A 140527-nucleotide genomic window follows, 5' to 3' on the forward strand; every position below is an offset into this window, starting at 1 on the left:
TAGCATTTTAATTTAGAAAAGTGTTTTGCAGACATATCAAACTCCTGTGTTTTCAGTAAGACAGCTAAGTTCACCACTGTCAGCAGAAGCAAGATGAATCACCACTACATTAATGTAATGTAATATACTACTGAAAACTTAGGACCCACTGAATAGAGATCTAAGCCAAAATACATGTTCTGGGCAGGACTGCATGATTCCTAAATCTCAGAAATACACATTCATACAAACAATACAAGGGAATACTAACAAAACTGTTGCAAAGAATTGCAGTGGGCAAAAACTAACAAGGAAAGTGAATGAATTCCTTAGTGTAAATGGTACTGATAGTACACTACATCAGAAATAAGGTAGGTTACATCAAGTCTTTTTCCTTTTTGGGCATGTGCTGGGGCTGTCTAAAAGAGAGGAGGCCTACACTAGGATTTGTGTTAGTCCCAGATAAAAAAGCATTTGGAAAACCAGCCGTGATTAACGTGATTGTCTGATACTGACTGGATATGATAAACTGCTGTTGGGCAGTCAGAGCAGCTCCATGAAATGATGACTAATTAAGAGGACATGACATCCAAAGGTGCCTTTTACTTGCATTTAAATGACACATTACAGCTCCATCAAAATATAATGACATTGTTAGTGTTAATATTCTCCTGGTTCGGAAATCATTATAAGCCCCATTGCTTTGATAAAGTGTAAACAAGCTTTTAAAAATCCATTTGTATACTTAACTCAATATTTGAAAAATACATACAGCTCAAGGGCTTTTGTAACATCTGTTCATTCCAAACACACCCTAAATGAAGCGAATTGGATTTCTAACAAAAGAACTGAATACAAAAATATTTAAGCTATGTAAACTGTCATGTCATAAAGTGTACAGTATTCTTAACGTAGACTGTGTAAATAAGCTTTCTGAAAGTCACTCATCCTTTTAATGTATAATGAAATGAAACAGACTAAGGTCATGACTAAACTCCAAACTCTCCAAAATATTTCCTCTGTCAAACCTTCACAGGTCCTTACTTTGCAACATCACCCTCAACATCTATAATGAAACCATAACTGTAAACAGATTTTGTGATTGTTATGAAAATATTAATTCATATGAATAAGCTCTGCTTCACAGGAACAGTTAAACCTATGTCTTCAAATTACAATTATTGTAAACGTAGAAGGTACAAAAGATAGCTTGTGCTCACTCATATCTATATATCATATAGTTCAATGTAAGTTATACATTCTTCACAATAATTTTAAATAACATGAAAAAACTACAAACTGTATGTCTATCTTACCAAAATACATTCTTGAAGCAAAATGATAAATGCTATGTAAAGCTTTATACCATCACCATCTTTTGACAACCACTTAGAACTCATGATGAAGAAGCAGGAACAGGGGCCCAGATTCACTCAGGCACTGGTTTGGACTTGCTCTTCTTTTTTTCTTTGGATTTGCTGGAGTCTGCAGGGTCTTCAGGATCTGGGGCACCAGGCGGATCTGATGGAGGGGAGGGTGCACTCTCCACGTCTGGCTCAGGTTCCAAGGGTAAGGATGGAGGCTTGGGCTGGGCAGAACCTAGACAGAATTGCATTAAAGACCAATGATCAGCGTGGTAGTCTTGACAGATGTAATGCATTCTGTTACAATGGATAATGAGTGACAAGTGACACGTTTTCTAACAGAACTTTAAGAAGGCAACAGAGATGTTCCTTGCTCAGATGACATCATCCATGAAAAAGCAAATTTTTACACATGTGAAGTAAACACACAACATAAAAATCAGATTGGAAGAATGGTAGTCAGTGTTAATGACTGATCACACTTATGCTCTTTGTTACCTGCAGCAAGCTGAATACTCTTGCTGTAACCAGCTGCTGAAGACATAGCTTGTCCAAGGGCCTGGTTGGTACCCAGGGGTTGCTGAGAAGTGGCCTGTTTGCTGGCAGTTGAGCGTTGGCTGGACTTTGAGTCTTTGCCAGGTTTGGTCCACATCAGCGCATCTCCAGCCTGAAGAGCAGCCCCCATTTTCTGGGCCATCTCGATCATCTGTGTCAGAGAACAAGCTCGACTTAGAACTGTACCACCCTCATCTGGTACATAGGTGTCACCGTGAACGTCTGAATAGTCATGAGTATATAGTGATTTCCAAGAGGACGTTTCACCAAAAATGTCCCAACCTTGACAGCTGTTTACAGCTGAGGGCAAATGGGACAATTTGTAAAGTTAAACTAGTAAATAAATAAATGTAAGTATAACATGAAATTATTGCATGACCTGTTTTACTGATTTTTTTGAATAAAGCTGAAACAAAGTGGTATCTGAGCAAAATGTTTTGGATCACACTGAACAGAGAGTCAAATGGCCACTCAAAGAATTGTGCTTATTTGTCTCAGAGCAGTAGAAATTAGCAGCACAAATGGTCTCTTTTCACCTCTAGATAACTTCACAGAAAAGGATATATCATACAATAAGGATGTAAGACATTTATGTCATATGTGGTCAAACCCACTCTTTATGGAGCTTTCATACAGTGGTTTAGAAAGCCAATACTGTAATTACCTCTGGATCAAATTCAGTGTTACTGCTGCTCTCCAAAAGCGCATTGACCTTTCGCTCCATCTCTTGGTACTGCTGCAGGGCTGCTTTTTTGTCCCCTTGGTTGTACAGCATGATAGCAAAGTTCAGATTAACCAGAGGGTTTGACCTGCATGAGATGGAAGTGTAATGCAAAAATGAGCATGTTCTTATACATAAAATTACACTGAGGGGAAAAAAAAAGAAATCAAGTATTATGTACGCTGATGTTACACTGATTGCTTTAAGAAACATACTCATCTAACATAACTGCTTGCTCATATGATCTCCGTGCATTCTCCACATCATCCAGATTGGTCAAGGCAACTGTGGGAACAGCAACAAGATCAAATCAAATCAATTCACAGAACATGATCGTTACAACTATGTCAATGTTTACATGTAGGTCCATCAACAAGTTATGCAAGAGGGCACACGGTACACAGACAAATCATTTACACAGTATACAAGGTTTTGGTTCAAACCAATCTGACGTGCAAGGTCTGACGTGCTGATGCAAGAGAGGCCAGCATGTACTGCAGCTGTACAGAAGGGAGCAGGCCTACGCTAGAACAAATGACAAATGGTAATAGGAGTGAGGCAGTCTTTACGAGCTAACAGCATGTAGAGTTCGCCCATCTTGGGATGCAGGTTGATGGCGGCGCTGAGGAAGTGGAACGCTGAGGCGTACTGCTGCATGGTCAGATGCACCAAGCCCAGATTATACAGGATCTTCCAGTCAAACGGAGACAGGTAGTTGGCCCTTTTTAGGCAGCTGATGGCCTGGTACACAGATGGAACAGATTACGAGATCAGGCCATTACACACATACAACATTTACAGACCTGTTCAATTATGTGGTTAAGAAGATGCACAATACCATGGTCCTAAGAATCCAATGTTTCAATGACATAGCAAAAGAGATATAACAATCCCTGACATACACAGGACAGCTCAGGTTCTCAACTATACTGATATGCACATCATTGAAAGCAGAAATGATGCAGAGGCCTTGGATTACTGACGGTGGTAACTTACTGCTACATATTTCTTCTTCCCAAAGAAACACATGCCAATGTTGTTCCACAGGGGAGGACTCTCTGGAACAGCATACGCAGCCACGCGATATTTATTCATGGCCACGTCAAAATCTCCGTGGGTTTGCATCATGCTGCCTGCAGCCAGAATTGCCTACGACAGGAGACAAATATGCACATTATCTACACAATAACACCAAAACACACTTATTTCAACACTCCCCATCCAGCACAAACCTGCAAATGTGAGGTTATTAACAAATCACTAAATGTGGAATGAACTGTTGCAGCACAGATTTCAGTGGAGGAGCAGTTAACAGTTATGGATCTTCTACCTTGAAGTTGTTGGGGTCGTATGTCAGAGCATTGCCAAGATGTTCAAACGCCTTCTGGTACTTTCCAAGCTGTGAGAGAAAAGACAACATAATTCCATACTCGAGCGTGACATTTCTCCAGCAATGCTTTAAGTCTTTGCATAATTTTTTGAACTCACTTGCATGTACAGCAGGCCAAGAGTAGTGAGTAAATCCGTATTCTCCGGCGAGAAGCTTAAAGAAAGATCAAGATAGAAAATAAACTCCGAAAATATATGACTCCTCACGCCAGTGAATAATATAGCAACATCACTCACTGATTACAGTATAAACATTTTCAGATTCTCCTGGTTTCTCATCCACTCCTACAGATGGACGAGTTTCATCTTAGCTGCGTGCCGTTGTTAATTCATGCGGGCTGCGGGGCGCAAAGGGAGGAAGACAGCTCCAGCCCTCTGAAATCAGCGGAAATGGGAAAAGTACAGAGGTACACGCGGCACGTCCCCGGGTGTGCCTCTCATTAAAACACATCCCACTGTTCTGTGTTACTAATTCATTCTCTTCGTGGGTGGTCGTGAGTAATAAGTGGCTCACACAGAGTTGGCAGAGAGCTACGCCGCTCTCAGATATTTACTCAGAGGCCCCCCCTAGACGTACGAGAGGGAGGAGGGGGTGGCAGAAGCACACGCCGAAGACAAACAGCAAAGTGAAATCTTTATCAGCATCTAATCTCACCGCACTCACACTCAACAGGGCCAGCACTGATAATCCCCAGTTCTCAAATACTGGTGCTCATCTATTCAAATCAGTTCTCAGCATTTCTAAGTAAAAATTCACGCACATATTTTCCAGAGGCGACTGGAAAAGAAGCATCAGCTTGGTTATTCTGCTTTATTTGTTTGAAAAAAAAAAAAAAACCTCTGTTGGGGCAGGGGGGTGGGGGGTGGTCGGGCGTAAGTGAATCCCGGGAGCTAGCGCGCTGACAATGCTACAAAGGCTTTGGAGAACTCTTCACAGCGAGACTGTAAATGTGATTAATTACAGCGAAGATCACGTTTTCATCGCAGCAGGGCTCTCTCAGCCTCTGGCTTCTTATCTGAGCTCTGACAGAAACAACAGCTGCTCGCTGGGAACTACTCTAAGCGTCAAAGTTTTTCTCCAGCCTTCCAAAGTTTTCGCTTTGCAATTTTGCATCCTGTTGTCACTTGTCCAAAATGAAGTCTCCAGAGCTCAGCTCAGAGATGAGCTCCTGAAAACTGAGGAGTGCATGACATTCTGTAACCCAAAACCAGTTCAACTGTCTCAACCAATGTCCTTCCATGTGCTTTTTTCTTTTTTGTATGTAAAATCAGCAAAGCTATATGATTTACTATATTAGCTCAGATTGCTCGTGGGAAGGACATTTAGTTGTGACTAATTCCAGGTCAACATGGCATAATTCAGAGATAGCTTCACAGGGTGACTGATATTACTTAATTATATTAGTAATATAAAAACATTATGAGGTGCATACAAAATCTTGCAAATTAGCCCTAAAACATTTCTAACTAGGCTTAATACACAGAAAGCAAACGTTTAACTTCCTAATCATAGGGTTTGAAGTTTATACACTTACTCTACGGCATTTCTGTATACTTCAATGGCCTTTTCAGTGTCCCCTTGCAGCAGATGGGTCTTTCCAAGCATCATGTAAGTCAAATCATGCTTGTTCAGCTGCAGGGCAATGTTCAACTGTTCCTCTGCCTGAAGGCAAACACAAGTTCACATTTATTCACCGTTGCATCATTAATCCATTTTAATGCAGAAGATTCAAAAACAGTCTGCAACTTACACTTTTGAAGTCCTTCGTGTAGATGTAGCACACACCAAGATTATGGCTGATTTCCTGAGGGTGTACAGCATTAATTAACATACTTTACCAGTCTGTTTTATGTAGAATTGTTGAAACAGGCTTCTCAGCGACAGAGAGACTGAGTAGTATTTTATTGTCCTTGCTGATGATGTCTTAGACCCATATGTAAAACCCTGCAAAGCGTGACAGTGCAGCAGTGAGAGTCTACTTACCCAGTCTCTCTGGTTCAGTCTGGCTGCCTCATTGTAAACCTCTATAGCGGCTTTGTGTTTTCCCAGCAGAAAACTACAAAAAAAAAAAATGAACACATAAATAATAGATCATATCGTATTTACATAAATATCCCATCATATTTACATAAATATCACGCTATAAAACATTCATGCAATATTTTGTCGCACTTAAAATGAAGAAAATTTTATGATCCCATGAAGCAGTACTGATTTTTCTTTTTGTCCTTTCCTGTTGAAACAAATGTTCTGTATTATAAACGCAGAAACATAAACAAAACTCTACATGCCCTACATATTCCCATTGTAAAATAATGACAGTAGAAAATCTTCTTTTGATTAAAATGCATGCTCACTCACACAAATAAGCAATACGAAGCAATGCAGTTCTTTAAGGCTATACACTGTGTGATTTCCTGCTGCTCAGTGAACAATTCAACAACTGCAGCCCACTGATTCTTGAAGAATATGAACAATTAATGCCATAATAGTTTAATTCAAACAGTTCGTTCATTAATAACCCAGAATCACAGTTATAATAGATTCTGTGTCCTTCTAGCCTTTGTTCTGACTAGGAAGGTGGATGTAATAGAAGGTAAATGTGTAGGTTAATGTGTATAGTGTGTACTCACAGGGATCGGGCAACTTGTTTCAGGTTGTCAGAGCTGGTTGGGTTGAGAATGGCACAGCTCTGGAACAGCTCTAGAGACTGCTGGATCTTCCCCTCCAGACGCAGAATTAACGCTAATCAAACAAAACAACAGGCCATGTTACAGTCAAAAAGGCCTTAAAAACAGAAGAATCAAGGATAATTGGAGATGTAAACCACAAAAACAACATTCAAACAGCAAGTTTGCAAGTATCAATATGACAACTAAAACAGTGGTTGTTACAATAGCTGTTGTCCATCTTATAACATTATAAAAGACACTTTGTGGTTTTAGATGACAGTGATTGAACACAAACCTTGAACATATACAGCATATTCACACATGCCTTGGGTCTCCTGTAACTGCTCTCTGATGATAGCCTGAGAAGATGAAAACCAGACAGAAACTGCTTATGCAAGACACACAGTTCTATCTCATTGTAAGATCAATTCACCTGGGAAACTACACTGTAAACTGCAAAGCAAGTACCCAAGGTTGGAGAGACATCTCATGATTATTTTCACACATGCTGTTTGTTATTTTAGATCTTGTTTTATGGAAGGGACTGGTCCTGTTACTATTGTGGGAATTTTGTGAGAAAAGCAAATTTACATCATGGCACATCCCATTGTGTGCGATGGCCATTGTAATGTAGTCTAATTCCTTCTTTTGAGCATTTGACTGATGTGAAGCAATACTGCCGAAAAACTGATACCCGTTGAGCTTTTGTACTGAATTATAACTGACCGATATTAAGGAATTAATTGGATAGATAGGTGGGCATATTGGAAATTGACAGACACCATTAAGCTGCTTAAAATCCATTGAAAAATCAATGCTTTACTTTCCCCCCTCAGGCTAGTACACTACATCAAAATCACCCATGCAATCATAGTTGGAAATGGTGCGTGTAGCCCCTATGACAGAAATTAGCAGAGGTTAATATTCACACCACCATCACTGGGGTGGCCCCCTTGTCCAATCTGACAGTTGAACCGATAAGAGCCAAAAGAAGCAGAGGCACTTCAGAGAGTGAAGAGCAGGCTAAAGGACTGCAAGCACAATGACTCAAACACTCCAGAAAGCCTTTCATTAAGGCTGCATGATGTCTACTGGGCTGAGCACCATAACGTCTGGATCTACAACACTGTGTTCCAGTCACAGGGGATGGGACAGTCCCTGTTTGAATAGCCCCTTATCCAAACAATATAACACCCAGACCAGCGTGTACGTACTGAGGCCTGGAAATGAAAACTACACCTTCCTGCTGATCACACTAAGAGCGCATCAAAGAGTCTGCCATTCTCTTACCTTGCATGTCTCATAGTCTTTACGAATGTAGTGTAAGTGGATAAGCCAATTCCTCCTCTCCAGTATTGGAAGCTCTGGAGCTAAAACGGGAAAAGACAAAGAAGGATCCTGATACTGAGAAACAGTGCCAACAGTATTGTAGCAGGTTCTTGAAAACACAGTTGACTGATGGTAGCTAGGATAGTGATGGGTCTCACAGAAAAAGACGGTCTGAAATGTCTGACAGGAGAAAAAAACACGTCTAAGATCCCTCAGTAAAATTAAGATTCATTGCCTGAACAATCATAAACCTAAATGAACCAAATAAAATAGTCACTATAAGCAGCTCTTAAACTGATGTTTTTTTGGTTTCAAAGAATCTTGTAAATGAGAAAAACCTAAAAGTGCATGTCTGTTTCGAAACTGATAAGGTCAGCAAACAGTAGGAATCAGAAGCACTGTGGACATGACAGGAGCCCCAAACAGCTATGTTAAAAACCACACACAACCATTTTCAGAGGGCATCAGAAACAACACTTTTCTCTTGTTGACATGTAGACTGCCAAGGAACATGATTAGCTACTGCTGCTAATTCTTGCTGCAAGGGATGAGTAGGAACTCCCCTAACTCCACCCAGCATGTAACCACAGATAGGATGCATCCCTTGGAAGAGGCCTGCAGGCCTAAACACATGCCTGTCAGCAAAATCTGATTTCAAGCTATTCTATTTCTGGACAGACTTTCCCCACCAAGTGGTAATCCTTTTCACTGGAAGAACAGGGCCATGGAAAAGTTGTCCAACAGCACCACACACAGGACAAATAAAAACACAGTTGCCCTACATCTGTAAATGAGAAGAATTGATGCAGATCCCTCAGTAAGTACTCTAATTAGAGTGGCATCATTCAGGTACCTTTTTTGGGACGTGGTTTCTTGAGTTCAATAGTCAGTGGAAGCTGGGTATCCTGCAAAGAACAACATATGTCATAGCATGAATAGCCGAATACACACTGTGTCGATTTGCTCTAACTGACAATTTAGACATCAGTTCAGTGAAGTATCACTGTACGTATTGGCTTTTACGATATCGCTCTACAGAGTATGCACAAAAGTACTGGTTTTAGCCAGTACTGATGCTCGCAGTAATTACGATTTCAACAAGAGCAACAATAACGTACGGGCTTAATTAAAAGAAACAGATGGGCATGGAATAACAACATGTACATTTCTGCATCAAAAACTGATCAATCGATTATATGAATTCGCATCGCATGAGGTGCGAGAAACGTTTATTTCAAATACTGGGGGGGGCAAGGAAACTGCAGGAAATGTTTTGGCAAAACGTGTACATAAATTAAGTTATTGGAATATAAGCTAATAGCAACCACAGTGACAGATAGATTGTCTGCAGAATGTGCAACGCGATGAATAATCCCCTGATAGAATTCAACAATAAAAATAGGTACCTAAATACGTGCGAGATTAGAACAGAAGAGACGATGATAGGATTAATGACACACTTAGTCAATTAGCCCAGGTGGCCACAAGAAGCCACTTTTATTTCAGTATTTACCACTGAAATTATCCGAGACTTTGAAACTCACTGTAACTGTTAAAATTATAGCACCAGCGTAGGTTCTTGTGTACTCGCCTCCTTTTCATTTGCAGGTATGCGAAAGTATGCCTCAAGAAAATGTTACAGGCTAGCCAACTTAGCTAACGTTACATTATTGTCATCTGCGGCCGTCGTCCATCTTTGATTTTGCCAATACTGATTACAGAGAGCAAGAAAAAAGTGTGTTGTTATCAGCATTCGGTGACAGCTGTAAGTAAATTGTGCTGTTACTGACTACTTTTGCCCAGTCGGTCCGCTTGTTGGTTAACCTGCGATAGCCATTGGGGGAGCAGTTCCTAAAAGCAGTAGCTTGCTAACGGTTAAGAGCAGCGTGTTACTTAGCGTGATGCTGACAGCAAGTTAATCTAAATGTTGCGGACAAAAACATGATATAATATATAAGTTACACATTTATGTACGTAGCAAACATATGTGATTTCTCACCGTTTTTGTGTTGTCGTCAGCCATCGTTTTCTTCAGCACCAGCTAAGCACTGACACTTCCGGTTTGTACGACAGCATCCCAACAAGATCCGTAACTATGGCAATCAAAGAAAATAGTTTATACTCATTATTATTGGCACATCAACAACAACAACAAAAATAATAATAATAACAATAAAAACAACAACAACAACAACAATAATAATAATAATAATAATAATGTTATTGTTGTCGTTATGATACAAGGAACTGTAAAAATAGATAAGTTAGATAGTGTACAAAGCTGTAAGCCTGGAATAGTAAATACCACCAGCAGCCTAGAAAGATGTTGTGGATGCAGATGATATGCAAGTTACAATCAGTAAGAGAGTCATGAAACACATTGTGCATATGCAAAGTCTACAAATAATTCATCTGATGTCTCCACAGGATCAGCTGACTTTCTGAAAAGATTTCACCAAAAAGCTTGTATTCATGATTTACACAAATAAGGTATTGAAACCTCTGTTGGAACTGGCTGCCATGGTCAGATGAGGGCACTTGTAGCCACACATACCAGAGCTTTGGACAGAAAAATATGCAAAAAATGCAGAACAACCACTATAGAAATTAAGCAGTTGTTTTGCATGTTTTGCTCTGTAGAGGTGACACTTGGCGTAAAAGAATATTCCCTTTCAGCAAGGCAATGATCATGAGCATACCCAAATCAAGTTTTAATAGTGAATAGTCAACTGTCTGTAATTACTATTTTACAGTGGTTTTCACCAGACTCTTCTGGTCACTAAAACTCACATTAAGCTCACTGGTACCATAAAACACTTCAGAACATGAATTACTAGTGTTGTCACTGGCTGCACAAGTTGCTGAAAGAGAGTTGCATGAACGTCTGTGATTTTCTTGTCTTTTTTTTTTATTCATTTATTTTCCTGCTTCTTTCTTCAAGTGTTAACTTCATTTCAGATAAATCTACTGGATTGTTATTAAAGTAGAGTGTTTTCTGTATTTTAAAACATAGCTAATAGTGAACTGAGCAGAGGTGTTCAGGGCTATCTGGGGTTAAAATGCTGCACTGAGATTCTCTGAAGGTTTAGAATTGTCCCTAGAGTTGGTAAATGTCTGATAGAAAGGTGGCATACGGGATCCTGTCTTCTGTCTCTCATCCCTGCCTCCCATCTATCTTTTTCCTGAGCTATATATTTGCCTGTTAATCTCAGCACAAATTAAGTTATTTATTTTTAATACAGTCTTATGTTATAAATCATAGCTAAATCACAGCTAAACCATTGACACATGTCTTAGGAGATCACATCCACTAACCTTGTTGGAACATTTGGAGACATTTGATTTTATCTGTATAATTTGCTTAAAAAGGAAAGCTAGTCATGTCATAGCAATATTTAACAATAAGACGTTGTTCAAAGAAAATGTAGTGTGTTTGTATTTGAATGAGCATAACTGTTCACAAGCCACACCTTTTACATGAATCACCTGCCACTGAGGTGTAGGATTTTCTGCAGTACAGCGAATAGTAGAATGGTAGTGCAGTAAATGGTAGTACAGTCAATCACATAGCTGGCAGGCCATGGCCTAGAGGTTAAGGAATCAGACTTGTGACCAAAGGTTCGCTGGTTTGATTCCCAGGACCTGCAGGAAACATCCATGGCTGAGGTGCCCTTGAGCAAGGCACCTAACCCCCTACTGCTCCACGGGTACAGGTTTGCTGCCCACTGCTCCTGCCCTTAGTGTGTGTGTGTTTGCTACCGTTCTGAAGGATGGGATAAATTCACTGTTCACAGTGTATGTGCAATCATGGGATTCTATTCTAGATAATATTGGGAACCTTCTGATACCACCAAACATCAGCAATAATGAAACCAATGTCGGACATTATTTTTGGCCAAAGCAATCGGAGAAATATTACCCAGAATTTCACTGGGAGCCATTTTTTTAAATGATTACCAAATATTTATAGTGATTGATTGATATTAGACCATAACTTATGCAATATATTCATCTTATAATGCATATAGTAGCTTACATTATTTGTGGTAGACCATACAATATGATCATATATGCCAAATATGCAAACATTTGCAGTATTTTCAAACAAGAATCACAATACACTGCAAAACTGTACTGAAATTTCTAATCTTATTAGTATTTTGTTTATATGATACCAATATTTATACATTCACAAAATTATTCCTATACTTGATTGCTGCCCTACTTATTGCAGATACTGACATCAAACTGCAAGGGCTGAGCTACTGAAAAGATCAACGGTCAACAACCCACGAATATGGTATCCCTGGACATGTGTCCATGATATAGCTGTGATATAAGCTATGATATAAGCTTTCTATAAACTTTTTTTTAGTGTGTCAAAGGTAATAATTTGTTTTATAATGAAATAAACATTCTAAGCACAGACCTTCAAGAGCATTACTACAGACCTTCAAGAGTATTACTACACCGAACAACTACAATTGCTGACAAATATTCAACACTGTCATCTCAATAGCAACACCTGGCGAAAAACTGCCTCTTCCTTATTAACGACTGGAGTAGATAACAGACCTATATTTTGAATTGCCTACTGTTTATCTTTAATAGAAAATCCTGCTTGCTTTATTAAATAACAAGAAAAGAAGTTTACGAAAGGAAGTATTTCTGAAAGCTTTAGCGATCGTGTATTTGCTATTGTGACGAAATCCATCTCGTCAGCATTAAACAGTACTTCAAGATCGACTTTTTCATGGAAAGTTTTAAGGACAATAAACAAATAAGAACGTTTAGATCTTATCTGTCACCAATCACAGACAAGTGTGCTGTCTAGGAACATATTTACGTATTCGAAATATGACATAACTATTTGTGACACTTAAGTAACCGATCAACATAACTTCATGGTACAACGTAATGACGCTGCACTCCTTTTCACTCCTAACTTTTGCAACGTGGTTGTCTAGAAAATAACGAATAGATTGTCTATCTGTGCTATTTAAACCAGGTAAACAAAAGAAATACGATTTTTAAGTTTTAGACGGCACTTTCGTTCGCGCCCCTCTACTTCAACCTCACTAGTCTCCCCTCCACAGTTACGAAACTTCGATGTGCAGGTTTTGTAACTGCGACTCCTGGCCAATTGAAACGCGGCAATGGCATTCACGTGATAGTATTTTTATATAACGTACGAGCAAATGCCAAGGAAACTGTGAATCGCCATGCCGAACCATAAACAGCCGTTTTAAAGATGGTTTGAACATTTAGTTAAAAAAAACAGAAAGTGGCGATCGCCGAATGCCACCTAAAGCATGTCGTTACAAAAGGGTAACTCAGAATATGCGTTGGAAGAAAGGGGATTTTTCATAGCTTCTGAGACAGAACGCGACTGGGACGAAGAAGATAATGTAGACCACAAGAGACTTATTTTACTTAAAGCTGATGCTTTAGCATCGGAAAACCGTCTTAAAGATGCCGTAGATGTGTTTTCAATGGCTTTGCGCCATGATTATGTCCGACCGGACCAATTAAGCACCTTAGTGGATTGCATTTTACGGAACTTCAAGAGAAAATCGGAGGATACAGCAAGGGTGGTAGTCAGTCATCAAAACCGGGCCAAGGACAGCGAATTTAACTGTCCAGGGTGTCATAGATTTCTTGGCGAACCTGTGACTATTGCCTGTGGACATTCTTACTGTAAAGGATGTTTACGACAGTCGCTATTCTCCAAATGTAAATTGTGCAGCGAAGACATCGGGACAAGGCCTGAGGTCCTGCGACCTAATGTAATTCTTTGCGGACTTCTAGAAAAATTGTTCCCTAATGACTTCAAAAGAATAAAAACGCTAGGGGAGGTTGAAGGTCTTTTACAAAGTGAACAGTTTGACGAGGCAGTGTCACTAGCAAGTAACCTTTTGGAATCTGGTAAGTTTCTGCTTTCTTTCTTTTTGAGAGAAATTACATTTCATCTGCTGAACATCAAACAGTTTGTAGTAATGCGAGCATTTTTAGGACTTTGTTGAGGACGGGTCTGAAATTAGTTATTCTAATATTGTATAATTATACACGTCAATGGTGCGCTGAGTTCTACTGACCAACATTATTCTGTTTAGCACCGCTTAGCATTTGTTATGGAATTAATCCCACCCTTAGATCACGTAACCCTAGTGCGACAGCATTACGAAACGCGCAAGTAGGGCATGCGCACAAGTTAGAGTTGTGTAAGGGAGGTCGTGACACAGTGGAAAGCGTTTTGTAATCTCGAGGGATGGGAGAATTCCTGTACATTATTAACATACAATGAGATCTGTCAGGATGTTAAAATAAACTGCTTTATATCGTCGTTACTGATGTAGTGAAACTCCTGTTTTCTACACATCCGTGACAAGACGAATGCTTGTGTGAGCTTGGTAACCCAGGCGAGGTAGCACCGGTGTTCTGAATAACCATGACCACTCATAGTGTCATAACATGCAGAGCCATTGTGAAAGACACAACACTGCTGTACCCTTCGCCGAAATTTGTGTAAGCCAGTCTGTGTAGCCTGTTCTAGACGAAATCTTAATTATGTATGTGAATATTGTCTATGGAAGAGGACAGCAATGTTTTCAGCTCGGTGCAAATCACTTTGTCAATGTAAGGAATGAAATTGCATGCTGGTGGTAGTAGTAACGTTACTTCCTATGTACAGAGACCCCGGCATGGGAAGTCGAGGAATCTAGGTCAGGGTCATAGCTGCAGATCTGGTGTTGTAAACCCTAATGACCTCTGCTCTTTCACAGTGATGTAAGAAGAAGATTATAGATTTTATAAGTTGAACGCTGACCTGGAAAGAACTATCTACAACGTTAGGTTTATTTATCAGATATTTCATCAGTTTCATCTAAAACCCAGTGAAAAACGCAACTGTTCACTATAGGCTCGCGTTTGACATTGTAGTGGGAACGACTTGATATAGTTGCTTAGTTACGAAATGTGAGTGCCATTGAATAAGCTTGCTGCCGTAAGTGATGTAATGATGACATTGACTTATTGTGTGCCGTTATACAAGTTGATATATCTCACAGCAGTAGGCATGATTACAAAATGGTCTAGGGTGTGTACTGAGACATCACCAGACCTCTTTTAAAAAGCAAAAACAAAAAACAAACTAACAAATAAAAAAAAGAAATAATGTTGCTTTTTGTTTTAATGTCACAGTTTTGAAATATTACACATTGATCTCAGGTCAGGGTTAAAGTTGAAATATTAAAGTTAAACATCAAGATGAATACCTTCATACCATTACTCCAATTAGACAGATGGGCTTACATGTAATCATAAGGAGTAGTTCCAGGATAGGCTATATAAAGTACGGGGTCTAATCTACACGGCCATGTTAACAAAGAAGTAAATTCCCCAAGCTAACTAAATTTCTTCCCAAAGCGAGCCTGCTCCAGGGAGCCCTTGTGTAGGCTTATTGTTCAGGATCAGCGTGATGCACTCAGCCTCTTGTTAGAACCATTCATCGCATTCCAAATTTTTCTACATTTCTGTTCATTTATTTATATGCACATATGACTTATCAGCGTGTGCCAGATTTTCATCTCTTGACCTGGGTCTCTAGAATTGAACACTCAGTATCCAATCTAAGTTGCACTTCTAAGGCAAAAATGCGTTATCTTAATATTGCCCAGTATTATCTCCTCTCTGAGCTGTGTTTAGTTTTGAATAAACACAAGGAAATGATGTCAGATATGAGACTTGTGGTATTCATTTAAATTTCTCTTCTTTTTTTTTCAGACCCTGATGATGTCTGGGCCAGAGTGTACCGAGCTGAAGCCCACCTAGGCCTGAAGCAGCATGACCAGGCCCTGGAGGACTTGGACGTGTGGCTGAGTGGAGTCCCCACTGCTGAGGTAGGTCACTGGAACATTGGCACACTAAGTGGGAAGCTCTCACAGTAATAACAGTTGCGTCTACACAGGGAGTCAAGACTCTTCATGCGGTCTACAGATGCCCAGCAGTGAGATATGTGTTTTTATGAAAGACATAGCCTAATGGCCCAGTTCATTCACTGCCACATATCTTTTGGTTTCCTGTTTTATTAGGTGGTAGCACCTCTCTCAGTTAATTGAAAATATATTTCAGAATATTTACAGATACAAATAAACATTCAGTATGTATATGCAAACACTGAGAGGTAGTTTTGTGTTCGTCACTGCTTGCATTACATTATGTTTCAATCCATATTTGTTGTGTTTGTTTTATGACGTCTTTGTTATTATAGCTTTTGCTCAAGCCTGTACTGCAAAGTCTTGTGTTGCTGAGCACAGAATTGAAACGTGTTCTGTGCCAATCTAAATTTTTTTTTCTTACCAGTTTACTTTTTTTTGAGTTGAATATTTTAATCACTTAATTGTAAGCTAAACGATAACATGTGGTCCATGAAGTGGCAACAGAACCCAACCAGTGAAACACATCTGATTAAGCCATACACAGTGTTAGCTCTTAATGGCAAACCCCAATGGTGGTCTTATCTTTCTTCAAGGGCTATTTCCGAAAAGCCAAAATCCTCCAAGAGGTGGGACGAGTTGACGAATCTCTGCAAGTCTTCCTACAGTGCCTGGCCTTGGATGAGAGCCTCAGCAAGGCCAAACGAGAGGTGGAGAGGGTGAATCTCTGTTTCTTTTTCTCTCTCGCTAAGGCCTTGTGACTCTGCCTGCGTGCATTAACTCAATTCCCGCAATCAAAGAGCTCACTGAGTGTTGCATAATGTCTCTTTGACCATAGGGCTCAGAACATTTTATCATATCTCTGACAGTTAGCTTTTTTTTTCACCAATTAGATGCCTTATTATTGTGCTTACAAGCACTGGTCTGTAGCCTGTTGTAATATGTAATGCATATTAACGTAGGCTTCGTGTTTTTAGCAAATATCAAAATTGTTAGAAAACGTAAACTCAGCAACATTGTGGATGAAATATGTTAAATGAGCTTTGAGTTTTCCTTGGTGTGATGAGTTTTCTCCCTGGTAGTTTGGAAACGTCAAAAAAAATGCTGTGAAAATGTAAGTATTTAATTTTTTCAGATAGAATAGGCAGGCTTTACTTTGAAGAGCTATGAGCCCGCCGCATTGCTACTCCTTTCCAGTACTAGCATCTTTGGTGTGATTTAATTAGTAGATCAGTGATCAGTTAATGCCTTGAATCAGGCATGCAAAAACATTAAGTACAGACAGAACTGTTTGAGAAAGACAAAATCCCACGGTTGCTTCAGCAAGAGCGATGTTCTCTCTCTGCTTTCAATTCATTGACTTTTTCGGTTTGCGCTCTCCGCAGATTCTGTATGATCTGCTGTCCCCCGTCGGTGAAAACGTGACGGTTGGTTTACGCGAGACGGCCCAGAACGCTTCCCCTCACCTGCGCAGTAAGATCCTAGCGGGAGAGGCCCAGGTGAAAGCTCAGAACCAGCAGCGTGAAGAGCAGTCCCACTGTCAGTCTGAAACGCACACTGCCTCAGCCCAGTCCGAGCTACAGCAGGTTGGTCTTCATCTCCATCCCACGTCTGCATCTGTAGCTTTTCCCCGAAAAAGTCTTCCAGTGCTCATTACTCATGGGAATTGTTCAATCCCCATCAGTCACTGATTCAGCTTCTCATCGTTCTCTCTAATGAACATCCTGAGTGTATGTTAATGGGGTAGCTCACTGACACCTGTGTGTCCCCTCTGTGTGTTGGTAAGAAGGTTAACCGGGCCGAGAGTCTGGAGCGGACAGGCCTGAACAGAGCTCACTCGCTGCGGGCCCGTGGGCTGGAGGGAGCGGGAGAAGAAGGGCTGAAGAGGGTGTGCTCAGCTCCGCAGCTTGGTGACCAGGAAAAGAGTGCTTTACTCAAGAGGAAACTGTCCATCTCAGAGGCAGCGCAATGTGTGGTATACAGTAACAGGAGTAAACATAAAAAACAAGGAGGTGAGTGGTTTACTTTACATCCATCCATAAACCAAATCCATAAATAGAGCTTACATTTTTGTGTGCGTAAATGTTCCGATCATAATCATATCTGTTGAGTCCTGAATTTCATCACGTTATGTAATGCTCATGTTAGTGCTGGTGATGTGGAAGGACTTTCCATAACTCACATTTGGCAGCACAAATTAAAGAGCTTAATGGCTAAGCACTTGCATTGTTTCGGAATGAAAACATTTGATATCTACTAAGTGTGATATCCTGAAAGTAATAGCAGTTGGCAGAACCAGCATGACAACCTAATGTTTCGACTCTGCAGAGGAGTGACTGTGTGTTTTATTTTTATTTTCTTTTGGTTTCCTCTTCATCCCGTTCCTTGCTCTCATTGTGTGCTGGAACCGTAGGTGCTGACCACGAGCGTGCTGTGGTAACTAACCCTCGCCGGACAGTGACCAAGGAACAGTTGGACTCCAATGACCTTGAATGCTCCCTATGCATGAGGTAAACTTGACACATTGGGTTGAATGCAGCAGTGCATATCCGACTAATATGTTTTATGAATATGAGTTAAGAGAAATTTTAGTTAGGACTTTATGTTGGAATATAATTCTACTAGCAACTGTAACCTTGTGTCAGCATTTAAAGGGTCTCCCATTTGGCCTTTTCTCTTCTCCAGATTGTTCTTTGAGCCAGTGACCACACCCTGTGGCCACACATTCTGTAAAAGCTGTCTGGAACGTTGTCTTGACCATACTCCCCAATGTCCACTCTGTAAAGAGAGCCTCAAAGAGGTAAACCTTTTCTTTTACATCTCTGCTTGAGGAGAATGGGATTATTATGATACACCAATAATACTTAGTTCTCTCTGAAAAACTGCATATAAAGGAGTCGCATTTTGGGGTTTTTTTAAGCCTAAGTTGCCCTTTTTTTTTTTTTTTATACATTTTCTCTCTCTCTCTCTCTCCTCTGCACTAGTATCTAGCCACTAGAAAGTACTCCATCACAGCCATTTTGGATGACATCATTAAACGGTACTTGTCTGAAGAGCATTCTGAAAGGCAGAAGGTCCATATTGAAGAAACTAAAGAGCTCTCAGAGTGAGTAATTCAAGTATATGGAACAACAGTCGGGCCAACAAAAGAGGAAGGGGGGAAAATAAATAATGATTGTATTTTACAATTCAGTTTTGGATTTATTATTTTGAATAAACTGAATTTGGAATTGAATTTCTAGAGTAATGTTGAAATTGTATTTCCAGATTAAAGTCGGCTTGTAGACATTTTAAGTGAAATCCAGAAAGACAATGCCTATTTTTTTTCTCTGGAGTGTGAAATCTTGAAATACATTGTTTTTGTTTTTTTTCCTCTGGGGTGGATCTAATACTATTTCTTTGAAGTAACTGCTCTCATTACGTGCCTAAGGCGTGTAATGAGAGCCGTTACTTCTAAGAACTCTCTACACCATAGTGCTTTTTATTATTATTATCTTCATTGATTTTAACGTCAGTTTTTGTCCCTCCTCCAGCCTGACGAAGAATGTCCCTATTTTTGTGTGTACCATGGCCTACCCTACTGTGCCTTGCCCCCTCCATGTCTTTGAGCCGCGTTATCGCCTTATGATTCGCCGCTGTATGGAGACTGGCACCCGCCAATTTGGGATGTGTATCAATGATCCACAGAAAGGGTATGGCTATATTTAACAAAAACCTTAAAAATACTGAATGATTGAAAGAGATGCTACTGTATATGATGTGCCGTGTGGTGCATTGCTAGGTTGTAGGTTTTGTATTGATGCCAGGGCCTTTCTCTACAGGTTTGTGGACTACGGTTGCATGTTACAGATCCGGAGCGTGCACTTCCTGCCTGACGGCCGTTCTGTTGTGGACACGATTGGAGGAAAGCGCTTCCGTGTCCTGTCTCGTGGCATGAGAGATGGATATTGCATCGCTGACATTGAATATTTGGAAGACACTAAAGTAAGAGTTCATGCTGGACATCTGCATGTTAATAGATGAGATTGAGAATTTTATCACTTAACCTTAGCAAAGCTTGGACATACCCTCAGAGTACAAATATGCTAATTAGTGCTTGTACCTATGCTATTTTGTTTGTTTTTGCCTGAGAGGACAGACTGTTTGGTTGGAGTAAAGATGCCAGTTTCATGCATAAACACATATTTTGTGGGATTTCAGTACAGTATTTTTTTCAAGTGGATCTATATGTGAGGAAAATGTTGTGTTTACATTGACGTGTCTGTGTTCCTTGCAGGTAAATGGTGAGGAGGAGCTAGTCAAACTGCAGGAGCTTCATGACCAGGTGTATGAGCAGGCCCGTACCTGGTTTCAGAACCTCAAGAACCGTTTCCGGAACCAAATTCTACAGCATTTTGGCCCCATGCCTGAGAGAGAAGCAGATATTCAGGTAAGCACACGTGGTAGTTAATTACGTAATGCGTTACCATGATGACTCCGCCATAATGTAATAAGCCAGGCATTTGTTGGTCTCTCCGATCACGTGTATTTGCATAGTTTGTCCTTGATTGGGCCATGATTGAAAGGGCAAAGTTTAGGAAGTACAGAGTACTGTGTGTACGGTGACACTTGCATAACTCTTTGAGTGTAATTCCTTTTTTTTCAGAACTCTGACATAAGAATTATTCATCATCTCTAGCACAGGACATGCAGTCTCATGGACACTTTGGCAAGATCATGATCTAGATTTTAGTTAAAACTCCCTGCAGCCATGAACAAAAAAGGATAATATGACCTAATGAGTAATGCACCAATGGTGCATGTGATAGAATTGTCTAAGCCTGAGTCTTTGAGAACTTGAATCAGTAGTATTTTCTCTTATCTTTGACGTTACTCCCGCCCCCAGGCCACACCCAACGGCCCAGCATGCTGCTGGTGGCTTCTCGCTGTGCTTCCAGTGGACCCTCGTTACCAGCTGTCTGTCCTCTCAATGACCACGCTGAAAGAACGCTTGGTCAAGATCCAGCACATTCTCACCTACCTGCAGAATATCCCCAATGAGTAGAGCTTCTAGAACCATCTTTCCACCTCCACCACGGTGCTTTAGAGCCCCTCGACTGAAAGAGCGCGGAGACACCAGCCGAGTAACGGAGAGAAGTCAGTCAGATGATAACATCCTGCAAAAAAGCTTTTGGCCTGGATCAGATGTGTTATGTTCAGATTGTTTGAAATGATGTTGGTTTTGACGATTGTTACTACATAATCTACAGTATATTAACTCTTTGCATGCAGTTTCACAAACACATATAAATATATAAATTGTCATTCAGATACTTTGGACATGTTTTTTGATCCAGGTCTCCTTGATTTTCTTTATGGCCCTGTGTCTCTGCATTCATAATTGTCAGTATACCGCAGTAGTTCTGACACTATCTTTCAGAGACTCCAATCAGTGTGCTTGTTTTCTGCCACACAAGGGTCTGTCAACACTATCAACTATCAATAGTCTTGCTGTAAACTTTTCTTTCTCAAAGGCAGGTGTCTCAGAGAAATGTGTGTATGTATGTGTGTGTATGTATGTATATGCGTGTGTATGTATGTATGTGTGTTTATGTGAGAGTGAAAGAGAAACCAGCAGAGAGTAGGTTTGCAGTGGACTGCTTGGGGAGCTTCATAAGAAAATCTCAAATGCTGAATTTAAACAACCTGTTGTGGGAGGGAGAGGGACACACTGATATCATATGACAAGTGGGGTCAAGGGGGAAAGTTAGACCTTTTTTTCATATGATTATAGTGCAACGACAAGAAAAAAACTTGTAACAACTCTTAGGGAAAGAAAGCAGAAATTTCTTCCAAGTATCAAGCCTCTTTCTTTCACTTTACAAGTCAAGCACGCACAAGAGGCGGTTGTTCTGCAACGGCTTCAAAAACACACTGAAAGAGAGCAGTTTTGATAGCATACTAATATTAATGTTGTGTTACTTCCATTTCTGTCAGATTAAAAAAAATGCCAGACACAACTCTATCCATCGTCACTTACTGATATGTGGGACATATTGTACCCATGGCAATAGAGTATATGCATTTTAGCTGCTGAGAAAACAGAACTAATTTGGACAATTCCAAATTCATTCTTCCAAGAGTGTCCTTGTTTTGGACCCGTAGATCCAGGACTTCAATCCTGGTAGTTTAGTTAGAAATGTCATTGATTTGCTGTGGGTGTGCTCTGATCTGGGTCATCATTTAACAAAAATAAAAAACAAAAAAAAAAAAACAACAACAACAAAATCAAAACCTTATCTTCCTTGTGTTACCAGTGTCTGAAAGCCAAAAGTTCCAATTCCTGTTGAGTCCAGTATAACTGAAGCAGTAATTTTTCTTTTTGAAGAAAACAGAACAGAAAAAAAGAGAGATCTATATATTTTGACTGTGTGTTTGTACAAATAAATAAAAAAAGGGGGAACTTGCAATATTTTGACTGATTCACATAAATAAAATGAAACATGAAACGTTACTGTCTGCGTTTGGCACTAATGCTCCAGAAAGACGGCATGCTCAGATAGGCAGTAACACCGATGTGCTGGCTTTCTCTGGCACTTCTTTCTCTGTGGTGCTCGAGTGTGCAGACTAAACTTATGCCTTATACCATTTTGCATTTTGCTGACAGGGCATAATGCTTTGGGCCTGGGTTGGTTGCATTCCTGTTGCCAGAGTAATAATTCTGTGGTCTAATTTTCTTCAGTTGCCTCTTGGCCAAATTATTTTCAGTGTGTAAGATATGTCCAGTAATGGCTCTATTGTATGTAAATCATTTGTTTGAAGGTTTTTTTTTTTTTTTTTTTTACAGATTTTTTTGCTTTTTGCTCAAATATTTAAGTTATCAATTTTCAATTAAAAATGCTTTCTTTTTTCATCCCGATTCCAGTTGTTTTTGTGTAGATCTGTAGAATACACTCCAGTGAAATTCTCTGTCGACTACTCTGTGAATGTAACTAACACACTGACAGTGGATTGGATTCTTTTTGAGGCTTCATTAAATATATGGAACTTAAATATGGTTCAGAATCTGGAATTACCAAAAACAGAAGATAACACACCTGTAATTCATGAGTTTGGTAAACAGTGAAAAATCCGACATGGTCTGGGAAATTTGTTCACACACAGGTAGATTTGTGTAAAATGAGAATCAGATTTATGGATTGTGGACATACTTTATTGCATTAGCAGTGCCTTGGTAGAACATTAAAGAAAATATCTTAAATTTACAAGGATTCCAACATCAGAAGTATTTTTTTGCTTGCCAAAGTACAATCAGTAAAAAAAATAAAGATAAAATCCTACTTTACTCTTATTAATGAGTGTAAAAGCAAAGTCTCTTGAGAGACAAGTTCAAGTAGAAGTCCTTAAGCAAACAACATCAACAAGACCGATATTCAAACACCCAAATTCAAACTCAATTCTTCCTTTATTACTGTAACCTCCTTCATCACTCACAGCTACCCATGGCATTTCAACTGGTGCGTGCGTGACATTTTGTTTCACCTCAATATAATATTTAAACTGAACACTTGTATTTTCTCAAGTGTGGAGAGAATCCAAAAGATTGAAAACAAGTACTTCAAAGATAAATGCATTACAATTTCTCATTCTCACAATGAGAAGTATGCACACCTGTTTGCTACATTCCTACACTGAAATAGAGAGGATGTTAGGGGCAGAGACAGTAAGTCTTCAGGAGGAAATCCAAAATGTGTAAAGCTATCGAGCTGATAGCATCATGACAAATTCTGAAAAAGACAATGGAAATGACATTACTGACAATTCATATACTAAGCTATGAGCTGATGAATGTTAAAATAGCTTAGTTTAAAAATTACTTTTACACCAGAAACCACAATTCTCACTTTGTTAGCCACAGTGGTTTGTTTACAAGAGCATCAAACAATTTGAGAATATGCACTATGCTAAACATACAAGTATGTTATTTTCCTAGAAGACAGCAGTGATGTCACATGACCTATGACTGCTGACTTGTGCTCTGATGAGATTAAATGGTACATGGTTTCTCTCACCATCAAAGTCCACGTTGCCATCTCCGTTGAGGTCGATGTCACTTAGGATCTCCTCCAGCTCCCCTTTCTTCAGCTTCTCCCCCAGGAGCGTTTTCATGGCCTCCTTCAGTTCCTCCAAGGTGATCCGTCCATCCCCATCAAAATCAAACTGAGAGCAAAACGGAGACATAGGAAAGAGAGAGACAGAAGCAAATAGAGTCACGGGGAAACGGAAACAAGAACGGAGAAAAGGGTAGGTGTGGAGAAGTGAGAAAGAGATGGGAAGGAGAGAGCTGCACAGTTCTCCATCCTCAAGACCTCAAAGCACAATCCAGCACATCCCTGTATGTGACCCTGTTTTATCTCTGATCTCACCTCCACCCTCTCCGCCCTGTATCCTTTTACACCACCGCAACAACATCCTTCTCCAACGCTCTCGCGCACACTGACACATTTTATCAAGACCTGAATGTATACTTCTCATTTCTGCCACAAAATATTGTCGCTCTCCATTCTGCCCACATACAAATATATTGTTAGTGATTGTGTGTGCTGCTAAAACAGTCATCTTTTTATACATTCTGAATGATGTGAACAGTCATTATTCGCTGATCATTGTGCTGAACAAATCTCACTGATCAGTCAGAATCAAATGTTCAACAATAAACACACAACACAAGAAACTCAGAGCTATTGCTGCAACATTATCGTTGAATTCTACTCATTCTTATTTGTGAAATGACAAAGTTTTTTTCCCATCCCTATTGTCACTGGAATTTATTTTGTGCCCTTTGTCCCCATTCCCATAAATAACCGTGGGCTGCCAATTACTGCCATCTCCATCATCATTCTCTAATGGTAAAAGGAGAGCGACAGAACACAGAGTGTGACTCAAAGTGGTCGCCAGTTACGGACTGGGCCTTTGCGTTTTTGTGTAGAGAAACCTTTTTCATAAACTCATCATTAACTTGTCAGTGGCACAATTTTCACACGTGATACAGTTTGAAAAATGAACGTGTACCTTGTGTGAGTACAGAAGAACAGACTATATAGGTGACTGGGCCTGTATGGTGACAGATCTCCTCCAATTCCCACTCACCTGTTTGAAAGCACACTGTAGCTCCCTCATGCCAACCATGTGAGCAGTCTCTGCCAACATCCTGGGCCCCATTAGCTCACAGAAATCCTCAAAATCCACATGACCTCCCCCTAGACAGATGGAACTTTACAGATGTAAACAAACCATCTATTTACAGATTACAACAGGCCATAACAGCGAAAAAATACATAGAGTTCTCTCTCTCTCTCTCTCTCTCTCTCTCTCTCTCTCTCTCGCTTGTTTGCTCGCCCTCTCTCTCTCTCTCTCTCTCTCACCCATGACCTCACACACATTAACTCACATTTCATTTTGATCTGTTGAACAATCTCTATTAGCTCCATCTCAGTGGGCATGTATCCCATAGTCCTCATACAGTCTGCAACATCCTTATAGTGTAAATATCCATCCTGGTCATAGTCAAATTCCTTAAATGCTAACAGCAACTCTGGAGAAATGAAAAAGCAGAAAGACAGAGACTTTTGTTAGTTATGGTACTGCGAACATTTCAACATGACAGCAACATCGCGGCAGTTGTTTTGTGCATATCAAACCAGTAGGTGGCACTCTAGTCAAATAGTCTAGTCTCACATCATTGTATTAAGCCCTTAAGGACTGTCTATTTCAGAGCGCTGGTATGAACTGACAGAGGCTTTAAGAGTCATTAATGTTGGTGAGAATGTACATTTTGTCCATCACTTTTCTTTCTACATCACTTTCAATTTTCTGGATAGTGGACAAACTCATTGCTTTAAGCCTTGTATTTGGCAAACAGGCCAGGGCCTACACAAGAACCTCTCAGCTTTGGTTAGCGACCATCCATGAGATGATATAAATTTCACAAGTCCACTCTCTTCAGTTATGGCTGATGGTTCATTAATCTAAAGTTGTCAGTGTGCTCTGACGAGCAATTTGTGTATGATTACAGACATGTAGCTTTAGGGGTAGGCCATAAGGACGTTATGTGCTAAAACTCCAGTCGATGTGGACATCTCAAATGGTCTACTGCTCAGGCTGTCAGTCTAATTCAGTAATACATATGAAGAATCCCATAGGCACATAGACCGTGTATGTATATTTTTTAAAGCAACTATTCTCTGTTCTTCTAGATTATAATATCCAGTACCATGATCTCTATAATCCACTCAGAACAGAATTTTTAGGCTTGCCTGTGTCAAACGAATTACAGGTGACATCTGTTCTTCTGTGCTTTTATGAAGTTTAGATATCAGGATTTCAGTTAGGGGTTCATGTCCATTATTACCAAATGCACATGCAGAATTATGCATCATAAAGCTCAATTTTCACTGAAGTAAACTTGGACTGATTATACAAAAGTACTCTGTATGTTTAGTGAGGCCAATGTAGCCTTAAACCACTGATTGAGAGGTTAGTTTAGGTTATATACAGTAGTAGTTATGTAAGCCATGTGAGTGAGTAATTTCTTCGGCTGTAAGTGTATGCCACCAGCATTAGCAGATTTGATGAGTCATTGGTATAATAGACTTATTCTCAAGCATATATATTGCCCTGTTCTGCATTAGTCACAAATTCCACATTTTCTCCTTACTTGACACTATTTAGTAGACAGTATTTAAAATAATTTGCATGATAAATAATATTCATTATTTCTGGCACAAAACATACAGGTCATTTTAACATGTAGAAGACTCACCATCCAGTTCCTCAGGCAATAATTCTCTGTCCTGAAGAGAAGAGAGAAAATGAGAGATGTTCATGGGAGGAGGGGAAAAAGCATCTAAATAAGGAAATCATCTCCTAGTTATTGCCAGCACCTCTCTTGAGACATACTCCATATTTAATCTCTTTTTACAGCAGTTCATAATGAAATGCTTATCAAATCTGCTAAGCTGCACATTGATGGATGTGGAAAGAGAGAGATGATTCTAATAGGATTACACCTCAACATGCTTCTCAAATGCTCACGTAAACTCTCTCTCTCTCTGTCTCACATGCATACACACACACACACACACACTCACAGAGGGGGAGAGAGAGAGAGAGAGAGAGAGAGAGAGAGAGAGGCAGGAAAACGGAAACACTGCATGCGCATACAAAACTGTAATCTAATCACACAGTTGAGAACACAAAGCATCTCATGACAGTAGCGCACACGATGTTTTCTGCTCACTGATCCAGTGACTTTTTGATATTCGAAACTTTTTACTCTCAAGTGAACTTTAATTTATTCCACACGCATTATTATCATTAGCGTTTCTCATTTAGTGAGAGATTTTCTTCCGCACAACATTTTGACCTGTTAAGTGTTGCTACGGTGAGTGCTCTGTAAACGGTCCAGACTGTGAACACAAACCGACGGTTTTGGGTGAAGCCTTGACCCGGCATTAACATAATGATCATGTTTGGTCTTGGTGATGTGTGAAATGAACAAGAAAGTCTTACCCAGCATGCTGATCCGACCCTAGACCTTTCGCTTATTTATTTATTTTCCTTTCATGGGAACACACCATCTGAACACACAGGCTAGTCACGGTGACCGTCATCAGTGTAATTGAGAGTATGTTAAAATATAATTACTGAAGTCTTTCTTTTTTTAATGTGTTGACAAGATACTTAAAAGTTCTGTCACCTCGCTGAGACTGACTATGGACTGCAAGGCAATGAGTCCAACACCACCCACTCTCTATGTTTCGATGTGTATCGGCCCTCAAGAGTAATAATCAACACAACATAATGAAGTCAATCTTTCGAAAAAATGAGTACATTCCATATTTGCTTCTTTGTTGATTCATCACTCTGCTCTCAGATGGTCACAACCCGTGTAACAAGGTGTTGCCATCTGTTGGTGTGTTTGTTTACATGATGAGAGTTGGGGGGTTTTTTTCAGCCCAAAGGGGTTGTTTTGGTGATAAAGTTAACTCAGTTTGAACTTGACTTTGGCAGTTTATGAGACCGATTCAAGAGTTGGGGGTTTCTCGGGAAGTTAAGTGTTGATATGCACTGTGATCACACTGTTAAATCTGTACCGTCTGCTTCAGAATAGACCGGTCATGTGACTAACTTCTGTTGACTACAGTGACACTTCCCGACAGACACCAGACAAGCATAGCGCATTTAAACTCTACAGACTCACTTTGGCTTAAAACACTTTTTTTTTTTTTAGTTTAGGACTGCAGGCATATAGAAGATGAGGACTGACCTGACCAAACAGTGCATTGAGGTAGGCAGTGTATGCTGATGCTATAGAGTTCTGTCCAAGGCTCCTTCTCCTCCCGTGAGACCGTGAGCCTGAGGATTCTGTGGAAGAGCCTCTGTGATGACCGTCTTTGGAGGAGTGACGTAGAGCAGATCGTAATGGAGTCTTTTCTGATGAGGATCCAGGGCGAGAGGATGCACTGTGAAGCAAAGAGGTTGTCACTTCCCCATCATCATCATCATCATTATTTAACTTATATTTTATAAATAGCTTATGACTGTGAGTAGCATGAGGCAGTAGTCACTGACCTGGTGTCCTGTCCTCCTTTTTGTCCTTTCTGAGACATGCTGATGAGCGCAAGGGAGAGAGAGAGAGATAGAGAGAGAGAGAGAGGGAGGGAGGTTACACTGCTTGCATGTATTTTTTCTCTCTCACGAGAGAGACATACTCAGAAATTTATATTCCATGGACCTTATAACATGTGGGCCAGCCGTTAGGTCATCGGTTCATTACAAACTGTGATGATAATCTCCACATTTTAAAGACCAAACACTTCCTTCTGCTATCTGCATCCCATTGAGAATGTGATGATAAGAGAAACCTTGTTTCCTTGCTATATCAACATTTGTTGTAATAGCCAATAAAGGTCCAGGATTCATGAAAAAAGAAAATGCTATGGCCTTTTAAATTAGCAAAGTTACTGATGTTTTCAATCATATGAAAATGCAATGCAAATACAACAGACAATTAACAATCCTTATTTTCAGATAATAAGCAACATTAAAATTCTTTGCAGAGCGTGAGAATTTCACTAATGTAACGTTGTAGGTATCACGCTCTTTCTATTCATAATCTGGAGACAGTCTCGAATTTATTTTGACTCTATTTTGACTGGTGGGTAATTGCTTTATGTATTGAGCAAGTCATGTTTTATTTGCATAGAATATTTCAATTTAGTCTTCGACACATAGGCCTGTATCTGGACTGGGGAAGACACACAGACAAAATATTACGTGATTGCAATACGATCACATCAATGCTACTTTATTCAACCAACTCTCTACCACGCAGCTGTCCTAATTTTTCCTCTGGGCTCATAACGCAACGTGTTCACCTCATCCAAGGGAGAGGCCAGTTGGACCGTTAGACAATTCCCGCTGTAATCGCAGACAAGGTCAGACTATCATGCGGCTCACCACATTCCAAACTGCTATTGAGGTCACGCATGTTTTGTATTGTCTTTCCGATGCCACGTTTCCAGCAATGGTTAACTATGCATTTGTTGCTTTACGATGTGTGACTGAAAGCCCGATCTGCAAGACGTAGCCTACTGACTGCTTGAGGTCGTATAGAATTTTGATCATTTTTGGTAGACTGCTTAGCGGTAAAGACCTACCCACAGCAGCAGAATTTTGTCGACTGAAAGGATCGCATTGTGAAAACCAGTCTGGTCTTGCTGTTCACTTAACTTTTCTTTACTTTGGTTCACTTACGTCTGGAAGTAATTTTGTGTTTATAAAGGAAAGCTTGTATACTTAAATCTTTCTTAAAAATTACACTTTATGTGACAGGAGAGAGAGTGCATTTGCCCCGATGCCCTCCGCATTCAGTGCCTTCTTCGTCCGCTCCCACCAGCGATATATCGCTGCCGGGTAGATCAATCAGAGATTGCCAAAACTTTCCCGTGTCTGATCTGAAAACAAGCCACGGGACAATAGGCGCTGCTGGTTCAGACCGGCTCTATCGATCTAACATGACCGATTTTGTGTCACGATCGCTGAAATGAGACTGTCCCCTTAGTTACCGTCGCGGCCGCAAGATGATGGAATTTTTCTTGTCGGGTCTAAGGCCTTGGCTTGCTGTGCGAACCGTTAAATGCGAGAAGGCGCCGTTCTCACATATTTCAAGTCACGCTACTTTGATTTTGTGTCTTGTTATGCTTTATTTGCCGACATCTCTGATTTGCATTGCAATCTCATTCTGCATCTGTTAGTCATGAAACCATTGCTCTTCTACAAATATTATGAATCTAAACTTAAAGGGCTAAATTAGCATTACAGTTAATGAAAGTAATTAATTTTGTCTTTGCCGATGATGCTAAATTGTTGGACTTAAGGTCAACCTAGGAGAAAACAATTAATGACTCCTGTCCTTACCTTTACTTCGATTTGGAAAACCTTGAGAGAGACCTGAACACTCCTTCTCCCTCCTTGAGAATGGATTGTTTACTCTGTATGGTGGGAGTGACCCTGGCCTCTCTCCTATGGATAATTCCATAAGCTGTTATTATCTGTCTAAATATGTCTGGATCATGGTGTGATCATGGAGATTGTGTATCTGTGGAGACAGAGAGAGAGAGAGAGAAAAAAAAGAGAAAGAGAGAGAGAGAGTAAGTAGTGTCTCTTCATAAAAGTTTACATGAAAGATCATCATAATTCAGTCATACAACCTATAAATCATAGAACCTCATAATTTATGATATGACCTTTCCAAGATTTTCTGTCACCCCCTAAACTAACAAACATCCCTGATCAAGAGGTGAAAGGATACATTTCAGCAACCGAGCCTATTTTGGCACCTTCAGTGTTCATCTGATGTGTCAAAGCCTTGTAGACCTGGTCATAAGTGAAACGGTTTTATTTCAATAGAAACAGAGCAAAACTTGACAAATTAACAAATAGACCTATATCAGATTCAAGATCAATTATTTCCTTTCCAGTACTTAAGTTTACTAAAGATTGCGTTAAATTAATAACCAAGGGAAATTCTTTAAAATATTATACCTATTAAAAACACTGTTTTAGGGTGCATAGTCAAATACCTCTAATATGTATCAGACTGAAGTATTCTAACAAACATTTCATTTGTCATATTCTTTCACAATGACTTGTCATTGACAATATTGATCAGCAAATCTTTATATCCTATAAATGTATGTGGTTGGTTACAAAGGACCAATCAATTTTCCTAGTAAGGAATTGTGAAGTTAATGTGTAATGTTTTGTGTAAATTTTTCCAGTGCAGACACAATGATAACTGCTGTCCGCATGACCTAAACAAAAGAAATATTTATCTGTGTTTGTTTGCGACCTGTCCTTGTCTTCACTGTCCTTCACACCACTTTAACAAAAGGAATCAAAGGAATCAGCATCAGTTCATTTGGTCCTTTCTCTCTCTCTCTCAGTCACTGTTGTGCCAAGGGGACAACACAGGTGAATACGTCGCAAAGGCAATAGGAGGAGAATCTGCCATTCCTGCCTTCTTCTTTCCTCTCAATTATGCTTACCGCACTGATCCCAAAATGCTAATTTAGCATTTCAGCTTTTCAAACCTGACTTTTTTTTTTTTTTACTTTTTCAAAGAGTTTTACAGAAGCAAGAGAGGCAATAGTGTCGCCCTGATGGCAAGATAGATGCCAGAGTCAGCTCCCCGAAGATATGTAGTGTTTTCAAAGGAATGCTGAAACATGAGTTCAGTTTTATATTGTTCGGCCAATGCTGCGTGTTCACGTGAGAACCATGAGCTGAGTTCTGCAGTGGGAATGCTGAATTAAAAAAAAAAGAAAACCAATTCCTTTGTCTGGTAATTTTGTTTTTTGACACTTTGACTCTTTGCTGTTATGTTCTTTTTAGGACATGCATGTCCAGCTATTCAGCTAACCTTGCAGATTTGGCAGGAGAACATTGGTTGTGACATATCATGAATTGATTATGGTAGAGTCTGGTCCTTCTGCTGTTGTCTTGAATACATGATGGTTAATCATTATTAGGATAGAGTTTTATCAGAGCTGAGTTTTTTGGATGAGTGAGCGAGTGCAGGCAGAGTTCCCCACTGTCACATAATAAATCTGGTGAAGAATAGACAATGAGATGTGATCACCTTCCCTGCATCATAACATTGTTTGAATTTTTCATGTAGCTTAGTGACCTTAGTCAGTTATTGCGATTTATTTTTCCCCCCACCTTTAAACACTAATAGGATCAACTTTCAACGTTGTTTTTGTCGTTTCTTAAAACGATGTCACAGTGAAAGCTTGGATTTGCTTTGTGTAATTTTTTTTCTCACTAGTCATCTATGTCTGATCGCTGTTCCATGGATGATTGTACATGACTGATTGATGGGAGTTACTTTCAAATTACAGGTCTAATCATCTCCTTGCTGTAGAGTCCTTTCGCAGTTGTCACTTGCGATCAGTGTCAAATGTGTTCAACAAAATGAATGAGAGAAGGAAAACATGTTTTAGGCCAGCAGTGGCACCTTTCTTATTCCAGGTTTATTAGACCCCTAATTCAGTGCTTAAAGACATAATTGTCCCCACATACTGATCCAAGACCAGTTTTCATTAGCCCAGGAATAAGCAACCCACTTATTGTGTAGCAACAATATGGACAGACTTTTCCTCAAACCCTACTCAAAACCAATCTGATTCAGCCAATTGAGAGGAGAAGAGAAGAGAAGAGAAGAGAAGAGAAGAGAAGAGAAGAGAAGAGAAGAGAAGAGAAGAGAAGAGACTGATCTTGGAGCTTTTGCTTTAACCCCATGCAGTGATACACCACAGGATACAGCTAAATCATGAGAGTATTTAGCAAACAACAAGTGAAAATTAGATTAATTCTCAGGCATGAAAATGCAGTGGAATTACTCACTATTTTGCAGGAACATTTAAACTTTAAGTGAATGGCACACGTGCTGAGCTGTGCTCAGTAGGGCACTGCTTTGTTAATTAGAGGTGTGGTCAGATCATGTAATGCTATAGACTAGAGTTTGGTGGTGAAATGATGCATAGTATTATGGGAGACTAATGATACAATATTGAGAGATAATGACTGCATTACGCCCCATTAGTTTCGGTGTTCACGGTGACATGCACACTGGGCAAAGCGAAAAGACGTCACACTCCCCTAATCTGCCTCTCCTCTTCATCCCTCCATAATCCCTGCAGTCCTACAGAGATCCTCCTTTCTCTTTTTCTTCTTTCCCACTTTAGGCGCCGCTCTGATAAAAAAAGTGGCTTTTTCCTTTTCACTAAAATCCACAGAGAAGCCGACTCCCTATCTTTGGATTTCTTGCCTCTTTTGTCCTCTTGTTCCCTGTATCATTTTTCCCCTACCTTTTCCTCTCATCTCTCCCTGTCTTTGGTTCTCTCTCTCTCTCTTTCTCTTTTTCTCTCCCTCTCTCTCCCTGTCTTTGGTTCTCTCTCTCTCTTTTTCTCTCCCTCTCTCTCTCTCTGTCTTTGGTTCTCTCTCTCTTTCTCTCTTTCTCCATACGGTCACCTTCACTTGTGGAGTGTCCCCAGTGCATGTCCACTGTCCAGCCTCAGGGCTTTTCTCTCCCTCTCTCCATTTCCGTCCTTATTTATTGTAATATGCTGATGGGACTAACCCAGGTGTACATATATATGTATTCCCTCAGAGGCGAGAGAGAGAGAGAGAGAGAGAGAGAGAGAGAGAGAGAGAGAGGTGGAGATGGAAAGGCCATGCCATTCATCACTGACTTGTCAATTTGTCCCTGGAAAATGAAGCTACAATTTATCATGAACCATGAATAAGAAGGAAAAAAAAAGGAAAGGGCAGAGGGAGAGAAAAAAAAAATGGAGGCAAAGGGAAGAGAGGAGTTCAGGAATGGTTGAAATTAGGTCAGTTAGAAAGAAAGTTGCTGAGTTAGCGCTGAGTTTAGTGCTGAGGTTGGTTAGTACCAAACTCAGGCCTATCCCCAGAGAGAGAGACTAATCTGACTTCATGAAATATGACTTTTCATGCATTCAATGTATTTCCAACACACTTAAAAGTGAACTGGCTCTCTACTGCATGTGATTATGTATTTGTATGCAAGAACACACTCACATTATCCTGATTCACCCAAATTTCACTTACATTAAATATCTTTTTGCAGTGCTGTGAAAATGTTGTGGTTTATCTGTCACGTCAAACAAATTGCCATATTTATTTGAGTTGTAAAAAAATAACTAACATATGTGATAGCCAATGTCATGTCAGCATGATACAAGATATTGATTTCATGTTAATGGGAAAGCACTGGAATAAATGGAATGGAATGGAATGAAGGTGTTAAACTGAGTCTCACAGCTCTGTCTTCAGAGTATCAAAGTATAAAGACTCTCTTCTCGTGTTCATATCAAAGAACCTTCCGCATTTCTATTTTTAACACATACATGTTTTTTTATTCCTTTTTACTCCTATGATTTGACCTTCATAGAGAAAAGCATTTGAAGCTTACACACTGAAACATCATCTCCTTTTATTTTTCATGCTCTCTCTCTCTCCCTCTCTCCCTCTCTCTCTCTCTCCACCTGTGTCTCTCCCTCTCTCTCACTTATATCACTTTCTCTGCCACTGTCTCACACATGTCTCTCTCTCTGCTCCATCGCCCCCTGCTCTGTTAAATTTCAACACTGCAGAAAGTGTGAGTGACAGTTCTGTTGGTTTGCTGCTCCACATACCCTGAGACTTTAGCAAAAAACGTCACTACTGAGGCAGAGGGAGGAACAGAGGGGAGGAGACAGATGGGCGAGAGAGTAAGAGAGAGAGAGTGAGAGAGGGTATATTGACTCAAAGCAGCCGTGGTTTCTCCTCAGTGTGTGAGAGACAGAGGACGTGAAGGAAGACGAGATGGAGCATTGGAACAGATGAAGACTGTCATTGAGTAAGTGTGTGCGCGTATACATGTGCCTGTGTTTGTGTGAGGGAAAGAGAGTGTGGGTCTGTCTGTGAGCATGCAGACACATGTGTGAGCATGTATGGCTTCATACAGGCAGATGTTTGTGTCTGTGTCTGTGTGAGTGTGTGTGTGTTTGTGTGTGTCTCACTGAATGTGACTGACTGTATCTTTGTAAATATGAGTGAGTGTGAGTCTGAGTGCTTGTGTGTACATAAATGTGAGTCAGGGTGACTGTGTCTAGCCATATAAATCTGAATGTTCAGGGCAGTGTGTGTGTTTTGCTGAATGTCCAGGTCAGTGTGTGTGTTTTGCTGAGGCTGATGATGGAAGCCGTCTTGATGGCGTTACCCCTCCAACGAAGCATCAGGCAAGGTCTGAAATATGTGAGTGAGAGTGTCTGTTTGTGTGCGTGTGTGTATGTGTGTGTGTGCATGTGTGTGTGTGTGCGTGTACGAGCGTGTGTGTATACATGTATGTGAGTGTGTGTGTGTTTATGAGTATTTATGAGAGGAGAGAAAGAGTGAGAGAGACAGAGACAGAGAAACACAAACCCATACAGACAGGGAAGAGAGAGAGAGAGAGAGACAGAGCTCTTTTTATCAGTTACAATGATATTTGGAAGGGTCAGAGGGTAACGGTAATATGTTCTAATTAAAAGAATCATGCACACATGTATTTTGTCATGTTAGATGACAGTCATGGCAGATATGCATATCTTAATACTTATGAACTGCCAATAGAATGAATTATAGGACAACCCAATGACAATTACATAAACACGCTCTAACCTATTCATTACTCTTCATCATCACTAAACCAGCTATTGCTTCTATTTATTATTAAATCATTATTTGGCTTCATTCTAACAATCGTAATCCAGCTTTCACAAAACATGTAATGTGGTCTTTGAATCACAGAGAAACTCTTTCAATCATTATGAAATAAATCTCTCCCATCTCTCCCATCTACATCTTTCATATTCAAACCCTATCAGTCACAGGGCTTACTTTTACTGTGAGTAAAAGCAGACAAATAATAACAGTCCAGTTATAACTGTGGAGTGACACACGGGACGTCTGTTTTTGGCAGTTATTGTGTACCCCCCTTGTATCACACTCCATCATTATTTACTGCTTTATTTGTTATGTCGGAGCACAATTCCTGATGGTTTACCATTACGTTTTATAACTGACCGATATTTATTAACATACTCTTGCTTCACTTGATCAGCACAAGCTGGTTAACAGTTTTCATTTTTTTTATTTATTTTTTTTTTTTACAATTTCTGTGTCTACACTCTGTAACTCGTGCTTAGCAAATGTGGCCTTTACTTTAAAAGAATGTGAGAAACGCACTCCATTTTTAGCTTCTTTCACAGATCATTATGTCTTTATGGAGTGCAGTGTTCTGTTTAACATCCCACAGTAGTGGGAACTGTTCTAAAAATATGTGATTTGGTTTACCTGACTGCAATAATATTGGTGTAGATTCTTAGCACTTAGATTGATCTGTTTTGCCAGCACGATATTTTTATCTCAGAGCAAAACACTAATTGGATCAAACATGGCTTAAAGAAAGGACATAGGGAAAGACATTGTACCGTCTGTCATTTACAGTGTCACCATTTAATCAATCGACACCAGTGAGTAAACTAAGCCATCGGATGTTCTATGCTGATTTACTGAAAAAAATCAGTTTGAAAGACAAAAAAATTATCTGAGGTATCAGAGAGGGAGCATCACTGTGACAAAGTTAGGAAAGATAATCATTTTTAATCCAATCCCTTTCATCTCTCTCTCTCTCTCTCTCTCTCTCTCTCTCTCTCTGTCTGTCTGTCTGTCTCTCTCTCTCCTGCACCCTCTAGTCCTGTTAAGTTGCCCAGATGAGTGTGTCCAAACCTCCTCAACCCCACTCCCATTTTGCCCCTGGCTCCTCCTCCCATCTTGCCCTTCCTGCCTCCTCCTCAAACTCATCTCTCAGCCCTCCATCTGCCGCCGCTCCCCCGTCCATGCCTGCTCCTCCTTCGCCGGTCAAGATCTCGATGCAGGAGCACTTTGCCATCAATGTATGCCCTGGTCCCATACTCCCCATTCCCCAGATCTCAGACTTCTTCCCCCGTTTCCATGACTTCCCCTGTTCTCCGCCAGCCCCACGGGAGAAACAACCCCTGAGGGACAAGGAGAAGGACGGAGTTAAGGATGGAGGAGAGGTGGACAAAGAGAGAGAGCGAGACAAGGATGAGAATGGAGGAGATGAGAGAGATCTAATGGACTCTGATGATGAAAGTGAGTTTTCAGGACCTCATGTTCTTGGTTTGTGTCTGTTTGTTGTGTTGTGTGCTACTGCAGGTGGCAGTTAATGACTGTCTTTAAGTCATTGCTGGAAACTGCATGTGGTGTGTAATTCTGTGAGAAGCAGTATGTGTCATCGCTGCTTTGTCAAGTGTAACACAGGAAATCTGTCTAGAGATCTGGAGTTGGTTTTTTGCAGTGCTCCTGTTGCATAACTACTCTTGTGATCAACTATTTACCATTCTTCTGAGCTCTGTCATTCATGATTCATCAACTACCTCAAAGAATGGTGTCAGAGTATGCCATACTCTACGAGCATAACGAGATTTTGTATCATTAATGTAAAATATGCTGTCAGAGTAATTCATACGTTAGAGGTGTAAGAGGATTTTACATCATTAATGTAAAACGCGGTGTGAGAATATATCACACTGTATGGGCATAAGAGGATTTTGCATCATTAATGTAAAGTATGCTGTGAGAGTCAGTCAAACTTTATGAGTTAGCCTGAGGGACTGATAGGCATGAGAGAATTGTACATTCCTGTCCACTTCAGGAAAAGAAATTCAGGAATGTGCAGGCTTGTGATTTTTATACTGTATGAAATTTGCTGATTTTTTTTTGTTGGTGGTTAATGTATCTGGACAGGTTGCTGTTACAGGCTGACTCCATCACTCGTGTTGTGTTTGCTGTGCAGTGTGTTTTAGTGGACAGGCTAATCCATGAATTGATGAAATGAAGCAGGACAGGTTGCTACGTAAATGCTAATAACCCCTCGCTGGTGAATCAGTCATTCTGAATTGTACTGCACCCGTTGTTTTGAAACACAGGTGCAAATCCCTGATAAGTGATTGTGGCTATTGACTATTGTTTCAGCTTACCTGGGAACTCTGGAGTTCAGCCTCCTGTTTGATCAGGAGAACAACTGCCTCCACTGTACTATCCTGAGGGCTAAGGTATGCTACATTTTCACGCTCTGCTACACCGTACTAACCTTAACACTCAAAGTCAAACAGTAAGCTACTGTTTCTCCTATTCAGTCAGAAAAATAAATAAATAAAAAAATAAACCCTTGGCTGACCAATTTATGACCAAAGTCAGCAATAAGCTGTTTGCCTTTTTGACTCTTATTTTGCTGTGTGATTATAAGAGTGTTATTGCTGAGTTTGCTATTGCTTTGCCATTGGTAAAATGCCAAATATTTCATTTCATTATCCCATTGTCACAGATTGTGGTTTCACAGCTTGGAGGTTAATTGAATTAGAGCCAGTCCTCGGAAAAGCACCAAACATCAAACAGTTTTTACAGAGAGCCAAACAGTTAGTTGCTAGAAGTTGGACAATACCTTAGGTTGCCAGAAGCTATTTGAATAGACCATATAATAAACAAAGGCTAGGGATTAACTCTGGTTTAGCTCTCCAGGCTCCACAGATCTAACACGATCTCTGCAGCTGACATCAGAGCAATGTTTTCCCATCTCCTCTCAACCATGCTAAACACTGGAAGTGTCACGTGACTAGACGTAGGCAATCTCCTTGAAACTGTGTGCACTTTTAATGTTCTAATATGACATTGACTTTGACCTCCATCTGTGTGGAGAAGCCTGTGCATTATGATGATGCTTGTGTGTATATAGCATGTGACACGAAGCTGGTATATGTCTGTGTGTATCTGTGCCCACAGGGACTGAAGGCAATGGACTCCAATGGACTGGCAGATCCATACGTCAAGCTCCACCTCCTGCCCGGAGCCAGCAAGGTCATTACAACCTTCCTCTCTCTTCTCATGTCCCCCTTTTCCAGTCTTACCCTCCCCTGTATCCTTTCCAACACATTAATGTGTGCTGGACCTGGTGCGTTGCCAGAGATAGCCTCTGTGGTGGGTAACACAGCACTGATAATGCCCCCACAGTGTGGGTACTATAACTGGACAGCAAAGAACATGTTGTGACTCTCTAGCACTTTCAGATCAGCAGTAGCTGATAGAAAATAAATAAATAAATAAATAAATATAAAGCTCGGTCAGATTTTGGTCATTTCTGGGGCTCTGATTTGGAAATGAAGTTTCTCTTACTCCACAGAGGTAATGGAACCGGACATGTCAAGTCATTTGTGTTGTCTCTGGACAAAGCCCACCGGGATTTCTCCCCTCCTCCCTCCAACCCTCCCTCTGCCTTATAGTGTTTGTGTTACCTCTTCTGTCCCCCAGTCTTTATCTGTTCCTCCCTCCCCAACCTCCATTCCTATCTTGTCACTATCTCTCTATCTCTGAGTGACCCACTTTGACCTTGAAACACTAACACAGTGTTGAGTTGTGGATGAAGGGTAGGGGTGAGGGGGTGGAAAAGGGGAGAGGGTGGGATGGACAGAGGAAAAAAGAGAGAATGAGAGAGACAGATGAGGGGGACATGAGGAGGATGAGAGACAGCAGCAGGTGGTTGTCATGGAAACAGGGAGGATTGTTACACGACTCACGTCAACAGTAGAGTGTGGACGAGGGGAAAGAGAGGGGAGAAACGTCAGATAGTACGTAAGTGTGCACGCGTAGACTTGGTACATATCGACCACACGGGCTGAAAAACACAAGAGGTGTTGAAATGCGAGAAACAGAGGTCAGCAGACACCCATGTGCTCATGCCCACGTGGACACACAGACAAAGACACACACGCGCGCACACACACACACACACACACACACTCACACACACACACACACACACACACACACACATACATGCGCTCGCAGTTATTTTCACACGTATATGTATAAAAACCTCAGTGATTAAATTTCCATATGAATGCACATTAGGAACATCAAATCATGTAGACGTTTTGCTATTTAAATAATGGCTGTGTTTTTAAAAGGGGGTTGATTTTCTATTGGATGAGGGGAGAGGGCAGCTGTTTGTATGATACTCATATTTAGAGGTCTGTTGCAGTGAAGGGCTGTTGAGGATCTGTAACTGTTTTATTACTGACATGCCTAAGTTTTACACTGTTGCTCAGGTTCTGTGCCCTTCTTCTAATCTGGAACTAGAACAAGATAAAATGTCACAATAAACAACTAACTAGTGTACTGGCAATGATCAGTAATAGCGCATTGACCAAAAGGATCTTTGGCTGTGAACATAAAATAGGATAGCAACATTTTATAAACAAAGAACAAATTCATTAGCTTACTGAGGCAAACTGTAAACCTCTACAGTTGTCTACAAATACACTTTGATTTACTTTTAGACTTATCTTTCCTTGTGGATGTCTTTTTATTTGAAAAAGACAATTGTCAAACTTCAAATTGGCATGAACATAAGCCTGTACAATGTCCAATTAAAATTCATCTCTTCACCTTTCAACTAAACGTCGCCGTCAATCATACGAGACCACTGCTATCCAGTCGCAAATGAATATTTCAAGAACATAATAAGGATATTTCTCTTATATATTACATTAATATTCTACATGTACATTCACCGATTAATTCAAATGACATAAAATTAATGTTTCAAGTATGTTAACTTAATTTTGGTCATTTTTGTGCATTTTTTAGTTTTCAGTAAGCTTCTACATGTTGGACAAACACATAAAATCCCTAGAGGTGCCAGATAAGTCATGCGAGTCAGAGGTTCCTGATCCCTTGTTTAAATGTTTGGTTGATTTTGTTTTGTTAAGTGTCCTTTTAAGGGGCAGTATGCTTTTATGTACAGTTGTATTACTAATTTTTATATAAGTAAATATCTTAATCTAGAATTTAGGATTGTTACTGGGTAGCTAACATGGCAAATGGAAACTGTTTGCTAACCCTATCCAGTCAGCTAATTTAATTTCAAGTTCAGCAGAGAGTCGATCAAGTGTGGATTTTCCTCCTCTTTCCGCAAATTTCCATTCATTCTGTAAATTTTGGTAAATTGATAGGAAATAGTATTAGGTACATGCATATCTGATGATTTGCACATGGATCTGAACTGCCTCTTTGAAGGGTTTCAATATTAATAGCCCCTCACTTCATTAGAAATGATGCTGACACAAATACAAGTACAATGTGGGTGCCTATTTTTGTAGGTGTGAAATGTCTTGGTCTGTGATATCTTGGGCACAGTCTTGCTCCCAAACTAAAGTTATGAATAATTTAATTTTCTGCATGTCTATTTCAGAAATTCAGGGTACATGCATACATACATTCGTATATGAATAAAGTGATGAATTCATGCATGAACTCATACACTAACACCTCCTCTTTATTCCCAAACTACACCTACCATCACACATAACCACAGGAACATGGAGCTACACCAACACCCTTAGATGTAAAGCTCGTCCGTGTCAGGGCTCATGTCTTCACACGGCATGGAGAATGAGACCTCTGACTCACGTTCTTACTCAGGTTCAAACTCAGGGATCCAGAGAGAGCGCATAAAAGAAAACAAGCCCATATGGAGGCATTTGGAAGGGAGAAAAAGGAAAGAGCTGGAGGAAAGAGAGGGGGGGGGGATTGGATGAAATATTCAGAGACAAATGCAGCCTCACTGACTGGAAACAAGTGGAATGAGGAGGTCAGAATAAATCACACACAGACCTCATATATGTAATTGGACAGGCATAGCCAACTGTATTAAGGTGAGAAACAGCAGCTCACTCTGTTTCTTTGCATAACGCAATTTAAACATAGAAATACTAAGAGGTGCCGGAACTTTCATGAATAGGCGTGATTTGCAATCAGGTGAAAATGTATGTATCAGTGTATTCGTGTCTTGTATGAGTCTATATACAGTTTAGGAGTAATTAGCTTCTGAGTGCTGTCATGTTGATAGACGCTTAAGTATACAAGTGCCTTGAGAGGCAAAGAATTTCGCTCCGCAGTCACTGGGGGGTTTGGGCGGCCAGGCTTCACTGGTTTAATTTTCAAATGCAGTGATATGGTTGTGTAGCTGGGAACAAGTAAACACACAAAGCAGCCATGCGACACATCCTCCTGGCATCTGGCAGCAGTGGTTTCCTGATTGTTTTCTCAAGCGCTTTTCTCTTTTTGTTTGCATTGATCTTTAGGCTGATTGTGTTAATAGTAGGTAATTGTTTGATCTGGTCTGTAAAAGCATGTGTGTGATAGTTGTTTTGAAGGAGCAGCAGGTTGGACGTGAGGGGAAACAGAAGGGGAGGTGAGGTGGGGGAAGCCTCCTGTCCTCTCACTCTCCTCTATAAAGTAGGTGAGCAGATGTCTGGCTTCTCCTGAGGGAGAGAGATAAATGAAGTTTCCACTCTTGCTCTCTCTTCAAACACCCCTCCTTACACCCCCCTCCCTCTCTCTCGCTCTCTCTCTCTCTCTCTCTCTCTCTCCCTCTCCCTGTCTCTCTTTATTTTGCCTATCTGTCCCTCAGGCGAATAAACTGCGCACAAAAACGTTGAAGAACACACTCAATCCAGTGTGGAACGAGACCCTTGTCTATCATGGCATCACAGCTGCTGACATGACCACCAAAACGCTCAGGTTTGTGTGACAAAAACAATCACACCATAATAACTTGCCTGTTTGTTTCGGTCATCCGTCCAAAACTGACAGCTCTACTCACCTGCATTTTACAAACAGGTAATCACACTCCGGTCATTAAGTATGAGTAATTATGAAAATCTTCATTCACGTTCCGTTGCATTTTATGGACATATTTTACGATTATAGACCCCACCAGGATGAATGTCATGGTTTTGCTGGATCAGAGGCAGTGATGCTTGAGGAACAGGTCTGCTGTTCCACAGACCTGCGTACTTCACTGATGCATAATGATTGCAGTTTGGTGGACAGCTAAATTAACTGTAGCTTATTACTGAAAACATTACTTGTGCTTGTGTGATAGAGTGGATGAACTTCTGCTTGTGTGCTGGGGTGGATAGAGCTGATGACTTTAAGTTGTTTAATAGTGAGCTCAACTTGCATTTAACAGTCTCCCTGCATGGGTTAGCCTGCAAAGTATACACTGGACACTCTAAACGTTTTCCCCGGCATACCTTGGTGTTTTGCTTTGCCTCATACCCAGCCTGTTGTTATTATAAAGATCAATGTACTGAAAGACTATCTTGCCAAATGTGTTTGTACAACAAATTGTATGGATAACGTTTAAAATGCCTTGCTGGAAAAGCTGTGTGGTGTCATGATCCTGCGGTTCATTTGACACCAGTGGTGAAGTGATTACAAAGGGCAAGTGCAGTTCACTCACCGGGCACCTGGTCACGTATTGGATTTGACTTTGCCTCAGCGTGAGGTCCATAGTGTTTTGATAAAACACAGATCTCTTTCAAAGAGAAGCTCCCACATTAGAGTGCATCCTTTCCAACTGTGGGAACAGAGCATTAAATAGTCTTTGTGTTTCCCTCTTGTGTCCTCAGTGGAGAACCACTTAAGGTAGCAAATAGTCTGTTGGATTTTGGGGTGCAGAGAATAGGAAAACGTAGAAAACTATTCAAACCAGATCCCGAACTCAGAAATGGATCGTGACAGGCAGTATTCAAGCTCCGGAAGTTGACTGACAATGCTTGGCAATGTTTGACACCCCTGGTAAGCAATCTTCCCCTCGTGCGGCTGCAGGGCATGCTAGTTTTTGCTTCCACCCTGTGTGAACACATCTGCTTCAGTTAATTAACATTCTCAAGAGCTTCTGAATATTACCTTCAGTTAATTTAGAGGAAAAAATGACCTAACTCAGATTTACAGAGATCCAGAATTGAAAGTTGTTTGTGTATTCCTAAGACTTTATGCCCTAATTGCGAGTCGCTTTGATATGAATGATACTGGATCAGAAAATGAAAAATGAACTAATGAACATCTTGTCCCTTACTGCACATACTGAGCAGCAGCTGGGAGGAATTCACGCAGATGATGCATTGCTTGGCAAAAATTCCCATTCCAATCACCTTCCCCTTATCCCCATTTGGAATCTAAAGCAATTTCATACAAACATCACATTTACATTTACATTTTTTCATTTAGCAGATGCTTTTATCCAAAGCGACTTCCAAGACAGACAGAAAAACAAACCAAGCATTTAGCCATTAAGGATCTGACTGATGCGTAAGTGCCACCGCTAAGTTCAGCGTTACAAAAAAATCCATATCATCGTTCATTTTATCAAATTTGTTCAATTGAACAAATATATTCAAAAGTTAAAGAACATCTTGTATGTCATTTTAGTCACGCCATCTAAAGTAGAGTCTACGCCCCAGTTTTGTGACGATGACTCCACACACAGACATCAAGCTGAAGGGGAAAAAGGAAATTAGCAGCTTCCATTCTTCTCCTCAAATTTCACAGTTCCCTCTCTCTCTCTTTCTCTCTCTCTCTTCACATCACCATCTGCCAGCGAGCCCTCTGGTGTCGACACCTGGCAGGTATGACTAATTCCACTCTGAGCAAGAGAGCGTGAGGGCAGGACTGATGGTGCTGTGTCACCCGCCTACCTGCAATCATTCTACAACAGCTTTCCGAAGCTCTCAGGGTCTGTCTGGCTCAACCGCCCTGAGTATTCCACCCCCCCCCACACACACACACTTTCCGACACCCCCCTCCCCCCCTTCACCGCTGTCACTACCCCATGTTCATTCTTCATGTTCCCCTAATGGAGCTCAAGTGGCAGAGGATCAAAAATACACCAGCCCTGAGGGAGATTGAATCAAACAAGCAGTTGTCAGTGACCAAATAAAAATTTCATCACCCGAAACCACACCCATGTTTATTGTATAAAATAAATGCATGTCATAATAATGTTTTTCTTCTTGTTGTTGTTGTTGTTGCAGATCCATTTTGTTATTCATTAAACAAACGGCAGTTTCTAGATTATTATTTGACTTATTCTGAGAAAGCTGTTGTTCATTGTTTGGCCAGCTCTCTGTGGTATCACATTAAAGATGAGTGCTCTCTGCAGTGGGTTTTTTCTATCTCTTGCCCCTGAATGTCTCAGACGCTTTATCTCTCTCTCTCTCTCTCTCTCTCTCTGCCTCTCTCAGGCTGTGTGTTTGTGACATGGACCGACTGGGACGTAATGAGTTTATAGGTGAAGTGAGGGTGGCACTGAAAAAGCTGAAGGAGGGTGAGAGCAAGAAATACAACATGGGTTTGGAGAGAATTGCACAGGTGCGTCTATGTGTATCCCCTCAAGAGAAAATACAGTTTTTTGACCCTGTATACTGACCTCCCCCCTTTTCTTCTTCTTTTTTTTCTACCTCTCCCTGCCTCTCACCCTCCACACAGAATAAAGAAGGCAATAATCAGACGATGGAGCAGGGGGCTCCTGTGGTAGAGGAGGAGGTATGTATTTGTTATATTCACTGAGGTTTGGTTTAAATCATCATTCTGATTCATTTGTTTAAGGAAGTATTAGTATTTGATAAAACATTTGACTCAAATAAGTGTTTTGTATAGCTTTTACGGTACAGCTGTGAAATGGTGCTTTTTCAGTCCATTTTTGTGTGGTAATGTTATAGCAGAGCCGTTTTTGCTGTGACAGCTGTAATACACTGCTGCTGTGTATTTACATGGAGAAATGTTAGGAATGTCTAATACTATCTAGTTCTTGTGAAAGTGTGCTGATTACAATGGTTGACAATACATGGTGTTTCTTGGAGCCAACGAATTTTCTGTATCTTCATTTTATTCGCTATCAAAAACTGAGAGAGAAATAGTGTGGAAGTAATTACATACCGCAGTGTTATCGCCATCTGAATCGGAAATAGAATCGTGTCCTGGTTCAAGGCCATTTTCCATATCTCTGTAACAGTGATGATTGCTTAGGCCTTGCTTCATTTGCCTTGAGTTCATCTTGGCATGATTTTTGCTTTGTCTTGGTAATTAATTTTTTTTTTCCTCCCATGTTTACTCGTCTACCCTTTCTCTCCCCTCCTCTGCCGGACTCTCTCTCTCTCTTTCCCTCTTTTTCTCTCTCTCTCTCTCTCTCTCTCTCTCTCTCAGAGGGGCCGAATTCTGGTTTCACTGTGCTACATCACAGAGAAGAGCAGCCTGGCTGTGGGCATTATTCGTTGCGCTCACCTCGCCGCCATGGACTCCAACGGCTACTCAGACCCCTTCGTCAAGATGTGAGTCATGGGTGTGCAGAGAGCAGACAGAGGCAAGCTGAGGGGAAAAGATAGTCCAAAATAGTTCAGCCGTCCTTAAGGGTGTTTTCACATATAGTCCTGTTGAACTGAACCAAACGCAGTCTTCTTTAAGTGGACCAAAGACTGAATGAAATGATAAAGAACCCAGCTGTTTTTTTGTTCACACTGACTGTGTACTTGAAAGAGGACCAAGTTGTTTTTCTGGTCCCTTGCTGTTCTTATTATAGTCTCAATTCTCTTTACATGCACACACTTTTGGAACGTGGACCTTAATTATTTTGAATTGTGAATAGTCACCAATACTGCAATGGCCTGGCTACCGGTTCCCTGCCTTTCGCCCAGTGAGCGCTGGGATAGGCTCCAGCACCCCCGTGACACGAATTGGGAGAAGCGAACTAAGAAAATGAATGAATGAATAGTCACCAGCATGTGCTTTATGACGAAAACAGAAAGTGATTACAACTCACGTATTTTAATTGGTCTGGTTGCACCAGATTTATCAGTTTTTGAAGCGGCGGGAGCTGCAGTATTTTCAAGGATGCCCTCTGGAGCGTAAAACCAATCCTTGATGTGACTTGACAGCCCACTAGATTTTAAACATGTTGCGCGTTTACAAAACTAATTTGACATAGCTATTTTCCTCACTGAGTAGACCGCTCTTGTTGACATTTCGAGCTTTTGTCGAAATATCGAAAACAACTTTACTGTTTGTGGAGGTTGTTTTTTCCATTCCTCAACAAACGCAACAGTATTGCCCCCTGATCACACAAGTTTTGAAAGGGACCAAACCAAAAAATCCACTCCGTAGCATGCGAGTAACAGACAATTTTAAAGATACGGTCTTTTGATCCGTAGGGTAACCAGCATTCTGCTATTATACCCCATTTAATTTCCTCGCGAAAATATTTTCCGCTCGCAAAAAGTCTACGACAACGTCCATAAGGTGTTTAATAATACACTCCGGTTCGCTTGAAATTTTGTGTTAAACTCTAATTAACCAATGGAGAATTGCAACAAAATAATAAATCGTCTTCTTATTCGGTCCAAAGTAATGGATTATAGGTCTGAAAAAGGCCTTAAAACTATACAAACGAAACGAATTACTAACAGTCCACGAGATGGTCTCATTTCGACTAATTAGGGCAGACTGAGTTAGTTTGTAGGGTTCTCATATGCCCCAATATTTGCCAAACCACCCAGAGTTCACTTAAATTGACTAAAAGGGACCCAGTGTGAAAACTTCCATAAAGTCTGTTGGGAAGCAGAGTGGCATGGAAGATCAGATGTTTGAATGTGAACAATGAAACTGGTTTCTTGCAGTTGTGGTTCATATTTATTGTATTCGGGATTGTATTCAGGCTGCGTGAATGCACTGCAGGTAGATGAAGAGTTTGTAGTTAATGGGAAACTGGATAAGTTCTCCTTTGAACCACATGCATAAGACCAAGACTTACTCTAAACCTGAATACCCGAGACCAGGACACACTGTGCTCAAATGAATTGTATGAAAGAGTGTTGCAATTTCTAATTTGAGGGCGATTGTTTTTTATTGGTAGCCTGTCGTACATTTTGTCCACCTTTTGTTGAAATATGCCTGCATACTTCGAGACTCTTCATTGGTATTCTAGTATATGTAACCTAGACAATCATTTAATGCTTTCTGGCATTTTCTGTACTTGTTATTCAGTTACTTCCTAAAGAATTATCATGAGGTGAAAACATCATAGTACTTCAGTTCTGAATGGGTGACACTGATTATAGATTGTGGTGTTCTATTATTGTGCTTATACATTGTGACTGGATCTATGAAGTTGCTTGGATTGTTCCATCATGACATTAGTAAAATATTGTGCTTGTGTTTGTTTTCCACTCCACAGAGGCATAATCAATCAGAGTGTGTTAGAATGGATCATTTGTTTGATATATGACCATTGCTTGTGCTATATTCATTTAGTCGGACAGGTGGAGACTGGGATCTCTGGGCAAGTCTCTGACAACTTTCTCTCTTGTATTGATTGTTTCCTGTTCAGTCACTGGTCTTTATTGAAGCATGCATACGCAGACACACACGGGCATGCACACACACACACACACACGCACGTGCACGCACGCACACACACACACACACACACACACACACACACACACTTGCACATCTATATTTTATTGTAAAGCATTGCCTATTTTCTCGCATTGTCCCCCTGAGGTTTGATTAGCTTGGAGGAGACAACATCCTGTTTGGGAACAAAAAGGTTTTAAAAAGCTGTAGATAAGGCCAGAATTGTTTTCTCTCTCCTCTCTCTCTCTCACTCTCTCTCTCAGCTTAATGTTGTTTGTGGGCTTCTTGTCAATGTATTATTACTGGATGTTGTTGTTGTTTTGGCAGATGGGTTGTGTGTGCATGACCATTAATTATGTATTCTCATGAATCTGAGTGAGAAATTCACCCTGAGTAAGGAGCTGTTTTGGCTGGAGAACTGAACTCCAAGCACTTTTCAGAGATTTGTTTTGTTGATTGGCATATAGCTTTTTTTTTTTTACAAAACTGTGAGATTTAAAACTTTTCACAATTATAACAATGTTGTTGATTTCAGCGATAATGCGTAATACATAAGATTAAATTGTCTTATACTTGCCATAATTATACTTATAATAATAATTGTAATTGTAGTTGTTGTAATGTATTAGAGCAAATGGGTTTTTCCTTGGTATCATGTGTGGGGTTATACACCTTAAACTGACTGTGCCCTTAAAACGGTAAAATGTTGGTATGGTCTACAAGAAGAAACTGGGTTTGAAAAATTTTGAAGTGTTTTTTTTTTTTTATGTAACTGAAGAATGTTGAGGCCCTGCTTGTTTTTAACAGCTCTCTGCCACACATTTTCACACTGTGTGGAACTAATGTGATTTCTGGAGCCCTTTCCTTTCCATTACCTCACACGCCTCACCATACTGAGCCTGTGTGATCATGGACTGCTTCTCAGATCCCTGACCGCTCCTCATCAGAGCGGGCTACTCCTGCCATGCCTCTGAACCGTAACTGCACTGCAGGAGGGAGCTGTTGAACCAAAGTGATAAGTGTGATACAGCGAACGGGCAGACAACTGGTATTAACGCAAGCAGATTACTCATAGGGAGCAGATTACCCTTTGTACTTTGTACTTTGTACTTTGTGTGTGTGTACGTTTGTGTGTGTGTGTGTGTGTGAGAGTGTGTGTGCGCGCGCGTGTGTGTGTGTGTGAGTGTGCGTTTGTGTGTGTATGTGTGTGTGTGTGTGTGCATGTGTATGTAGGTACATTTGAGAGTATGTGTGTGTGTGTGCATATGTGTGCGGGTGTGCATGCAGTATGCATGCGCGTGTGTGCATGTGTTTGTCTGTGTAAGCACCATAACCAGGGCATGAATTCAAGAAGATTAGGAGATTGCACTCATGTTACTGTGGGAAATAGAAATTTGGGGAAGGTCTGGCAACCTCCACTGCTCTGTTAATACTGCCTTTAAACAAGCCCCAACTGTTCTCTCTATGCTTTTAATTGATGATTGTCTAGGTCATAGGCACTGTACAGAGGCAGAATGCTATTATCTCATTAAACCACCCATTTTCATCTAATCCTAGCCTCTAGAACAGATACTGGTATACATTTTAAACTAATAATATCACTGGAGCATTGTGAAAAGTAATTTATCTGCTGCCTTTTATCTCCAGCTGATTGCTTTAGTTATCATCAGTCTCATCCCTTCTATCCCATCTCTCTCTCTCTCTCTCTCTCTCTCTCCCTCTCCCTCTCTCTCTCTCTCTCTCTCTCTCTCTCTCTCTACCTCCCCCCCCCCCTCTCTCTTTCTCTCTCTCTCTTCACTCTCCCTGTCTCTTACTCACAGTGTTCTTCAGCCTGACATGGGGAAGAAGTCAAAGTACAAAACTTCAGTGAAGAAGAAAACTCTTAACCCAGAGTTTAATGAGGTAGATCCTTTTCCTCCACAGATGTGCCTCAGTAATTCAATAAGGCTTAATTTTGTTTTGTGAGCACGAGTTTAGCCTGAAGGAGTCAGAGCATGAATCATTACTGCTACGTGTATTATCTCACTGCATTGTAATACACTGTCGTATGGAAACATTGTGTCCTTACATTTTTATAATTGGCTTGTAATTTATTAGAAAAATTCATTTGTGTTTCACTTTATCATGAAATCAAAGCAAGAGCATTTGTCAGACCTTTGTCATTAATATGAAAATCTCAATAAATATTGATCCGTAAAGTAATTTGAATTAAGATTATGAAGCGTAGAGTTAATATAGTAAATTCACACATTTTAATGATTCCAATCTGGTTTAAAAATGAGGGAACAATTGTCAAAGGCGCAGTGCTGTCATTTTTACTGTCTAAAATTAGAGCGTTGTCGTTGAGACAATTGCAGGTTATGACTGAGCACACACACACACGCACACACACACACGCACACACACACACTCGCGCATGCACACACATACACACACACACACACACACTCGCGTGCGCATACACACACACACACACACACACACACACACACACACACACACACACAGAGACTAAAAATTCCATTCCCTTATCTTTCTGGCCCTTTCATTGATTCCTCTTTGTCAGGAGTTTCTGTATGAAGTTCCTCACGACCAGCTGGCCAAGAAGACCCTAGAGATTTCAGTGTGGGACTACGACTTGGGGATGAGCAATGACTTCATAGGTGAGTAAAGAAGCTGTTATGTTATTGTGCTGAACATGGCTTTCAGAGACTTTTACTGTATTTTTGGCCTTGCTGCTGCTAATTGCACACTGAAGGTGTGGTGAGAGAATATGAGGAAATTCAGACTCTGCCTGTACACACAGACAGATTCCACTAGTGACAGGGACATCATGAACTTAACAAAGTGACCAAACGTTCATGTACGGCCGCCGTAAATAAATACGTGTACGAACCAGTCAACGGTAAAGCACAGATATTTACGAAACTTGATCAAAGAATATTCAGTTAAAACTTAAATTGCTTTAATACATTCATTGGCAAAGCCCCGTGTTGCCTGTCTGGTGTCTGCGCACCACTGATCCAAAAACACCTTCGCTGTGGCGTCCTGATTATCCCGTCTGGCCTCCCCTCCGAGCGGTGACCAAATCCAGTCTGGCTTAGTTTCACTGCATTTCCAGCAGAGTGGTGCAGTCAATATGATTGCTGTGCTTCTGGAGCCTTGCCACAAACTCAGCAGTAAAGAATTTATTCAAAGTTATTTAGGATTTAGTTATCAGTCCAAATATTACTTTTATTTTTTTCTTCACAAATGACTATGTAATTTTTTTTTTTTTTTAATGAAACAATAGAGGGCTGAAAAAAGGACTTCATCAGGCTGAGGCGAGGATAAGTAGTATCTTCCGCTTTCACACGCACAGAAATTTTTTCCCACATATTTAAAACAGGACCTGAAATAGAGAGGCAGGTTTTTCATAAAAAAAAGAGGTGGGGATGTAATGCTGTGTGACAGGGATGCTCTCCACAGCATCCTCAAGCAGAGTACACAATGCATTTAATAACACCAAGCCAAGCAGCACCTGACAACACTCATATCCATTCCCAGAAACCAAACCATAGTCTGACACGTCTACCTTGTAGTGACAATGCGAATGCTTCAGAACACTCTTATGTTATTATAGATGTGCCCAAGTGTATAAAGCAATAAGAATGCTGACTATTTAACTTTTATTTACATTGGCGGTTTTATAACATGCAAGGTGAAAGGTGTATAAACAATTCGTTATGCTGTAAGGTTTCTCTTTCTCTCTTTCTCTCCCACTCTCCCAATCCCAAAAACCCAGTTATGTATTAACCAATCATCGTAATGCTTCAAACACTAGGTTAAAAAACATTTCAGATGACAAAAGGAATCAATGAGGTAGAGCATCCTGACGTTTCACTTCATGTGGGATTGGATAACACAGGGGAGAGGGATTATTCTTGGGTATTTCACAGCTCTGAGATCAAAAGTGTTTTGTTACTGCCTTGTGTTCTCTCTCTCTCTCTCTCTCTCTCTCTCTCTCTCTCTCTCACACACACACACACACACACACACACATATATACACACACAGACACACACACACAAGCAAAACAGTGTGAGATTGAAATATATTCAAATAACTGGAAATGGTCTCATGCTTGCGTTTAGCTAAATAAACTCTCAGTTTTACTATTTACTTTGATTTGGGGGGGGGGGGGGGCAGTTTTTCTGTGGAACAGTGTTGATATAAATGAATATAAATGAGTATAATTGTATATGTAGATGTGTAGCTGTCAAAGTCCTGGCAAACTTTTCTGTGAAACAAGACTCAAATCCTAACTGGGCTGCTGTGGAGCACCCGCTGTGAGCGGTGACTAATATGTACTCGAAAACAAGCTGAGAGCTGATCATTTTTTAGGAGGTGCCAAAAACACCTTAGCGGTAGAAAGGATGCACTGTTCAGTTATGCACTGCCAATATCACATTAGTATAAAGTGACATTTTCATTTCATTTATGTTTTTTATAATACTGTGAAAAATTGTGGTTTTCAAACAACTCTTTTATGTTAATTCATTTGTCATCACAGTTGAATCAGATGTTCCCTGACAAAGTCCCATTGCGGATCCATGATACAATCTGCTCTTGAATATTTAGACACATGAAACTGAGTAGACATTTGTTTACTTGTTATATGTTCAATAACTGAAAAATGTAATATTTCAAAAAATGTGCTGCTTCCCAGTACAAACAAGTTTCTCTGTTTTGAAATTAGCTGTTGACAAAAAAGACTAGGCTGTGCTGTCATACTGTGAACAGGTTATTGATCTAGAGTAGGAGTGATGGCAAGCAGAGAGAGAGAGAGACAGGGAAAGAGAGAGAGAGAGACAGAGTGACAGTTAGGGTACAGGAGAAATGTTCAATAGGCCAGGTCGAAACTGTAGCTCCTGTCCTCTTAGCTGAATTATTCAAACTGACATTTTCTAGACTAATGCCAACTTTTTAGGGATACATCATGAATCTTGTTCATTTTCAAGAGTTTTGGTAGTTTATTTGTCCCTATTGCTACAGCTTTTTGTGAAAGGAAAGGATGAAAAAATGAACTGATGAATCCTATGCAACATCTTCACTTTCATTATTTACTCGGTGACCTCTTTCTCTCCATTCTCACCTGCTTTTTTTCTCCCACTGTCCTCTCTCTCTCTCTCTCTCTCTCTCTCTCCATCTTTCTGTCTCTCAGGTGGTGTCGAGTTGGGCATCAATGCTAAAGGCCAGCAGTTGAGACACTGGTTTGAATGTTTGAAATATAAAGGGAAGAAAGTAGAATATTGGCACACCCTCACACAACAAGGGGCCCCCAGCAGCGACTGACACACCACATGCATGCTCGCAAACACACATACACACACACACACACATATATGCATACATTAGTTTTCCTTTTTTTTATCTAAGAGTCAATAACATGGTAATACAGTAATAATAAATGGGGAAAAATGCAATAATATTAATAATGTCGATGTTGAAATTGATATTAATATTTATGGGTTGTTCATCAGATAATTCTGAGTGCTGTCAACTCAATCTTTAATTGTGAATATAATGAAAAGGGGGGATTTTTCATGGAGCGGTTAGCCGATGTGACGTGCTTACAAATCATACATCACTCCTTGACTGTGTGCATTCACGTTAATTTGCACTGCTCTCTCTCTCTCTCTTTTGTTTTTCTTTTACACATGACTAATGTGACTCTGCGCTGCCCACGCCAGTGGGTCTTAATGTTGAGTAATGTCCATTGCACAGAAGTTTCCAGAGTATAACCATCTATCACGTAGGCTGCCGCTGCTCTCCATTGTTTGTCGGTATTGAAATAAGAATTTGCACAGTGTCATTTGAAGCACAACACATTCATCTGTCTCTGTATATTTGCCAAAGTGACCGTTAAATAAGTGTGGGTGTGTTTTTGTTTTGTTTTGTTTCGTTTTAGGGTTTCTTTTGTTTGTTTTGTATTACGCTGTATGAAATTGAGAGAGAGTACTTGGAGCAGTCCTACAGTCTTATAACAAAGAAAGAGTGAGATAAGAGACTCCTTCCTGAAATAGGAGATCTTGAAGCTGGTCGGATGTAGTTGGGGAGTGTAAATGTGTGTGCATGTGCATGTGAATGGGTGTGTGTGTGTGTGTGTGTGTGTGTGCGTGTGTGTGCGTGCGTGTGCATGTGCATGTGAGTGTGTGTGTGTGTGTGTGTGTATGTGTTTCCTGAATACTTGCTCTCTCTGATTGACACACTGGCCTAAAACATGCCATGACCCCTTGCGCTCTGCCACCATCCTCACTGAGGCATGGCCATGCATGTGTCCCTGAGCGGAAGGGGAGGAGAACCACAGAGGCAAGAGCAAGTCTGCCCATTGACACGATCCATCACCAGTCCAGTGTCTGTGTGTGGGGTGGCACAGGAGAGACAGCTGTTCAGACAGATGAATGGATATAAGGGCTGTCGGACTGGTTTGACTGAGCGGATCTCCCCAGTGCTTTAATTAGGATTACTCCTCTCACATCAACTGCACTCAGAGTCATCTACAACCGCTGAACCCCGAACGGATAACTTGACATCCAGCACAGCCGTAGCGGAGCATTCTTAGTCTGCTGGTATGAGAGAGAGAGTGTGTGTGTGTGTGTGTAAATGTCAGTCATAGCTTTTTTTTTTGAGACGGGGATGCACTCCAGTGTTAAGCTTTGGCTCTGGGGAGCAGAGGGTTTTTGTAAGAGTATGTATGACTTTGTGCAGCCTCTCTGTCAGAAACGTCACATCCGAATGGAAAATAAGATATACTAGGACAGGGTTTCCCAAAGGCTTTCACAAGTATTTCAGGACTCTTAAAGCTAAAGCACATTTGCTTCCTGTGGTCGACTGATCATCAAGTCTGTGATTAGTGGAATCAGGAAAACCGGACCCACTAGAATCAGGATATAGTTCATGAACAGCGTGCTTGGGTGATTAACAGGAGATGTTTGGGAAGCCCGCCTAAATCAGAGTCCTAATATTCAAATATAATTGTGAGTATGTATTTGTATGTGTTGTGTGTCTACAGTGGGTTCGTTTCTCGTTCAAAGCGTGTAGAAATGTCACAAATGTTGGAAACACACCCATACACAACTCTTTAGAGACCTGGGTGTTACTTATCAAGGTCCAACTGAAAAGCACAGGAAATTCTTCAATGCAAGGACAGCGAATAAGAAAGCTTGGACTCAGTCATCTAATACAGTCTAATACATTTGCAGGGACAGTTCTGATCACAAGGCTAAATCAGAACACAACAGGTCTGAATGAAATTCACATAGTGGACTGTTTATTTGAACTAGGGGACCAAGCTCCAGAGGTGCATAAGCACTTTCTTTGTTTGTATTGTCCTGTTTGCTGTTCTAAGGTTTATCTGTCTGTTGCAATGTGCTGCCCATGTAGCTTATCTGTGCTTATTTTTGCAGCTTTTCAGGATGGCAGAGGAGAATCATATTTAATTAACCACTTGGAATCACTTTATATTTTATTTATTTATTTATTTTTGCAAACACACTGATATACTGATATTGTACTGATTGTACTGATATTTTGCCCAGTAATATGTCTTCTCACAAATGAACCTGACTCAAGAACCTTCATCCACATGTCAATATTGGATTTTTCCCAATTTTGGATATTTTGGATGCAGAAATTCTGGCCTGAAACATGGTAGGTGGCATTTCCACGTAACTTGTCAGCTTGCATAGGGTCTACGCTTGACTTAACCCAAAAGGGGCTACCATGCTAAAGCAGTGACCCTAAAATCTGATGAAACTGAATGCACACAAAATCGTTCAAAATTACAAAATAAGTCTTTGGAAAGCAATCATTCACGGCGTTAAACGCTGATACAGTCATTGCTATTGGCCTGTGTATTGGACATCTTGTCCTGTATCGCCTTCCTCAACAGTTGTTCCCTTGAGCCAGATTCTCACAGACGTCTCAGACCTGTAAAAGGTCTCACCTTATATGTGTGTAAGGCAAGCTCAGATGATTGATATCTCACTGTTAACTAATCTGAGCAGCCACAGAGGTTAACAAGATATAAGTGTGTGTGTGTGTATGTGTGTGTGTGTGTGTGTGTCTCAAGAACACCGACTTTTATAAGTGTTGTTTTATTAAGAATTTATCTGTCTTTGGGATCTCTGCCATCTTGAAAGTCTGCTATTTCAATTTTTTGAAGAGAGAGAAAAAAAGAAAGCTTAAATTTGATCTCCTTGTGAACCTTATAACTGATCTCTATGGAACATAGCAGAGAAGAGTCTGTATGTGAATTATAGACTTCAGAAATTACACTGAGGAAACTTACAGCTTAAGCAACATTGTACTGTGCTTTAAGTTAGTCTTTGAACCTGCTTTACTCCTCAACTTACTTAATGTGTGCAAACCTGACTATACACAGAATATGCAAAAAAAATTAATGCCGGCTTCCTGAAAACTGCTTCCAAAACAATGTGTTTTATTTTGAAAGATAAGATTTTTGCATTTCATTTGTAGCACAAAGAGCTTAGTTACAGTACCTCCACTTATTTGGCAAAAAAATATTGTAATGACTTGCTATGAAGCTATGAGTTAATTTATTGATTTGTCAGAAAACTTTGTAAAATTATTACAGATTTCACTGGTTTTACTCTCATGTAACTGACACAGACCATGTTATGTAATACTTGATGAGAATTAGATCTGTATAAGAAAGTTCTAGATGCCACACAGTGGATACTATTATCGTGGGAAAACAAAGCAGCGATGCTGGCCTACATAACCGCTGTCTGCAGACACACGTTAGACAGCATTTCAAAAACAAATGAGTCAAGGAATCATGGAGGTTAACTGCAAACATGAGCGTGTGTCTAGAAAACTCAGTTTTGTGAAAATTGTTAAGACTCAGCATCCTATTAAAGAACCTTTACCTCAGTGTTTCTAACACACCTGTACATTGGTGACCTTGGGGTTAGATCCAGTCTCTGTTCTGTCTTGCAATGTGTGTTATGTTTCAGTGGTGAAATATGTCCAAACTGCATCTCTGTGGGCTTCAGCACTCTAAGGCCTCACGTACACCTTGTGTGAACATGCTGGTTTGATATGTCCCAGTCTGTAGTAATCGACTTGGAAGGGGTAAAGAAAATTTAACCATGTTCAAAATTAATCTGAACACGTTTTTGTGTCTGAAGTCATGATTACAATCAAAAATGAGACCTGATCAAACTGTAAGGTCAGCGTTGAAACAGTAAGTTTATGCGACCGGTGGCCTATGTAACAACAGTGGCCTCTGAACATGGAAGTCTCAGATATTTTTCTTTGTTTTCATTATTAGGAACTTTTTTTTCTCTGTGACGATTTTCTTTCTTGTCATGTCTGTATGTTTATGTTGCAAAATTTCAGTTACAGGTGCCAAATGTTTTGGCATTACGATGATACACACTGGATATGTACAGACTGTCATATAAGCCATCAGAAGCACTGTTAATTACACAGCAAATTTAACAGAGTTAAATTCAGTGCTAATAAAAATCAACACTGATCAGAGTAAATGCAATAACAAAAGTACTTGGAAAACACAAATTGCAAGGCAGGTGATAATAGAGGTAAAGTCACTCGGAAATGAACTCAGTGCAGCTCTGGGAAATTTAACACTGGTAAACGACAAATTTACTGTGTATTATTATCAGTGCTGCTGTCTGTTTTTTGTATCCACTGGGACAATTCAGGGTATATTTATTACAATATTTTTATTTCAAAAATCCTATTACTGATGGACATTGCCTTTCCTTGTTGGCTGGGCACAAAAGGGGATGTAAACCTGATGGACTAGGAAGTTCAATAGTGAATGATTTGTCTAGATGCTTCCATGTGTCCTCATCGAGTGTATATGTGGAAAATGTACTGTGACTGCCATCGTGTGGTCAGTCTTTGTAATTATGTCTTAAATAAACCGAATGTTGTGACCATATCACCATTGTAGTGCGTGCAGTGTTGTAGCCCCTCATTCAGTCCTTTTCCTTCCTATTTTCTTTCTTTCTTTCTCTTTCTTTCTTTCTTTCTTTCTTTCGTGAGGTATCGACACCTAATTTGAATTTGTCTCTTTGTTTATTAACATAATATTGAGTTGACAATTTCTTGTATTGGGACGAACGGTTTTATTTAATGTGAAATGTCATTGTTTATTACATTCTCAGCCTCTGCACTTTTATCAGCCTTTGAGTCAGATTTGGCTCTCAGCCCTGCTCTCTTTAACGGGGGTCGGTCACTCTCCCCATGAAGAGAGGACAGTCTGCTCTGTCGCTCCACAGCAGCAGGACAAAAGGCTGCATGGCCGAGAAGGAGGAATAGGAGCGAGAGAAGGAGATGGAGGTGGCTGCTGCAGCCTCCACCCCCGTCTCTGACAGCGTGAGCGAGGCACGATGTTGAGCGTCGGAGAGAATGAGGGGTGCAGCTGAGTCGTCCGGGAACAGGGCGCATAGGTTAGGGGAATAAAAGAGTTCAGATAAACCTTTAAAAGGGACAGAGAGCAAGAGAGAGAGACAAAGACAGAAAGAGAGAGAGAGAGAGAGTACATTAGGCTATGTGTTAGAAACGTCACATAACTGAAAATTGAAATGTGGCCTCACTCTGTGCCTCACACTAATAATCTTTAAAAACAATAGTTATAGAAATTCAGTCGTATCACCACACGTCACTATTTGTTGATTCAGAAAGCCAGCGAAGTAAAGGGAGAGACAGTCAGTTTAGCAGTACCCATTTTTTCCAGCAGATCTGCGATGTCTGTTCTCTGGTCTAGTTTGATTTTAGGCAGTGTGACCTCAGCCGATTGGGGTGAGATTTCATGCATTGACTTCACCATGGATTTTACACTGTCAAAATTCATATTCTGCTCCATTGCAACCAGCTCCTTCTCTGAGTTGATGCTGGGAACAAGGATGAACAGGCTGTTTTTGTCAGTAAGGGGAAGCATCGCCACCTAAAATCAAAGAGAAAAATTATTGTACATGCGGTGCTGGTTCACTGCTCAGTCAAATTGCCACCCTGGTTATTACCTATCCTGGTGTCTGTGCTAATGCACTAGATACTGTGAATCTTTTCTTGTCAATACATACTTTTTGTTTATTCAAAGAAAGTCTTTCTTGCAGGGCTTACCTGGGCCTTCAGCTTAGGATCATAGCCAATGGATACTTTGTACTTCGAGCTGTAGAGTACAGGCACAACGATCATGTCACCTGATAGTGTGTGAAATTGGCCCTGTTTGACTTTTGAGTCAAACTTCATCTTCCACTTTCCTGTCAAACAAACAGTCACACCGAGTCTAGATGTATGACACTCAGATTAGAAATACGATTCAGCATGACGTAAACAAGTGTAAACACTAACTTATTTATTTGTCATGTGTAACAGGACATGCTCGGAGCATTTTCACTCTACATAAACTAAACTGCACAAACTGCACATGTTGTGCAAACACACACACACACACACACACACACACACACACACACAGGTACACTGATGTATGAGTACTGACCATTGAAATAAACTGCATTTAGCAAGAGCAGCTGGGTATCAGGGGCGACAGAGTCCACAAGGTGAGTGATCTTAGAATTTGTCTTCTCAGCCACCCAATCATTAATCATTTTCACATTCTTCTCACTATCATTGGTCAGTTTCTCTGGCGCTGCACTGTAGAACTCCTGTGACTGGTTTATGAAAGCTTCCCCCAGTCTGTGCTCTGAGAAAGAATGAAATAGCTGTGAGAAATTACACAACCTAACAAAGTCTTCTTTTCCACTCAGTCTGCTTGTTGTAAGATATAGCCTACTCAGCACTACTACATTCATCTATAGCAGTGAATAACACAGCAATGTGTGTGTGGATGTGGTTTGTCTGAGAGCAGGAATCTCCATACCGCTGCTATAATAGATGTGAGAGGCCGTGGTCAGTGATTTCCTAATTTCCTCTCTCAGTGTCTTCATCTGGCTGTGTACACAGGAAGAGGGTGCAGGGAGAGAGAGAGCATCCTCTAGATCTGCTCTGGTCTTACCACGGGCACCTTATGTGTGTGTGTGTGTGTGTGTGTGTGTGTGTGTGTGAGAAAGAGACAGAGATGGAGAGAGAGAGAGACAGAGAGAGAGAGAGACAGAGAGAGAGAGAGAGAGAGAGAGAGAGAGATGGACATTTGCTTAGCTAGCCAAAAAACATATATGAGAACAGAGGGTAATATAGCCGTTTCACTTATATTTGATTAAGCACACAGGATCTGATGTCCAAAAACAAGTACAGACCAAAAACTGACATTCATAGGACTGTTTTAAACACTCACTGTATCAGTATAAGGCTTTAGTTAGTGTACTGTTTTAAACACTCACTGTATCAGTATAAGGCTTTAGTTAGTGTACTGTTTTAAACACTCACTGTATCAGTATAAGGCTTTAGTTAGTGCACCGTTTTAAACACTCACTGTATCAGTATAAGGCTTTAGTTAGTGGAGCACAAACAGTGTTGTCAGCACTTTTTTTATTTCATTTTTTATTTCAAAAATACTTCTTTCCTGACAGAAGCAAAGTGTGATAAATAAAAAAGAGCTATCCAGCCACGGTTTTATTTCGAGTCTTACCCAACAGCAGGTGTGAGAGTGCCCCAGCAATGCTGATTGGTGAGAAGAGCAGATTTCCAGTTTGTTTTCTGGATCTCAGATGAGAGTAGACACGGAGGGAGAATTCTGTAAGAGATTCTTGTAGAATAGCTTTGCTTGACCGGCTTTCCGTAGTACATGGTTCCCAAGGTGACTTGTGATTCAGACACCGTGGAGGTGGAGCAGCTAGGAACAGAGACAGTGGAAAAAGTGACACTTAACCTCACTTATTTTCAGCCAAACATTATGCAATGATAAGTCATATCAGGACAATGTGCATTGAACCTGTGAAAATGTGAAAAGCGGTGATGTATTATGTTGGTTCCTCACCCTGACTGTTATGTCAGTTAAAAACATCTGCAAATATACTTTACTTATAATGATGCCTTTCTGATGTGTGGATAAAATAAAATATTAGCATAGCGCAACAGAGAGACTGAGATGTTTGACAGGGGAGCTTTTTTTTTTTCTTTTTTTAATTTGCTCTCTCTAATCTGTCATAATTCAAACACCTGCTCCCTCATATGTCATAACACTCCTTTTTCCTTTCGTTGCCCTTTCATAGCCTCTAGTAGCAGGTGATGTGTTTCTCTGCAGTGCCACTCACTGTTAAGAAACTGTTCAGAAATTCAAACGTAGTATGAATAGATGTCTGTGAGAGTGAATGGAAGACAACAGTCTTAGAAGCTTTTACACTGAGTATCTCACACAGAGAGTGTGGTAATCACTGAGGCCAGAATCACTGTCACATTCTTAAATAATAACTCATTCATGCATCACATCTCTTCACAAAGACACAAAATAGAGCGCTAGTGCTGAGAAAAAAAAAAAAAAAAAAAACAGGGAATCTTGTAACGGACGATTTCATTGCTCCTGCAAAAAGTGTTCCTCAGCGATCACACTGCTGAGATGAAAGAAAAATATACATATAAAAATAATAACACTAACACAGAGACATTTTACAGCCAGTTTAAAACCACGCATGAACTTACGGATCACTTTGAGTTCCAGAAGAAAAGTAGACTTGTACGAATCCCACCGAATCTCACATTCGTACATGCCCGAGTCATCTTCTGTGACATTTGCTATCATGATACTCCAGTCTCGATCCCTGGGTTCAGAAAATGCCCAAGTCACATGAGACCCTTCTACTGTAAACTCCTTAGGCTGTAACTTTTGCATGTGTTCAAACATCCCCCTGTTCCAAAAAGCAGCAGCTGGCGGGCGGTATGACGGACTGGACATGCATGGAAGCATCACATTGGCCGCTTCTTGCGCCTCAATGCGGATCCATGATATGAAAATGGGGTCTGGAAGGTGATTTAACAACTTATGATTATTAGCACAAGAGATGCAATTGAGCTTTCCAGCATTTGGGTTACACAAAGATGAAAAGATAAGAATTAGTATTCTATTATTTGTTTGTACTCACTCTAAGTTTAATGATTGGGAACAAATGTGCACATATGAAATATATAGATGAGCTTACACATTAAAATCGATATTATTTGAAAATAAAAACAGGAAAAAGACAAAAAACACTGTTATGCTTTGTACTGCTGACCCAGGGACCTAAGTGTTTAAAGATTGACTGTGTCGCACCTTCTAGTTCGAGTTTATACGTTGTCCTCATCTTGACATAATCCTCTCCATGTTCTCCTTTGGTCACACACATATACACTCCCTCATGCTCCGAACCCACCTTAGTGAGAGTCAGAGTTGAACCTGTCTCGTTCTGGGTGAGATCCGTGTGCGGGGAGTCTGAACTAAGTTTAGGTTTGAAGCTCCAGTAATACTCAGCATTAGACACTACAGGGCCATCTTCACTGACACAGGACAGGGTGAAGGACGAGCCCCGTGGAACAGTGAGCCCAGAGACAGAGGAGGAGAGCTGGAGAAATGGAGAGATCGAGTGAGTGTGTCAGGATTACAATGCCTATGTTGGCTCTTATTGTCCTAGAGATACATTAGGAAGTGTTCACTGATGATGGACTGTTCTTCATATATTTTCATTTTGTTCATGTATCACAATGGCATTATTTTGTTGTTGGGTTTTTTTTTTTACCTCCAGTAGGAGCAGAAGCAAAACATGCAACATGATGAAGCAATTTCTCCTGGCAAGGAATTAGAATAGAGAAAGGTGACAAAGATCAACAGGCCTTGAACATGCAATATGCAAACTCTCTCTCTTTCTGTCTGTTTCTCCTACACACACACACACACACACACACACACACACACACACACACAAAGAGGAATAAAAATTGTTTAGCACAATAATCCCGAGTACAGTAAACAAAGTCTTTCTTTATTAAAGCACAGACATATATTCAATATTTCATATATTCTTATTTCAAGTTTCATGAACATTTTATTTTCTAATTGATATGTCATATCAATAGAATTACTAACTTACCTTCATCTAAGGCAACAAAAAACCCTGGAAATTTTGTAATGGCAGATAATCAGTTTTAGCTAAGATGATTGACAAATGTATTTGAAACAATGAACTCACAGTCTCCGTTCCTGTCTGATATGCAACAAATCCAATAAGGCTGACGTGTGTTCGTTGGTTCCTCTGTCTGTCTGTATGACTTCTCTGTCTGTCCTTTTCACTGTGTCTCCTCTTCATTAGATCAATTATTACCATGATGTTTGGTTTTGAAACAGTTTATTTGCACAGCGTGTGTCGAGTGGAGTCCAGCTGATTTACTGAAAATCACAAGGGGAAGATCTGGCAACACGCCGTAACCACAGACTTCTATTCTATTAAAGTGTATCTGTAAGCCATATGAATCATGTTACATGTAACAGAAATCATGGTGTGATGTCAGGTCTAGTGCGTTCTGTATATATGTTATGAGTGCATTATGTATTTTAATAATAATTTAATAAATAATCCTTCCTCTTTATCCAAGAAAAGAAAGCAAAATATGACATATATTTTTTGTCCCATGTGTTGATATTCAGTATCCTCTAACAATTTGCATTACACATAACACATCTCACAACCTCTTTCAAATGCAATGCTCCTTTATTCTTTCATTTTTGGCTCAAAATCATTTCACACAGATTCAGCAAAATCTTCAGCATTGGCAACCTATGCAGTAGCTTACAGCCTTGAAGAGGCTCTGATACTTTCAGTATGGAGCATTAGGTACAGATAGCCTTTCCTTTTATTCACTGAGAAACTTAATTTCTTAAAAAAAAAAAAGTCACTGGTTAGCGTATATTCAGTGTATCACCGTTAAAGTCAAATTCATTTTATTGCCATCTCTGTTTGTTTACAACATACTGCTGTCCAGTTTGATACAGTTTTACTTACATCACTGTTTTATGACAGTTAATCCACAGACAAAAAGGGAGAGTACTTAAAGTGAGAGCACGACTCAGTTCTCTTTATCTGTAAAGCATATATATATATATATATATATATATATATATATATATATATATATAAAATCCATAATGTAGCACTGCATGTGTACTGTATATCAGAGACTCCAGCAGAGGACAGAGTCCAGATCCTTTGAGGAATAAGACAGAGTCCAGATCCTTTGAGGAATAAGACCATTTTAATGACCACATTGCATACTCAAGGCATTCTTGGACTCTAACATTACTGTAGTCTAATATTACTAATATGTGACGTACACACAAAAATACACATAAAACAAACATTTACATACAAATACAATGACATGACACTCTTTTCTGCTTGTTGTGTGTGTGTGTGTGTGCGTGCGCACATGTGTGTGTGTGAGTGTGTGTGTGTGTGTGTGTGTGTAAAATTTAGGTGAGGTATCCTTCAAACTCAAACCAGAAAACTTGCCTTTTATTAAAGTTGTAGAGTCTTCACTAATTCAGAGTGAAAATATGGAGGGACAATTTTCTTCCTCAGAGCATTCTGGTATCTCTTCTGTTCCTGTAGGTCCTGACTGAATAACAACATTTCATCTTATATACAGTACTATTGATAAGAACAAGAGCACATGGATTACCTTATGCAGAAATGACACATCAGAACATACCCGTATGTGTCACTGTTCATCCATGGAAATAAAAAGAAGTACTCTAAGTTGCCTAAATATTTCAGATGGTTGCAGGTATACAGACTCATTTGCTTCTCTAATTATGATGGAAAATTCAGCTGTGATTTGATTTATTTTATATTTATTTTCTTTATTTTAAATAATTGTAAAACATTTACCTTCGCTGTTTGAGTCTGTTTCCCCACTGAGACTCCTTTCTCTTTTTGGTGGAGCTAAAAACAAATTGACAGTATTTAGAGGTATTACATATGGCAGAGGGAAAATATTGCATCTCTGCTTCTGAAGGCACTTCATGACCAGCTGCACATTATTCCTTCTATAGCATAATCCTAACTCATATTAAATTGTGCATTTAGACCACAATTACAACATAAAGTGAGTAAATGGAGAACTTGGAAAGTTGTGAAATCTTGGAGAATTAAGATTTGATTACTGATATGTGTCTGTAAAACGTGCAGTGAACACTCATATGATCGATACCTGTGTGTGACCTGTGAGTTCTTTAAAGGACTGAGCTCAGGGTTCAGAGCCTGGGTGTACACAGAGGCCACATCTACTGTGAAAATAAAACAACAACCGCATGAGAAAACATCTGAGCCCTGTAATGTTGTATTCTCTTAACAGCGTGCAGGTTCCAACATTGCCCTCATTGTACTGTGCAAATGAAGCACTGAATTTCCTTTGGGGTCACATCAAATATGAGGCAAATGAAGTTCAATGGAGTTCAGAGAGCTATGTTCAGCGTGGTGCTTTTTTACATAGGGTGCCACCAACATGACGACTGAGGATTTTAAGCTCAAATCCACCATAAAATGCATGCTTATGAATGCAATATAAATAACCAGAGTGGAGGATCTTCTCCATGGACGTGGAGGGATTATCAGAGTCTGGAAGAGACTGCAGAAAAAAAGAAAAGGAAATTAGGTCAATTTAAGGCAGTTTATAAATCCTTATTTAGTCGAATATTCATAGTGAGATATGCAAAACCCGGGAAAAAATGGACAACAGTAAATTATTAGTCATCTTCATTTAAACAGAGTTGTTACCAAGACAAGCTTCAACAAATCTGTCTCGTGGACCTGCTCCTCTGATGTGCGGGGGTCTTTTAGCTGCATCTCCACCAACATTTCCTCCCTTCTCATTAACTGCTGTATGTAAGCCTCCAAGGAGAAGGGAAAAATATTCTTTAATAATAAAGATACATGTTCACTGCACTAAAACAAACACAAAACAATGTTTCATTCTACACTGATCCCTATTATGGCGAGTTACCATTCTAGTTATAGTAGTTAAGACAGTTTATTATTGATTAAACTATAAATTCTTTAGCCAAACTATTAGCTTAAGGTTAATATTTCGTGGGTACAGATGGGGTAAAACATTTTGGGCAGTATTGTAGTTTCTGATATATAAAAATGGTTCCCTAAGCTTGTCACGGTATTGTATTAGTATTGTATTGTATTAGTATTTCCAACAACATGGTGATGTTAGCTAAAATATTTATGAGAGATGTATCTATCAAACTGGGAGGTATGAATTTACCACTAAACGTGTCTCCAGTCCTTCACAGAGAGAATCAGTAACTGGTGGATACTGAATGAACTGATGAACCAGTATGACATCAGGGCTCTGCAAAATGGGAGGGCTGGGTGGAGAACTAGGCCTGGTTGTCTCCCTTAGATGAAGACCTCGGCCAAGTGTGGTTCCAAATGGTGGTCCTGGTGTCTTTCTCTAAGGGTTGAACAGGAGTTCAGAAAGATTAACAACACCTTGTTCTCCTTGCATGAGTTTGTCACATCAAGCTTCCAGCAGAAAGTCAACCAGACCTACTTCAACTGAAGGGAATTTCTCCCATTTCCTTGACTTGAGGTGAGTGGGAAAAATATCACTGTTCTGTTTGGGTATGAGCCAACTTGACCACACATCCTTAGAGCTGGGCTTCAGTATTGTTATTCCAAACACACCTGGGGAAAAATCCGTGACACTATGGTACAAACATCTGAAAAAGACTATTTAAAATTCTGCCTAAATAACCCAAAGTGTACGCCCTGCATATTTCATTGCAGTCTTGATGCATATGAACACACATGATTTAATCAGAACTTTAGGAAAGTATTGTTTTTCTTAGTGGCAAATAGTGATAAAGATCCTTATACCATGCATAATTTGAGTTGTGTACACTGCTCTCATATACACTGAAACCAACAGAATTATCAATATTTACAAAAAATCTGCAAAGCACAATTTGTTTCTGAGGTGTAATGCAATAATAATTTACCCTGTAAATCCGAGATAGGCTCTTTCAACACAGCCACAGACGGATCAGAGTAGGCCTTCCAAAGCAGCTCATCAACACCACGGGAACAGAGAAACTCAGTGCCTGAACCATCTTCATGTGCAACAAAAAACCTGTAGTACATTTAAGTGATATGACCAAAAAAGGTAAGCATTCTGAAAAGCCAAGCATTACCTATAAAAACATTATAAAAATGCATAAATAAACAGCAGTACTCAATGTCCCTTAAATGTATTTAGTTAACTTGACTTTAAAACTTCATGCAAACTCTTTGTCTGGAGCAAATTAAGGATATATTACTTTAATGCACATTTGTGTGATTCAGTATGGGCAATGGCCTGTTTCTGTCCACAAGTTGAGCAAACTTATAATGACGTAATTTTTCTTATTTATTTATTTATAAACACCGCAGGCGTTAGAGTTTATTGAATTTGCTGTATGCTTAATTGTGTTTTTCCTTGGACTTGGATAAAATAAATAAAGGTAATTCCACAGGGCAAATTCTGCTTTCTGAGTGAAAAGCAGCAGATACTGGATACTTTAAGATATTTGTTGTTACTTCTACGCCATAAAATATAATTAGTTGACTTTATTTTAAATCATATGAATCCAGCATATGTTACTAACTGAAGTCTAAATTTGCACAAACTTAAACTGACTTGAGTTCCTGCCTGGCTAGCAAGAAACTCAGTCATACTATAATTAGGTAATCTGAGTTCAATCTGACCTGGGTAGGTTTGTTTTAAAATGATCCCCTCCCTCAGTGTTTTCCTCCACGGTGCTGCTTTTAGGGCCACATCTACTGATCGATGTTTGACCATCAGCAGTTACCTGCAAAGACAGTTTTTTGTTTATATGCTTCATTAAAGTCCTTAGTCCATTACATGACAAATAATCCTCTTGTGAAGATATACGAGCAAGATTCTGTTCCAACATAAAATGGCTTTCTCATAAAAAAACAGCCTGATTTATGTTTCACAGCATTCCCTTGCGATCATTACATTTTTTTTTTTTAAATAGCAAATGTTCTTCAAATGTACCGAACTCCAGGTAAATAGTCATTATTGTCGGAACTGCTCATAAAGCGACGGAAACATATTTTGTGATAGTAAAAGGAAAGCAGCACACCTGGTAAGAATTGCTTCTCTGGTCTGTGACTTGACATAAGACATGGGCAGTGTGACTCATCACGTATTTGCTAGGTTGCTTTCCCTCAGGTCCATCTGGCATTCTGCCTTGGCCCTGGGCAGACGTGTAAACAGCTTTTCCATCCTCATGAATGTGGAGTGAGCCCCCACTGGAGGGAGATATCTAGAGTAAAGTGACAGAACCGTGTCTGCATACAGAATACAAATGAAAAAAAAAGAGCTTAACCTAATACAGAACTGACCTATCAGACGCCTCTCTCAAATCTAATCTAATGTATAATGTTACTAAACTACAGCATATTTTTGGGCGCACTTTCAAGTGGATGGGAAATATTGTTGAAAACAGTGAATTTCATGCTTTTTGTTCTTGTTGTTGTTTTACCTTGTAAGACCCATCACAAGCTGCATTAATTATAGTCCCATCTCCAAAGAGGACGTCACAGGTTCTGCCATCACAGTTCATGACAACAGTGGCAAAGCCAACAGATTCTACTCTGACAAGTTTTTCTTTCCTGGACAAACCGTCAGATGCTTCCTCTGAAAAGAGATTTAAAGCAAAGTTTTACTGTTTATAGTTTTTAGCTAAACCTGAAACTGAATATCTCTCAAATGAATATAGCAGTGCTATAGTCTTTCAAATGCTAACCTGTGTTGAGGTGGTTTTGGGACCGCCTCTCCTGGTAGTAAGTGGTGATTCTGGTTCCATCAGCGTGATCCACTAAGACTGTTCCATCTTTATCCAGGACAGACAGGACCTTGTCTTCTCTTGTGATGACAACCTTTCATTTGACCAATACAAGTCCATTAAGACAAACAAGTCCATACAAAGTAATACACCTGAACATGGAGGCATAACGGTGCCTAGTATTTTGTGTTTTCATTGGCTGTGTTTCTATGACTGAAGGTGGTGGATTCCTTACATGTAAACATAGCTTCAAGTTCAGGTATGGATGCATCACAATGTCATTATGTAACAATAAACTGAAGTCAGTCAGACTTTTTTTAGTGCAGCGTTTCCGAACCGCTGTAGTGGAGCACATTAACTCCAGGCCAGGTCAGGCCTATTTTAAAATGGAAAATGAATAAACCATAAAAATAAAAACATATTGTCACTGAAATCATCACCCCTCGATTATGCTCTCAAACTGGTTCAGAGAATGTTTTTCTGTTTTTCTTGGTTGTCTCATAAAAATGAGCACACTGGGTGGATTGTGCTGACAACTGAAATTTGCATTGAAGAAAAAGGTACGCTGCAATATTTTGTCATTTTTGCAGACTATGCTGCAGATGAAAAAAAGGTTAGAAAATACTGCTTTTGAGCCCACAGAGAAGTGAAATGGAGGACTGATGCCACAACTAAGAAGCATTATCCACTGTGATAAAAGCTCAAATTTAATGCAAACTTAAACAAATAATTTTGATTCTTGGAACAGTTATGAGAGTAATGGTACCTATGGTACTTACTGTTTCACTGAATGGGTCAGTGGCTTTATATGTTAGAATGGGTGAGATATCAATCTGCTTATCACCAAGGGAGCAAACTCGGTGTCCAGAGGGAGAAGTTGTGGTCCAAAAGCCTCCAGATGTTTGAGGAGTGCTTTTCTCCTCCTCCTGAGGCACAGGATCAGCAGGCTGGACCTCCTTACTTGGCTTGGATTTTGGCTTCCCTGCAGAACCAAAAACTACTGAGTCCACTCTCACCACACTTTTCATTCTAAAGGCAATGGATGGGTGGAATTACTAAATATTTAAGCCTCACACAAAGGAACAATTTAACAAAAGTGAAAATATTTGAGATTAATATGAACATGTTCAAAAGTAAAACAGTTACAAGGATATGAGTAACAGCAAAGCAACATCAGCTCTGTTGAGAATGGTAGGACTAATTCTACCTGTATGAAGAAAGGTATGTACAGGCATAAAGGATAGAAATGAGGAAATTAAAGGAGGGTTCTAATGGCTGAGGAAACTGAATAGATCAAAGAACTCCGCAGTAACTTATTCTTCAGATAGAAACAGGCACTAGAGATAAGATTTCAATAAACAACCAACTGAGATTGATTACACACAAACACTGACTTTGACATTACTATAAGCATTTTTTGTTTTGAGCATGACAACATCAAACAACATCAAAAAATTGTTATATTGTTGCTGTTAGATATATTAATCCTCACAGTGAGTTCACACACAGTTTTTGCCTGGCTTTCGACATGAGGTCATTCACTCTTTTGCTGCGTTATTGTGCATTCGTTGGACCCCAGACAAGGAGGTATTGATCACAAAAGGACCTTGTACTAATCACACAAATCAGAAGTTCACTCTATGGAAGTAACATCCTCTCAGGTTCACTTTTGAATACAACGTTATAAGCCAGTGATCTACTGAAAAATTTTGAATCATTGATCAGAAATATGCCTAAGTGATTTGTTTTACCTTTCCGATCAGGAGCTTCTTTGCTTGTGGGTGTCTGCTCTTCGACTTTTTCCTTCTCGATCACAGCAATGTCTGGGACAGGCTGAAAAACTGGCCCAGAGTCTGCACTGTTGCTGACAGTGCCATCTGCAAACAGAACCTGCAAGCAGTTTGAATTTTAGAACGGGAGAGAGAGATTCGAAAAAGTTTTGCTTTTTTTTTTCAAAAGTAGCACCAAAAAGTCGTCAAATTAATGATAGCGTGCAATAGTGCCTCTGATTCATTTAAAATCTTGGCCTCAATTTAATAAAAAACAGAGCAAATAGACTCCCGTCTTGGCTAAAAAGCATTACGTGAATAGTAAAGTAGAATAGCATAGCATCATACTAACATATATGTACTGTATACCTACTGATACCATGTTTTCTAAATAAACAACACTGGCAAAAACTAACCTTTTGTCTAAGAGAGATTCATATATTCAGGATTACCTCAGTAGAACCATCTTTCATGTATTTGACTACAGTCCCATGTCTTGTGACGACCCTGGAGCACTCTGTGAGGGCGGAGTGATCCTGAGATGGGGCTGAAGCAGGTCCACCACAGGGGAAGCTCTGTCTCACCATGAGCGATTGTCCTTTCACACCTACGCACAAAGGCCTCATCAGTAACATGTCCATGAACAAGGACCACTGGTCACAACCAGACTGAGAAAAAAAGTAAAAATGTAAATCTTGTTTACCTGGAATAGGCAGCGTGATATCACGGTTTACTGCCTAATTTTCATGGTTTTTATAAAAGCATGTCGATGACAAGGACTATACAACAATTTCTAACTGAATACAACCTAATAATGCATTACATTTCAACACAAACAGATTTGTTTTGTGTTGCCTTGTTTCTGTTAGAATATGAAAGATGAGAGCTACCACACTGTTACTGTAACTTATCAATGAATTAACACTTTAAATATAAACTGTTTTGAGAATCACTGAACTAGGTCTTCCCTGGACATCAAGAAAGAAATCTCCTTTAATAGAGATCTGAGGAAATGAAAGTCTGGCAGTGACTTTCCTCATGCAGTGTTTGTGAACAGTGGTTACCCTGAGCTTACCCTGTTTTCGGTCATGAAGCTTATTAAATCATTCTAAGTCACTGCTCTAAACCAAACCAAAGTATCATGTAAGTAATATGCTTCCTAACCTTCTCTATCCTCATATATGAACTGGACCATAAGGCCACTGGGGATGGACACAGTTAAGTTCTGACATACAGGTTTTTGTAGACGTTTGGCTTCATTGTCAGACTCCGCAATCTTGGATAAAAGAGAGAGAGAAGAGACAGACAATGAGAAATGTCTTTAGAAACAGTGCACAGACACTGTGGTTACAACTTTTTTTAGTTTGTAAATTCAGAACAAATGTTTGCATAATTCTGTGCAAAATATTAAGCATTACTTCCAGAACCAATTTTCACATTTTACTATATTCCAATGCACAGATGTTCTACTCCATCTAGCAGACTATGAGAATCATTTTCTATAAAATTCATTAAAAATGCTATTCTAAGGTTTGCCACACTACCTGCTCCTCTCCCAGTGCTGAGTGCAGGTTTAGGGCTGAACCAGATCCTTTAGGACTGGAAGATGTTTTTGCCAAGTCTGAGGCTGACTGGTTTTCAGACGCGACAGTCAGACTGGATGGTGCAGTGTCAGCCTCTATTACTGGGACCACGGCCTGGTCTCCTGCATCACAAAATACTATATTTAAAAGCCATGAGTGAAGCCTCAGTGGTATCTATATAAATGAAGTCAGGGGACTACAGATACCCCCAGAGGTATACAAGAGAAGTAAAAGTGAAGGAAGTCTGTGTTAGAAATAAGAAACATGACAAAGCAGTGTGGAAGTGGTATACTCATTTTTTGTGGTGACGGCCGTGTTTTACAAAACTGAGCTGCACTAATTAGGTGATAATGTTTAAAATCAATTGATAGACTAGTCAGATAAGGCCATAAGCAGTTACCACCTTATGTATGCTCCTTATCACCAAACACAGGCCCCATCACAATACCTCAACACTATGGAAGAAATTGAGCCTGTGAGATAGAGAGAAATGAACAGAAGGACATTACCCGCGTTTGCTGCCTCTGGTTTGTTATGACTGTATGAAATATGCATCCCATTATGCAACACAGCAAAAAATGAGCCATGTTTCCCAGCCTTTTTTTCAGATGTGAATTCTAAAAAAATGAGGAAAAAGAGAATAAATTAAGCATTGAGATTGTACTATTTCGATTTTAATACTATTTTCAAACTTAATATTCTATAGAGTGGGTATGTAGTTTAGTTGTGGTAAATGTGTCAATGTATGAATTTATAATTTATAATTATAACTTAACTGTAAATGCATATATCTAAGTCAAGTTTACCTGGTCTGTCTGGGAAATCAATTTCCTTTTTGTTTTCTTGTATATATCTTTTTTCCTTGTAGACATGTGTGAAGAAGTTGTGGTTGTCTTTCATGACACAGACTTTAATATGAGTTGACCCTGAAAACAATATCGGTTCATATACAGCATCTGAACAAATGAATTAGTACAAACAAATTCCTTGTTAAGCGTGAGGGGTGTACTCTGTCACATACCTTTGATGAATTGGACATTTTCTACCTGAATATGACCTCCATCCAAAGGGAAGATAGATTGGACCTGGCCAGAGACATGAATCAGTTTGCCATCCATATTGTAGCCTGTCATTGCCTGTAAGATAATACACAAATTTGAGCGGATTTCTTTCTCAGCTGTTCCAAAATGAATCAATCCCAACATAAGCACAGGAGAGAAGCATATGTTTGCTCCTTTTGGCTTTATTCGTTTTATTTTCATCTCTCATTCTAGCACAAAATAGTCTTCAGCACTGTTATCTGCTGGGAACATGCATATTGGCAAATTTAGAACACTTCAACCCCTCTTTTCACTTTTTATATATTTTTTCGAGATTAAAATGTGCTTTAAACAATTCTGCCAGAAGGTGTACAGCTAAAGATGGTGTCTTAAGGTTCAGAACTGACAGTGCTGCATGATAGATTTTTGTGAATATAGGATGTATTCAAAAAGGGACCTACAAGGTCTCTGTAGAGAAAACTGTACAGATAGAATTGGCTGTGCACAGAAGGCAGGTTGAAGAAGCCTGTCTCATCCATGTACCACTGTGAAGAGGATAGCTAGTAAAGAAGACTTTGTTCTTGAGACTTGTCATGACACTCACTGATGTCAAATCCTTGGGGGACTGAGGTTCTGTTCTTGGGTCTCCAGGAAGCTCAACAAAATCAGAGGCTCTTGACATGTCCTCTCTGCTTTTCTTTGCAGAGGATGATGTTTTCTTACTCTCCTTTGCAGAATCAGATCCATCTCTGCCCTTGGCTTTTCCACCCTTTTCTTTCTTCATCCTCTTCATCTCCTCCTCCTCCTTCAGTCTGTCTTGCTCAATCTTCCATGCCTGACACAGTGAGTAAAACACACAAAAAATCTATATCAGATGATGGCCATCTGAATTTTGTAGATTCTGCAAATTAGAACAGGTCAAAAACGTGTGTGATAAAATTAGACCTGGTCACAAAAGTGGGTAATCAAAACATGCGATAACGTATGAATCAGCAGAGCCTTTGTTACACTGATCTTTATTCTCCTCAATAGCTTTTTTTTTTTAACAGTCAACAGGAGTGTATGTTGGTGAGCTCACTTTGAGAGAGCCTTCTCTTATGTATGGTTTTGGGGTACAATCCTGCATAACTGGTGAATCTAGAAGAGAGAAAAAGAGAAGGAAATTACAAACAGAGTGCAACAAGACGCAAAATGAAGAAACGTCATTTTGTACTACTTCTGTATGACAATGGGTGATGAGGGGGCCATTGAAAGGGCATTTAATACCATTGTCATATAATGAACTACACTAATAAAGTCAAGCTAACATCCAACCTTAACCGTGCCCTACAAATTCCACTAGAGACAAACACTGTCATTCTCAGTCTCCACTATCATGGCTCAATAATAAGCAACAGGAAATCTTCAGTTAGCTACGAGTATTTGAATTCTTACTTTGTGTGACACAGTGTGCATTTGTAGGCAATTGGTATATAACACAACACCAAAGTGTGCATTTTCTTTACCTATGAGACAATTAATCATATGTTTGACACCACCAGTGGTGCCTTTAGGATGCCATTAGCTGATTGCAGGGAAAGGTATCATTTAATCAGCATGCAGTGGCATGTGGCTATATCAGTATCAAAAACAAGCCCCTAAAAGTCCCTTTAGACATAGTCTGTATTATTGTACAGATTTTATTATCTTACAGGCTTCAGATGGTGTCTGTGCACTCAGTCTCTCAGCATCCCTCTTTGCCTGAAGAGCTTGCCATTTGACCTCTTCCTGTTTAGTCCACTCACTCAGTGAGTCAGTAACATGCTCCAGGTAACTCCTGTGAAACCAAAATCCATGCAGTTACCATGGACCACACTTTGTGTCATATCAACCACAATCCAGATTGCATATGTGATCAGTTCTGAGCACAATCGTCCTTACTATAAAAAGCTAACAACAGAGGACCGAACCTGAAGCCAACATCTGTATGAAGGGAAACAGCCCAAGATTCTCGGAAAGTCCTTTGGTGGTTCATAGGATTGTGAAATACAACAAACATATTGTTGTTTTGGCTGCTTTGAAATGTGTCCATGCATCTGTACTTTCTGAATGCTGACTGGATGACCTAAAATAAGACAAAAAAAAAATGACCCAACCCTTGTCCCATTTTTCCACTCGCTTTACATGCTTCATTGCCCTTTTTGTGGAAGTTAGCTTACTGTAGTGGAATCCTCTGGGAAAATATAAATATTTTTATATAAATATATGTACACAGTGCTTAGATACACTCTGAAATACAGTATCTTCAGACCAGTTCCCTTATCATACATGGGGATGACATAAAGATGCATGCAAACATGGTAACCTGTGGAAACACATTGGCATTATGGTGCTCAGAGAAGTTCCAGTCTCTCAGCCTTCGGATCAGTGTTTTCTGAAGATCTGTGACCGTGATATGGCCTGTAGAGCTTTTCTCCTACAACCCATATAACAATAACACACAGGATCATGATATCACATATCATACATGTGTCACTGGTCACCATATAATTGTGGCAACACAACAGTGTTGATTTCAGATTGTCTTATAATTTAAGATTTTAAGTTTAAATTAAAAACTTCATCATACCTTCTGGTCCTCAGTTTGGCTGTGGCAGAACCCTTGGAAAGCAAAAGCACACAGTATTTATTGTTTTAAGACATGACATTGCCCAATGTTTGCATAATGTGTGAAACAACACCAGTGAGATTGTAGTTTATGTGAGTGTAACTGCTCTTTTTCCTAAAGGGAAATTTTTATTCTTAAAGTGAACACAGCCAATGGAACCTGAGACTGAGATAGCTATGAAAGCACAAGCATGAACTTTGATGCTGAAACAAATCACAAAGTTTCACAAGGATTCACATGTCTCCATGACTACACGTTTGAATTCAGATTACTAATCATTAATCATATGAAATTCCGAGTCTTTTTGATGGGAATTTATGTCTTTCAGCATCTGAAGCAGATATGCTCTAATACCTTTTTTAAGATGTGTAACAAGAAGTTAGGCAACTTAAATAAATGAGTTTTTCATGCCTCCAAGCTCACATACACGTGTTACTATCGTACTGAAAATACAGGTTATGACGTCATAGGGCAGGTGGTTAGGGATTCCTCAGGGATTTCTCAGTGCTGGGCCTTACTGCTCATACTTTGGGTTCCACTGCTGTTTCTGTAGAGGTGTTTGGCAAATGCCCCTGGATCGTCCCATGGAATGACAGAAAGGGTTTCTGACACGTTCGCTGGGAGCTGGCCATCTTCATCTGCTTCTGTCAGTGGCATGCTCTCAAAGACAAACAGCTGGAGGATTCGCTGCAATTCAGACCAGCTCAGAGACTCTGTTGACAAACATCAATAATCAGTGGAGCCTCATTGGTTTGGTATGGTTACATCAAAGTTATACTTAAAACGAGATTGAATATTAAAAAAAGCATATGTCAATATGCCAATTCATCTGAAGGCCTACGGTACTTTTTTTTTACATCACTTTTGTGGCGTGACAGATGATTCCAATTACAGAAGCCATATGCATGTATACAGCTTCTGCTATTTCTGGTTTTAGGCAAATTGCAACTTGAATATATTAAATTTCCCAAGCAAAGTGCCAAACAATTTAATTTCTGTTTTATCCTTGTGAAACATTTTCTAGCATGTGCGACAGCTAAGCACAAATGATACAAATTATTTCTAATTAAACTGATGAGAATTTATAAGCTTCTGGTTTTTGGAAACAAATATGCAACCAAAAACAGTGTGATTTGTTTTCTTACCTAATTCTAATTTTGGTGCACACTAAATCATATTTGGTAATACACTGTCAGTGCAATAATGTCATGCTTCAGCGATTTCATTTAAGCCTTTAATAACTTTTTCATTTTGAATGATATAATTCTCAGTAAGCAAACCAACCGATTATGGACAGAGTAATAGCATTTTGAGGAGCTGTGCAGGGACTCTGTAATAGGCAATCTCCAATGAGGTATTAAATTCTCTTATCGTTAATCATTCTGTGGCACATTTGGTGACATCCAAAGGTAATGGCAGATGTTGTGGTTTACCATCAGTGCAGAAATGAATGAGCTCCTGTGTTTTGCGAAGCCTGTTGTTTAATTTTTGGTTTTGCACAGACTGCAGACGATACCATGCGGGGTTTTTTTTCAATGCCTCTGTTTCAACTGCTATTGCATCAAAGACATTTAAGGCCTGCAACCAACCAAAAACAGTAAAAGGATGGCAGACAATTTGCATAAACATGGTGAAATTTCTGTGGGTACATGCAAGTACAGTTTAATACTTACAGGGAGCTGGTGCAGTCGTCTTGTCTGTTCATCATGATAATTAAACAAAAGTGGGTGCTTGGCATTCTTCTCATTCTGACTGGTTTCTGTGACTCCTAGAACCTCCATTATCCTCTACCATAACAGACATGTATATCAACGTGTACAGAAAGATTATCAAAATACAGCTTTATACTCTTTAGACATTGACCTAGACACTGTGACAAATGGCACTGTTTCCCTGATGAACATCACTTTACCTTCTTCTCCTTAGTGTGTGGCAGACTCAGTAGAGCTGAGCACATGTAAGAGATCAGATTCTGATCTGTCCCGTCAGACTGCTGATTTGAATCATTTATACATTGAGGAGAAACCTCTTGTTCTGACATCACCACCTGCATAGCATATACAAAGTATTTATTGAGTAATACTTAACACAATTAGAAATAGTTAATTAAAAACATTTAGAATTTTAAACACTGTTAAATGGCACATTTTCTTCAAGAATTGCTCCAGTTTAACATTTTGTAAACTGTACAATACTTGTTGTATAATACTACAGTTATAATGTATGTGTTATATGCGCTCAAGTTATGGAGAAATGGTATCGTCTAATCCCTGTTCCCACCTGCTCTAACATGCAGTGAAGTATAAGTGGAACTGAGCAGGCGTCAGGAGGAATCTGTCTCATCAGGTCAGTGTAGTACCTCATATCAACCTCTGTGCTCAGGACTGCTGTCTCTACTAATGGAGCAGTGGGATAATACCCAGTGGGACAGTTGTCATAGATAACATGTCACAAGGTCAAGATAATACAAGTTACAGTACAAGACAGGAAACACAATAGAAATCAAGTACATATTCTGACTTCCTTTTCTAAATGATGACAATGTAGTTGCAGAATGTGTCTTTTTTTCTAATGTAAAGCACATAACCAAGCATCCATTGCTAAATAAATCAGGAATAGAAAGAAACAAAAAGCCAAACCTGGAGTCTGTTCTGGTGCTGCCCTCTTCTTTGAAATTTGAGGGGTTTGGGGTTTTGCAACCTAAAAAAAAAGTGTTATGTGGGTGCCATACTTAAAGCAGAATCATTCCCTCATTATTACAAGGAGGTAGTACAGGAGGTAGTACATAAGGTGATGCAACCATTTCTTCTTCTTTTCTCATCTGAGCACTACTCATGTCAGTTTGAACAGGTGAGAGGCAGATGACTCCTATAAGTGTCATGAGAATAGGAGTAAGAGGCTAATAAATTTACCTCTTCAGAGCTCTCCAGACCTGTCTGAACATTGGCCTTGACCACCAGGGGAACCTGGACGAGCCTCATGGTGTTGAGATAGTGTTGGTGCTGCCTTCTCCAGTCCAGGCAGTCATAGATCAGGCAGGCCAGGTCTTCAAAAAGATGGGTTCCAAAGGCAAGCTCCAAGAGAAAATACAAAACAGCATGTCAGAAAAGAGTGTGGGAAAAGAGAAGAATCAGAATAACTCTTTGTGTGTTTTATTAGTGAATCTGCTTCAAATTCTCATAAGCAAAATGTAGCTGTGAAAGAATCGGCCCCCATATTTGTTTAACTTCTTCTCTACAACACAGTCCTAAATTACCATAGCTTCATTGCTATCTGTTTCACTGGGCTGCAGGTTCCTCTTCATCCTGTAACTCAGAATGGCCACATCAGAGAGCCTGGACTTAGCTGAGTCACTGTTCAAAACCATCTCCAAATGTTCCCAGAACTGCTCCAATTCCTGCTGCTTTCTCTTGGCTGTAGCCTCAGCTTCTATATGAGAGTCAAGGACTAAAAAAAATTTGAATTTATGTTCCAAAAATATCTCCAATGAAATGATTTGCACTCACTTTGATCTATTTTGAGCTCCCATTTCTACAGCATGTCCCCAGTGTTCCCGTCATCCGATAATTCTTATGCCAGCCATCATTGCACACTTACATTAGCACTGTTTACTTTCAAAATTCAATTCATTCAGATATGCAGATGAAAAACCTGCTTGGTGCAAAAGATAATGGAAATTCTTTGGCACAGACTTACCTTCATTCATGGGCGCAAGGTCATTTTCTATCACTGATTCCGCTGGAGAAACCTCTGTTCTGTCTGATGACAGCCTGATGATGTTAGACACATGGATACCCAAGCTGTCCAAAGCTGAGATCAGGCGTGATTGATAGAAGCCAACCACAAGAATGTAGTGCTGAGGACCATCATCTGGTTCATCATCTGTATCAATACCACAGGACAACAGATGTGCCACGGCATCACTGTAATACACACTATGAATGGCAGAGGGTAAATGTTTACAGAGCGCTGCGCTGCGCTGAGCCGCACAACACCGATTCAACATTATATTACATTTCACATGCTACATTTAATTTCTGGTCAAGCTTATGAGGCCCCACATAAGACAGGGAACATTATGAGGCATGACTTACTGTCTTAGTGAATTTTCATTATGTTGTCGGTGCGTGTGCGTGCGTGTGTGTGAAAGAAAAAGGGATATTGTAAAGTATTGAATCATATCTCATTTGAAGAAAAGTCTGACGTGAGCACACCTATGTATGTGCATGCTTCTTCCTCCTCCCCGCGCCTTTTCAGTTTGGTCTCCTTGGTTGGTGCCGTGGGTTCGGATGCCTTTTTACCTTTGTCCCCTTTGGCACGGTTTTTGGTAGCAGCACTCCCTTTTTCTTTGGTTGGAGAGTTTGCCCCAGTTTTACCCTTTGTTCTTTCATCCACAGCCTGACAGTAAAAAGAACACAATAAAAGAGATTAAACATGCTGGTTAATGCCTGAGTGCTACTCTCTGTTTAATTTAAGACTCAAACGCCACCTGAGTTAGAGCAAGTCTTACTGTCTTTACTTATTTTGAATGAGCTCTTACACTTTGTTCTTCAGCTCTCCTCTGAAGGTCGTTACTCTTGATGCTCAAAAGCTGGAACTTGACTAGCTTTCCAATGAGATCAACAGACAGCTCCTCTCCTGCATCCATAATAGACTTTGCTAACTCCATCACCTGTCCGAGTGAAAGATGGTAGAAACACACACTATTCCAGCACAAATGATAATTAGAAGCCACTGTGTTATTAAATATGCTAACCAGGTACAGGGGTACTTCACAGTCCCTCCCCAGAGCAACTACATACTGCTCACTTTTTAGCCTATCTGTGGGTATTTTACATCTATGTAACATGCATTCATTTAGTCCATGCTAACTTACCATTTCCTCAAATATATGAATGTAAGAATATGCACACCTCTAAAGGTATCTTGAAATTATGTGCCTTGGTCAAGAGCACATCAGCACAAAGTCATCATGCACACGATTCAGTTCACAACCCTGCCAGCTGGCAGTTCTATTGATAAATCATGAAACTGAAAAAGGATCAAATGAAAACATACCTCATAATACATGGGAACATCTTTGGTCTTCTTAGCTTTCGTATTTCCCAGTTCATTGATCTATGAATTAAAAGCAACTGAAATAATCAGTTACTTCAACATTTAAAACCATTTTAATGTTCAAAAAATATTTTATTACATAGCATATAAAAACCACTATGTAACCTTAAAACTAGTTAAATTACAAATGCTCCCAGTATTTAACACACTACAAAATATTTTTCCCTTTGATGATGATTACAATATTCTGTCTTTCTCTTATTTGTTAATATGCACAAGACAGTGGGCCCAGTAAAGGTTCAGTGAGCCTGTGTTGAAACAGAAAGTACCTTTTCTACAGTAGCATCCCATGAGATGATGCTGAAAAGCTTTCGCTGTGGTTGCTGAACAGCCATCAGGAGTGTCTTAATATGCCTCTCTTCCTCAGTCGTTTCACCCACCACAAATGAAATGCTTGCTTTCCAATTCTCCTATATCCACACAAAATGAATTTAACATTACATTATGTCAGCACAGTTTGTAATTAATCAATGTAATTAATTACCTGGCCTGCTGCAGGCTCACTACTGTTTCTGCATATGACCTCAAAACTGGATGCTTGCAGATACACACAAAGTGAAAATCCAAATTGAAATGCACACAAACAGAGCACATGTAGCATCAGACTTGCCCTCAAGCCATATTAATTAACATATTTAACACATAATTCTGTTTGATAGCCCTCAAGAATTTGTTCAGTGCTGCAAAAGAATATTTAGAAATCTTGATTTAAATTTGTAATTAACACAGGACCCTTGCATGCCACTGAGGGCAAAAATAAGTCATATAAGGTCATTTCAGGGGCAAATAATTATTCTAACATAACCTCTACTCTGCTGTACCTGTAGTAGGCTATATGCGTACTAACAACAGTGGATCTTTAGCAAAGAATGGCCTATGTAAACAAGGACTGGTAAGTTGGTTAAGAGTACATGGCTAGAGTGTAGGTGTAAGGGACCCTTTTAATTGGGGTTACTTTAATTGGCTCCTCCTATGTCATTAGTACCGCAGCTGTTAACAGAAGTGTTTGTGACAGAAACGTCACACGACAACACACATTTAAAACCCTTTAAAAGTCTGTTTAACTGCAAACAGTTCTCGATGGCTACTTTAACCTACCTCATCAAATGCAGCGGCGCTTAGATTGGTTTCCCAAGGTTTCACATTACTTCCCATAGGCCCTGCAGCGACACCGGACGCTGTGCCACTTTTTACCCTTTTAGGTGGCATGTTTCCTGTTTTAAAACATCGGAAATATCTTTGTATTAAACATTCACAGGTTTGTTCATCCGTTTAAGGACTTCCAACGCCATGTTTAGGTTTGAGCTACCTCTGACGACTACCACAGTTTGTTAGCGTCGGTAATGGTAACTCATAGCAACCAGTGTTTGTAATAAGCTGCAGGCGGCGCTGTTTTCTGTTGTTATCAGAACACACAAGATTGTGCAACCGTAACCACATTTCTATCTCAAAGGGTGTGGTTGTATGTTATTATTAAACTTGTGTGTTTCTTGTCTGTCATGTTTCTTGAAGTTTATACAAAGAGAAGTTTTTTCCACAAATTACTTTGTCTGCAAATCGATGATGGTTCATTTGTGTTCTAAACTCTGGAACGATTGAGGTGGTCCCTTGGAAACAAACAAGTGAGCAAATGATAGAGTACGTTAACTTGTCAAAGTAACACAAGCACACTATAGAAGTCACTTTTCATCTGTTTATATGTTATATCCGTTTAATCCGTTACTGTTGTTATTATACAACGTTCCTTCTTATTATTAATGCAATGAACAAATTGCCATGATGCTTACTCATGAAGACCAGCCAGTGCGTGCGCATGCACGTGACTGTGTGTGTGTCTGTGTGTGTGTGTGTGTGTGTGTTTCCGACCATTCAGCAGGGTGTGGAGGTTAAAGATGTCAGATTGTCAAGAGCCCAGTGAGTGTGCCAACTCAACCCAGGATATGAGTCAACCAGTTTTCTGTTTAATATCCCTTCAAGGCAAGTTGATCTAAATCAGAGCTCATCAGAACTATTTACACCTTTCTAACAAAGCTGCAAATTGTGTGGAGAGTGAATCTCATTGATAAATTTCTCCCAGAACAGCATTTGGGACAATGTGTTTGCAGTGTTGTTTAACAAAATTAGGGGGGAGCATTGCCCGATCTTTTAACTCTACTGTGGAGCTGTGTCTCCCATTAAAAACAAATATGCCGATTCTACAAGCATGCATGTGCTCTGAAAGGGACAAATTCAAGGTCTAATAACCATGTTTATGCTCCGCTCTACTGACCTGGCAGGAGTCTTGGGAAAACAGATTAGCATTACAAACACAGCTCATCTATATCTGCATGGCTGAGAATGACCACAGCACTAAATATCTAACAGCCAGAAAGGAGGCAAAATGTACAAGTGCTGTTTGACATAAATTAATGAGTATATGTTCTCAGTGGAAATAAAAAAAACATTTCATTGTAACAGCCCACACAGTGTGATTGCCTTATAAAAATAAACTTTTACACTTTTACTAAACATTTTACTGCAGAAATTGAAAAATGACTGTCATTGGTCAACTTATATTAGAGGGGAACATTCTTGGACATGATAACACACTCAAAAAAATAATGCTTTGGATGAACTCAATGGAATTGTGGACAGTGGTTCCACACAATTGGTACAAGTTCTTTGAACTTCAACAGAACTTTCTGGAACAACATGAGCACCTTTTGTTGTGAATACACAACCAAATCAAGTTCAGCCTAAAAGCAATAGTGTACTCCTCAATGAATTATTTAGCATTCAGTCCTTATTTATATCATGTTTGGTGAACGCAATTGCAATTATTTATCTTCTATTTCATTTATTATTATTATCATTAGTGCTAATATTATCCATTTCTTTAAATAAATGTTATAAAGAGGTAAATTTATGTATTTAACACAGATCTATGAAATGACATGGCTTAAAGTCTATACACCTCAATGTTTTAGATACTCCTCTTTTAATAATTTTCAAATGTGTTTGTGATTCTAGTCAGAAAAGCAGAGGAGCAATGTAACGGCACAAAAGCTGTATTTGGGAAAAACATATATTTAAAATCTCAAACACTTCAGACAACGCAGCTCACATTTCAGGAATGGAGCAGGATTCTTTTAGAAAAAAAGATAACCTTAACTAAGGCACATCATACATAAGAATTGTTTAACTTCCTATGTTGAAAGACAAAATATAAATTCAAAATATAAATCAAAAAGAAGGCCTGCCTAATCCATTCTGCTTAATATTTCCTCTGAAATATTGTAAAATGTGAAGTTTCTTCTCAATTTTTTTTCTCTTTACATGTGCGAATGAAGAAGAGAATGAGAATGAAGAACATGAACACAGAATGAAAACTGCAGCATTTAACAGTGCAAGAAAATGTAATACCTCTAACATACAACACAATCAGGGTGTTATTACAAAAAGCAAGATCATTACCAACACTGAATTTTCCAGAAAGAAAAAAAAAGAATCTCACAAGAAGTACCCTACATAAGAATTTTATAAAAACGAAAAGTCCAATCCACTTGTCTCCATCACTGTTGCCATTGTTTCTTCACCTCATGCACTGAGGAGCATGATCAGTACTTGTGCTCTCCGAGACCTACATGTTACAAGGAAGTAAAATGCCGTTACAAATTTTGAAAATCAGGTGTATGTCACAGACAACGAATTACGTTTGTCATAGAGGACTAGCAGTGTCAGCGAGCTATTTACGTTAATCATTGAATATCATATGCATGACAACCATTTCGTTCAGTTAGGCTACACAAAACTACTCTTACCAGTTGTGTGTTCTCCGAGTTCCAAATCTGTCAACAGAGGAGAAACAAGTCTCACTAAAGTGAAGGGAAAATGTGTTGCTAATATAAACTTTGTTGACAAAGACTTAGTTAGGAAATGTTGCACCATATATTTTTAAAAATGAGGACGTCCTTCATTACTCTACAGTTTAGAATTAGGTATGATACACAATGACTGTATCGTTAAAGTGCTTTAGAAACAGAGCAACTCGTGCGTGATACGAACGTGTAGGCAACCTTTGAGCGGATAGCAACGTTAGCTAGCTCATTAGCTCACTGAAAACTAGGTTAAATGGGGCGAAAATTGCAATATGCAAGAGAAAGCCCTTAAATAAAACCAAACGAGAAGAACTCGAGTTAAACCTATTTGGTACGTGAATACACCAGATATATCAGCTATTTGTTTAGTTCAGCGAGAGCTAGCTGACTTAGCTAATATTACGTTATGTGACTAGCACAAAACAGGCATGTAATGTAACGGCAATAATTATTCATACTACACGACATAACAACCATATACTAGTACATAACAGTCATGTACTATTATTATATGCAGTCAGTATCTTGTTATTCGATGGAGGGAAATTAATATTTTCCTTGATGATTCACATACCTGAAAAGCCCCGCTTCCCGGTCGTCCGTTGCTCTTTTCACCGCGTGTTACACGTTGTTTTATCATATTCGGATGCTCATTTAATCGCATGAAGTAGACTGAATGTAGGTGAAGTTATTGAATTAAGCTGTTTCTACACCAAGTAATCACATATAGTTTAAGTCTAACCTCTCTAAGTTGATAAAACACTAAACATTCACGTTCAGAGAGAAAATCAATGTATTTGCGCTGTATTGGCGTAATTTTCTTCAGTAAAATGAACTGCCACTGAAAACCCTTTTTTTTAGTGTAGTTGAGGGGCCAGGGTCACTACATTCCTCATGAGGTGATGAGTCATAGGTACAGACTGCTGGCAGGCTGGGTCAGTCAGAGCATTAAAAGAGAGCCTCTGTGAAGACTTTGGACCTCTGTTAGAGATTAAGCTCTCCAGGGAGTTTTTCTTTCTTTCTTTCTTTCTTTTCTTTAATTTGACATTTCTACATTTGCATTCATTCTAGTCTTCCTTAAGACACTTGGTTTCAAGTTGTTTTGTGTCTAAATTATGGAAATCTAAGCACACAGTTTTTAAGTGGCTCCTGTATCAGTAGTTCTGTAGCTTGCTGTTTGCATGGCTGTCTGATGACTCTTACTACCCCCCAAATTGCCATAAACGTTTCAATCTTCGACCCTGTGTAGTTTTTCAGTTCACTGGGTTTATTACTTTATTACTAGAGGCTTTGGGTGTGAACAACAATGACTTAAAGTGATACACTGATATGTTCACACAGGCTGATTATTATCTCTAAAGACAACATGGTCAGTTCCTTCAAGTACAAAAATCATAGAGTATTATGGAGAAAATATGGAGAATTACTTTACTTCAGTGTAATGGTTACAAAGGAAATTAAAAACAAAAATATTAAAAAATATGAGATGGAGAAAAGAAATTTAACACATTTTGAATTCCAAAGACATGCAAATCCTGGTTCTGGTCTGATGTAAGGAGTGCTTACAGTATGATGTTTCGTAAAAATGTTTTTGCCCTTGTGTCTTGCAACTGTTTCATTGCAACACTTACTGAAGGCTCTTCTTGGGTGACTACACATGAACCGACTCTGTATGGTTAATGTCTGGTTTGAATCAAATTTGTATGCACAGGCATGCTATGAATTTTTGCAGCTCTCCAAAGCTCTGCAAAGATTGTTACCACCGTTCTTAGGAACAGGATTTATGCCTGTTAAGTTTGTTGTGTTATGTTTTCTTGTTATGACAGGAAAAAAATGTCCAATGGTTGCTAATGCTAATGAAAACATAGGCACGCACGCTTATTTTAAATATCTCCTGTGTTGTTTTGAAGTAACTAACTGATCTGATTTTTGTTTGGCTACCATGGAGACCTGGTCCTTTGTGAAAAGCTGTTACGAAAGTTACTTTTGTGGTAGTTTTTGTTCAAAATGCTGGGAGACCAAATTATAACGGAAGGGGAAAAACCAGAGGAAAACAAACAATATGGATTGCTGGGCACCTTTAGTCCCCAAGGAGCAAGAGAGACAACAAGACTGCAGGGAATTCCACTGGGTATTTCAGTGTGTTACATTCTTTTGCTTTGTTCCTCATAAAAATGTCAGATCAGTGTTTAAGACTCTTCACTCTAGGATATGAAAGAATTTCTTTGTCCTGAAACACAAAAGTGACGCTGATTTTTTTTTTTTTGGAAGGGGGAGTTTCTTGCTCTCTCTCACTGCTGTCATTTTTTCAGTCTCTTTCTGTATCACTGTATCTGCATTGTGCCACTCTTTAGTGATTTGGAAACACCAAGCTGTTTTCTGAGCATACCAGTGGTCTGACTCAGCTCACACCAGGCCTATCAGGGCTTTATTGCCCCCTCAGAAATGCCCCCTCACTGAATGTGGTGTTGTAGAAACACTGGTTATAAGGGCCTTGTTCAGCTTCATCAACTTCAAAATATTCAGTAATGCTTGAGCAGTTTCAGGATATACAAACACTTGTGAGCACTCAGCTGATAAACTATTCGTGCAGTGTTATACCTTCTACATCAAACTTTGTTCACAACACTTCTCTATCTTACAATATGTAAAAAAATATCAGTGGCTTATAGACAAAATAATTGGTGTCATCAGAATAAAAAAAGAATCTCAATTATCACCAAATGTAAAAGGTCAACAGGAATTCAACTTGGCCGTTAGCATAAGGATGCACATCATACACGCAACAACTTAAAGCATATACAACATACAGAAAATACAATGTGTAACATGTACAATGTAGAACATATACAATACAGGCATGTACAACAAGTAGCACATATGTACCACATACTATCTACATGAACTACACAATCATGTAGTGACACTCATGCTCCTTTTCCACTGTTGGAAGTGTACTGGGGGTGTTGTGCTGTCCGTGTTATGAGCTACAGGGTTACAAATGCGGCATACAGGTAAAACCAGGTTGGCCATCACAGAGACACGACAGAGCTGTGAGACATTTCCAATACACTTGAGAGTAAATTTTGTTCTGACACTGTGTTTGTTAGACCAGTCGGTATGTTAGAAACACCTTTTCTAAAAAAGGTCCCTGTTTGGGTTCCTGGACAATATCTGCATGGTACCACCTCATGAGCAGGAACTGCAAAACGTTACTGGAATTAAGAGTTTTTGTTTGTTTGTTTGTTTGTTTGGGGGGATTTTGGCCCTGGAGAGGCAAAAAACTTTCAGGTCCAGCATGCCTGGTTCTGATAGAGGAAAAGGGCCACAGGTTAAACCGATGACTGTCTTACATACCATCTTACTTACAAGCGAGATACACTCTGATTTTATTGCTTTGTTCTATATGAAAATTGAGCTTGTTTTCTGTAGGCTAAAAGCCTCCCATTTTCATGAGCTTGTGTCTGGATTATTCATTCCACTGTCTCGCTGTACACACAAGGCCTGACTGCCTTAAGCATGTCCTCTGCATTTTTGTTTGGATAGTGAGCCAAGTTTGGAAGACCACACCCTGCTCATGAGTGTCTTTTCAGCAATCATGGTGTTTACAGCACATCGGTCTCTGTGGTTACCTGGGACTTGTTAGGAAAACCATCCAGGTGTGGAGGGGTGGAGGCTAAGGAGAAGTCATCAGCGGCATGTTTCAACCAGAATGTTCTGAGGCTGTGACACATAATGTTGCAAGCACAGCAAAATGGGTTCCAGGGAAATACATATTTGCTGAGGGAGTCTGCTGTGATGCTATACCACTTAGCAAGGTGTATGCTAAACAAATAACTGTAAATGCTACAATGAGTATTTACATAAATTTACTTATTTTCTTAATAATGAATGACTTATCTAAGCCACAAGAGTTGAGATAGGACCAGTAGGCAATTTGTAGGGGGATGCCATCCCCTTTGTAAGCAAAATTTACAAAATGCATCTCCTTTGTTTACCTGCCATCCTCTATAGAGTAGTGTCAGTCACCACTGGGCCATCCCCCTGTTAAAAAAATAACAAATCGCCTAATCGATAGGACTAAATGAAATCTCAACAAGTAGCAAAAAGTAACAACTAAAATGTGGTGAAGTGTCTGTTACAAGGTTAGAGCTCAACCAGTATAGTGACAGAAAGTACCAGAGTTAGACTAACTTCAGAAGAAAATTCTCTCATAAAAGAGAACACCTGGTATGTTGGATTGTATGATGACTTTATTAAATCAGCTTTTATGATGTTTTAGTGTGAGAAAACTACACCAAGCACTTCTTTTTATTCTTGTTAACAGTCCAGAGCACTATAATCTCTCTCTCTCTCTCTCTCTCTCTCTCTCTCTCTCTCTCTCCAGATCCAGATGGGTGTGGACATAACACCTCTATGCTCTACACTTTTTCTCCCAAAGCACATGCTTATCACCTTTATGACAAATATCCTGTTGCGGAAGGCACAAAATGTTACTGCTATTTTAATGTTACCACTGTGCCTTTGAGATTTCAGTCAATTTGAGTAAACTGTTTGTGTTTTTACATCTACAGAATCATGAAGTTAAAAGAAATTTTACAACTTTTCACCAACTTTGAAAGGGTTTTTTTTTTTTTTTGCTCTTATCTTTATCTTGAATAGTAACCTGATATCTGTTGTCAGGCACAGACTGAGTAATGAAAAATGGCCCTTTTCCAGCTGCTTTTTCGTGTCTGGTTGTCAAATATTGCCCTCTGGTATTAGATACATGGCCACACAATGACTCTATTCAGAGCTTGGAAAGAGACAAGGAGAGAGACTATATAAACCAGTGGTCCAATGGAAATCCACATTTTAATTTTCATTAATGAGCAACCATAAACAGAAAATCTTTCATTTTTTTTCTTTTAATGACACATTACTTATCTAATGGATTACTTGTAGAATTCAACTAACCTGTATTCATATCAAAACATGATGGTCTGAAAGGTTATGACTAATGCTTATTACAAAGATCTGACTATGGGAAGGTCATGTGGGTTTTGACTCCTGAACAATTGGAGGAAGGCAATTGCTGTTTTAGAGCAGCTGAGCTATATTCTCCATCCTCTCATAGATTGCGGATTATTTTGAGACATGACACAGACTTTGATATCTGAGGAGTGAAGCCAGTTAATCGGGACATTCTGATGCCCCAGGTTGCTGAGACTGAATGAGAGCTACAGCATGGAGAGACTTTAGATCAATGTTTCCCAATCTCAGTGTATAGGGCCCAATTAGTAGGATATGTTTGTTTCCATTCAGGTCCACACACCTAATTCAACTAATCAAAGTACTCTTCTTTTAGGGAACACTGAAAGCATAGGATTTTACATTTTGGAGTCTATCCAGGACTTTGCTGGATAGTTGTGAGGTCACCTGAACATACAAAAGGTTTTAAACCGTTTTAAGATTAAGGAAAGTCTCAGTCAAGATATTTCATTAAGGAATATCTTGACCACTTATTTATTTTGTTATCAGAGAAGGAGAGCGGTAACTAATTGATAGTGTGGGATGATAAAAACAGTGGAGCTGCTGCTTTCTTTCCCCCACCCCCATCTCCCTTTGGAAATGACCCAAGTAAAAGCCAGGGGAAGGAAGAAAAGTTTTATGGAGTTCCAGTCACCCTGATCTTGCCAGATCTCCATACCAACATGGCCTGAGTGTGGGGAATTGTCTGTATAGTGCCCACTGTGCCAGAAATACTGAGCAATAACATCACAACCAAGCTGTAATTCAATCTATAAGCCTTAATAACACTATTATTGTACTTTTCTGATATCTGCAATCTGATATCTTCTGATAATTCTGATATCTTCTGATATCTATTTACATAGGGCAGAGCTAATTATTTTGCCCTTTGATGTTTCAGCTCAAATTAATCACTTTCTTTGTAAGTATTATACATTCACTGATATGAGCACGCGCACACACACTCATAGGGAAACTGTATAACATTGTGAGAAGTCTTACATGACACTTAAACCTACTTTGCTTTAAACATGCCTACACCTGCACCCCTGTTGAACATATTGGTACAAAAACAGTTGTTCCAGGGTATGTCTGACACAGCTCAGCTTGTTAGGCTGCTTTACTGAAGAAATGCAATACCTGTACATGAGCACATTATCATTGTGAAAATGTAACTAATTTCTAACATTAAAACACGATATCTGTTTGTTTGTGGACATGATTTCATGGACTGTTTTTACTGAAGTCTGCAAGGACTGACAGCATTGGAATGAGGAAATGTTGAACAAAAATGCTTGCCAGATTCCAAGCAGATGTAAAAAAGAGACTGTTTACCAGGTGCTATGTTTGATTTATGTCAGGGTTTCACCTTTTATCTACACATCTGGCTTCCATTGCTCTTCAATGTCTGAAGACAAACTCACTCCCAAAAAACGCAGAGCGAATTTGTATCTTAGAGCTCCTATTTGAACTGCAGCTGCAAAATTTTGACCAGATTAAGAATATGTTTAACAAAGTAATAAAATAGAGACTGTACAAACTAACTAAATACAGATTAAAAACAAAAGTACAACGAAATGCAATATGCATTTCCTTTAATGAACTTACTTTTGAGAAACCTCCAATTTTGAAAACAACACAGAGACCATCTACCTGACAGTAAACAAAATTCTTTACCATCAACTTTTGAAGAGCAAAAGCACTGCTACTTTGCTTGTTCTTTTTCTTTTTTGAAGCAATGTTCACTTAGTCTATATAGCCTGCAGCCAGTACATCAATGTGCTGTATGCTGTGCCTTGGCTTACATCCCAATGACTTTTAACTTGAACAGGCAGAGCCAAGGGTGTGTGAGTCAATGGACACACCCAGTGTACTCAAACTGGCAGAAGTCATGACCTAACATTTTCTCTAATGCAAGTTACTCAAGATTTGGTCACAAAGCATGGCAAACTCCATATATGTTCTGATTCATAAGCAGAGTATGTGACTGATAAATTTCAGTATTTATCTCCCTTTTAGACATATGGTATTAAGAAACTTGATAAACAACTGCGGCGTTTAAGTCTTGCTCTTGTCTCATTAAGGCCAAATCTTTAGGTAAATTTAGAAATTCATCCCTTTGTACCATTGGATATGAAGATATGCTGTTGTTTTAGGGGTTGATTCCGCTACAAGCGACTTGAATAAACTAAACGATGGCAACTTATTGTTATGTTAATTCATTAACCACTTAATCACTAGTCAGGGGCTGAAAAGATTGTGTTGCGTAATGTCGCCTAATTCGACAGGGGGTTTCATTCCGGACTTGTTTGATAACGTTAAAAATAAATAATGGATATTGATACTGGTCGTTGGTCGTTTTTAAAGAAAGGTGCTAGCATTGCGTCTGCGATTAATGATGAATAAAGTGGACTACTTCGTGAAAGACTGCGATGCCGACTTTGAACTTGAACAGACATTTTAACAGCGCTTAGTGACCGAAGAATTTGAGCTAGAGATCAACCTCGTATAAAGTAAGTTCTGGAATTTCACCATCATTTTCAATTTTAAGCCTTCATACCATAAACGTTAAAGACCAAGCCCGGTTTAGCCTTTTTTCTTGCTTGTCCACTGTCAAAAGCAGAAAAAACTTTCGATTCAATGCCCTAAACTTAATTAGCCGTTGCCGCACAGCTGGTCAGTCGTTGATGGCACAAATATAGCCTAACTGTTTGGAAGCATAATTTTTTCGATAGGTTTTTGAACGTCGGCTTAAAACCTCTTTGGTCATGAGGATTTTACGTTTGCGCTGCAAAACAAACAAACAAATATGATGTTCTAAAACATTTTCACCTGACAAACCGCGGCGAATTGGGATTAAGAAGGTGTGGTCTGGGGTGGTTTTTTATCTGTAACACTTTGGTCTGGTAGCGTTCCTGCAAGAGATGCTGAAATGTTATGGGCCAAACTTGAAAAGAGACACTCTGTCTCGTTCCATTACTTCCGGCGATTATAGTAGTTAATAATTAACTGTGTGTCTTTCTGTGTGTCGTTGTTTACATACTGTATCAGATACACATATGCCACCATTCGTTAATTGGTGGAGTGCAAAGAGGATATTTTCCCTTATTTTACCTAAATATTAAACGCTCCATCCATTACTCCACAGCTAAACCTTAAATAATGGAAGACATGCCTTTGATTTTGAATTTATTATACTATTCATTTTCATATAGAATTAATAACCAGGATTAATAGTTCTAGTAATTTCCCTCGGCAGTTCATCTGAAGCAAAGCTTCTGTTCCTAAATTTCATATTATTTAAATATTTAGATTATTTAAAACGTTCAACCTTTTAAAGAAAGACAGCGTTCTCTCATTTAGTGTTCAGTGTTTGGAATCTTTTTGCAAAGGAGTCCACTTCCTTTGATATGAGTTTAACTTCAGCTATGGTCTTGGTTTGGCTGCTTGTTAAGACTAGCTAAGGAGTCAGTGCAGTGTCATCAGTGTGTGTGTGTGTGTGTGTGATTAGACAGGGTGCAACACCTGGTCTGTTGTTGTGTGACCTTGTTGAGGAGTTCCCTTAGGTGAAGTGGGTCGTGGGGTCTGTAGGAACTGTTACTATTTTCATCAGAAATGTGAGCAATATTTGTACATCTAATCTCCACTGAAATGGAGATGACTGAAAATTTTAAGGATTGTGAAACTTGCACCTTAGATTACCTTCACAGGTTGTGTGCAGGACCTTAGTTCAACAGCCAAGGCATGCATTTTTTGACTGCCCACCTCTAAAACACACACACTTATTCAGTTTTGACCCTGTCAAAATCTATAGATCATCCCAGTTATAGACCACATGGAGTAAATCAGAAACTTGAATTATGCAAGAAGGTTTACACTTATACTAAACCTAGACATCGTCCTGTGTTTTTCATTTTTGGTGTTCGTTTCACAAAAAAGTGTGCTCACATATCTGTGTGTGTGTGTGTGTGTGTGTGTGTGTGTGTGTGTGTGTGTGTGTACGTATACAGCTATCCTTGTGAGGACCAGTTTGAGTTTTAGACTTTGGGAGTAAGGACATTTTGGGAAAGCAAGGACATTTTGGCTGGCCCTCACATCTTCAAAGGGGATGTTTGAAGGTTAAGACTTGGTTTCAGGGTTCAGGTTAGAATTAGGTTTAGGTGAGGGTTAGGGTAAGGGTTAGGCATTTGGTTGTGATGGTTGAGGTTAGGGTAAGAGACTAGGGAATGCATTATGTCAATGAGTGTCCTTACAAAGATAGAAGTACAAGTATGTGTGTGCGTGTGTTTTTTTTGTAGATGTGTGCATGTGCGTGAGTATGTGTATGTGTGTGACTATGTGTGTGAGTACGTGTGCATTTATGAGTGCTTGCAGGCATAACATTGAGTGAGTGAGCGTGTTTTTATTATCCGTGCAGTCTTGTTTGTGAACCAGTGATTCTTTGTACCCTGCAGGCAATACTTGTGTATGCCACTCCCTCTGGAGCCGGAAGGGCTTGGCCAGGCTGTGACGACTGGATAGGGAGATAAGCTCAGGGCCTGCCATTGTCAAGTCCACACAGGTGAGCCTTTCGTTGTAGGAATGCAAGAAAAGAAGTAGTCAGGGCAAAAAAGGTGTAACTTACCATCACATTACAGAAAGGGAGGGAGAGAGAGAGAGAGAGTGTGAGAGAGAGAGAGAGAGAGAGAAAGAGAGAGAGAGAAAGAGAGAGAGAGCGAGGGAGAGTGAGAAAGAGAGAGTGAGAGAGAGAAAGAGAGAGAAAGAGAGAGAGAGGGAGGGAGAGGAAGGGAGTTGCCTGCGACCCACCTAAGTAACAGGAGAAAGTTAGAGTCAGGCAGAGGAGGGATTTATGCTGAAAGAAGAAGCAGCCATACAAAAACACACACATGCACACACACTGACCAGCACCTCTCTCTGAGCTCCACTTTGACAACGTGTTACATACCTGTACATACAAAAAGGCATTCAGTGAAAAGTGCTTTACAAAGGGACGTTGGAAAAGAAGAGAATAACTGGATTTTTCCAAGGTTGTTTTTTAAGAAGCAGGTGGATAACAGGAGGTGTTGCTTTTGGGAGAGTTTGTCTTCAAACCAAGGGAGAAAGGACACAGCTTACTTTTTTCTTTTTTTTATTTGGACTTTTGGACTTGGACTTGAGAGCTCTGCATTAAGAGGTTTGTAAGCTGAACAGTGTTTTGGCAAGACTTTACAGAAAATCTTTTGTTGCAGTAGTTCTCGATCTCTCTCTCTCTCTCTCTCTCTCTCTCTCTCTCTCTCCCTCTCCCTCTCTGAATTGTCATTAATCTCAGTCACTTACAGTGTGTTCTCTTAGGTTGATTTTCAAAAAAGCTGTTTACATGTTTGTATGTCTTTTAAGGTTTTAAATATCTGTAGGTTTTTTGTTACAGTTACAGTCATAATCACAGTTTTTTCTTCCTGTACTAATTCCTGCAATTCTGTCTCCTTCCATTCGTTTTTATCAGAACCTTTTGTGCCTTTTACAGTAATATCATCAATTATACATTTATAATACACTTGAAAGAATGTTAAACGAGGAAAAGCGAGGTGTTATCGGCCAACCAAGTGTCAGTCTCTTGCTTGAATGCACGCTGCTCAGTGCTGTGCCAGAGTTAGTTCCCGGTCAAGTTATGTAAGTCTGACTCTCATAACTGTGTAGAGGGTCAGATTATCTGGACAGACATACCTGCACTCTGTCCCCTAAGATCTCATGAAAGTCTCGTGTTACCTGGACATCAGTTTTGACAATCACAGCTATGCTGAAAATAACTGCTAAGAACAGATGCGTGTCTTTCATGGCTGTGTTGTTATGCACAGTTTGTTGATTTAATCCGTTAACAGGTGTGGTTAGTGTTTGTGCTGAACTTTGAAGCTTGAGGCTTTACATTTCTGTGTTTTTCTCAATGTCAATCAAGTCACCATCTTTACAAAACCGCTCAAAAGATTTTCTTCTTTTCGCATTTCGTAACCAAAAAGTGTCATTCAAAAAGTGCTACAAAATGTCCAAAACTGTTGATTTTGTTCTTTTGTCATTTCTCCATTATTACATTTCTGCAAAGATACTTTTGTGAAATGCTTGCTTTGCTCATGTAAAACATATGATGTTTAACTGACTGCTAACAATGTATACGTTATCGTAAAATACCGTTATGTAGGATTGGAGAAGTGGTGATGTAGCACTGTTTTGTTCATGTTATTCAATGTGATTTATTTGACAGACCATGATGGATGTGCACATCTGCACACCTAACTTAAGTTCAACATCACAGCACTATGCAAAATCACACTTTACCCAGTCTGTTTTCCCATGGGCAGAGATATTTTTAAAGATGGTAAAGGTGATCCCATCCTTGAGAGAAATTCCCAGGTGTTAGAGAAATTCTTGAGAAATTCTGACAGATGGAAGTTTTCATATCATAAATTGAGATATGAAATATGTTTATATAGCTTATAGTTATGTAACAGACTCAGTTGATCATTTGCAGGCCCTCAAACTTTTATGTAATATCGTGTAAATAAGATAAAGTCCCTATCATAAATTACCTTAGTAAATGTTTGTTTCAGTGGCAGTATGGCAGAAGCAATGAAGAGTAAACAAGCATGCACCATTAAAACAGATTATACTGGAAAATAGCCTATCTCAAACAGCATGGATTTCATGGAGTCCATGGGATTTTACTAGATAAATTGAATCAATACATATCAGAGTAATATGTTCACAATAATGGATTATTTTCTGACATGGTTGTTGTTGTTTTGTTACAGCCTTTTGCTTGAATTTGTTGTCAGCGTTTTTGTGTTATTTTAGTTAGTGCTAATGACCAAACAAGGGAAGGGTGAGTTCAAATTAAATTTCCGTCTGAAATCTGAACGCTGATGATTGTACCCTGTGCTTTGACTGTGTTTCAGGAGGAAATGGGAAGATGGACGGTATGTGTCATAGCAAGTCTTGTTTTTCTTGCAACTGTTTTGACTGGCTCCCGTGCTGAACGAGGTGAGTCTTGCCAGCACAGTTTTTTATTAGATTTACCCCTTAATGTCTTACCTAATAAATTTTATTTCATTCCACTTTTGTTTAACCAGTACCCCCAGAAACAGCACGTTTTATAGTCAGCAGTCTTGTCCATTTAAAACCATATTTTGTGACAGATACTTTGTGAATTTAATTTTGAATTTTGTAATTTACCATTTAATAACATTTAGTTTTATCTCAAACATTTTTGTTTTTGACCAGGATTTGTTATATCTGTTATATATCTGTTATATTAGTGTTATGGACTGTGATTCATTCAATATGAGACTGTGAGGCTAGCAGGTTTGGATTTTTTGGTTTGTTTTTTTCTTTGGTTGTTGTTCGTTTTTTGGGGGTTTTTTTGTAACAGGGGTCCAGATATGGAAAAATGAAGCTGCCATGGGGCCTCTCATATAGATAACCCACATGAACTTCAGCAGTACATGAACTTAAACTAGTAAATTCTGCTAGCAGTATGGAAATGCTATTTAAAAGTTCTATATACTAGAGGACTGAAACCGTTTCCATAATTGTAGGCAGTAACACATTATGTTGGATACTGGATTATTTGGAAGAGAAACCTATTTGCAGTTTACACATGTGCAGCATTAGCAAGATGAGTCCACTTCTTTATGTTCTGATGAAGATACAGCGGGCATATTCAGATGTATTTTAGAACTTGTTTATGGGAACTTATCGGAGTGTAACTGGTTGCAGAAAAGCACTGTAATGTAGCACAGGAACAGTAGGCTGAAAGCCCGTACATCATGCTACACACACACACACACACACTCACACACATACACACACAAACTGTGGATTGGACATCCTAGTTTTACTCTTAGAGTGTCTGTCGGTCAACAAACAAGCACGTAAACTATAAACATCAGACCGAATATGAAACAGAATCGGAGAGGAGTCCCCCAAATGCAAATATAGTTTCCCCCAAATGTAAATATAATGATTGTGTCCCATATTATCCTTCTATTATCTTTTGTTTCTTGTATTCTGAGTCCTGTGGATTCATTGTCATGTTCTCTCCTTTGAAACCACAGGGAATCACTGCCTTGCCAAAGCAGCATCATCCTGCTCTGTGTGCATCCAGGCAGGACAGGGCTGCAGCTACTGTGCAGATGCGGTAAGCTGACAAGAAGGATTGAGTGACAGTTGTGTCTTATCAAAAGGTCAAGAATCTGGATCTTAGAATAGGGAATCGGGAAGGATTTTTCAAACTTGAATCCTGTGGATATAAAGAGAAATGGACCAATGAGTTGTTTGTTTATTTAGCTGTTCAGCCACTGGAATGTGTTAACACTTTTTGTAGTTCTGGAGTGGTTATGGTTTTTACAAGTACATGTCCAGCATACATTTTGTAGTTGTCCTGTTCTTGTTCAGACTGGCTGAATAGACAAAGATTTTTTAGTCAAGAGTAAGTCATAAGTCTGCTCATTAGTCCATTGTGACTTTACAGTCAGTAAAGTACATCACAAAGCACCATCTCAGAATTCTTTTTACTTACATCGAAAGTCTTTCAGATTTTTCATCTCTCTGACATTGGAGGTCAGATTTCTCTGAAAGTGACAGTGAAAGTGTACTGTAGATTAGATGTGTATGGAGTTGATAAATATGTTGTGCAAGAGTATGCTTATAAACAGCATGTATGAGATGGTTACTGGAATGTCTTCTATCACAAATTTTGAGACAGCGAATTTTAAGGCTTCTGGTTTGAATAAAACTGTAAATTTAATTAAGATTCTACCATTATGTAAAAATCATAGATACATCAATTTTATGGAGTTCTCAGAAATATCAGGAAGTCGTAAATATGCTCAGCCTGTTTTTACCACTTAACCTTAAAAGTAATTAATTCAAGTTGACTTGGGAGATGATAATCAAATGTAGCCAGTCAATATGCAGTGTTTATATGACACTCATTAGCTAGTGTGGGTTAGTTTAAAGCCTCAAACCCTTAAACACTGTCCATTATTCCCAACTCAGGGTTTTGATAAATCACGATGTGACCTTGAGGAAAACCTGTTAGCTCATGGCTGCAAGGAGTTGATGACTGTTTCAGGCTCAATGTCTGTTGTGGAGGTGAGTGTCTATATTTGGGGTTAGAAAACCATTTTATTCGAAGGGATAATGCATGTGGACTTTGGCTTCAAACAAATTCATTTGCAGAGATTCCAGCAAGCTTTTGGGGGATTATAGCAATAAAATGTCCTGCCATTAGTCTCTATTCTACTTTCATTTTTAGTCTTATTGTTAAATTGTCCTTAGCATTAAATTGTCCTCAGATTTGTGTTCTTTGTTTTTGAATGATACCAAACACAAACCACAAACCACGTCATGCAAAAGCTACCTTGATGTTATCTCAATATTGTACAATTGCTGTTAGAGCATATGCATGTAACAGCATGAGAAAATATTGAGAACTATCAGTCCTGAGACACATAAACTCTAAACTGTTATTACTGATATATAAACTTTAAACTGTGCCATGGGTTGATTAGGTGGTGAGCAATGTCCCCACACTCTTTTTGTCTCCTCCAGAATTCACGAATAGACACAAGCATCAGTAAGTCCCAAGTGGCTCCTCAGAGGATCCAGATGAGTTTGCTCCCGGGTGAAGTGAGGGAAGTGGAAATGGAAGTGTTTGAGCCACTGAAGGGTCCCCTGGACCTGTACATTCTCATGGACTTCTCCAACTCTATGAGCGATGATTTGGCCAACCTGAAGAAGATGGGGGCACAGCTAGGTGAGTGATACAGGGACAGTGACCCAGAGTAGTCCTAATTCTAAACACCGTTTTGAATGGAAATGGTGAATTGAGTGCACTGTCTGATTTCAGTGGATTGTGATTCATTCAGTATGAGATTGTGAGGCAATCTAAACTTTCTGTGGAAAATCAAGCCAGTATCATTCATAAGAGCTATTACTCAGCAACACTGTTGTGACAGCTAGACGATTTAATTTTAAGATGACTGTAAGGTAAAGGTAAAATTAAATTTTCTGTGTATGTCTATGTATATGTACACACACATGTATATGTTGTCAGTCATTCACACTGTGCAAAAAGGTGCACATGTGTTTTGAGAGTGCATTTGCTTAGTTGTATCAGTGTCAGGGCACTCATTGCTTTGTGATTTTTGGCATGACTGTATTTCACCTTTTGATTCATTTTCAGTAGACTTTTTGATGTTTCTGTTTTTTGTGTATGTGTGTATGTATGTATGTATGTACGTATGTATGTATGTATGTATGTGTGTATGTATGTATGTATGTATGTATTTACCAATCCATTTCTCTTGCAGCTAAACTGGTGAAAAAACTCTCTGATGACTACACTATTGGTTTTGGCAAATTTGTTGACAAAGTCACTGCGCCTCAAACTGACATGAGACCATCCAAGTGAGAATCCTTCTGTCTGTCTGTCTGTTTGACTGTCTGTCTGCCGGTCTGTCTGTCTGTCTGTTCCTAGATATCGCTTCTTAAGTTTGAATGCCTTTTTTTTTAAAAAACAAATCTAATCTTGTGTGTTTCTCCCTTCCTCCTCCTCTTCCTCCTCATGCACAGACTAGCACAGCCATGGCCCGACAGTGACCCCCCCTTTTCCTTCCGCAATGCCATCCGTCTGACCAACAACGTCGATGTTTTCAATGATGAGTTGCAGAAGGAGCGCATCTCGGGCAATCTGGATGCCCCCGAAGGAGGGTTTGATGCTATCTTACAAGCTGCAGTCTGTAAGGTATATATGCCATACACATATTTATGGCACGTCTAATACACAAAGTCAAATAGATTTTAATCATACCAGGATGTCAGCTCCATGATAAAGAGGCTCCCTTGCTGATTTGATTAGATACTGCAATATCTAAAATGAATAGATATCTGCACGCGCATAGCTTTCACACTTAATAGTGTGAAAGCTTGTTTCACATTTTCTGGGTCTCTTTTTATCTCCAGGACCAGATCGGGTGGAGAAAAGACAGCACCCACCTTCTTGTCTTCTCCACGGAGTCAGCTTTCCATTATGAAGCAGACGGCGCCAACGTCTTGGCTGGTATCCTGCCACGGAATGACGAAGCATGCCATCTAGATGTGAATGGTTCTTACACTCATGCAACCAAACAGGATTATCCCTCTGTGCCCACACTGGTGCGCCTCCTGGTGGATCACAGCATCATCCCCGTCTTCGCCGTAACCAACCACTCCTACACCTACTATTATGTAAGTAACAGCATTATGCATTTTGAAAATATTTTACGAATGTATATTTTATGAATACTGGTTTTAGGACATGTTCTAATCACAGTTTGTCTCACTGTAGCAGATTATGCTCTTACTCAAATGCACTTGATAAATACATTTTTTCTTTGTATTTCATATGTTTTGGCCTAACCTCTGTTGTGGCTTAATCGTGTGTTTCCATGCACGATTTTGCAACTGTTCTGCTACTAGGTCTTTCCAATGAGTGGTTTTTAACCGAGACTTCATGTGTTTTTCCAATATTTTCAGAATACATCTGATGTAATTGCTCTTGATTAACTCTTTAACTGTTTGATTTTGCAGAAATTGCATGAATACTTCCCTCTTGCTTCTGTGGGAGAGCTTCAGGAGGATTCCTCAAACATTCTGGAAATTTTGGAGAAAGCTTTTCTGGTACACCAAAGTTGTATATAACACATTCATTCCAGAGCAACTTGAAGATTTGACAGTCAATAACTAATGCAGCATCCACAGATTGAATAATGTTACTTTTTCTTATTTTCTCTCAGAGTATCCGCTCAAAGATTAGCATTCGTGCTGAAGATAAACCAAAGGCTGTGGATGCTCAGATCTTGTCCTATGCTGGCGCAGATGCAAAAAAGGGCCAATTTGATTTCAAGCCTGGTCAAATTGTAAGGCTGCATTTCCTCTTCTCCTGTGCCACACGCACATAATCATACACTCCTTGACACTAAACGGAATTTATTTATCAGTAAATTTCACATCACCCTTACCTACACACACACACACACACACTCACACAATGATTAATGCAAATCAGTGCCTTATATTTGTCTGTGTCTACCCACCCCAGGGCAAGTTTAAAGTGCGAGTGGAGGCCAACAGCAATGTTGGTGAAAGTCATGTATGTGACATCAGTGAGGGGGACAGAAGAGGCACCATCCGTGTCAAACCCACAACCTTCAGCTCTGCACTCAGGATCCAAGCTGATGTGCTCTGCAAAACCTGTGAATGTGAGAAGGTAAGAATGAGGGTGTGTTTTCATAACAGGGAGCATGCTTTCATAGAGCTACCTCAGCTTGGCTTGCACATCACCGTAGCAATAACCATGATATCAGCAAGTGTATTGTGTAACATGATATCATTTTGATGTTATGAAGGGCCATGTAATGTTTGCATAAGAGCTTCATTGATCGTCACCGATCAGGACATTACAATACATTTTTTTTGTCTCAGAGTGTTACATCTACAACACACGTAATGAGGAAACTGGTCTTTGTAAGACTGGGAAAAAAGTCTTAAGATAAACTTAAGATAGAGCTGAAGGTTTGCATTCTACCTTTATAAACAAAAGAGTTGTAAATTGTTCTCGCGCAGTAGTGCGCCTTCATTTGCGTTGGCATAATGAGTGGGCTGTTACCATGGTTTCTCTTTTTGTTGGCATAGTCAGCCGCCAAGAACTCCCCTTTGTGTCATGGAACTGGAGACCTTGTGTGTGGGAAATGCCAGTGTCACACTGGATGGTAAGAATCTAAAAAAAAATCTAAAAAATAAATAAATGAATTAATAAATAATTTTAATTTAAAATGACTTTTGAACAGGACCAGGAATCCTTACCCACTTGTGATGTGTTTCAGGGTGGGACCAACCTGTAACTGTTCCATGAGTGACTCAGGAGACAGCAGTAGCTGTAAGGGACCTGACATGAAAGAGCCCTGCTCTGGACGTGGAGACTGCCTGTGTGGAATGTGTGTGTGCCATAACCCAAATCATGAAGGCCCTTTCTGCGAGTATGACAAGACCCAGTGTCCGCGCTTTGGTGGATTTCTCTGCAACGGTCAGTGACTGACTCCGAAAAATTATGTGTGTACAGTTTCAACAGTTGGGTGTAACATTTAAAATTTAACAATTTTTTTTTTTTGGTGGGGGGGGGGGGGGGGGGGGGGGTCAATAAATCAGTATGTGTTTTCAGTGAGAACTGTACATTTCCATTTCCATACATACTACACTTTTGACTGGAAAAATGTGTGACGTCATTGAGATGATCATTTAACTTTGATCTCCATAGAGATGAAGTTGTGTAATAATGCTTGTATTGGTTGGGCTCTGTTTGTCAGACCGTGGCACATGTTCGATGGGAAAGTGTCAGTGTCTCCCTGGCTGGACAGGGTCATCCTGTGAGTGCACCACCAGTGAACAGCCCTGTGTAGACAGTAAAGGGGTAAATCACATCCATTCCATCCTACATCCTTACATCTTAATACATTATCTACTAATGTTTTGGCTCAGTTTTATGAATACCATTGAAGCTGCATTGGCTCTCTAATAGGATACAAATATCTCTACCACTGCTTCGCTTTGCTCAGGGCGTCTGTAACGGACGGGGGACATGTAAGTGTGGTCGCTGTGAATGTGAAAACACGGGCCTCCCGCTGAGTGCTACTTGCGAGGCCAGTTTCCAGGTTAGTCTTTTTAGTTTGTGTGCACAGCATACAGCTGTCATATTGAATTTTCATGTTTAAGTATAATGAGATTTATCGATCATAGTGCAGAGTGACTGCTGGCAGTGTGGTTATTCATACTCCTACGTCATAAATGCATGTCTTCCATTTTCACTGTCTCCTTTTCCAGGCTCAGCTGGGAATGTGCGAGGACAGACGGAGCTGTGTCCAGTGCAAAGCCTGGAACACCGGAGAGAACAAAGGAAAAAAATGTGACGCATGCCAATTCAACGTCACCTTAGTAGATGAACTCAAAAACTGTACGTCTGTCTTCTTAAAAACACTTCAGAAATACTTACATCTTTAAAAAAAACACACACACACACTTTCTAATGAATTTAAAGCAAATTTGTTTGTTTGACTTGCTTGGTTGTGTTTTTTGCAAAAGCCGTGGTACAGAGTTGCAGTTTTAGAGATGAAGATGATGACTGCACATACCACTACACGGTAGACTACCCCTTAAATGCCAACGATTCTGTATTCGAGGTTGAAGTGCTAAAGAAGAGAGGTGAGCCGTTAACATTCATGACATGTATTTATACCACAGGGCACTGTTTATTAATTTGTGAAATTTTATGAATGTGAAAGTTGAAATAGAGTTGATTCATTTCTCAGAGCTGATTTGCAGTGGTTTAACTGACATTTTGCAGATAATATAGTTTTACAGTTTTTACTGTTTTACTACAGACAGTGTTTGTAAGTGAGTGCGTGTGTGTGTGTGAGTGTGTGTATGTGTGTGTGCGTGTGTCTGTATGCCCTAATCGTGGTTTTTGTGCTGTAGACTGTCCCCCTGGCAGTTTTCTTTGGCTCATCCCACTCATCATGTTCCTAATGCTGTTGCTGGGTTTGTTGCTCCTCTGCTGCTGGAAGTATTGCAAAGGCTGCGCGGTAACGTTACCTCCTCCCTCCAGACCAACCACATACTCATGCCATACTGTCATAGGGGTGTCATAAGGACTCTACATTCCATATATATTGGCTCAAAATTTCGGAGTAAAGATTTTAAGCATCATAGCAAAATTTGTTATGTAGCTGTTTGTAATTCTGTTTCCTTCTCTCTCTCTTTCTTTGACAGTGGTGTCTGGGGCTGCTGCCTTGCTGTGCTCGAGGTGGGTGTCTTTTTTGGTAATGAAAATATAGAAAAGTACGTTACGTCAATAAAAACTAGAAACGTATTCCCACGCTGCTGTTTACCTCTTTAAATACCATTCACCTTGCCCCGAGTATGGTTTTTTTCTTTAGTTTATGTGGTACATTTTCACCCTGCAGGCCGTAAAGTGGGATTCAAGGAGGAGGAGTATATGTTGCGCCATTCTTTGTTGACCTCGGATCATCTGGACACCCCGCTAATACGCACTGGCCCCCCCAAAGACACGGATGTGGTCCGCTGGAAGATCACAGACAATGTGCATCGCAGCATCACCCACCCTCAGGTTCAGATGAAACCTAATCCCAAAGAGCTCAGTGAGTCTGGCAACTATTTCACTAACCACTACTTCACTTGGCATATTATTCTAGCTCTCCAGTTATAAAACATCTAAATATTAGATCACAACAGTTAGGAGTTACCAGATTATTTTCATCAGCAGACTGGGCATTGCTGTGTACTTTCATGAAGAAAAAAAGAAAAAGGTTGACTTTCTGCAACTTCCCCCATGTGCAACACCTTTTACTTGATCTGAAACCACAGTTTTGGAACAAATGACTTGTTGAAAGCTCATCTTAACGTTTCCTTCCTTTTCCTTTGTGTGCAGTCCAATTCCCCCTGTCTCTGCGTTTGAATCGAATGTTCTCAGATAGCTTGTCTCGTCCAGAAGCTAGGGACACTGAACTTCTGCGTCAGGAAGTGGAGGACAACGTGAGTTCCGTTTTATGCATACCCTCCGGGAGAAATTGCCCATAGCCACACAATAAATATAAAGAATGCTAATGTTGTGTGGAAAATATGTATATTTCCCTCTGTAATATCTGTAAGAATGATGTCTGTTCAGCATGTTTGTATCAGCCCATACATGTCATACAAAGGACTTTTCTTTAAATTAGAATTTATACTACATTTATAGTTTTTTACAGATGTGAAATCATTGCTATTCTATCATATTTAAGAAGAGGAAGTACTTTATTGATCCCCGTGGAGAGATTTGTCCTCTGCATTTAACCCATCCTGTGTACACACTACAACCACTGGGCAGCTGCTATATATTCTGATATATATGTGTCTTCCAATATTCAATATTATGCACTCATATACTTATACATTTCCCACACACAATTCCTTCATCTATCCTGAATTCAGTCCAAAACATTTACTCCTAAATAATGGTTGCTGTGTTGTACAGTGATACGTTTTTCAAAATATTACAATATATGTTATTTTCAAAGTGTTACTCACATGCCTAAGTGCTCTGTATCTGTATGTATTTGTTCTCTTCAAACAGCTCAATAACATTTACAAGCAGATACCTGGCACACAGAAAGTACAGAAGACTAAATTCAGGTTTGGCAGATATAATTGTTATCTGAAAGAAAAAAAAATATATGAAAACTGCACGCATGCACTGGTAAACTCTCTAAATGAAGTGTCTCATCTTTATTTCACAGGACACAAAGAAATGCTGGAAAGAGGTAAGATTAAAATGCTGTGCTAATATAGCTATAGTTACAGCATATAATAGTGGACAGGAGTAAACAAGATGAATATGAATTTGTCTTTTCTTAATCCTTTAGGAAGGACAACGCTATTGTCGACACAGTTTTGTCAGCACCTCGTGGCTGCTATACTGACATTGTCAAACTGACTGAGAAGCATGTTCAGAATGGGAGCTTCAGTAATCTCAAAGTCGTGCCTGGTTACTACACTGTGGCCACGGACAGAGGTGTGTGCCCTACACACAGCCTAGAATGTATACAATACACAAATGTCTTCTAAATTATTTCAAAATTCAGGAAATCAATTGAAATTCAATTGATTTATTAAAACATAACAGATGTAACTGACTGAATCTCTGTTTGGGAGACAGGAGATACATTTATTACCTGAATGAACTGAACTTGGGTATAACCAAACCCAACTCCTGACGTTAGAGCAACTTGTGCTGTTGGTACATACCCTCCCATATTTATGATTTGGCTCTGCAGAGGCCACAGGGCTTGTGGAGATGCAGAAGGATGTGGAGCTGGTGGATGTTCGTGTACCTCTCTTTGTCAAAGATGAGGATGATGACAAGAAGCAGCTGCAGGTGGAGGCTTTGGATGTACCTGTTGGCATTGCTGAACTCGGCCGCCGCTTTGTCAATATTACCATCATCAAGGATCACGGTGAGAACTGGTCACAAACATTAGGCAAGGTTCATTCAAGGGTAACTTCTGAAGGGCTTTTGGTGCATTTGTAAAGCTTAGCTGCCCTCTTCAACAAGAAAGCTAGTGGAAAGGTATCAGGGTATTTGAAATAAATTCCGAGGATAAACGAATGAATGACTGAAAATGTGGACAGTATGACGTTAGCATTCGACAAAATGCTTAGGCTACTCCAGCATTAACCAAGCAAGGCGAGGCTAAACAAGTGTGTAATGTGTGTGTTTATGTATGTTTTTACTTTATTCTCTCACAGCCAAGAGTATCTTGACCTTCCTGCAGCCTTCATACACCTACAGTCGACAGGAACGGGTGGCTAACATTCCCATCAGTCGGGAAATCCTTGAGGATGGTCCAACACAAGTCTCCTATCGCACTCGTGATCTCACTGCCAAGGATAAAAAGGTATGGTTAGCTAGACTTAGCCTTTTCGTTACCAGCCACTGGTCTACGTTTGGCCAAGATTTTGTCCTGATCTCATCAAAGGGCAAGCTTTTGTCACTTGCTAATTTTAATATTTTATTCAGTAAAAGTGTAATAATATTAGTGTATGATCATATTTTGTAGAACATTTAGATGTTCAGTCATTAAATGGAGTCACTGTCTGTTTGCTGTGCTGTTTGCAAGGAATTACATATAAGACTTTGTCTGCCACGCAGCAGTCCAGGTTTCTGAGAGAAATTGTTAATATTTAACATAACGGCTTGATAGTCTTTCATGTTCACCAGTCTGTGCTTTGTGAAGTAGACTTTGTCATATCAACCATCAAATTCCCTTCTTTTTGTCTTTGCCACGTCATAGTAACAATACAATAATTATGACTATATCTCTGATCTAACTGAAGTTTCTAAGACTGATTTCACAGTCCACTTGCTGACCTATAATTTAATGTCTGCAGGACTATATATCAAAGGAAGGGGACCTGATGTTCCAGCCTGGAGAGACTGAAAAGACCGTGGCTGTGCAGCTGTTGGAGCTCGGGGAAGGAGACGGCCTTCTGGAAGACAACCAGGTCAAGCAGTTTGTCATGGACCTCAGCAACCCACGACAGGGAGCCAAACTTGGACGATATCCACGCACCACTGTTACTATCAGTGATCAGCAAGGTGAGTGTAAAGTCAAAGAGATAATCCCTATATCCCTTAACAATTTTTGCTTGTTTGTTTGTTTGTTTTTAACTAGTCTGTATTGGGTGAGGAAATTGTATGATGGATGATTGTGAGAGTGTAAAAGCTGTTATAAACATTGGGTTTTTTTGTTGTTGTTTTTTTTTTTCAATGCAGAGCCCAGTGTTGTGATGTTCAAGAAGAGCACTCAGACCTTCAACACAGCTGACCCGGTCTACACCATCCCGGTGGTCCGCATGCGAAACACGGAGGGCCCCTCTACTGTGCACTGGCGTACCAACAAGGCCTCCCGTTTTGAAATCTCCAAACCACTTAAATTCAGCCCTGGCGAGTCAGAAAAGAACATTGTCATCGAGCCTCAGACCTATCCAGGGCCTGTCAAACCTGAGAGCTTCCAACTGGAGCTTTTTGACCCAAGCTCCAACTCTCTGATGGGAGAGAGGAGGACTACCTTGGTTAATGTCATACAGCCTGGTAAGCCCATGAAAAATTATGTTGAACAGTCCATATGACAAAATCAGCATATAAACAACTGAGATACCATTGAGATTTCAATTACTGTGAGGTTTTCAGATAAATGGCACGGCAGCATTGAAGGAAATAGTGACAAATGCTTACAGAATATCTAGTCATTTAAGACATATTGGCTTATACAGTATGACAAATAATAATAATGCAACATAATTGCATAGAAAGATTTTTTGTACTCACTGACAGATGTTATGCTTTGTTAGATCAAGATAACAAAGATTGGGATGTCCCAGTGTCTATGGGCTTCGTCAAACAGTCAGCAACGTCACCTGGTGGACGCCTTCCTTCTCCTGACAACATCAAAGCCACAGCCACTGGCCCCAAGAGCATTCGCGTGAACTGGACACCCATAAGTAGTGCACTGGGCTATAAGGTATAATGTACAGAAAGGTCCAGACTGCAAGACTTTGTGCCTTTCTAATTCAGACCAGATTTCTAGACAGGAATCGGGAGAGGGGTGTTATCGGTTAGTCGTAAAATCTTGGAATTTGCCACAGATAATCCACTGGAATGCATTTACTGGGTGCGCCTGAGTGAGGAATGTAATGCGGTTTCAGTTTGTCTTGAAAGAACCAGAGCCAAATATTCCCTTGAAGCAGAACAGCTTTGGAGGAAGAGTCTCCCAAACAGATAACCTAAGATAGACGTCCAGCACGTTTTTGAAAGGGGGGGGGGGGGTTGTTATACACTCATTTATTGTCACCAGTCAAGTAAGAGAGAACGTTTTCACAAATATTGCCATAAAATTGAAAATAACAAACAAACCCAAAAAACAGCCTAGTGAAAAAAACAACCTGTGAACTCCTCTTCTAGGTGAAGTACTGGATTTATGGAGACCCCGAAGAGGATGCTCAGATAGCTAATGTGAAGAATCCGCAGGCAGAGCTGACCAACCTGTACCCTTACTGCGATTATGAGATGCGTGTTTGTGCATACAATGCCATTACAGATGGACACTACAGTGACATAGTGCCATGTCAGACATTGGAAGATGGTAAAACTCAGTTATACTTGAAAATAGACCAGTAACTTTGCAGATTTTTGTTCTGTCAGACATCTCTTATGTGCTCTTTGTGTTGCCAGATATTCTACTTTCTCTAGATGATATATACACTGAAAAATTGGCTTCATGACTTTAAGAGAATCCTGAGCTTGATTAAACGAGTTTGTTCTGGTTCTCATTTAAATGTAGAAGCAGCTTTAAATTATGGGATAAGACGTATGTCTCTAATTCTGTTGTGAACTCATCCATATTTCTGCTTCCATCAGTGCCAAGTGAGCCTGGTCGCCTGGCTTTCAATGTCATCAGCCCCACTGTCACTCAACTTAGCTGGGCGGAGCCTGCGGAGCCGAATGGCGTCATCACATCATATGAGGTCATCTACACACCTATTGATGAGGACAGCAGTGAGTGTTTTCCACTTTTCATCACTTTCCTGCATCCAAAGTTACAGACAAGAAGCCTCTTGATAAGTGCCATTAAATCTATATATGTATTGTAAATATGTATTTAAGTAGATTAATGGACTGATATTAAATTACCATTTTTTTAATTTCTTATGGTATTCTGGACATCTGCAAGGTGTCAAAAGTTCACCCTAATCTTTGTAACCATTATTCTCTAATATCAGTTAAACCCGTTCAACTATTTCTAGAGCCAATAGGTGCTTCTAAAAAGGTGAAGATTGACAACCCTAAGAAACGCATGCTGCTCATTGAGAACCTGCAGCCATCTCAGACATACTGCTACAAAGTGCGCGCTCGCAACAAAGTGGGTTGGGGTCCATTCAGAGATGCCACCATCAACCTTGCAACACAGCCTAATAGACCTATGTCCAGTAAGTTCAAAGGAATCATCAAGGCAATTTTACTGGTAGAAGCTACCATAAGGAATAGGCCTATAACAATGTAGGAGAAAACAGAATGGATCAAATGGATCCATTTCAGTTCTGTAGAATCAGTAAGTGTAACAGTAACTTCAGTTATTTCCCATTCATGTTTTTTAATTGATATTTTGAATTTTTACTCCATTAAAATGAACTCAGTTGATAATGAAGTGACCCAGGCCACGAAGAGTGTATCTGGTGAATATCTAAAGATCTATTAATATTGCCTTTGTTGATTCTAGTTCCTCTTTGTGTTGACCCTTCCCTTCCACAGTTCCCATCATTCCTGATATTCCCATTGTGGATGCAGAGGCTGGAGAGGAGTATGACAGCTACCTTATGTACAGTAATGAGGTCCTGCGCTCGCCTGGTGGCAGTAAGAGACCCAGCATGTCTGACGAAGGTTGGTATCTACAAAACATCGCTGTCTTGGGGCACCTGTCATATTTTAACTGGCTAGCCTGTATTTCAGAACATATTTAAGCGTGGTCTAGAAAACCCAAACTATCCAAAAAATACACATCAGATCTCTATCATGAAACTTCATATAGCTACAAAAATGTCGCTGTGGTAATCTAAAAATTTTGGTCAGTAAATCTGTTAAGTGTTACTGTCCATTTGTTATGCATGCTTTCCATTTTTTGAAAGTTGGTGTTGAGCAGTTTTGTTGAGTGGTGTTTGCCTCTGTAAGCTGGCTTTATTTTGCTGCGACACATTCTCAACCACTCAGAGATGATATCTGCATCATCAGTGCTGAGCAGCCAATCACATTTTATAAAATTGAATATCAATCATCACTTCACATTGAACCAGGTGATTGGAGAAACACTTCCACCTGAATAGAAATGGTGTACAAGACTTTGCTCTTGCTTTCCTCTCTCCTTTCCTTTTGGAACTGGGTTGCTGTATCCTTTCATAATCATATTTTTATGTTCCCTACTGGAAATGACTTATTGTTGGATGGTCTTAGGGAACGTTTTCCCTGTTTCTTCTTCAAAAGATGATGTATATTTGGACAGACAAGATCAAAAAATGCATTGTTTCTTTTGTATATTTCAATTAGTCCTCTGAGGAGTCCAGCAAGCTGTTTTTCTGTGTCGTTTGAGGATTCCTTGGGTATTTGTTCCAACTGTTTGCTACAAATTCTAATTTAAACAACTAGCTGCTCTGTTTGAGACAAGGAATGACTTCATAAGTTAAATCAGGTGTTATAGGTGTTGGTTCAAATAAATTCTTGAGGGACCTGTGAGTCTCATGGCTTCTTTTGAATATCACTTCTCTAAATGGTGCGCAGGTCTTCCTCTCTTCCCATCACTCCCTCAAACTGTTTGCTTTGCGCTTGCTGTTGCTTAAACTCCCGAGTCTTACTGCAGCCAGTCAAAAAACTCCTTCATGCGTGCTTGCTCCCCCAACCCCGATTGAAAAAAGGCTTGCGCTGGAAACATGTTCAGCTGGTTGGCGATGGTCTGGATCTGCGGAAGGTATCCTGGAAACTGCCCGCTGACATCATTCACCATGAGAGAAGGAGCACAGACACGGAGTCCAGTGAGGAGCCAGGCCAACCTAGCCATGCCCAGACTCCTCTTCAAGGTGAAGGTTTCCACCGCTAGACAGCATGACAACCTCCGGCCAGCACCAGTGCCCTCCGTTCAGTTATATCCTTATGCGAGCTAGCCTTTCAGAATGCTAGCTGGTGCCTTGCTTCTGCCTTCATTCATCCTGAAGTGTATTGACCACATAGTTGGTGATGGACAGAGAATGGACAGATGAAGGTTTGGGTCTGTGCCCTGTCAGCCTACCACACTCAAAGTGTGACTTGAGGTTGTAGCATTGCCAATGCTACTGGAACCTCTGCTGCTACTGCTGGAGCTTATGGCAAGGAATTCTCTGGAACAGAGGAGATATGTGTTCTCTTCTTAGGGATAAGCCTACGTGTTGTGTGTTTTTTCATGGTCATGTCCATAGTTTGGAAATTGTCAACTGAATGTTTCAGTTCTAAATCGTTTGTGGCAAACGGACAAGGTATAGCAGTGGTTTTGAGGGAATGCTGAAGACAAGCTAATTTTAACCGTAACCTTAACCTGTTCTTCTGTCCCTCAAAATTATACTCATACCAAAGGCTAATCAAAGTTTACAAACTGCATTCTCATTCTGTCTCCATTCTCTCCCCAGACCAGATCATTAATGGCAAATGGGACCAGAATTTCCTGTTTCCTGGTGGAGGGGGATCATTGACGCGCAACATGAGTGCATCATCCTCCAACTACAGTTTGCGCTCACCTACTGGGGGTACCCTGGAGAGCACCACAACCTATATGTTTTCAAAAGGTACTAGAGGCCCAACAGGTCCAGTTTAAAATAGTCCCTCAAACCCTTCCCCCATGTTCCTCTGAAAGCTCATTCCCCTACTACCTTGTCATAGTGTGGAAAGGAGTCAAGTCATGATTCAAGCACTGTAGTCCACTCAGCCATATGTCCACCAGAGAGCAGAATGAGGAAAATTGGTCGCACAGTTAATATCTACTCTAATCCTCTCAAATTTGCTTCAGGGGCAGTCTGGGGTCAGTCCTGTATTGGGCCAAGAGCACTCTTACAAGGCTAGGTCTTCAAAAGGCTTGTTGATCTTTCTGGCCAACTAAAATAAAAACCTTTATTTTTTTCCAGGCTCCCCACGCCTACAGGAGGAAGTCATCATGAGGAAACGCTCTGAGAACAGGGCTTTATATGAACACGATGGTGTGAGAGACTCAATTGTTATGGGCGACATGCCAAGTGGATTCGCTGACGGCCTGAGTAAGAATATGCACACAACTTGACAGCAGTTTTTTACTTTCAATGTTGCTAACCCTCTTCTTGAACATCCTACATATTCATTCCTGATGGCTTTTGTTCTAATCCCAATAAAGCACACTTTCTAATACTCACGTTCTCGCTCACATTCTCACTGAACCAGTTGTGTGTGATTAGGACCGGAATAAAATCCTGTGGTAGAGTGGCACTTCAGGAGTAGGATTGACCACCACTGCTTTATAGGCATTAATGCTTTGGGTTAATGGCAGAGATGTTTATTTCAGTTTGCTGTGAGGTGTTGCTGCATTTTTCCATTGCTTGGGTAAGAATCCTTTGCTGACTGTCGCAACTCTTTTCTCTCCACTTTCTCTTTACCACTCTGCTGAAATTCGATGTTCTTCGCTACGTTTCACCCATTGGGGTGTCTGTGCTATTGCTCAATGCCTTCTCAGGTGGCTATAGCTACAGCAAGAGTATGGCCAGCTACAGTGTGACCTCCAGGGCACGCACACAGTCGGAAGATGTAAACGACGCTCTGATGAACCTTGACAGGGTGCTTCAGGGTGAGTGTATTCATAGCCCAATAGAACCCTCACACCACTGCCCAATGAAGTCCAAGCTTATGATATGACACATGATTAGACGTGTTCTACTATTTATTAAGGAAACGTGAAGGAGGAAAGAAAGCAATTAGTGTGAAAATCATACATGTGGAGTTACTCAAACAGAGGATATGAAAAAAAAAACCCTCAGTAATTGCTGAAATTATTTGAGTAGTAATTGTACTCTTAATCTTTACTAATCAAAGTATTATTAAATATCGATACAATATATATATCTAGTTGTGGCTTGGTGTGAGGGCAGAGATGGGCTATGTGGCACTGATTTATGAATAAATCAGTGTATGTGTGTGTGCGTGTGTGTGTGTGTGTGTGTGTGTGTGTATTTTTCTTATTCAGATTAAAGTTTAGAAATGCGATTCCACCCTTACTCATACACGTGCACCTGGTTTCATCTATGCTAACCTGGTCTTTGTAACTCTCCTGTTACTGCTCTCACAATGCTCTAGCAAACTGTTCCCATGAGCTTTTGCCTATGTTCTAAATTCATGTGCGCTTTGACCTTCAGAAACACGAATGACCCCTGGGGTGCCCGACACACCCACACGTCTGGTGTTCTCTGCACTGGGACCCACAGCTCTGAAGGTGAGCTGGCAGGAGCCACACTGCGAGAGAGAGGTCCTGGGCTACTGTGTGCTGTACCAGCTACTCAATGGTGGTCAGTATGTTCTTTGCAGTCTGACTTTAGTCTTTTATGGGATGTTTGCCTTGTCTTTGCTTGAACCTGAAAATTGTTTGGTTTATACTTAGCTTTCAGTGTAGTACGCCTAAAGTGGTAGTAGCCAGGCATCAAAAATAAATGAGTAAAAAAGATTTTTTATGGTGCTCTTTTATTCCCCTGCAGGTGAGATGAAACGGATTGATGTTACCAACCCAGGACAGAATTCAGTGATTGTACAGGACCTCCTTCCTAATCACTCTTATATCTTCAAAGTGAAAGCCCAAAGCCAGGAGGGCTGGGGCCCAGAGAGAGAAGGCGTCATCACCATCGAGTCTGCCGTAGATCCCAAGAGTCCCCTCAGCCCTGTGCCAGGTGACGAATTCTGTCTCATCATATATCCTTATCATTTGGACCTGCTCGGTCACTTGTAACCACCGAGTGTGCAACTGCTGGTTAGTTATAGCCTATGTGTGGAAAGGTTGTTCAATTTTGTTAGACTGCATACAGCTGAGGACATAGCAAGCAAAATGTTATATTTGGATTTGCAATCACTCACATGGAGACTTGAGACTCTATAAATAAATCTCAGAGTTTTGCCTGAACTATGATTTGTATGAGCAGTTTTGCATGTCATTTGACTTAATGCAGTGTAATAGCTGAAAAGCAAATCACAGATGGCAATCTCTGAATAAAAAAGTCAGATAATGTCAGGGTAGACATACCATCTGGCTCATTTAATTGATGTGTCTGGCACAAGCTAATCACTATTTGTGTTGTTGTTTCCAGGATCTCCATTCACCCTGAGTACACCCAGTGCCCCAGGGCCATTGATCTTCACTGCCCTGAGCCCAGAGGCCTTGCAGCTGAGCTGGGAAAAACCACGTAAACCCAATGGAGAAATTCTGGGCTACGTGGTAACCTGTGAACAACTACATGGAGGAGGTGGGTTAATTAGGGCTGCTGTAAAAAAAATCTATATAGTGCTTTATTGTGTCTTGGAAGGTAAGGAGTGGATAATTTCTACTGACCTCTGTGTAGTGAGGACATGGCCTGTACTGGTAGACTTACTCACATTTCTCATTCCTTCCCATTCTTACCAGTTCTAGATTCACAGTCTGGCACATATCAACACTCCCAACCGTTTTAATAATCTCCGCCTTAATGTAAACTAGGGCGACACATGTCACAGAGCAGGAGCCGGGGTCTCATGTCTAGCACACGTCCACCATCACATGCTTTTCTCTTAGAACTGATGGTCAGCAAGCTGCAGCTTTAAGCTTTGTGATGTCTCTCTTTGCCTTGTGCTTTTTAAAAACAGTATTATCATACGTCTCTCTCACATTTTGCAGGAGATGTCCGCACCTTCCAGGTCAGTGGGGCTAACGCAGAAACGAGTTTGACAGTGAATGACTTAACGGAGAACATACCCTACAAGTTCAAAGTTCAAGCCCAGACAACTCAAGGCTTTGGGCCGGAGAGAGAAGGCATCATTACCATTGAGTCTCAGGATGGAGGTATTTGACTTTAGATTCTCCATTCACGTAGCAGATTTTCTGTACAGAATAAGCAATCGCATTTCATATATCAGCTGTGTTTTGTGCAAGCATAATTATGTTAGAATTACATCTTAAAAATGATCATTATTATATTTAAACTACTATTTGTGTAATAAAAAAATTAAATTACAGTGAAGAGTTTAAGAAGTAAGAATTAAATGAAATAAAAGAAGTAAATTTCTCACAGTAGAAAATAAATGCACCACAAACAACTGCCAAATATGTGAAGAGTAGGTATTATTGGTGGTACCATAAGACGTACGATAATATGTAATCATTACATGCTCAAAACAAGTGTTTAAACTATTTTAGGATCCATTTCATGTTTCCAGTACTCCAGTTCATTGTTATCTTTCTTCAAGTTCATCTTCGTGTCTTCCCTCTCGTACAGGATCCATGTCTTCATCCATGTACAACAACCAATCCATGATAACAAGAAGAGAGGTTTTTAACATGCCAGGAGAGGTCAGCACAGTCACCAATGTCAGCCACAGTATGTTCAATGAACCCTTTTTCTCAGGTAGTGTATATTTTTCTCAGCTTTCTTCTCACACATATTTTCCAACATATGCCTGTACACATAAAAACAATTCTGTAATTAAATGACTAAATAAATCCTGTTGAAAAAATTTCTTGATTATTTATTATTCATGATGACAGACATCGAAAAATAAGCAGTAGTTTTGGTAGATTTCTAGTCAGTCTCATATACCACATTCTGTGAAAAGGCACAAAATAACATCTAATTTGTGGTTATATTGGTTGATATATCACACCTTATGTTTGATTGGACATGTTTTGTTTTTGTTTGTTTTTCTACCTATCCAGACGGGATGATGATAAGCACGCAGACCTCTCAGTCCAGCGGCACTATCACTCGACAGATGGAGATGGTACAGAGAGGTGTGGTCTCCAGCACCAGTGTTACTAAGAAGATAGAGAAGCAATACTACCAAGCCTGAACTATGGCCAGTTCTCCTGAAGTCAGTTAAGAGGAGGGCGTGGTTTTCAGCTGGTCTTCATAGTGCTTGGACAAGCCCACTGGTATCACACTGAATATAAGGATACACTGAAATGGTGTTGTACAGATGAATACTCTGCCTTTTTGCAAGAAACATTTCTTTTTTGAAAAATCCTTTTTATCTTGGGTGACCGTGAGAGGTGATCGATTTGCATGGCTTTTGCATCAGACTGAATATTGGGCTGTTTGTTTTCTGTAATGAACGATATTAGTTCAGTGGACAAAGAGACAGAGATAAGAGACAGTGGAAATTCAATTTACAGCAGTTACTGTTAATGATATTATTGTGAGGGCTTTCGGCTGTTTCAAGACTGTATGAAGTGGTATGAAATGTGATTCAGTTTTGACTGACTTCATCTCAAGTTTGTTTTAATATTATGTTTTTTTTATGTAGTGTTAAATATTTACACTTTTGATATTTTTACATTTCAACAGTCATACTTCTTATCATTTGAACATATGAAACGATTGAATACATTCATTTTGTTTAGTTATTGTTCAGGATTATCAAAATGTTAGTAAGGGTTTCAAGTATGTTTAAACAGCTTGCCCTCTAAGATCACTAGCTTAGAAAGCTTTTCAGAGTTTATATGCTATGTCAAGGACATCCAAAAGCAGCTAGGTGCACTTTAGTTAAGTATTTTTTTTCCTTCAATCTACCTATCTTTGAAGACAAATATGCTTTTTTTTTATTTATCTACTAACTTAACTCTAAATTTCAAATACTGCCTTGAGCTTTTGTACCTGTTTTAAAATAGTTTTAGTGCAAAGCGCAAAAGTTTCACAAACTAAATTTTAGGACATTGCAGATTTGGACAGGATATAGAAGATAAATGTAACTGGCTCTGATTTATCACCACATAAAGACCATAGGCAAAATTTAGCACAGGTGATGTTTTTGCTGACCATTTTTTCACACTGTGCATTGATTTTTTTAAGTTGTATTTTTTCTGTCCGGCATGTCAACCAATTGCACTTAATAAATAAACACATTTCTCACTTATGGTCCAATGTAGAGTCTTTACTTATTCTTTAAAGACACTGGAACTGTAATATTGGTGTACAATACAGTGTTAAATAGTGGTAACAGTTATTACAAATATATACCAGAGGAAAATGGCTGATATCTCTCTGAGCAGAACATGAAGAAAACCTGTAGAACACTTTTAATTGTTTATTGGTAATAAAAAGTGTGCTTTACAAGTTATTACACATGAGCATATACATGACCTCATAAATATACAGATAAATGGATAAGTGTACAGAAAAAAACATGGGCTTATGCAACAATTTGTACAGGTTTTTACATCAGAATTGAGAATCTGAGGTATTTGCTGACTACCATAATATTATAATCTATCTGCATCTGATTATAAGATTATAATCTATCTGTATCTGCATGTAAATGGTTGTTGATGATCAGATGTTTGCAGTCAGGCCCAGAGACACTGGCCTGGGCAGAGGCATGGATCCCTGATACCCGCTGGCCGGATAACCAGCTCCTTCATGATCTCCACCGTGCCGAACACCGGGTAGACTTTCTCCGTGAACGTCTCGTTAAACGTATAGATGCGTGTGCGTCTACGGATGTCGTAAAAAGTAAGCTGGCCTGCCTCATAGTCCAGATAGATTCCCACCCTCTGAGGGATGAGGCTCTGAGGTAAAGGGGTCGGGGGGACAGTCAGAGCCTTCAGCTCACCCCCCCTCTCCAGGCGAAGCGTGAAGTAACCCGTCTGCACATTGAGGGATTTGTAGCCTTGGAGGATGGCTGACTGCTTGGCCACTCCCAGTCGCCAGTCTCTGTCACCCACCTCCACTTCCCAATAGTGTCTGCCCGAGGTAAAGCCCTCCGAACCCAAGGCGCACGACCAGCCGTTGAAACGTCGCCCGTGGTTGGGAACCTCTCGCCTGTCCAGGCCGCAGCGCATGCGTTTGTTGTCATCACAGAGAACTAGGCTAGGGTTTGCCGTTTCTGGGTCAAGGTACACCTCCACTGCAGGTTAACAAAATTTAACAGCATAAATAGAGTTAATTTCTGTGGGCATTTTTTTTCACCAGCTTAACTATGCTTAAGGGTCATTCTGTGTCAAATCAGATAAGGTTGTTGCAGATCCATCTCAGATTTGGTTCAAACCTTCTCTATGTCAAGAACGGGTCCCAAAACCAAGGCCTGTAAAATATTTCTGTTCAAATCCTATGTTTTCATGTTTTTCCAGCCCTTGATATTATTTCAAAATTCCTAAACAAGACTGATATTGAGGGTGCTACAAACCCACATTTTTGCACCAATATGATATCAATCATTATTATTTCTACCCCACATACCATTTTGGTCCTATGAAAATGACCAAAAAATGCTACCACACCTTGTTTTATTCTTAATATCTTCATGTCCATTAGTGGTAGAGACCTCAAATATTGACACAAAATTAATAAAAGATTGTATTTGAAGAAATGATTGGTACCATATGGGTGCAAAAAATGGGTTTATAATACAGTCAATATAACTGTTGTTTAGGACACTTTTTTCCAAGTCTAGGTCCTTATAGAAAATCAATATGCATGCAGTACAAACTTTTAATGGTTTGTCTTCCATCCTACAAAGTTTGGTAAGGCTAGGAAAAATACTTTTCAAGATATTAATGCCCAAACATGGCATCCTAAATAAGTCGTTTCTGTGAGTTTAAAAATTAAGAAATATCCAAGGCTAAAATAATAATACTAATAATAAAAACATTGGAATTTAACAAAAATATTTTACAGGCCTTAGTTTGGGACCCAAACATTATATAGACAAACTTGGCACAAAATCTGAGACAGTGCTGCAACGACTTTCCTGGATTCTGTCTGATTGGACACGGAATGACCCTTAAATTAAAGAGGCAGCCCAACACCTGTGGCAAAATATGATATAAAATAAACAGTATAAACGAAATTACATGACATATTAAAAACAATTTCCCAGTGCCTGAGTCTACAGCTCTTGGTACCACACTATGGATATGGAAGTAAATAAGAGACAAACCTGCAGCGTCAGCGATCCAGTTCCACACTGTAAAGAGCACAGAGATGGTTAAGCCAGGGGCCACAGTAATACAACACCGTAATTATTGTAGCTGTAACCAGTGTAAGCTGACACTTACCGATGTGCGGGATGTAACATGTATCTGTGAGCAGTAATGAGACACTGAATTAGCACAGGACAATTTGGTTCCTTATCATTGTCAACTCTTTCCACCCTTGACTACTTGTTCACCATATTCTTCTATCTATACACATTTTTATATGAGATGTTTAAAAAGGGCTCCATGAGGGATATAAGTGGATACACACCACCATTCATGACTGGCTTGACATTAACAATTATTTGACGTGGGAGAACCACACAGATACAGGACTTCAGTGTGATATGATATTTTAATGAAAGAGTCAGACTCACCAGTCCTCTGTGTCTTCTGAGTCTGTAGGAGCCACAGCTGTGGAATGGCCTCCTGACAAACACACAAGTGTAGAAAAGCACATAAGTATTTCTGTAATTCTCACTAATGCAAGGCACTGTCAAACATCAGAAGATCACTTAGTCTTCTTTTTCAATGTATTAAAGAGAAACTGTGGTTACACTATAAGTGACGTAGTGCTTATCAAAGCTGAGTGCTTGAAGAATGTTCAGCACAAATCATCACAAGGTTTGTGACAGGGCCATGGTTGGAGGTCTTCAACCTTCAAACATGTGAACATGTGAAATGATGGGCTATGATCTGGTGATGGCTTTTTGGGACAGTAGAGACTGTAAACCTTTTCCAGATGTTCCCCAAGCACAGCCCATATGAGTAATTCCATAGCCGACAGTAAGTTGGGAAGACGGCCTCTCTTCCACTGAGTCTCCAGGTCGTCTAGCATCAATAGCACTGGCTCCCCTGGCCAGATACCAGTCTGGAAAGACGAGAAGTAAATATTGTTTCAGAGAGAGAGAGAGAGAAAACAGTCACAAGTACATTACACCATCATGGAAAGTAACACATAATTTCTTTCTTGTGTATTTCACAGTGTACGCTACTGTTTATATTGTTTTCATGCTGTCAGAGTAAACATGACAGAGTGGCAGGTGAGCTGCGTGTTGTAACGGACAAAAGTGGGTCAGTGAGGGTTGTCTGTAATCACCAACACCAGAGACTGACAAAGAGAGGACAAGAGGATCATAGCAGACTTAATATCTTAATCAGTCAGGAGTAGGGTGAAAGAGGGGAGGAGGAGAATGGCGGTGTGCCCTTGTTTCACCCCTGACAGTTACACAACTGAAGTCATTTCTTAAACAATCACAACAAGACTGCTGTTAACACAACCACCAAGGAGTTATCTAAACCAGTTTTCACTGAGCTCTGATCAAGGAAGTGAAGAAGACCGGCTTTAAGTTATAATCAATATGAAATAGTGAGACACACAGGGGATACTCAGTGACTGAATGACAGTTACAAACAACTGGCATGAATCATCATATAAAAATCCTATTGGATGTAAATCCTCTAATCAAACAGGCACAGACAGTGTTTGTAAATTAGTTATTGGAGTGTCCTCTATGACTCTCCACTCTGATATCTCCAATATAATCTTTTGATAGAGCGTAATACTCAAAACTCCCGTTACTATATCATGTGTGTTCAGTTGTTCTCCAGACTTACTGGGTGCCTGAGCTTAAGTCCTCTGGTCCAGTCCATGATGATCCTCTTGGAGGGACCCATGTCATGTTCACCACCCTGTTCCAACATGCTCAGCAGATGGCCCTTCCAGTCTCGCTTCTCCACACTGAAATCATCCCGTGAGGGGCTCTCCTACACAACAGACACCCTTTTAATCCACCAACCAAAACACTCAACACCACTGACTGAAATGGCACTATCCTGTTCATTACTGCATACATGTGTGAAAATGTGTGTTTGTAAAAATGTAGAAAAGGTTAAGATGTATGTTTTCCTTGTAGTACATTAGGAATAGCAGATAAGCAGCCATCAATCTCTTTCATTTCTTTAATCAGTTCTGAAGACGAGAGAATAGCCATAAACAGATCAATTCTACAAGTTTAAAGGACAACACTGTCACTTATATCCCCATAAATGAATATTAGTCATGTTTGTCCTTAGCATTCATTTTGAGAAAAAAGTATATATGAAATAAAATGTAAAATAAACAACTACTAAGTCATTACAGTAACAATTACTAAAATTCTAAAGGAAACACTCCCAGCACCACAAGAATAATTTGAAATATCGCGGAAACTGAAAAAATGTGGAATTATTAAATTTAAATATGAATGGAAGAAATTCTTTGGCCTGTAAACTGTATGGTGGGCAGGTGAACCCTTTGAGGTGTATGTGAACATGTCTGATTTTTATTTTATGAGTCAGACAACATATCAGTTTCTTTCATGCCCACTGACCTTGTTATCCAGCATTGAAGCCAAACTTAAAATGAATTCTCGACATACATGAGGGGGCCAAACATCCTCACAGGTCCAGATGTGTGCGAGAACGTCTGATCTCTGCAGGAGACAGACAGGATCAGGGAAATAGATGGCATGAAAGCAGTTTGAAAGAGTGACTGTGATTAGATGTGCATACCTGGCAGATCCTGTTCAGTTCTCTGGCCAGCTCCATAATGAAAAGCTGACTCTCCACTAGTGGCTCTTTCTTTACATTTTTCACCCTCTTCCGAGACTCCTGTGGGCAAAAAATTAACTGTATATAAATACAATAGATAAGTACACATACATAGTTGTATGCGTATAAGTGTGTGCATGCGATAGACAGATAGATAGATAGATAGATAGATAGATAGATAGATAGATAGATAGATAGATAGATAGATAGATAGATAGATAGATAGATAGATAGATAGATAGATAGATAGATATGAACAGAAGTTAAGCCTTAATCTGCTTCAGAAGCTGTCACAACTCTCATAAAGCATCTCCTTTAATCTAGCTGCACCAACAGGCTGGATTGACTGTACCTTCAGGCGAATCTTTAGTTTCTTAGCTGGCTCAATCAGGAACTGAAGACATTCTCTCATCATCTTGGGTAGGTCTGAACTGGCACTCTAACAAAACAAGGAAACCTACTTTTACCATCTACTTGAAGAGAGAGAGAGAGAGAGAGAGAGAGAGAGAGGATGGAAAAACAAATGGAGTACATGTAGTTAGGAAGAGAGATGATTGACTGGCCGGTAAGGAGATTTGGAAGAGACTGCTGAACAATGTTGGCAAAGCCATCAATACTGCAGTGGGGGGGGGACCATAGGGAGACAAAGTGAGAGAGTGCAGAGAAAGTGGAAGTCAGAAAAAAAAAAATGCAACGAGCTGTTGTTTTTCGATTACCTTGCGCAATATAGTGGGATGACCTCATTAGGAAAGAGTGGAAATTTCAATGAAATCAAAAAAGAGCACCTCAGAGCACTTTTCTAGGTGGTTAGGGATTATGTATTGGACCCTGCTCTGTTGATTCAGCATGTTCCTACAGGTCTTGCCTACACCCGCTGATCATGCCAAAACATTTGTACTGATATTTCTGTCCAATGCAAATGAATGCACTGATGCGCACTGCTTCCTTCCCATGAACATATCCACGTTTTAGTTAAATCTAACTCACCTCAAAATGGGGATAAGACAATATATATACACATACACATACATACGCACACACACACACACACACAAATATATATATACATATATACATACACACACACACACACACACACACACACACATATATATATATATATATATATATATATAGTGTTAGAACCTGAAGACACTGGTCCAAGAATTCAAACAACTTCTTGCGTCATTGCTTTGAATGTGTCTATTTTTTGTGGTAGACCAGCAAGGTAATGTTAATCCACGTGTCCGTGCAGGAGTGAAAGAGGATTAAATGATCTTTAGATGCTGGGAGCACACACAGAACACGTGAATTCACACAAGAGACAGCTCTCCGCATGTCACTGAGCCGATAATCGAATTAAACGGGGGTGCCACCCGGGTATTTTAAAGGTAGTTTGAATGAGTTCTAAACAAATAAAATTGTTTGTGCATATTAAATTCTTAGTTTGATTTCGTTCACTGTCCGAGCACTTTCGATCACGTTAAGCAACACTCCAAATACACCTAGAGGAAATTACGAATCAGCAAACCAGCATCAACTTTTGTACTACAAGCTAAATATGAGTGCTGCAGAATCCTACATAAAATGCAATAAAATAGGAAACAATACAGAAACAGTCCATTTTTCACTTACGAGACATTAGTTAAGAGAAATCTGTAAACAGCGATTGCCAATAAAGCTTTTCAGTTGCAAGAGAGCCTTAACATACATCAAACACAAGCTGTGAATTTTATCATAAAATCAACATGCCTGTGGAGTTTCTCTTAGTGACATATGCATCCTACATGACGACAGACACGTTGGGATTATTAAGTAGTTTCAACTGAAACAGGAAAAAGGGAAAGGAGAGAACATACCTGAACACAATATGTACTGTTTCGATCGAGTGTATTTTCCAAGGGTTCGTTTTAACCGTGTCTAACTACATCACTGCCTTAACTGTCAGCTGCGCACTGCGTCGTGCATACAGCAGGTGTTCCAATGGTCACTATACAAGTGAGATGACTGTGCGACCGCGACCTTGTTTATATGACAGACTGTTGCTCAGCGATCAATCTTCGTCCATTTCCGCCACTTTCCCGAAAACGAACGAAACGATAAACAATTTTGTACTTACCACCAGGTGGGGATGTTGGCATACCAAGTTATACACAACACGTTCGAAGGCAACTCATAGCGCATGACAGAAAACAAAAATAGAATGTGTCGTCAAGTCAGTAATCTGATACGGGTTTTTTAAATCATAATTTGGTGGCTCACATAAAATATTAAAATGTTTTCTTTAAAAATCCAAGATTTTTTCTGCATGTTTAAATTGTAGAGTAGGCTTAGGTTATGTTGATACTTTGAAACACGATAAGAATCTCGTAAACATACAGGAAATATATCATTATGCTTTGGGGACAGTTGAGATGATGGTCTTCTCCTTAGATCAGACGTGGTCCCGCAATGACAATAACATTTTATTCTCTATAAACCTTTGTTATGATGGTTGTATATCACTGTCAACACCATTCCTGCCTTTTATCCCCTACACTTTAGGTGAGCAACACTTCAGTCATACATTGTCGCTTTTGGGGGGGAAAGGATGAAAAATCTCTACATTCATTTGAGATCAAAACAACAGACTGGCATTAATGTTGACACATTTTTTTTTCAACACGTGGTAATTTCTGGAATAATTTTTGAAAAGAAGTGCATGCACTCAGATGGGCACATCAAAAAATTATGCCACTCAACATAAGATGCAGGTCTAGATTTTGGTACCATAAATATATATCTTCTCTGCACAAAAATAGACCCCTAACACTGAGTATTGCAATGCTGAGAAAAGCTGCTCTAAGTAATTTTTGTTTCTTAAATCTATCTATCTATCTATCTATCTATCTATCTATCTATCTAGATGGATAGATAGATTAAGACTGACAGATACATAGACAGATAGATAGATAGATAGATAGATAGATAGATAGATAGATAGATAGATAGATAGATAGATAGATAGATAGATAGATAGATAGATAGATAGATTGATAGATAGACAGACACATACATATACAGATAGATGAACAGATGAGTAATTAATCCACTCATGGCCAACCACCAAGTTGCAGTTTTGCATGGTATTAATAACTCTCTTTTTAAATTTCTAATTACTGTTTAATGGAAACTTTGTAATTGCAAACAGTAAACAAAAAACAATGCCTTCACAAAAAAGTATGAAAAAGTATATTCTAGAGGAAAACTACAAGACACACTTTAATAACACCATCAAAAGTAGAAACAATTTAAATAATTTGTTCTGTAAGAAGAGATTGCAAATTATTTTGTCATATCAAAATACTTATGTTTTAAACAAAGTTTGAGAGTCTGATGGTCTTAAACCATTTGAAAATGTTTTCAACGATAAATAATGTCGCTATTAAACTAAACAAGAATTTCAAGATAATTTTGACGATAGAAATCTAGATGAATACTTCTGTTCTCAGTGAGCCACTAAAAGGCTTAATCTCAGCAGTTAAGAAATATTTTTGAGTGTATCTGAGTGAAAATGTGTGCATGTACATATTTCTATGTGAACTTCTTCATGAAGCGGAGTTTTAGGTACGCAATGGTCAAGAATATCAGAGTCATTATCACCAAGGCAACATGGTTCTGCCACAGGCCCCAGATTGAGTAATCAATACCCTGATTCTTCAGGTAGTCCTCACCAGTGCACCTGCAACAATAAGTATAAAAAATGTTCTGATCTGTCCATTGCTTCATTGCTCAATTACATCCTTACACCATGGCACAGGTAGTGCTAACAACAAGAGCCAATTTGCTGCCTGTGTTAATTTTTAAATAAATTGTTATAAGACACATTACAGATATTAATGTTGTTGTTGACATTGTTACTCACACCAGCCCAGGGGGGGGAGTGTTGTTATATCCTGGAACTGAAGGGAGGCCTTCACAGAAATTCAGTCCCTTAAACTCATTAATCTGAAGAGCCTGGATAAGAATAAATCATCATCATCATCATCATCATCATCACAATCATCATCATCATCTTCTTCTTCTTCAATCTTCACAACTATGTAATTGTGCTACGCTGGTATTGCAAAGACGGCTTTGTCACTCTAATATGAGAGACTTAGTTTTTGATGACACATTTTTTTAACATGATTTGTCTTAGACAAGACAAAAAAAACCATAACAGTCAAGGACGTTCACTTACTGTCAGGGCATAACGAGGAATACTGAAATACTTGACCCAGGAGAGCCAACCAGCTACACTGGGTAAGTTCACCAGCAACCCTGAGAAAATCTGAACACACACACACAAAGAGAGAGAGAGAGAGAGAGAGAGAGAGAGCTGGGGTTTGATTTACTACCTTCTTTACAGGGTTAGGCATTCAGACTAGATTAATTAAAAACTGCACTAGGCATTTGTAACCCTTGTTAAACTGATGAAACAACTTGTCAATGTAACCATGACATTTTTGAACAAACAATTCTACAAATCAGCTGCATAATTCATCAGTGTAAGGTTTCCTCTGATGTGCTGATTTACCTCCCAGCAAAAACTCATGACAAGAGCCTAACTGGTAACACTTTACAATCCAAATATATCTGTACACTCAACTATACCATACAAAGACCACTGAAGAAGCTCTTGTCAAGCTTAAAAAGAGCTTGTTTCTCACCATCATGAAGACAAAGCTGATAGTCATGAAGATGTTGGCGATAGCGACCACGGTCTGGTCAGCTGAAATGGCCATTGTCATAGCAGTTGCAGTGTATGATGCCATGGCAACCGAAAACATGAAGATGAAGAACGCATCTGGTGTGGCCTTGAAACCTGTGAAATGATTTAAAAAAAAAACCAACAAAAAACAACAACAAAAAAAATTCAAACTCATATAAACCTTTAGGCTTACTGTAACTTGAACTAGGCATTAACCACAAACACTGAGGTTAAGGTTCCACATTATGTGTGTGTGTGTGTGTGTGTGCTACCTATCATGAAGTATGCCACACAGCTGAAGACGATGGCAGGCACAGTGCGCAGGGTGAGGATGTCAGAGAGGATTTTAGTCAGGAAGTAAGTGGAGACTCTGTAATATCCACTAATGTACTCATGCCTGTCAATAACAATATCAAAATCCACAGTTTTCTATCACTCTTATTTTGCTGTAGTTATCACTGTTTGATTTCTATGCAGATAGCTGCCATTCACGTATGCAGCGTCCATCATGTAGTCTGTGTGTGTGTGTTTTCTGAAATCCCTGCACTTACACAAAGAGTTTACGTTCAGTAATGAAGAGCTCAGCAGATGACAGGGCACTGAAACACTGGTTAGTGGTGATGAAGAACAGAGCGCCCATCCTGAGAAAATACAGAATTAATACAGTGTAAACAGACACATACATAAGCCTCACACACTCACACACATATTGACACACACACACACACACACAAGACCACACACTCACACACAGACACACACACCAAACAAAGTAGTCAGGATAAAACTATGTCCACACGCACATTACATGTCAGGCTTTTCTGATGAATATATGAGTATTAGCAGCTTTTGTCTGGTTCATAGAGAATTTATACATGTTCAAATGTACAGTATTACCTGTTCTGTATACCACTTTGATCATCTTTAACGCCGAAAAATATTGCTCCAACAATCAGGGCTAAGAAAATGGTGACTCCAATCTGGTAAAACAATCAGTAAAAAAGTTTAAAGATCTGAAAATATGAAAGATTTAACCTGAACATTAAAATTCACCTCATAGTTTACCAAACTTGCCAGAAAGCTCGCTTACCTGGGCAATGGACGTCTGCGGGTTGAGCATGAGGTTCCGGAAGGTTCTCTTTAAGACCCATTTGAACTGGTGGCCAAAGGAGGTGTTGTAAGTGATGGAGCGTGATTTGGGTCGCTCGCTGTGCTGTCGGCCATGCATGATCTTTGCCAGCTCAGCCTGGGTTTGACGATAGTGAGTGCAGTTCTTATACTCCTCCACCAAACGCTGCTCAATACTCTGTCTGGATGAGTTAAGCTCCTCTAGATCCAGTTCTCCTACACACGCACACACACACACATGCAGACACACACACACACACACACACGAACATACACATACACACAAAGCATTGTTTTAAAGATGTTTGTTATTCTGTCAAATTCTAAAAATAATTGCTGATTCATAATAATTGCTTTATGTTATATGTTTATGAGCATTTGTAATTCTTACTGACTTTCATACACGCAAGATCTGTGTGTGTGTGTGTGTGTGTGTGCGTGTGTGTGTGTGTGTGGCTGACACCACACCTCCACTGCCTTGCGTTTTGCTGACAGCGACAGCAGTAGAGTCCCCATTGATCACATCCAGGAAGAAATCAGCAGGGTTGTTATGGGCCTCACAGGTGTATCCTAAAAGACATCAACGGCTTTATAAATTCACTGGCCATATTATGTAATGAGTGTGTGTGTGTGTGTGTGTGTGTGTGTGTCATGTTCTAACCGATGTCACTGAAGTAGTCCAGTGCAGTCTGAGCAGGGCCATGGTAGACCTGTTTGCCATTCACCAGCAGTGTCAGGCTGTCAAACAGACGGTAGATGGAGTAGCGCGGCTGGTGAATGGACATGATGATTGTCCGACCATGTTGTGACATCCTGAAAACACAACAAGGACTTATACACTGATCAATGCAAACGATCTTGGATCTTGAAGTAGACTCCTGAACTTATAGTATTGTGTGTGTGTGTGTGTGTGTGTGTGTGTGTGTGTGTGTGTGTGTGTGTGTGTGTGTATGTGTGTGTGTGTGTGTGTGTGTGTGTGTATGTGTGAGTGTGTGTGTGTGTGTATGCATGCATGTGTGTGTGTGTGTGTATGCGTGTGTGTGTGTGTGTATGCGTGTGTGTGTGGGTGTGTGTGTGAGTGTGTGTGTGAGTGTGTGTATGTGTGTGTGTGTGTGTGTGTCTGTGTGTGCGTGTGTGAGTGTGTGTATGTGTGTGTGTGTGTGTCTGTGTGTGTGTGTGTGTGTGTGAGTGTGTGTATGTGTGTGTGTGTGTGTGTCTGTGTGTGTGTGTGTGTGTGTGAGTGTGTGTATGTGTGTGTGTGTGTGTGTGTGTGTGTGTGTGTGTGTGAGTGTGTGTATGTGTGTTTGTGGGAGTGGACATACTTCTTTAGCAGCGTGAGGACAGAGTTGGCAGTGCTGGCATCCAGTCCCGTGGTTGGCTCATCCAGGAAGAGGACTGATGGGTCTACAATCAGCTCCATTCCAATGTTAGTCCTCTTCCTCTCACCGCCCGAAATCCCACGAATCAGCTGGGTTCCCACCTGAGGAATCCATCAGCCAATCAGAATCCACGCTATTCTCTTAACATTAACAATTACTGCATAAACACACTAAAGATAAACACCACACCAGTGCAGTTTGCATTGTTAATTATCTGCGAAATATTTATTCTTTCTGTGTGTGTGTTTGTGTGTGTGTGTGTGTGTGTGTGTGTGTGTGTGTCTTACCCGTGAGTCGGCCACCTTAGTCAGGCCAAGCTCTTTAATGAGTCTCTCCACCTTCTCTTCCTTCTCCTTCTGACTAACTGACATCGGCAGACGCAACGCAGCCGAGAACCGGAAGTTTTCCCGCACTGTCAACGTTCCCATGACGATATCATCCTGCACACAGCACACAGGTGTTACATAAATACATACACACTGTAGAGGCAAAAACTTAGGATTCAAAGTAATGCAGCAACAAGAAAGTTGCAGATTCTATTTGGCAACAGCTGGTTCTTATTTAAGTTATACTACAGAAAATACAGGATACAAATGCTTTATTTACAAATATTACAACTGCTTCACTTCATGCCTTTCCTCCTTGCAAACTTTAGATGGAGTGAAATAGCGAGATATATTTGCTACAATCATATGCATCAGTCATGGCACCATTTGTCTTCAATCACAACACAAAAGGGACCTTTCACACACATATCATAAAAGTGCAATTCGGCAATTAAGCCTTCAGTCTACAGCCTTCCCCTAAAATGCTCACGCTGCATTTTTTTTTTAATGCTCCGCTGAAGAATGGCCATGAACTTAAACCCTATTCCACAAGAGAAATAAAATCACCGAAGTCAACACTGGCCTGACTGATCTCAGGCCAGCTCCATAACAGAATAGCAGGTGTTTATTTAAATATTTCAGCTTCAGAGAATGGCTTTAATCTTTCATAAATATGTGTTACTTTTAAATGTAACATAACCAACAGAAAACACAGGTGGGCTTAAGAATTCTGACTTTGGGTTTTGACTTGTATAGAGTTTGTGAGAAATGATCACACCTGGACCACGTATCCTGAGAGGCATTTGAAATTGGGAGGTTGTGGAGCTCCATCTATCAGAACTTCTCCAGACAACCCAGCTGGGTCTTTCCTCGCTGCCAACACGTCTAAAAATCTGCAAAGACACGACCAGAATTATCAAACACCCTTCTCCTGTAACCAACATCCACATACACACTCACAAATGGTTCGAAAGTGATTTTTACAGAACATTCTGGTTTATGAAACTCATCATAAAAAACTATGTCTAAAAGAAGTGTCATCTTTCTCTGTAAGGTACTGCCCAGCACTTTCATTGAAATTTTCTTTTACTGTCATTTACAGTCACTGCTGAGTTACTGAGCTAATACTAGCAGAGTGAAAAGCTACTATTTGAATCAGTCTGATTTTGCTGAATAATGCTGAGTTTAGACACACAGAACACATCAACCCCCACAAACTTCTCATCACACACACACACACACACACACACTCACACACACACACACACACACACACACACAGAATATGGAAGTGTGTAAGACTCTTACGATGATTTCCCACTCCCTGTGGCTCCTAGTATTGCATTTAGGCCTGGTCGCATGATCCCACTGGAAGGGGGATAAAGAGAGAAAGAGGGAGAGAGAAAGGGAGAGAGAGAGAGAAAGGGTAAGAGAGAAAACTCAAATATCAATTAATTAATTAAGAGTCTTCCTAATTAATTAGCAGTCAGAATGATTTTGACCATAAAAATAAGTACACAGACTCAGATCTGTGTATGTTCTCACTCAGGCTTGATCACTGAATGGCATCTCATTAATTTTGGACTGAGCAAGTTACAAATAACAAAAACAACAGTGTATGAATAGGTTGGCAGCTATACAGTGCAATTAATTGGAGCAGTCACACAGTGTGGGTATTGCCACCCATTTAAAGAAAGAAACACTCACCCACACACACACACACATACACAAATCAGTGTTTGTTTCTCATAAATGAGAGAAGGATTATGCTGCCTCATTAGAAAGGTGAAGTTAGTGCAGAAAGGTGAACGACCCTGCTATGACCTTTCAGTCACTCTCATGTTCACGTGACAAAGTGTCCAAATGTGTGACAAACACAAAGAAACAAAGAGACGACATAGAGTAAATATATATACACGCACACACACACACACACACACACACACACACACACACACACACACACACGCGTACATACATACATACATACATACATAAATATACACATATATATACACATATACATACATATTTTTTTTACAAATCACCAAATGGAACATTGCTATCAGTCTATCCAACGTAAACTTCATTAATCTGAGATTTATAATTCTGAGATTCATAATCATAGATTCATAATTCTTCAGTGATTCCCTGATTTGAGTGCATTTGAAAACAACTATTAAACCGCACACATGCGTTTTTAAAAGCTCTTAAAGCCTAACGTTGCTAAAAACAAACACAGGTTTTTCCATGTGAGACTCTCACATGTTTGTGTAACACAAGTTAATGATCACACAGACTCACCCATGTCTTTCCCTCTCTCCCTGTCTCTCTCTTTATCTATCTATCTATCTATCTGTCTATCTATATCTTTATCTGTCTTCCTCGATCATGCACTAACTCACTCACACCCTCACCACCTTTCCCCCAGTGTTATGAAACAGATTAATAATTACACTCAGCTCAATAAACTGATATAACAAAACCTCATTCCAAGCGTATTTAGTCTGTCTCAGTCCTTTTCATGTCACTATCACAACTGATCTGTTTACAGCGAGACTTCTCTCTAATATAAGTTCGGTTAGAGTTCAAGGTCATAGTTTCAACAGTCTCTCTGACTGAATAGAGAAACTAAAAAAACTGTCCATCAAACTGTCATTCAACACGTGAATCAGCTTAGTTAAGAAAAGTCATCAAACACAACCTGCATGTGCTTTTAAAATATGCCACGTTGTTCTTTTGACCTCAAGATTTACACATCTGAACAATGCTTTTATCTTTTCTCTTTCATTTCACATAATAGGCTAAACACAGTTGTGTGTTTGTGTGTATGCGTGTGTGTTTGTGTGTGTGCGTGTGTGTGTATGTGTGTGTGTGAGAATGCACATAAATAAGTGTGCTGTTATGTGACTTGTATAGACAAAGTTGCCTATCTTTCTTAAATGTCTAGCTCTTTAAACATCTGAGCCCACTCCCCTCCTCTGTTTCCTTCCTGGCATTCAGTAACATCCCTCTCCACAGGAGTTCCTTTATAAAACAATTCACAGTCCAGATCAAACAGCTTCACGCACACACTCTCTTGACCTGGACCAGAGGGTGTCAGTCAGTGTGCACTCGCACCTCCGCCTTTCCTAAACACTGGAGCCTGAACAAAGTCAACCTGAGATGACCCACAACTGAACACACTAATGACGCCTGTGATTATTTCAATCTAATACCTGTCACAGCCGACCAAAGCGGTGCATAAACTCAACAAATCAGTTATAGATCTGAACAGAGTGCTGGGATATTGATATTGAACGTTAGGAGTCAGGCTTTGATTGGATGTACCAGCTTTAGTATACGATGTACATAAATAGAAAGAAGGATTCAACTGATGACATTATGAAAAGTTAGGGCTTACTTGAGGTCAACAAGAATGTCTTTGGTGGCAGTTTTCCTCTTGCAGCAGAATCCACTTTTGGTGTTCACCTTATAATGTATGTTATGGAAACTGACAGTGGCACCCTGTGGACTGGTCCTGAAACCCTGCACATTAGACTCTCCATTCTCAAGATCTGTTCTTGACAGTTCCATCTTTTTGAATTCGATGACTCTGTGGTGACAACACACACACATGAGAACATGCACACAACGAAACATAAATTACATTGTAGAGGACACTACTTGCAGTATTTAAGTTGGATTTATAGTTCAATGCCATTAGTGAAACTAGAGAAAATTCCCTCATCAATATCCTGATGAGACATTAATCTTTTTCTGTCTGTTACGCACAGCTTTTTCTAGTGGTTTGATTATTTTAAAAACAAGTAAATAAATAAAAAGGAAGAGCATACAGACTGAGACCTTTCTGACAGACTTCAAAATTCTCTCATCAAATTCAAGACTAGTCTTTGTGATAGACCGTTTCCCCCTCATTACACATAGTGTCCTCATTTTACAATTAGATTAGACAGCACTCGGCAGCACTTCACACAGCACTCAGTCAAAAAGTCTGTGAATATGCTGAACAGACCAACTGCATTAGATGGTTTTAGAACCTGTGTCTCCCTCTCTGTTTTGATGTAATGTCCAACCAAGATACCAGAGAGAGAGGCGGGGAGAGAGAGAGAGAGAGAGACTAAAGAACAGTTAGTCACAATATGATAAGTGCGCATGGTAAGTAAATTACAAATAAGCAAATACTTAGACATGTGTCGACAAAAATTGTTAGAGTATTGAGTTATTGGATTAAAATGATTAGCATGATTAGCAGTGAACACGCATGCATGATTTAAGGGCTCGAAACGCAAAAGTTGAATCACGTGATATAAATAATCGTCAATTATCTGAGCAGAGCAGAGCACTTCACTTCTAAACACACGAAAACATTGAGATAAAAAAAAATCCCCTCACCGACAACTCAGAAGAGAGTTCCCATACAGTAAAGTCTTGTTCTCTCGATGTTAAGCCTGTGTCTGACAAACTATAAACTGCTCTTTATCATCAGTAACGATGTTATATTGCTCCTGTTGGATAACAACGAGGCGACAGGGCGAGGGTCGTTCACCTGCACGTCACAGCAGAAGTTGAAAAAAAGCTCTTGCATTTCATTGTCTACTCTCTGCTATCTACTGAGAAGGAACTTTTCAGTGAGCCAGAGCGTTCAAAAAATTATACTGTTCACAGCTTATATGTACAGTATTAAACAACGTCGTGAAGACAATTAACACGTAAACAAAGTTTTAAAGCGTACGGGTAGCATTTCCTTTACAGGAAAAAATGGACTGATATTGTTTATGTGAAACTGATTAACAGATTTAGAGATGATATTTATTTCAAACCCGTTTAGTAAGATTTATATAACAAATTATAATATTTTACTTAGTAGTAGAAGTTACTGAGTAAGGGTGGGAATGTCCACTATGGTTTTATAACAGATCTTTATTGACGTGGAGCGCTGCCAAACTGTAAAGACATTAGATCCCTATATCACTATAGATCACTATATCCCCTCTACAGACCCACAGTTTATCTGTACTCCGGCCACCATAAAAGTCTCATCAAACCATTCGTGCTTTTCCAATATCAGGGTCAGAGAACAAGAGAAAAGTTAGAATGCTTTACCCAAGTTTTTTTCCCACTTTTAGTGTTAGTTTATAGACTTGCTTTAAAGTTTCGGATTTTACATCCCGCGGTTGGTTTTTCGTGTCAATAAAAAACGGATCTTGACTTGGGAAGGCTTTATTGACTTATCCGCAACAGATGGCAATACAAAGAGGCCAGCTGCAAAAGAACTAATAGTAACAGAGCAAATAATTTGAAGCTTGCTTTTGTTTGTTCACATTAGGATGATGCCGTCTGTGAGTCTCATTTTGTTCTCACCTATATCATTCATGTTTCGATATTGTGGGTGAGAACAGACACGCCGCACTGCTGTTCTGAAATGATGCTCAAAGTTTGAGATAGAGTAGTCGTACTTGTGTTTCAGAACGCATTTCTGTGCCAAATCTGACTGATAAAAAAAGAAACAGCGACATCTACTGGTTAATCTCTTTTGACTAGTCAATCACTCACTTGAGCGTATCCCAGCACTCATAGGGCGAAAGGCGGTGAAATACCCTGGACAGGTCGCCACACAGACACACATCCATACCTAGGGGCAATTTAGTGTCTAACCTGCATGTCTTTGGACTTGCAAATTCCACACAGAAAGGACCCTGGCCACCCTGGCTGGAAAATCGAACCCAGAACCCTCTTGCTGTGAGGTAACAGCGCTACCCATTGCGCCACTGTACTGCCCCACCAGTCAATCAACTTGAGTTAAAACCGCGCCAGTCATCTTAACTGCTATAATTCAGTAATTCAGATTAACAGTATCATTTACAGTAGAGGTATGCGATAAGGGAAGTGGCTTAATAACTTGAGGGTTTTTGGTTCAGATCCCAAGGACGACAGTTCAAAACCAATGTGCCCATGTGCAAGGCACTTGCCTAAAAGGTTACTCCAGAGGTCTGTTACCTCTGACATAGTTAGCCATAATTGCATGTCATTCTGGATAAATGAGGCTTCTTATGAAATAGACTTCGTAAGATTTTATGTTGTTGAGACACAGAACTGCACGACTCTGAAACCCTCATTTTGGTCTGATGATATTATCAGGAAGCCACTGAACTGATTCATGAAAGTTAATGTCTAATATAAGAGGATGGTAAATGTTGACATAAACAGGACAGACAGAGTTCTTGCAGGATCAGTGAAAGATTATTTTGGGTAAATTAAAGCATATCTCAAAACTAGGACAATTCTCAAAGGTCAGTTCACTAAATCAAAGGATTGCCTCTCTCTCTCTCTCTCTCTCTCTCTCTCTTTCTCTCTATCTAAAGATCTGAATTAGGCCAGTATCCCCTACTATTAAATATTAAAAAATGTATCAAAATGAGCAACCCCCTCTCTTTTTCCTACAAAGCCCTGTGCTGCCAAGAGCAGAACTTAGAGAGGAGCTCCATCAACCTGCTTGTCCTGAGACTGAGTGAATCATCACCCACTGACATCACGGAAACAAACCAGCCTCCAAAATAAATCAATAAATAAAATAAACCCAACCAAATTATAACTAAAGAAAAATATATTGATTGTTTGACAGAATGAATTCAATCCCAAGACAAATTTGAAACTTACCTGGCTCTAAACAGAAAGAACACTGTGGCAACCTAACCATGGTAACTGATCCAAAACTGAGAAGAAAACTGATGGAATACAGAGTGAGCGAACACAGTCTGGCCATAGAGGTTGGGCAGACACAGGCAAACCTGGCTGCCCACACACCTCAGGCTGTGCTCTCTCTGTGATCAGGGAACAAAGGGGACAGAACTGCATTTCCTGAATGAACGCAAAAAATACAAACAAATTCAACAGGAACATTTCCAAAAAAATTGGAAGTATCCGCCTTGAGTTCCTCTCCTATAGCGACATGGAAAAACCTCCCCTCCCGCTGGGAGAGAGGGAGGAGCGCTATGCGTTGGCAGCCAGGTATGTAGCACCCTGCCACAACCAGAGGGACAGTCAGTGAGCCGCCTGTCTCTCACACTCTATTGACACCATTTTATTTTCATTTTATTTTTATTATTATTGTTGTTATTAGTTCTCTTCAGTTACTTTTTTGTTGTTCTCTGTGTTACTTTCCTTATGCCCTTGCTGTCTGTGTCTGTGTTCCCTACATTATTTGCCACTAACATGTATTGTCATAAAAATGATTGGCTTTGGCAGCATTATACACATTGCAGTCAAGCTAATAAAGTTTGCTGCATTGAACTGAATCCATCTGTTTGTCTGTCCCTTCTGCTCTCCCCCCTTCTCCTCTCTCTCTCTCTCTCTCTCTCTCTCTCTCTCTCTGATGCACAACTGACCTGCCACTTATGCACATACATGACATTTCACTCACATGACAGGGGAAGCAAGAGAACCTCACACAGTCTCCTTTTACTACACTCATATTATTCTTAGCTCACAGAAATTCTAGAACTGTCTGCCATGAATGCTGCTGTTACTGGGTAATTCTTAAAGGGGAAACCCTTTACACATATAGGCTCATTACCTTGAACCTTCTCAGCAGCCCTGCTGATATTTTTGATCAAACACTTAATGCTTTGATTTGTATTTATTTATTTATTTATTTATTTTTTTGGGGGGGGGGGGGGGGGGGGTTGTTTTTTTTTCTGTAAAAAAAAAAAGAAGAAGAAGAAGAAAGAAAGAAAGAAAGAAAGAGAAAAACTCTCCTTATCTAAAATACATTGAAAAGTTCACCAACACTAACTGTGATATTAATGTTCCTAAGATATGATGACAATAAATCATGGAATTAACAATTCTTAACAACAAGATGTTTTTGTAACCGACATAGAATATTCACCTTAAAACAAGCTCTCCGTGTTTCTGACCGGAGGAGGGAGAAGCATCATGTTTTACTATTTAGAGATCAGCGTTCATATAATTACTAAATACCAAAATGCACACAACAGAAATCACTGGTAAATATTGATCTACCGGCATGATGTATGACCAACAAAAAATTGCTTGAATAATTTATCAACGAGGAAGCAGCAGTCAAAATGGGCTCGTATGTGAAGAATGGTGCACTTCTCCATAAAGGGTCCTGGCACTTGTGACACCCACAACTGGTCGAAGTTCAAGCCGATAGACTCTCCAAACTATGCTCTATGCCAATTGTTTAGCCTATGGCTTTGGTAGTAGTGGTGGCTGTAGTAGAAACAGCTGTCAAACAATATATTTTGAATAATATAAAGTATTTTCAAATATTATGTACGATATATAGTTTAATATATTCATAGTTTTAAAAATGGTTTATATGTAGTCTATGTAAATATGTAGTGAGTGTGCCGGAAAGGGAAGGAGTATATGAGTTTAAAGCCACATAAATGAAACTGTATGTATGATTCAGAGTTCTTCAGACCAAATAAACTAATCACTTAATATCTGTATAGCACTCTAGTAAAACATTAATGTATTGAACTAGTAGAAGTAAAGATAATGATTAATACAGTTAGTGTGGCATATGGAACACAACAAACGGTGCCAAGCTCTATAACCAGGTGCTGGCCTGATGTCTTCCCCAAGACGGCTATCGGCTTTCTGTCTGGCAGTAATTTTCAGTCTGCAACTCTGTGATTGACTACCTGGCCCTGGCCTCGTGCTTTGAATGAAAGTGTTATATTATAAGGGTGCACACTGTTGACCTTTGGCTTCGATGTTTTTTCCCTTATAGTGAAATGCCAAAATCTTCCCGTACTGCGCTTCTCATGAAGGGACAGCCAAGCCATAGAAGTCACCGAGGCTCCGGCCAAGTACAGCCCGGTCTCCTTTCTCTGACCTTCTGTGTTGTATCCGTGTTGCTCAACATTAGAAGCAACTGGGCAGTGAGTAACACTCCGTCATGGGTTAATCTGATTTAGGGTCAGACTGCTGGCCTTTGTTTTGATTAATCTATCCTCAGATTGAGCCATTTTATTGTCCTTACACACAATCCTTACAAACATTTTTATGTGAAAAACAAGCTGCCTCTTAAACTGTGGGATATGTTTTGTTTGATTTAACTTTTGAGCCACGCCAAAAGAAAATGTAATAACAAAACAAATTTGCTTGTATGAAACTGATGTTTTGTACCAACAGTAACAGTTGAAAAAGAAATGATTTTATCACCCAACCACTTCGCACTGCATTGTTATTTACTCTTTACAGTTACACAATAATGCTTCAATACAGCACAGTAAAACAGGCATATACAATGAGGCATCAATACAGTTTTACTGCTGTATTATTAATATACACAACTAGAACTTAGCAGAGGAGATACTGACTGACTGAGAGCAAAACAGCTGTTACAGAAACTCTCTGAACTTACTAAATGAATGAGCAGTCTGAGTTATTAAGTGGTCAGAAATTAAGTCTGAATGTGGTTTTAGTTTGAGTAACTGTATATCAGTCGTAGAGAGCTGACCTCAGATTAGAGGAAGATTAGATCATGGAGAATGGAGCACTTGGTTTAAACTGGCATGAGATTTAACAGTTGCCCTGTTTCCTCCTTGTTGGGATTAATTACTGCAGCACTCCATCAAGGCTTAATTATTTTCTTTGTTTTGAATTACCCTACAGAAAACTCAAGTTCCCAGAGGTTTTTTGTCTTTAAATGATAGAGGGGATTGCGTTATCTTTCATTTGAAATGCTGGAGGGCTTTTAGCTGGATGAATTGTAACATAACTGACTGTTTGGATTCCACTGAG

General features: G+C 39.7%; 9 protein-coding genes and 1 long non-coding RNA gene across 12 annotated transcripts; 3 read left to right on the forward strand and 7 right to left on the reverse strand.

Moving 5' to 3' along the window:
* Positions 1-1408: 1408 nt before the first annotated feature.
* On the reverse strand, positions 1409-10033 carry bbs4 (Bardet-Biedl syndrome 4). Of its 2 annotated transcripts, none has more exons than XM_030775370.1 (16): positions 10010-10033; positions 8864-8915; positions 7972-8051; positions 6977-7040; positions 6643-6754; positions 5993-6065; positions 5760-5813; positions 5544-5671; positions 4108-4162; positions 3950-4018; positions 3616-3768; positions 3189-3360; positions 2835-2904; positions 2563-2707; positions 1842-2049; positions 1409-1530 (listed from the first exon to the last, which is right to left on the reverse strand). In XM_030775370.1, exons 1-16 carry the CDS (start codon positions 10031-10033, stop codon positions 1409-1411), a joined length of 1581 nt encoding a protein of 526 aa, XP_030631230.1. The 2 variants fall into 2 exon arrangements, with proteins under 2 accessions (XP_030631230.1, XP_030631229.1); XM_030775369.1 differs by having other exon boundaries at positions 1409-1578.
* A 3180-nt stretch (positions 10034-13213) lies between these two features.
* On the forward strand, positions 13214-22733 carry lonrf1 (LON peptidase N-terminal domain and ring finger 1). Its single transcript, XM_030775675.1, has 12 exons — positions 13214-13935; positions 15793-15908; positions 16541-16663; positions 17330-17530; positions 17731-17956; positions 18358-18454; positions 18630-18744; positions 18929-19050; positions 19478-19636; positions 19766-19928; positions 20221-20373; positions 20830-22733. The coding sequence occupies exons 1-12, from the start codon at positions 13323-13325 to the stop codon at positions 20986-20988; spliced, it is 2247 nt and encodes a 748-aa protein (XP_030631535.1). The 5' UTR covers positions 13214-13322; the 3' UTR covers positions 20989-22733.
* Positions 22734-23681: 948 nt separating this feature from the next.
* cabp4 (calcium binding protein 4) lies at positions 23682-28594 on the reverse strand. Its single transcript, XM_030774922.1, has 7 exons — positions 28557-28594; positions 28252-28447; positions 26746-26776; positions 25375-25518; positions 25074-25183; positions 23996-24143; positions 23682-23710 (listed from the first exon to the last, which is right to left on the reverse strand). Exons 1-7 carry the CDS (start codon positions 28592-28594, stop codon positions 23682-23684), a joined length of 696 nt encoding a protein of 231 aa, XP_030630782.1.
* Positions 28595-36796: 8202 nt separating this feature from the next.
* On the forward strand, positions 36797-53705 carry doc2g (double C2-like domains, gamma). Its single transcript, XM_030775676.1, has 10 exons — positions 36797-37211; positions 38094-38173; positions 38901-38975; positions 42589-42698; positions 45206-45332; positions 45450-45506; positions 46167-46291; positions 50192-50273; positions 50938-51034; positions 53575-53705. The coding sequence occupies exons 1-10, from the start codon at positions 36809-36811 to the stop codon at positions 53703-53705; spliced, it is 1287 nt and encodes a 428-aa protein (XP_030631536.1). The 5' UTR covers positions 36797-36808.
* A 4806-nt stretch (positions 53706-58511) lies between these two features.
* serping1 (serpin peptidase inhibitor, clade G (C1 inhibitor), member 1) lies at positions 58512-63645 on the reverse strand. 2 transcript variants are annotated; one of them, XM_030775213.1, is made up of 10 exons: positions 63533-63645; positions 63083-63222; positions 62620-62908; positions 62010-62327; positions 61000-61203; positions 60292-60435; positions 59911-60114; positions 59529-59668; positions 59130-59352; positions 58512-58884 (listed from the first exon to the last, which is right to left on the reverse strand). In XM_030775213.1, exons 2-10 carry the CDS (start codon positions 63113-63115, stop codon positions 58625-58627), a joined length of 1815 nt encoding a protein of 604 aa, XP_030631073.1. In that variant the 5' UTR covers positions 63116-63222; positions 63533-63645; the 3' UTR covers positions 58512-58624. The 2 variants fall into 2 exon arrangements, with proteins under 2 accessions (XP_030631073.1, XP_030631071.1); XM_030775211.1 differs by having other exon boundaries at positions 63083-63131; positions 63533-63639.
* A 1158-nt stretch (positions 63646-64803) lies between these two features.
* On the reverse strand, positions 64804-82564 carry spag17 (sperm associated antigen 17). The gene is given in 39 exon segments (XM_030774923.1): positions 64804-64955; positions 65228-65281; positions 65550-65625; positions 65912-65966; positions 66116-66229; positions 66612-66800; positions 66900-67033; positions 67348-67478; positions 68093-68196; positions 68494-68676; positions 68896-69025; positions 69183-69292; positions 69978-70180; positions 70950-71088; positions 71420-71574; positions 72132-72243; positions 72512-72672; positions 73357-73476; positions 73572-73686; positions 74195-74425; positions 74669-74733; positions 75276-75406; positions 75540-75694; positions 75935-76045; positions 76199-76230; positions 76765-76950; positions 77671-77815; positions 77911-78022; positions 78145-78284; positions 78518-78633; positions 78877-78937; positions 79150-79311; positions 79479-79666; positions 79934-80119; positions 80452-80635; positions 80778-80909; positions 81296-81355; positions 81625-81765; positions 82454-82564. Coding segments are annotated over 39 exon segments (5034 nt in total). The 3' UTR covers positions 64804-64855.
* A 1837-nt stretch (positions 82565-84401) lies between these two features.
* On the reverse strand, positions 84402-86108 carry LOC115812986 (uncharacterized). The gene is made up of 3 exons (XR_004025287.1): positions 85787-86108; positions 85156-85182; positions 84402-84974 (listed from the first exon to the last, which is right to left on the reverse strand). It is a non-coding gene; the product is annotated as an uncharacterized LOC115812986 (long non-coding RNA).
* Positions 86109-97154: 11046 nt separating this feature from the next.
* Positions 97155-117469, forward strand: itgb4 (integrin, beta 4). The gene is made up of 41 exons (XM_030775476.1): positions 97155-97233; positions 98307-98389; positions 99250-99345; positions 99805-100009; positions 100566-100662; positions 100828-100999; positions 101218-101481; positions 101824-101913; positions 102030-102152; positions 102335-102502; positions 102928-103004; positions 103119-103318; positions 103599-103702; positions 103848-103943; positions 104113-104242; positions 104371-104490; positions 104764-104870; positions 105058-105091; positions 105252-105446; positions 105737-105840; positions 106421-106479; positions 106584-106607; positions 106710-106858; positions 107121-107300; positions 107593-107741; positions 108235-108442; positions 108620-108937; positions 109204-109367; positions 109808-109988; positions 110264-110401; positions 110650-110832; positions 111155-111283; positions 113053-113208; positions 113545-113673; positions 114123-114233; positions 114799-114948; positions 115135-115323; positions 115738-115893; positions 116301-116465; positions 116899-117027; positions 117336-117469. Exons 1-41 carry the CDS (start codon positions 97155-97157, stop codon positions 117467-117469), a joined length of 5745 nt encoding a protein of 1914 aa, XP_030631336.1.
* A 1471-nt stretch (positions 117470-118940) lies between these two features.
* Positions 118941-123597, reverse strand: LOC115813289 (E3 ubiquitin-protein ligase TRIM58). Its single transcript, XM_030775917.1, has 9 exons — positions 123535-123597; positions 123144-123242; positions 122963-123064; positions 122208-122357; positions 121324-121461; positions 120968-121019; positions 120672-120695; positions 120554-120580; positions 118941-119521 (listed from the first exon to the last, which is right to left on the reverse strand). The coding sequence occupies exons 1-9, from the start codon at positions 123595-123597 to the stop codon at positions 118962-118964; spliced, it is 1215 nt and encodes a 404-aa protein (XP_030631777.1). The 3' UTR covers positions 118941-118961.
* Positions 123598-126345: 2748 nt separating this feature from the next.
* On the reverse strand, positions 126346-135268 carry LOC115811250 (ATP-binding cassette sub-family G member 2). The gene is made up of 17 exons (XM_030773371.1): positions 135143-135268; positions 134151-134342; positions 132056-132115; positions 131526-131640; positions 130709-130861; positions 130365-130522; positions 129704-129855; positions 129511-129612; positions 129005-129255; positions 128812-128894; positions 128466-128555; positions 128187-128311; positions 127874-128028; positions 127405-127494; positions 127125-127178; positions 126993-127012; positions 126346-126903 (listed from the first exon to the last, which is right to left on the reverse strand). The coding sequence occupies exons 2-17, from the start codon at positions 134321-134323 to the stop codon at positions 126756-126758; spliced, it is 1929 nt and encodes a 642-aa protein (XP_030629231.1). The 5' UTR covers positions 134324-134342; positions 135143-135268; the 3' UTR covers positions 126346-126755.
* Positions 135269-140527: the final 5259 nt, after the last annotated feature.

Source organism: Chanos chanos, chromosome 5 (assembly GCF_902362185.1).
Source record: "Chanos chanos chromosome 5, fChaCha1.1, whole genome shotgun sequence".
NCBI classification, from domain to species: Eukaryota; Metazoa; Chordata; class Actinopteri; order Gonorynchiformes; family Chanidae; genus Chanos; species Chanos chanos.

Bases quoted from the DNA above. Each gene is read 5' to 3' on its own strand.
- bbs4 (XM_030775369.1), bottom strand. From the start codon at position 10,033: ATGGCTGACGACAACACAAAAACG. The intron at 6,755-6,976 runs GTTTGTGTTCAA...TTGTTTGATTAG, and splicing joins ATATGCTGTATATGTTCAAG to CGTTAATTCTGCGTCTGGAG. The intron at 2,905-3,188 runs GTAAAGACTGCC...CTGTTCCCACAG, and splicing joins ACTCTACATGCTGTTAGCTC to TTGCCTTGACCAATCTGGAT.
- lonrf1 (XM_030775675.1), top strand. From the start codon at position 13,323: ATGTCGTTACAAAAGGGTAACTCAGAATATGCGTTGGAAGAAAGGGGA. The intron at 18,745-18,928 runs GTAAACCTTTTC...CCTCTGCACTAG, and splicing joins GTAAAGAGAGCCTCAAAGAG to TATCTAGCCACTAGAAAGTA. The intron at 19,637-19,765 runs GTATGGCTATAT...CTTTCTCTACAG, and splicing joins ATCAATGATCCACAGAAAGG to GTTTGTGGACTACGGTTGCA.
- cabp4 (XM_030774922.1), bottom strand. From the start codon at position 28,594: ATGTCTCAGAAAGGACAAAAAGGAGGACAGGACACCAG. The intron at 28,448-28,556 runs GTCAGTGACTAC...TTTGCTTCACAG, and splicing joins AAAGGAGGACAGGACACCAG to TGCATCCTCTCGCCCTGGAT. The intron at 23,711-23,995 runs GTGAGAGAAACC...TGTCTTTTTCAG, and splicing joins TGGCAACGTGGACTTTGATG to AATTTGTCATGATGCTATCA.
- doc2g (XM_030775676.1), top strand. From the start codon at position 36,809: ATGAGTGTGTCCAAACCTCCTCAACCCCACTCCCATTTTGCCCCTGGC. The intron at 38,174-38,900 runs GTATGCTACATT...CTGTGCCCACAG, and splicing joins GTACTATCCTGAGGGCTAAG to GGACTGAAGGCAATGGACTC. The intron at 45,333-45,449 runs GTGCGTCTATGT...CCCTCCACACAG, and splicing joins GTTTGGAGAGAATTGCACAG to AATAAAGAAGGCAATAATCA.
- serping1 (XM_030775213.1), bottom strand. From the start codon at position 63,115: ATGTTGCATGTTTTGCTTCTGCTCCTACTGGAG. The intron at 62,909-63,082 runs GTAAAAAAAAAA...CCATTTCTCCAG, and splicing joins TGCTTCTGCTCCTACTGGAG to CTCTCCTCCTCTGTCTCTGG. The intron at 60,436-60,999 runs GTAAGACTCGAA...CACACACATAAG, and splicing joins ACTCTCACACCTGCTGTTGG to GTGCCCGTGGTAAGACCAGA.
- itgb4 (XM_030775476.1), top strand. From the start codon at position 97,155: ATGGGAAGATGGACGGTATGTGTCATAGCAAGTCTTGTTTTTCTTGCA. The intron at 109,989-110,263 runs GTAAAACTCAGT...TGCTTCCATCAG, and splicing joins ATGTCAGACATTGGAAGATG to TGCCAAGTGAGCCTGGTCGC. The intron at 116,466-116,898 runs GTATTTGACTTT...CCTCTCGTACAG, and splicing joins CATTGAGTCTCAGGATGGAG to GATCCATGTCTTCATCCATG.
- LOC115813289 (XM_030775917.1), bottom strand. From the start codon at position 123,597: ATGATGAGAGAATGTCTTCAGTTCCTGATTGAGCCAGCTAAGAAACTA. The intron at 121,462-122,207 runs GTAAGTCTGGAG...TCGTCTTTCCAG, and splicing joins GACTTAAGCTCAGGCACCCA to ACTGGTATCTGGCCAGGGGA. The intron at 121,020-121,323 runs GTTTACAGTCTC...TGTGTTTGTCAG, and splicing joins TTGGGGAACATCTGGAAAAG to GAGGCCATTCCACAGCTGTG.
- LOC115811250 (XM_030773371.1), bottom strand. From the start codon at position 134,323: ATGGAACTGTCAAGAACAGATCTTGAGAATGGAGAGTCTAATGTGCAG. The intron at 129,856-130,364 runs GTATGTCCACTC...TTGTGTTTTCAG, and splicing joins GTCCTCACGCTGCTAAAGAA to GATGTCACAACATGGTCGGA. The intron at 127,179-127,404 runs GTAAGTGAACGT...ATTCTTATCCAG, and splicing joins TTCCTCGTTATGCCCTGACA to GCTCTTCAGATTAATGAGTT.